The sequence below is a fragment of the Phallusia mammillata genome, chromosome 3, assembly GCF_965637545.1.
Source record: "Phallusia mammillata chromosome 3, kaPhaMamm4.hap1.1, whole genome shotgun sequence".
Classification (NCBI taxonomy): Eukaryota; Metazoa; Chordata; class Ascidiacea; order Phlebobranchia; family Ascidiidae; genus Phallusia; species Phallusia mammillata.
In genome coordinates, this window is record NC_137254.1 from 2,590,837 (window position 1) to 2,735,015 (window position 144,179).

Consider the following 144,179-nt stretch of genomic DNA (forward strand, 5'->3'; position numbering starts at 1 on the left):
AATCAAATTTACTTTGTAACGAATTTTGTTCAACCGCTTTGTGAGAATACTCAACACAAAACTAAAGAACACAATGTAAATCGTCATTTGGCGTGTATTGTAAACAAACGTTGTTTTACTGATTCATGTTTCTTTTTATCACTGTAGTTTCTGTTAGATTGCCAATTGTTCTCAGTTACTAACATAAAAGCTAGCTAATCTGACCACATGTCATACGCAAAGCTACTAATATATAGGTAATAATGCAAGTGTTACCACAAATTTAGCGTATACGTCGTCAAGGTATTGTGACATCATCAACGGCCATGCGTCACTTTGTTCCACAGTGCATGACAGGAATTACCGTGTGAACTTAATGAGTGGCAATTTCCTGCACTTGCATCAGGCGGAGGTCGCAGCTGCACAAACGATTAGTTACGCGGTAAAGCTAGTTTGTATGTTAGTTAAATTTGTTAGTACGATTTCGTTGGTCTGATATGCTAAAGAAGCACAGGTTTAATATTCCACCTTTGGTCTGTAATCTTGAATTAGATTTGAGAAACTAAAAACCGTTGTAGGCGAAACGTAAGTGTTTAGCCCAAATAACTTTAAATTATTACACTTCAAAATTGTAACTTATTGTACATCAGTTGTAATCTTACGGCTGTGTAAATGTTTAAGACCCAATGGGTTAAAGTGGGATTGTTGCTCAGCCAAATGTCATATTGCGAACCAGCTGATGTCCATTAGCTATTCTTTTGGGAATTAGGCATAGCAGATGGTCAAACCTATGCTTTGGGTCGAACATGGATATGTGATGTCACAACAAAACATTTAAATCATAAATTTGTAATGTATATGCCCCAAACACTAAGTTGTATAAATATTGTGGCCGAACCTTTAAAAAAATATGATAGTTTCTTTTTATTTAAGCTTTTTCCAACATTTCATTGAGTTTGGTCAGAAACTTGCTGTTCAATGCAATCACACACGTTGTATCAAAAGAAAAGAGAAAGAATAGAGCAAAAAAATAAAACTTTAACTTTAGAAAGATTCCCCAAATTGTTGCTAAGATCCACGACTCATTTTCAAGCTGCTCTTATGACTGAATAATTAAAGTGACATGACAAATGAGAAACTCCATCAATGCAATGTTTGTGAAATAAATTTCACACAAAGGTAAAGTTTAAAGAGACACATGGTGATACACAATTAAGAGAAACCTCTTCGATGTGATGTATGTAAAAACAAATTCAGCATTTTTGGAAATTTAAAAAGACAAAAGTTCACACACACCAATGAGAAACCTTATCAATGTGATGTTTGTGAAAAGAATTTTACCCAAAGTGGAAGTTTAAAGAGATACATCAGTGGAAGTTTAAAGAGACACACTAATGAAAAGCCTCATCGATGCGATGTTTGTTAAAATAAAAACTTTTACCCATTTTGGATCATTGAAAACACACATGTTGATACACACCAAAGCAAAACCTCACCGATGTGATATTTGTGAGAAAGGTTAAGACGGGCTGGACACTTAAAAATCCACATGTTAACACACACCAATGCCAAACCTCATCAATGTGATGTTTGTGAAAAAAGGTTTGCACTAAGTGGAAATTTGAAAAGACATAAGTCGACACACACCACTGAGAAGCCTTATCAATGTGATGTTTGTGAAAAGAGAATTAGTCGAAATGGAAATTTAAAAGCACACATGTTAACACACACAACAGAGAAACTCTATCGCTGTCATGTTTGTAAAAAAAAAGGTTTGCCGATATTGGAACATTGAAAAACACTTAAGCGTAGTCTTATCATTGTGGTGTTCGTGGGAAAAAAAAAACCTAAGAGGAAATATAAATATGGTAATTCAAACCAGTGGTTAATTCCATCAATATTATTTGAAGACTCATATCCCCACAGCAAAGAAAGCCCATTGATGTGGTGTTTGTGGGAAAAGATTTGGCCCAGATTTGAACATTAAAAAAAACGCATGTTTACTCACACTAAATGGAGAGAACCTACCCTTGTGGTGTTTGTGAAAAGAACCTTGTCCACGGTAGAAGTTTGAAAGTTCACTTGCTAAAACACATGAATAGAAAAGCCATTGATGTGTTGTTAAGAAATAAGTCATACTTAAGGGATTTCAACAAGTTTCCTAGCAAATTTTTCAAACAATAAACAGAAATGTTGACCCAAAGAACATTTTGCTTTCAGCATGGAGTCATTAAAATGAATTGTCCTTATGTTTAAGACTGTATTGGTTTCCAAAGAATTAATCAGATACAAACCCACAGTAAAGTATCACTACACAAGTGTAAGCTGTGCAAAAATGAGAAATAATTTGATTAATAGGAAAAAATATAACATTTAATTGCCCTTTTATCAGAAAAGGTTCTATTAGTTACATAGTGTGAAACAACAGTGAAAAGCATCTGGTAAAAAAGTTACTTGTCCGTAGTGAACATAAACCAAAAAATGTAAAAATATTAGTGCACCTAAAACCAAAAACGGTGCATACTTGATCAACAGTTTTTAAACAACAAAATATAAAAAAGTACACTCACATGAATTTGTGTAAAGCATCACAATTAATTGATCAGCAAGTTGTTAAAATACAAAAACTGTGCTTCGTTTTTACAACCTACAAGTTTGGCTGCTTAATAATTTCTCATTTGGCAACCATTTTAATATTATGACTGCCGCCGTTATTTTGAAATTATGCTAAAGATTAATACAAAGCTTTCATTTTTTTCAACCCATCAATCGCAAGTAAAATGCCATTATGTGGTGGGGTATTGAAGATACCAAAGAACTTTTTTAAAACATAACATTCAAAATATACTGCACAGCGTTATTAGGTTTTGCCAAGGTGTTAGCGAGAGAAACCAACTTTCACAAGCGAGGTTTCCTGGAGTCGTGGAACACACATACTCACACCAAAACGATAAACGTTGAAACGGGCATTCTAATACCGATTACTTATCGGCCGCTTTCGCACCATTGAGCTAGGTGTTATCACTCGACCATTGGTGCGCATTGCGTTTTTTTACCACCGCCCTTTTCGCTCTATAATAACCGGTGTTTGCAATTTATGTCATTACCCCGATGAAGGTGTCTCGCATAGACATCGAAAAATTTTGTTGATACAATATGCCTGGCAGCAACAGTATATTCAGGCTAGTTCACGTTTAATGCAGAAGCATGCGGAAACACTATGCAGCATTTAACTAGTTTTCTGATTTTGAAAGAGTCATATATATTTAAAAAAAATAGAGTGCACAGCTGTACAACTAATTATTTTCTAAAATAGTTCATGTATGCGCAACAACTGGTCATGGTAGCGAAGTTGAGGGGTTTTCCGTAGAGCAGTAAAGTTTGTGAGTTATTGGTTTCGTTTGTTCAAGAAACTTGAGCGGGCAACTGAACTGCAACAAGTGACGCTTGTAATCAGTCCTGTCTGAAAAGGAAATTGTTGTGCAGGCGATTGCCACATTGCGAAGCCAGTTGACGCTAGTTAGCTCATAACTTCATTCGAGAATTTGGCTTTATTTGAAACGCATTTACTAATTGTTTTCGCTGCCTACAGCATCCTGTACAAGTTGTAATAACGATTATAACTTGCGAAGAAATCTGGTTATTCCTGTAAATCTGGCTGTTTTGACAAATTCAAACCTAAATATTTATGCGTGTTATTTTTCCCTGCTGAGTATATGCACAGCATGTGCGAGAGAATCGACCACCTTTTTTATTTGGTAGTAACACCCGAACTTTTAATCCGCCTATGGTACTTTGCATTCAAGTAACTAGGTCATATTTCTATTTTTTGTTTCTTTCGCTTCTAAAAGCACGACTTTCCATACACTGGCTGTTCGCACGGACAATGGCATTTCAGTATTCTGTAGTTTATGCGTCTAGAGCTTGCCAGCGATTTTTAAAGGTAATGTATTTTTTAGTGGACGCGATTACTAGCAAGTTTTATAAATCATGCATTTTGTTCTATTGCTGTTTGTGAAATGCAGAGAATCAAACAATCATCTGCTACATCATACAATCGTGTAAGTCGGAAACACAACAGGCGAGTCTATTCTAACAGATTATGTGACGTAACAACAACTAATTTACGCGCAAACAGTGTTATTGGAAGCCTGACTGTGATATTGAAATGGTTTATTTGCTCTACAATGTGGCAATGTGGCATAAAGAGGTGTTTAATTGCTGCTAATAGATTTTAATTAGCAACATATCCGATGGAAAACTTTCAGATTTTAGAACATTTAAATTTTACAACGGCATATCGCATCTTAAAGTCGCGTACCTAGTTAACGCCCGATTGTTTGGACAACAGCCGAATGAACGGTTGATTTGTCATGCGTTTGAAAGTAGCAAGCCTTCGTCGATTTCGCCCTTTCTCTTGCTGCTATGCACCAGTGGTCAGTCAATTTTATTCCGTTGTTGTTAGTCGATCGCCCAGCTAAGAATCAATGAACAAAACAAATCAATACTAAATGTCTGCCGCATCCGAGGGTAGAGGTTATGAAGAACACGAAGGCGAAGGTTTTATCCCTACAGCATTATCACATTTTTAGTAGGGTAAAACAATATTACGAGCGCACTGTGTAATTGGTAGAACAATGTAAATTAGTTTGTATTACATTGATGTAGAAACCTACGCTCTTCTCACCTCTATATTAGCTTAATAATTGCGTTAACATCAGTTGAAGTAAAAGCTTATGTATGGGCGGGCTATTATAAAAGGCCTCGGGGGTAATGCTAAACACAAGCAGAAACGTTTGCTCTGTCAGCCAGAGCTGTATGTAAGCATTTTTTCTCAAATGGCTTGTGTCTAACTAACCGTGACGACAACCACGCACTGTCGTCACTTTACCAATAGTCAACTTACAGGCATCAGTGCAATCAGTCTGGGCCGAAGCCATTTAAAGCTTTGTGCTAGAAACGTATTGACTTAGGTTTTAAATTTCATGGAGTTGCGATAAAGTTTAGGGCCAGCGCACATCGCATACTTTTTGGGTTGATTTCGGACATTATTTATGAATTATCAATCGCAAATTTGGTACAGTTAACTTGTTGCTATAAGCTCGAGTGATGGCTCATTTTAAAGGTATGAATGTAGAGAACAACATTTGTAAATTTCATGGAGTAGCGATGAGATTTAGGGCCAGCGCACATTGAATATTGTTTGGGTGGAATTTTATCGGTTTTGGGATGTCGGTTATGAATTTTCGATAGTGTTTTCGTGCTGACTCCCTTTTGCTAGAAGCTCAATTGATGGCTCATTTTAAAGGTATGAATGTAGAGAACAACATTTGTAAATTTCATGGAGTTGCGATAAAGTTTCGGGCCAGCGCACATTGAATATTGTTTGGATGGAATTATTTCGGTTTTGGGATGTCGGTTATGAATATTCGATAGCGTATTAGTGCTGCGTGCCTGTTGCTAGAAGCTCGGGTAATGGCTGATTTTAAAGGTATGAATGTAGAGAACAACATTTGTAAATTTCAATGAACTGCGTTAAATTTTAGGGCCAGCGCACATCGGATATTGTTGGGGGTGAATATGGCATATTATTATTAATAATTCGACTTGACTCCCCGTTGCTAGATCATTGTGTTTGGGCTTATTTTGAAGCATATGCTTAGGAGAAGACTTTGCAAGACATTTTATGAAGTACCCCTGGCGTTATGACGTTCATATCGCTGAATATTAATTTCAACATACGCGTATTAATAACTGGAAAATATTTTTTTTTCGAAAGTTTGTGCGCTGAAACGCTCTAAAAGCGTAGAATATTGTGTCAAAATTTCAATACCGTATCTTTTTTAGTTTCAGCGTAAAGCGATTGGGCGCTGGCTTCTCTCTGGTGGTTTAGACGAGATACAAAGTTTTATCTGCGCAGTACAGTATTTGATGATATTTTTAACAACGACAAACAGGATATTGCGATTTAAGCAGAAACACCATGCAGCATTTAATGTGTTTTTATTTTGAAAGAGTCTTATCAAAACACATAAAACTTAATTTAGGCTAATAATTTGTTCTAAAATATATCATATAAGCGCAACAACTGTTCATGGTAGTGTAGTTGATCGATTTTTAGTAGCGCAGTAAAGTTGGTAAGTTATTGATTTTGTTTTAACTGCACCAAGATAAATGACGCTTGTAATCAGACACGCTTGAAAAAGAAATTGTTGTGCAGCAGACTGCTATATTGCGAAGCCAGTTGAGGCTAGTTGGCTTATAAATTAAGTCCAGAATTTGGCTTTGCAAATGTTTGAAAGGCATGAAATAATTGTTTTCGCTGCTTACAACATCTTGTGCAAGTTTCAACAACCGTTATACTTTGCGAAGAAATCTGGTTAACTCTGTAAATCTATCTGTTTAGATAAATTCAGATTTAAATATGGTTGTGTGTTATATGCACCAGTGTCAGTGAAGCAGCTTCGTAGCTTGCTCAAAAAACTTCTGCAGCGTCCAACAGTTTAAGTTGTAAACACAAAGGCGAAGGCATATCTGCTAGTTGAAAAAAAACTAATGTGACAACAAAAATATATTTGGAAAGAACATTGTTTGCATGTAATAATTATTGATTTAATTGCTGTACAGTGTAGCAGGTTAGATACTTCATTGCGATAAGCGGTACATTTGTCTGTGTTGCATTTACGTAGAAACTGATGCTTTGAATCGGCAACTTGAGTTCTGGTTAAAGCTAAAAACTTACGCAACATTAAGTATTTGACCAGTCGCATTTGCAAACTATTTGACAAGACTTAACTGCTTGAACAGCCAGTCAGCGCTGTATTGACAAAAACAATGCACTGTCGTCACTTCATCAATGGTCAAGTTACACGCATCAGTGCACTCAGTTGTAACGAATGCACCTTGTTTGGAGAGCAATGCAGGCTGAACATTAAATCATTACAATATAGTATTATTGTTTGCAGAACATAGGATAGTAGCATGTTGACTGAAATGAAAGAGAAACCTCATCGATGTGATGTTTGCAAAAAAATATTTGCTCAAAAGGGAAATTTGAAAAGACACATGTTGATACACACAACAGAAAAACCCTATCGATGTGATGTTTGTGAAAAAAGTTTTACCGGAAGTGGAGATTTGAAAAGACACATGTTGATACACACCAATGAGAAACCTCATCGATGTGATGTTTGCGAAAAAAGTTTTGCTCAAAAGGGAGATTTAAAAAAACACAAGTTGATTCATACCAATGAGAAACCTCATCAATGTGTTGTTTGTGAAAAAAGATTTCGCGTAAGTGGAGGGTTAATAACACACATGTTGATACACAGTAAGGAGAAACCCTTTCAATGTGGTGTTTGTGAAAAACGTTTTGCCCAAGGTGGAGATTTCAAAAAACACATGTTGATTCACACAAATGAGAAACCCCATCAATGTGTTGTTTGTGAGAAACGGTTTCGCCGACATGGACATTTAAAATGCCACATGTTGACACACACCAAGGAGAAACCTCATCGATGTAATGTTTGTGAGAAAAGTTTTGCCGAGAGTGGAAATTTGAAAAGACACATGTTGACACACACCAAGGAGAAACCCTATCGATGTGATGTTTGTAAAAAAAGTTTTACCGGAAGTGGAGATTTGAAAAGGCACTTGTTGATACACAGCAACGAAAAACCTTACCAATGTGATGTTTGTGAGAAAAGGTTCAGACGGGCTGGACACTTAAAAATCCACGTGTTGACACACCAATGTCAAACCTTATCGATGTGATGTTTGCGAAAAAAGCTTTGCCCGAAGTGGAGATTTAAAAAAGCACTTGATGATTTACACAGAAGAAAAACCTCATCAATGTGATGTTTGTGAAAAAAGATTTAGCTTAGGTGGCAATTTAAAACAACACCACTTGACACACACAAATGAAAAAAACCATCGATGTAATTTTTGTGAAAAAAGTTTTGCCTCAGGCGGATCAATAAAATCACACATGTTGACTCACCCCAGGGAAAAAACTCATCAATGTGATGTTTGTGAAAACAGATTTCGCACAAGTGGACATTTGCGAAGACATATGCTCATTCACACAAAAGAAAAATCCTATCGACGTGATGTTTGTGAAAAAAAAAATTGCCTAAAGTGGAGATTTGAAAAGGCATATGCTGATTCACACAAACGAAAAACCTCACCAATGTGATGTTTGTGAGAAAAGATTTCGCATAGTTGGAACTTTGAATAGACACAAGTTGACACACACTTAGAGAAACCCCTTCAATGTTTGAAGATATAGCTGACAAGATTGTTTAGAAAAAAATACATGTTGATTCAACCAATAAAAAACCTTGATGTAATGTTTGTAAAAAGATTTTGTTTTGTGCAAGTTTGAAAAACACAAGTTGACTCAGACTAAAGTTAAATTTAGTTGAAAAGAAATTGTAATTTGATTCAACACATGCCTAATGTCTTGAACTTAAATCTCATATACATTTAAGTCTAAAACTGCATGAGTGAAACAGATGTCCAAATACATATGTTGGAAAGTCACACATGTGTAAGATGTATGAAAAACTGTTTGCTTTAACAGACTTTTGCATGTTTTGAAAAAAGTGATTTGCAAATTTGAAACCACAGTGTAAAGCATTCAGGGAAGGGCTGTATTTGACCGTTGCTTTCACAAACGGATATGTAAAGCAGTCACTAATAGGCAAGGATGGCAGTACGGTACGGTACGTATCGCGTTGACCGGGTTCACTCTGCCCTTTCGGCCGGATGCAATTTTTTTTGAAAGTTTGACCATTACACCAGTGGTTCTTAACTTTTTTATAACGGCCGAACCCCTACGACATTGTTCAGCCTTTGTTCGAACCCCAAAGTTACATCCTAGGTTTTTAAACCATTTTGTTTGCTGGGTCGTAATTAGATTTTATTTAAGCGTAGTGTCAACAGTTATTGCTTGTCCTTTTGTTAAATTCTGACATAATAATACAAGCATTTTGTTTCCGGATTGCTTTAATTCCGGCAATTTTTAGTTATTACCAAAATGAAGCATTGTATAATTAACATCTGTACACTAAGTTTTTGCCGCCAACAAAATTTCGTTGTTTTTGTACTTGAGAACAACGCGCACAGTGCTCTTGTTACGTTTAAAAATAAAATAAAACTACAGTTCAGGGGTGCACAACCTTTTTGCTAGGACGGCCGCATCGCAGGTCTTGTTTCACCAACGGCGGCCATTTACCTGTTATTTTGTTTTAAAATACTTGGTTCATATCATATATATATATATATATATATATATATAATAAATTAATAGAGCCCAATAAGCCCAGATTAATTTCTAGCTTCGTGCACAGATTGAGCTGCACAACGTGGAGATCGGTCTTAAGTGTTTATGATGTCACAATCTATATTGTGATGCTTGTGGTTCCTGTTTTGTTCGCATTGTTTGCACACAATAGGCGTACAAAAAGTCTGATACGTATGGTTATTAGGTGGTAATACTCTTTTTAGTGCCACAAAAACTGTTAGAGCAATTTAAAAATTAAAATATTTAGCAAAAGAGTTTTATTTACGTCACCGCCGCCTGTGCATATTTTAGTAAACATGTTCACGGCCGCACCAACTCGACTCTGCGGCGGCATACGGCCCGTACGGCCGCAGGGTGTGCGCCCCTGCCTTAGTGTAAGCTTCCAGCGTTTTGATATTTGGCAAATAGAAATGTCATTTTTTAGCGACTATAGACCCCAGAGTTTGACCAAAACGAGTATTTGTATTGTACTTCAAAAAGACCTTCGTCGAACCCCTGATTCAGCTTTGCCGAACCCCTGGGGTTCGGTCGAACCCCGGTTAAGAACCACTGCATCACACCATCCAGACAATTTATTATGTTTATCAGTTATTATCGTGCTCAAGTGAACCTTGCGTATAAGGTGTAATATATAGATTTGGGTTAATAATGCACTTTGTTTTGTCATAATTCATAACTGTGTGGTTTCCGCAGAGACGATAAGATTGGAGAAAAAGAAGTATTTCAATTACACAATGGCATTTGGGAGTCTATAATCTTTAAAAGCATACACAGAAAAAAGTTATGAGTTGTGATTATATCAACAGCAAATTTGAAAATTAGCGATTGTCCAAATAGCTTAGTCCCGCACTTTTAAGACTTAACCTATGCATACGCAATAAACCTTTTTACAACAAAAACGCAACATCCATCACATTTTTTAAACCAAAGTGGATATTGAAAAAAAAACATGATGACACAGGCTAAAGAATAAACAACAAACTAATGCATTGTTTGCGTGAAACGATTTTCGTAAGTTAGTATGTATTGAACTGTATTAATATTGTGTTAATGTTTTGTGCTGATTTAATTGAATTTCCATTGGTATAATATTTGGCCGTTGTTTACTAGCAACAAACCGTTGGAATTCGAATGACCCTTTTCGCCTCTCGTCCAACGCCCCAATTAATGTTTGTGCACTAACGCTTATTTACTAACTGCAGTAGCGGACTTTTGTTCCCTAGGTAACTCATTGTGTACAAAGTTGTTTGTGTTTACTCTGAACGCGTTGGTCCTGCATAAGCGCAGTCGCTGGAAAGTTGTTAAGTTGGACAATATCTTCTGAGCACGTTACCACCCAGACACTGCGATTCTCGTCACCTACACAGTAACTGTTGATACAGTGGCCTTACGAAGTACAACTATTCTCAAATTTCCATTCTGACCTAAAAAAAACCTCAGTGATGGCCTTCAAATATGTCACGCTTGTTATCAGCTTGGAATAATAATTGTGAATCAATTTTAAAATTTACCCGCTCGTATCAACAGACCCATTAAATTAAAACACATAGTTTTATGCGATATTTTTTACTACCTAGGAGGCATATGTTTGCTTGAAACGACCTACTTTAAAGTGGTCGCGTATAACTACTACCATTCGTTATCTCTGGCTTCTTTGTCCAATCTCGTGTCTTTTGTGTTCAAGTAACGTGGTCAAACAGACATCTATTGTGTCCGTTGCTACTTGAGTCGAGGTTGTTCAGTTACTGGCAGTTTTTTTGGACGTTAGCATGTTAGTACTTAATGTGGTTGGTAGTGGCCAGCGTATTTTTGTGTTATTGAAGTTTAGCTTGAAGCTTTAGAATCAATCTGTTGCAGTTCGTGAAATTCAATACAAATCGATGCATAGTTCAGTGTGTAAGCTAAGAACATGTAGGTGGACGCTTTATCCTTGTATTTTACATTCTCTGTGTCGTAGAAGCTGATGTTTTTTTTCTAGGTATATATCGCGGCAAAGTAGGGTTATTGCCGCTTTCAATGATTTGTTTTTATTCTAACGAAGTAATACTGTTTGAAAAACAGTTGTGCGAAGTTGTAGCTATCTTTTGATACCAAATAGTTCGAACCAAGCGACCCATTTAAAGTTTACATAGCAACGGTTCATCGCATCTTGAAGTTGCGTGCCTGAACAAATCTCTATTGTTCTGCAGTTGCCCAGTGTACTCTCAATTGTCTGAACAATAGCCGAACGTCCGATGCGTTATGAGTTCCCAAGCAATATACATGGTTGAAGTTGTGAGCCTTTGTGGTACTCGCTTTCTTTCGGTGGTCTGGACCAGTGTTCAGTGGATTTTATTTCGTTCGTGGATCGCTCAGACAAGAATTGATACAGAAAATCTTTAACTTGTACAACAACCAATTGTTATAGTCGCCACATTACGCAAGTTAAATATAGATTGGGAGAAACGTTATTGTTAATCAAGGACTGCGTGTTATTGAAAACAATGTCAAAAGGTCATTAAACAGTCGTTCAACGTCTGCACCGTGAAAGGGTACTACAGGTCAGTGATACTCGTTTTGTGAAACAAAGTTAAGTGAAAAACTTTGTTAATTTGTTATGTATACCTTTGTAGCAAACGGCTTTTTAATTGATGTCTTGTCAAAGGAGGAGATTAAATTGAAGTATTTTTTCTAATCTTTTTCTGATTTGGAATTATATGACAATAATGATGCAAAATGAATACTGACAAAACTTTTTTAAATTTGGGGTAATGTCCTCCCTAAAAATAACCGCAACATTTGTTTACTGTAAATCGTAACAAACACGCGTATGGTGACCCATTCGTTTTTGTTTGGAAAAACAATCATATCTGTAGATTAAACGATGTGTATAGTAAATTGGTAAATATCATACATAACATATAAAATGGAAGTATATCAGAAAGCCACCTTTCTAGTTATTAAGTGGATTTAGGTTTCATTTTGTTGGCAAATTTGTTGTAATATTATTTGATATCATAGTTTACTTTCGATTTTGAAACGTTAAGATTCATGTGAGCTGATGTAATTCTTTACTGAATGGCATGTCCTAAATCAAAGATCAAGTTATAAATTTTTAATAGGTCATTCAACAAGATCCTTTTGCGTTATGTTTGCCTTTTCTTTCAATTTTTAGCGAAAAGCTCAGCACACTAACGCGCGGTCTGCAACTGCTTGCTTTCCGCTTAGTCAAATAGTGCAACACAAACCTAACTCGGCACAAAATTTTGTAATCATGGTTTCGTTTTGACATTGCATGAAAAAAATAAAATAGTATCAATAGGTTTTTTTCACACACAGCGTACCCCAAATCCCTGAAATCTAGTTAAATGGTAAGCGCACAATCGTTTTTGTTGTAGTTATGACAAAACAATTAATAACAAAGCATTTTGTTTACGAATAGTTATTAGCGTCCTAATTTTGCACCAGCAAAACAAGTGATGCCAAACCCTAACTAACACCGTGGGAAAATAGCAAAAGGTTTTCGCGAAATGATAAATCATACAAAGAATTTGTGTTCTTTATCAACTTTACAGGGTGTATGTAAAAATCTGATCTGAAGTGTATATTTACAAACATAATGTAAAATTAAAGTAAATTCCTCTCTTGGGAACAACTGAACCAAACTAATTACGAATACCACTTGTACAAATAAAAGCATATGTCTTGCATGAAGATTTATAATTTCTAATTTGGAAGGAATTCCTTCCAGATGGAAAACCACTATTTTAAAGCATAACGCTACGTCAAAAAACGTTACAATGCGCATTTGCGAGCTATATTACCATGAAAATATACTAAGCTGAGATTCGGTTGATGTTGGCACGTTATGAAGTTGAGACTTGGTGATAACCTTGCAGGAATCAATAGTTTTATTACCAAGTTGTCACCATTGTCACAAATATTCTAGACCACCCCATGACAATATCCCGCGACCCAATTACCACGGATCACTTGCAACGTCTGTCTAGAATCTATCGTTGCAGGCGCTATTGTGTTGTCATTGTTACAGTGTGCCAGTTTCGTCGCGTCCCCGTTACTTGTTTCAGCGTTCATTGTTTTGTTTATAGGAAATGGAAGGAGAGTATAACAAAGGAATAGAAATAACTGCTACGTAGTGCTGGACTGTTGTTTCGGTTACGTGTGGTTGGACGTGAATAAATGTAAAAGGGACGGTTTTGCTGTCGATCCGACTACACGAGCGTTAGCTGAACTTCCGATAGTCAGTCCCAAACTTTTGTGTACCCTTGAAAATGGGAACGTGACAATCATTCAATTAAATAAATAGAATGACTGAGACCATATAATCCCCCCATGGTTGTTATTGTGACTATCTTTTTTCAAAATGTAGTATTCTTGTTTGCAGAACATAGAATAGTAACATGTTGACTCAAATTGAAGAGCAACCTCATCGATGTGATGTTTGTAAAAAAAGTTTTCACCAGGGTGGGCATTTGAAAACACACATGTTGATTCACACTACTGAGAAACCTCATCGATGTGATGTTTGTGAAAAAAGGTTTGCCCAAAGTGGGAATTTGAAAAGGCACATGTTGACTCACACAAGAGAAAAACCTCATCAATGTGATGTTTGTGAAAAACGATTTAGCAGAGGTGGAAATTTGAAGGAACATGGTTTGACGCACACAAAGGAAAAACTCCATCGATGTGATGTTTGCGAAAAAAGTTTTGCCCATAGTGGAGTTTTGAAAAGACACATGTTGACTCACACAAAAGAAAAACCTTACCGATGTCACGTTTGTGAGAAAAGGTTTAGACAGACTGGACACTTAAAAATCCACATGTTGACACACACCAAAGTCAAACCTCATCGCTGTGATGTTTGTGAAAAAAGTTTTGCAGATAGTGGAAATTTGAAAAAACACATGTTGATTCACACAAAAGAAAAACCTTACCGATGTTATCTTTGTGAGAAAAGGTTTAGACAGACTGGACACTTACAAATCCACATGTTGACACACACCAATCGGAAACCTCATCAACGTGATGTTTGTGAAAAAAGTTTTTGCCCAAAGTGATGGTTTAAAAATGCACCTGATGATTCACAGAAATGAGAGACCTCATCGATGTCATGTTTGTGCAAAACGATTTAACTAGCGCGATGGTTTGAAAACTCACATGTTGACACACACTAAAGAAAAGCCTCATCACTGTAACGTTTGTGAAAAAAGATTTGCCCACAGTGGAGCATTGAAAACACATATGTTTACACACACAAAAGAAAAGCCCTATCGATGTGATGTTTGTGAAAAAGGGTTTGCCCAAAGTGGAACATTGAAAACACACATGTTGACTCACACAAAAGAAAAAAACCCACCGATGTGATGTTTGTGAGAAAGGGTTTACGCGGGCTGAACACTTAAAAAGACACATGTTGACACACCAATAGCAAACCTTATCGATGTAATGTTTGTGAAAAACGTTTTGCAGATAGTGGATATTTAAAAAAACACATGTTGATTCACACAAGTGAAAAACCTCATCTATGTGATATTTGTGAGAAAAGGTATAGAGAAGGGTTGAAAATTTGAAAGAACACAAGTTGATTCACACCCATAAAAAACTCTATCGATGTGATGTTTGGAAACGATTTCGCGAAGTTGGAACTTTGAAACGACACGTGTTGACACACGATGAGAAAAACTCCATCGATGTTTGATGAAAAGATATATTGCAGATAATGTGGTTCGGAAAACACATGTTTATCACACCAATGGAAAACCTTTTAATGTGATGTTTGTATAAAAGATTTTGTTTTGGTGCAAATTTTAATTTGATTCAACACATGGCAACACAATGAGAGTTGTCTTGAACTTAAATCTCATGTAGATTTGAGTCTAGGACTGCAGAAGTGCAACATATGTCAGAATACATTTGTTTGTCCAGTATGGAAAAGCCACACAAGTGTAAGATTTGTGAAAAACTGTTTGCTTCCATATATTTTTGCATGTTTTGAGAAAAAAAATCATTTGCAAATTTGAAACAGTGTAAAGCATTCAGGGAAAACCTGTATTTGACTTTTTGCTTTCACAAATAGTTATGTAAAGCAGACAGAAATGTGAAAGTAACAGGTTATTAAAATCCAGCAACTATGTCACCCATTTGCGACAACTTTTTTGTTCTTTTGTTTGCTGAGTATAGTCAGTTTGTCTTTTTTGTTTTGTGTTTGCTAACCAAGTAAACTGTATGTTAAAAATCAACTTACTCCTTACATGTTGCTATTGTATATATACTGTAGAGGGAATCATAACTAAAAAGTTGAAAAAAGTTTATTTGTTTAGATTTGTCACTAAAACGTTTTGAGAGATGCGACATTCAATAGGTTTGGATAACTAAACAAACTTACAAATACATTGTTACATTCAACAATAAAAATATGTTTCACATTTTTGTTAACAATCACAACCTATTTAAATCAGCAATGAAGCAACACGATTTCACTTTAATGTTATTGTGACAGAACAAAAAGGTTTGATGAAAACGCATTTGACTATTTAGTATTATATATTTAGCTGTTAGGTCTGTTCATGTTTATTGCATTAAAACAACATGTCAAATATTGGTGGAACAAAATTTTGAATACTAGATGTCAAGAAAGCAACAAATAAATAACACTTAATGAATTTAGTACTAATTTCATAAGGAAAAGCCCTAAAAGTCCATTCTTACACCAGAGGTTCCAGTCAAGTTTTTAATACTCTTTGCTTAAAGATAAATTCAAATCCAATTCTGCAGATGCTTTATGCTCAAATACCAAGGTTATGGATAATTTGCTTTCCACTAAAAATTACAAACTTGAGTGCATATGTTCAAAATTTGCAGAGTATCACTAAAGTTAATGTTGACTGTTCCTTCGTTTATATACTTTACATTTTATGTCAATAAATCATTGATTGGGATAGAGATTAACTAGTGCTGTAAAAAGTGATTATTATGTGAGCTACTGACTGGTTTCATTTGCCTATATTTATCTCATGTACGATCAGAAACTGGTTACAGTAACTCAGCTAAGGGATTTACAGTAACCAGTTAGAGCTAGTGTGTGTATATCAGCTAGTGTGTGTACATGTTACTTGTAACGTAATATAAAAGCATTGCTGGTAAGATGGGACTAACTAATATTCAAATTTTTGAAAGTCGTATCACCAGATCTCAAATAGGATTGTAGAAGAGACCATCTCTTTGCGATCGCATAAAAATCGCCTCGTGGGACAAGTTTGGAAAGATGGCGCTAGAGCATGTAAAAAACTACGAGGCCCTCGCGAATCATTATTAAACTTAGCGGTCCGTAGTGAAAAACGTTTGGTGGTCTCTGGCTGAAACCAAACAGTAACTACACACCTAATGCCAGCGAAAGAAAGGATTTGCATGTAGCAAGCACTTCGTTACGCAAAAATTAGGCAAAATTAACTACGCATCGCACAGTAAAGTTCTGGTGTTGTTTTGGTTGAAGTAGTATTTTAAAAAAAAATAAAAGTATTTTCCGCCCTAACAAATTACTTAAAACCTAACCCGTTGTTAAAGTTGACGATTTGGCAAATCCTCCTTTACGTATGTGCGTAAGTTCTCGACGCACAGCAAACGTCCAAATCACACGAAGAAACTGTGACAAGTGCATATTTGCAAAACAATGTGACAGAACCTAAAGGCTAAAGCACGTAAAAGGTATCGGAGTTTAAACGTGTAAAGTAGAAGATTTCGAGTACCGGTAGGTTGTGTTCAGTTTTTTGTCGAATTAGCCTTTTAATAAGTACAACCAACGTATTTTTCGCACTGTTTTTCATATTATCCGTGAAATTTTAAAAGATTAAAAGGGGTCGCGATCAAAAAAGTTTGGGAAGCCCTGCTCGAAAGTCTAAAGCAGGGGTTCCCAACCTTTTTTGTTGCTTGTACCTCTTTGTCACGACACAGCATTCTTCGTACCCCCCTAAAAATGTGATGGAATTTTTCAGATATATATTGCTAAATTAAACGTTAAACCAGTATTTCACACAAAAATCACAAAAAGAAATTAACCGTTAGTAGAAGATTTACAGCAAGACTACATTGAACCAGTGCTTTATCTGTGCAGTTTCTTTTTAACTTTGTTGTTTATTGCTGGCAGCAAGTGAAAAGCATTGTTATGAGACAATGAAGCTTCTTACTAAATAACAAACAATTTATTGTAGATACTCGTTAAGACCGTAATCGCACAATATCATTTACAATACCAAAATAAAACAATACTGTGAAATCTGTTTAAAATGCTGCCAACGATGTGGTCCAACGATCTTCGTACCCCTTGACGTTCAATCTCGTACCCCCGTTGGAAACCCCTGGTCTAAAGGATTTATCGAGCAGAAACTAGTAACACTTTCTCGCAAACAAATCATAATGCGCTTTAAAAAAATGATCCAGCTTCTCAGCGCAAAAAACAGAAGGGGCACTAACTTTAGTTTAGTTTTAATTCAAGTTGAGGAATTAAATTTTTGTTTTGTCTAACAAAGTTGCTAGTCGTGCCTCATATATTAAGCACAACATATTTGTGTAAGGGTGTAGAGTCAGATTCGTGGCTGATTTTTTGATGGACTTTAAGTATTACTAGAATTCCAACTTTACTTCTGGTCGTTTTTTTTTAACATTTCTTTGATTTATTTGTTTTTCTTTCGGTAGTTGTTCATTTTTCCATGAAATGTTAATGGTTTTGAATAAAAACTTTCACAACTAGTAGATGATTTTAACACAAGGTATGTTTGTCATTTATTGGTATGGTTGACCCATTAGACCCCAGGAGTTGCGCTGTTAGCCCGACAAAATAAAATGTTTTAAAGCATACATTCAATTACCAGTTATGTGTGAAATGTACATATGTAAAAAACTGGCTGTCACTCTACATCAAAATGTTCAGCACAACATCACCACAATCAGGTGAGTTTAAATTCTACAAACAGTGGCTGCTGTCGAAAAGTCCACTTCTCAAGTCTTGACTTTTGCAGTTAAGCAATTCAAATAAGCTTTACTTGAACTTATTACATCAATTTAAATGGTTGTTTTGGACTGGCAGCTATTTTTACTAAAATATGCATTTTTTCTTGCTCTTTGTTTCACAGTAATCTAAAAAGAATTTTCTCGTTTGCAGAAAAGTTTAGACAGCGCTTTGTCTAAAGTAAACACAGGTGCATTTAAAATTTAAACCATTTATGTGTTGTTGAATCTAAAGAAATCTAAATTCATTTTAAGAGGGGTCACAACTTAGTATTTTGCAACAGATGTTTTTCTGTGTCTTTAGTTAGTTTTGTGCAGGTTCCTGCAACATACGGCCCAGAGCCAGAGGCCGGACCAACAGCTATTTGTGTAGCCCAATTTGACTATGTCAAGTAGTAACTTATATTGTTTTATAATTTTCGCGGTTTAATCGTAGGAAGTTCTTGTTTAGCATTTTCGACGTTACGTTACAAGATTAACTTTAGGCAAAGCTCTCCGATTTAAAATTTTGCCCTCGTGGACCCTTGGAAACAACCTAGAGACCTTTGAGAGGGGCACGAACCGCAGGTTGGAAACTACTGCAATAAACGAATTTTTGTCAAAATGTATCAAATTGGCCCTCAACATCATTATACATGTAAATTGTGGCTCATTGCGATAAACAGTTGCACGCCCCTAGTTTATTGCTATCCTTAATCACAATGTGGTTAGTGGTTTAAATCCCAAGCAACTTTTCAATGATGAATGTAAGAGTCTTGATTTTCTATAGTTGATCGCAATTAAACCCCAAGGTTGCGTATCTGAATTTATTTTTAATAATTGTTTTAGTGCTATTATGTAGTTTTGCCTGTTATCCTTTACCTATGCTTGTGTCCTATTGTACTCACAAAGATTTGTACAGACTCTTTCAACCGTTACTAAACCTGGATATTTATGTGCGTATTGTTGTAAAACTTGTTCCTAATTACAAATTTGTTATTTGTGAGACAAAAGGCAAAATGATATTCTGTGACATTTTTAATGAACAATCATTATTTCTACATTTAAAAATTATGCTTACCCATGAAATACTGTTTACTACGTTTGTAACTTTCCCAACTTAGCTCTTGTCAAAATAATAACGCAAACAAAAATTAGATATTGTACGTCAAATTTTAACATAATACATTTACATATGTACATGACGAAAACCAGATCAAGAATAAAAATATTTAACAATGCAAAAACTGCAACAAATATTTTTGGGATATTGTTTACTATTACTATTGTTTGAATGCATGGTTGTTTCATTCTCTGATCTCAATCACTCTGTCGCCTTCTTCATCTGCACGAGCATTGTATCTCACAGTTAAATCAGATGAGCGATTTATAGATGCTTGTAGAACGGACAATTTCTCCATCAGCCATTTCTTTGCCTTCACAAGTCGATCTTCTATGGCTTTAGAGTAAAGCAAGGGATTAAGAGCGCTGTTGATTGGAAGCAACAGACAAGCACTCAACACATAAGCATCTGGTGGCATATTGATTCCTCCAATACTTAAATATCCCATAATACAAATTGGAATCCAGCAACAGAAGTCGGTCAAAATCAACCTCGAGATTCTCTTTTGCATCTTGGAACTGATATCATTGCTTCTAGATCCTTTCATGCGGTTGCTCTGTTTGTAGATGAGAATATATGCAACCACCATGTAGATGAACATAAGGAAGTTGATTGTGATGAGGAAAGTTGAATATTCCCAAGCAAACTCACTGGTTGTGGCAAACAAACGTGGCAAACATACGCTTGTTTCTCCATAATATCCAAACTCTCCTTTGATTGGGTTGCGAGGAAATGTTTCCTTGATAGTTTGTTTTACCCTGTACCAACTTTCCGGTTCTACACCAGTAATTCTTTTAGCAAGAAGTGACATGTTTTCCCTGGAAACAAAATCATTTCCAAAAAAGTTGTTTGGAAACCAAACATCAGATGTATAATATTCCGAAGTGAATTTTAGTAATGGAACAGTTGCCAAAACAACAGCTGAAATCCAGCTAAACGATTCAACAAGTAAAACTCTAAGAACACCTATACTTCTAATTTTAAATGGTTTAAAGGCTGATATTAGACGAAAGGTTGTCATGGCTGTCATAGTCAGAGCCGATGCTTCAGAAGAAACCAAGGCAAGTGCTCCAAGTCCTGAACACAAACTACTTGATCTCCATTCCTTATCAAACAAACAATACACTCCAGAAAATTGAGTTCCTTGCACTATCACGGCAACCAGATAAATTCCCATCAGGAAATCTGAGCAACAGAGGTTTAGAATAAAAATACTAGTGTTAATAAAAACGTTTTGGTTTCTGTCTACATTCCATAAGCTGTGGGCAGTTGCAATGAACACAAACAAATTTCCTCCTAACGCTAGCACAGCTGTTATCCAGAAAATTGCTCGGTACACTGGATTGGCAATCATTTCATTGACATCTGCAAATGCTTCCCCAGCAGATATTACACAGTCTTCTTCATCACTGCCGTCCGAACAATCCATAATTCCATTGTGCACCAGCTTCCATTCAATCGACAAAGGTTGTTTATTTGTGCAAAAAAACTTTTCACAAATACGTCTGCTTTCATCAGATTCATTGTCGCAATCAATAATTCCATCACAAAAATATTTTTTGTCAATGGAAAACCTATCCTTGCTTTTACAATAAAAACGGGTTTTCTTGCAAAGTTCAGGAAATTCATCTGAGCCGTCATAACAATCGACTTTTCCATCGCACACCTGAGTGTTTTTTATATTAAACTTTCCTTGTGAGAAACAATAAAACATATTTGGACAATTCATTTCACCAAGTAACCCGAAGAGGTCCAAGACTGTTCCATCACATATTGAGTTTAACAAAATATTGGCATCGATTCCCGTGCCTAGCTGATACTGAAACTCACTCCTCAACCATTTGTTGTCATTTCTCGCACACTTAAATATTTCGTCAAGTCCAAGGGCTTTTAGGTTTTTTGGTAAACACTGAGTTTGTTCTATTTTTTTTGCAGACAAACAGTATTTTGTGTTCATCTGATCAAAACATTGTGCGCTTGAATTGCACAATTTTCCACTTTGATCCGAACATACAGATTTATTTTGACAATGCATTTGATTTCGAGGACAACTACCCCTTATATCATTGCACAAACTTTGATTCAAACACAAACACTCGTCTGACATATCAAAGCAATCCACTATGCCATCACAAACTTGTTTTGATGATATGATCAACTTTTTATCCAAGCACTGAAAACATTTGAACTGTCCATTGTCAAAACAAAGATCAGATTTATCAGAACATTGAGCCACTGAATCGTAAATGTTTGCTTGAGGTAAAACACAAACACCCTTTCTCGATAATCCAGAGCATTTAAACCCAAATCCTGACTTGATTTCATCACTATTGTCACTGCAACTATTATGTGAGTCACAAAAATCACTTCCAACTATCAATTTCTTGTTTTTACATATGGCATAATTCTGACAAAATTTTTCGGTGTTTTTACAGTTTGAAGAGATGCAAATTACATTCTTGCTTTCACATCTGTTGATGTCATCAGCACATGATGGTTGGATTACTGTGTTACACTGTGCTGGAACTGTGAAATGTACAAGATACCAGGCAAGTTGTTCACTATTACATGTTGTGGCAAACATTGTGCAAGATTGACATGTGAAGAGGGAAACTGAACAAAGTTCGTCACTGCCATCATAACAATCCTTTAATTCATCACCAATCCAGTCAAAAGGTATGCATCTGCCAGTAGATGGACAATGTTTGTTAGTAGGATCACATGGACATCTGGCATAAATTCCAGAGCAGTTACATGTGTAATGTGTCTCATCACTACCATCAAAACAGTCCCGATTTCCATCACATAATAAAGATCGGTCAATACAACTTCCACCTATACTGATATCGCATTGTTTTGTGTCAACACATGCACATTGAAACTTGTTAGCTGGACAAGTGCAATTAACTTCATCACTCCAATCTCCACAGTTGTTAAATCCATTACATTGATAGTTTTTGTTGATGCAACCCGATCTAGTTGTGCAGTTCTTTGTTTTATAACAACGGCATTCAAACTTAGGTGCTGGACAAGTGCAATTAACTTCATCACTCCAATCTCCACAGTCATTAAATCCATCACATTGCCAGTCTTTGTAGATGCAACCAAAATTACTTCTGCAGTTCTTTGTTTTGTGACAATCACATTCAAACTCATGAGCTGGACAAAAGCAATTAACCTCATCACTCCAATCTCCACAGTTATTATATCCATCACATTGCCATGATTTGTAGATGCAACTACCATACCCATTTGTGCAGTTATTTGCTTTGTGACAATCACATTCAAACTTATTAGCTGTGCAAGTGCAATCAACTTCATCACTGCCATCTAAACAATTTATCCTTCCATTACATAGCCAGTCCTCCCACACACACCCAAAACCACCTTTACAAGTTGTGTTGAAGCAGTCACACTTAAACTTGCCTTTACGACAAACCTCATTTAACTCGTCGCTCCAATCACCACAGTTGTTTCCTCCGTTATTTACCCACCACATCTCAATACATCCTGGTTTGTCCCCACACCGACCAAACTTGTGACAAGCACATTCGAACATTGAAGAAGGGCAGGTGCAGTTGGGACCGCGGTACGGTTTCTCGCACACCGAGAGATTTTCAGGTTCTGTGAAAAAATTGCAAAATAGGTTTTACAGAAAAGTAAACATAAGCGGAAATTGGAAACGTAAAAGTTTAATTTGCAACAACGATGTGCCGCAGGGTTACCAGGTTACAACTTTAAAAATCGACCAAGTTAAGACCATTAAATTTGACCAACTTAAATTTGAAATTGAGTAAGCTTACTTGTATAAGGTCGAGGAGCGAGACTGAAGTCTTCGCCCGGACATTCACCTTTCGCGCATCCGACAAAAAACAATAGAAACATTAACCACAGCATGTCTAGTTGTCTACTATTTCTATGTTGCAACTATTAATACAAAATCTTAGATCATTATGGCAAACACATGCAAATTTCAGGGACACCAGTTAAGCAAGGTTATTGTGATGTTTTTAATGGGTTAAATATTTTAGATCACCAATGTGTTTTGCTTATTGACATAAAACTTTTGTCTAAAAATGTTTTTTGAGCGAGAATGCTAATAACAAAACTTTCTGTAGCCAATAAAGTACCACATTCGTTTCAGTGTCGTTACTTTAAAATTACCTCACAACATCTCAAAAGCGATGACGTAATCAACCGTTTTTCAAACACGAACATCTCTAACCATTAACCTAAATTTATTTTACCAACGCGTTATTATTCGGCACCGAGCTAACCGACTGTACCGGACTTTCATTAATCATATACCACAGGGCCACTTAAACTTTCGTTCTCTGCGACACCATTTTGAAACAGAAATTCTTATGCGACCCCTTGATGGGTAAAGCGCAGGGTGTTTGCAAGGAGATGGTTCTGTAATGGTGTAGAATTTGGTTGGAAATAGAACAGTCCAAGACAGGGCTGCACAACCTTTCTGCTATGACGGCCGCATCGCAGACATTTATGTCACCAACGGCCGCCTGCTTGCCCTGTTTCAAAATTACAGATGTAAAGAAATACTTATACTTTATAGATTATACCATCTAAATTCTAATGGCACCTAAATCATCAATTTCTAACTTGATGTACAGATTGGCAGTCTTAGCTTTTATGACGTCATAATCTATATTGTAGCGCTTGTGGTATCTGCTTTTTCGCATTGTTTGCACACAATAGGCATAAAAACGTCTGGCGAAAATGGCTACTAGGCTGGTAATATTCTTTTAAGTTCCACAAAATGTGTTTAGAGCCGTTTAACAAAGTATTGGGCAAAAGTTTTTTTATTTACCTCACGGCCGCCAGTGCATATATTCTAACAAACATGTTTACGGTCGCAGGTTGTGCATCTGTGGTATAACCTGTACAGGAGTAATGTTTAAACAATAAATTTATGCATATATGCCATTTATTGTAACTGACATAATAACGCATAGTGTTTCGCGACCTCAAAATTATACTTCGCCACCCCAATTATGGTCGCGACCCACAGTTTGAGAAACCTTGATATACGACACTCTTGTACCTAGCAACTTTTTACTATTATTCGACGGTCAAACCGATGAAACTTAGATTTTGGTTGGTAAAAACACAGCTGCATGTCTTAACACAAGACTTGAGCAATTCCATTTGAGCGAGAATCTCGGCTGGTCTCTCTTATATCAGAAACACCAACGTCAATCACATATTTCTTGTATCTTCTCCAAACAGCTAAAAGAATAATGGAATTCTCCGAAATTGTGTTTTGATTGATATAAGTACATGAATTAATAAATTATATCAATTGATTTTTATCAAAAAATTGTGTTTTTGTCGTTTTGCAAACGTAAATGTCAATCACACATTTCCATATCCTGCATACGTGGTTATAAATACATTGGAATCCATCGAACGTCCACCAGAACAATATAAATTATAAGACAATAAGTGACAGTGCAAAATTTATTGTAAATTGCGTTTCAAGCGATCATTGGAAAATACAATTTGTCATGAGCGCAACGCATTCTTCCGCTGGTTAGTAAACACAGAGTAAGCGCGCATGCCAAACCGGTGAAGTAATATGTCTAAAAAACTAATAAACACACCAACTAGAATGAACGGCTTGCATTTTGATAACGCTTTGCATAAAATATACATTAAATGTTGTCGTTTAAGTGGGCTTAAAAGGTATGAATCGAAACATCACATTGCTTGCTGTGACGCAGCATATTAAAAGGTAATGAGATGTTTAAAACGACGAGCGATTTTCCTTCAAACGTCCATCTTTGAGTCCTTAGAACTTAATACTGAAATGCTACGATAATATTTGTATGATAAAATTAACAATGCACCCAACCATCGCTTGAAATTTTGTACACAGGCAAAATAATACCGTTAACGACACTTATATCTTTATTGTTGTGCTTAAATCATGACAGAAAAACGTAAGAAATCTGTGTACATATTGTCGGTGCGTTTTTTCAAAGCAAAAGTTATTAAATAAGTTGCACTGTGTGCGGCATCGACGCGGCATAAAAAATGTTTAGATCCACGTCAGTACGTTCAAAATTACCCAAAAATTTTACGCGGCCGCCTAAGCGCTAAACCACAGCACGTCTACTATTTCTATCTTGCAACTATTAATACGAAATCATTGTGGCAAAAACACAAATTCTTCAGGGACAGCAGTTAAAGCAGGGTTATTGTGATGCTTTTAACGGATTAAATATTTTGCTCAACTTTTGTCTAAAAAATGTTTTTTAAGCGAGAATGCTAATAACAAAACTTTCTGTAGCCAATAAAGTGCTGACATTGGTTTCAGTGTTATTACTAAATTACGTCACAACAGCTTAATGACGTAATCAACCGTTTTCCGCAAACCGACGATAAACACGAACATCTCTAACCATTAACTTAAATCTATTTTACAACGCGTTATCAGCACCGAGCTAACCGACTGTACCGGACTTTATTAATTAACTGCGACACTCATGTACCTTGCACCTTTTTACTATTATTTGACGGTTAAACCGATGTAACTTAGATTTTGGTTGGTAAAACACAGCTGCATGACTTAACACAAGACCTGAGCAATTCCATTTGAGCGAGAATCTCGGCTGGTCTCTCTTATATTGGAAACAGCAACGTCAATCACATATTTCCTATATCTTCTCCAAACAGCTAAAAAACAATGGAATTCTCCGAAATTGTGTTTTGATTGATATAAGTACATGAATTAATAAATTATATCAATTGATTTTTATCAAAAAATTGTGTTTTTGTCGTTTTGCAAACGGTAATTTCAATAACACATTTCCATATCCTGCATACGCGGTTATAAATACATTGGAATCCACCGAACTTCCACCAAAACAATATAAATTATGAGACAATAACTGACAGTGCAGAATTTATTGTGAAATTGCGTTTCTGGGGTTTCCCAAACGTTAATGTCAATTACACATTTCTTACTTCCCGTTTGCACAAACACCCAGACTTAAGAAAATTCCATTTCACCGACGGCTTGTCGAGAAGCAAAACGGTCATAGAATATGCATAAATAAAACTGGGTTACAAGAACAAGAAGACTTATAAGTCATGAGGGGCTTTTACGTAAAATAATAAAGTTTCGGTGAAGGTTAGGTCATTTGTTGCCACATAAACTGTTCGTCTTTTAGTATAAATTTTCCCAAAAGTTTTCACTCCTTCACTTAAAACTGACATTTCCATTAGAATTCATGGACCTAAAACTAAAAATAAGAAAAAGGGGTGAAATTGTAGCTTTACACAAAAGCTAAACAAATAATTTTCTTCTAATCATACAAAATACTTTATATTTTGCACTTATGCTCCCTGGAAACACACTAAGTAAATATTCATAAGGATGGTGCATGACCACCCTGTTATAGCATACAAGTCAATGTGTGCAGGCAAGACAACCAGTTTCTGTGCGTTTATTTTGTGCATTTATGAAGCCAATCACATATATTATGTTTCATAACACTAACACAGCACCATCATAAAGCGATACATTTATGAGTAAAAGTTAACAGCCACAGTCAAACTATTAATATTAACATGCGGTGAACAGCATAGGCGCAAAACGAATGGTGGCATATCTACGTCAACAGACATTGTGACGTCATTAACGTAAATACATCACTGTATCCCAATATGACTAACACGACTTCCCATAAGAGCTTAGCAATTGGGCATTTCCTTTGCTTGCAAAACGACACCAGTCATACATTGCATGCAAGGAAGGCAAAACTGCCACCTTAAAAATTAAGGCCTGCATTGTTTCCAAACCGGGCCCTTGAAAGAAATGGGGGTGCAATACTTTTTACATGAAAGAGTCTATACTAGTTTGAAAAAACATAGGGAATACCCTAATACAATTGTATATAAAGCACTTATTGCATGTGTTGATAAAACTGGTCATGAAAACCAGAGCCCTCATTTGTATCAAATACACAGATCCAAAAATGCTGTATATTGACGTCACAAAAAACAGTGAGCACGGTTAAGTCATTATCACCTAACTTAACCAACCGTTATTTTTTTTATAACTTAATACACTTTTAACGCCATTTCATTTCATGGAACTAATCCCTGTCAAACAGTAGCCCAGAAAACCCGCCGGAACTTTTAGTAAAAAATATCTTTGCGACTACGCGTCTTGAAAAGCTAACAATAACCTGTTAAAAGGACCGGATCTGGTAAAACGTTTTGTTTTGTGACTTGTTTAGAAACAAAACTGCTTTTTTCGGTGTGATTGTAATGACATTTTATGAAAAATAGCACAAGAAATAGGGTTGACAACGTGAGAACATGCTATATAATGCATTGTAACGTAACTTTGGTGTACCATGGTTGTACCATGCGTACCAGCCGCACCCAGTCGCACCTATTAGAATACTTTTAAAACTTACACCTTACTTGGGGTCACGAGGCCTTTTGATAAACTTTAAAAATATATACGATATATGTACAAGCATTATAACAATCAAACCGTTTGATTTAAACTTACTTTGTGTTCCATTGTGACCGTTACAATACGAAACAAATCCTTTATTACGTCACTATATAGTAGAAACTTCAATGCAAGTGTCACAGCACCTCGTGGGCAAACGAACGTCAAAACACTTAAATCAGGTAAAGCTTGTCAGTGTGTCGTGACTAGATACTTTATGTATAAAAACTGAACGGACAGGTTGCTAAAGTTGCTAGCGGGATAAAAAGGGTTGAAAACCACTGCATTAAGGCCATGCGTTGGGCTCGTTCTCAAACCAGCGTAGGTTTGTTTTTGTCTGTCTGGTTACGCGCTTTGCTGATTTCGAAATGAGCGAGCGATCGCCTACCGAGCGTTTTTCTGCGTTTCAAGCAGCTTAAATTTGCGCAAAACAGTTTGTGTTATCACTATGTACAGGTTTATAAACAGTTCACATTACCTAACCGTAGTCTTCCCAAAACACAGGTTATGTTAATTGCTTCACGACTTTGTATACTCAATATACGTTTTCACAACTCAACTTTTTACAGTACATAGTGCCTTTACCAGTCTTACACAAATTTTGGTTACCGTATTTACTCGATTGTAAGCCGCCGCTTATATTGTTTTTTAGCTGCCGTTTGTGCGGCTTATAATCGAGGGCGGCTTACAACCGAGGGTGGCTTATATTTTAATTTTATACCGAAATTATTTCTACACTCCAACATTTTAAATTATTTGGGGTTCAAAACATGTATGCGTATACAGATTATACGTCGATATACGTTCTGTTGGGTACAATTATCAACGTAACTAACAGTTATGGGCAAATAGTCATACCATATAACAACAGAAGGATGTATTAAGAAACAATCGTATGTAAAATTCTAGCTTGCGGCTTACAATCGAGGGCGGCTTATAAACGAGGGCGGCTTACAATCGAGTAAATACGTACCCTACGCCAGGGGTCGCCAACCTTTACCACTCTAAGAGCCATTCGGACCAAATTCACGCGGTTAAAAAAGCCACAAAGATCTTTTTAAATTTGAAATAAAATGCCACTGTAAAAACGTTTCTATGGCGCACGACATTCGACTTTTTGATGTTAGTTAGTTTCTTAAGTACATTTGGCAAACTGTTTTTTCGTCCGCAGTGAAAGCACATGAAATTTCCCACGTAGCATTAAATGCTAAGGTTTTTTTCAGGCGGGATTTTTATATCTGTATTTAACGCGTATTGTTAGACAACTAGTAACGAACAGGTATTGTTATACTCGCGCTGCAAAACGAAAACAGTAACCTTGTGCGTTAACCTGCGCGCCGCCGGTGTACCTCTTCACGTTTTACGCGGTTGTAGCTGACTACTACAAACTTTCTCCGTTGGTACATTAATTTCATAGTATTTTTTCCTAAATTCCTGAATTTCGAGTACATTTTATCATTTCTCCCTGACAATTTGGTGCATTTAAAGTCTTTCTAGTTTATTGTTACGTGGTAGAGCCTCACAAAGCAATTTTGTGTCAAAAATAAATCAGAGGGATTTGGAAAAAACACATACATTGTCTGAGTTTTACAAAGTGGTAAGCTTTACGCAATTTGATTGGCCAAATTGGATGAAATTTTTTGGCCCCAGCGCAATATTCCAGCTAAATTCCTATTTTTCATCCATATTTGGCTATTTGCCCCCCTATTTTACAAAAGGATTTTAAAATTTACAAAGGCATTATCAGACTGGACAACTTGTGTTTTATAATTTCCAACAACTTGGAGCAGTCAACTACAGTTTGGTGCATTCGACTTACACTTTTTGTAGTTGCCAATTAACAACAAGACAGAAGGTTGATTCGCTGCAAACACTATGCAACTGAACAAACTTAAAAGCGACCAGTATGGGACTCGAACCGACAACTTTGCGAACATTTCAAGCACTTTTGAAAGCACAACAAATATTTTGCAGGATTTTTTCTCATGTTTTACGCAATCGAACTGGCATTTGAGGCAATCCTCGGCCAACAGTCGGCATATTATTTTGCCACAGGGCCAGTGATTTTATATTAGGTGTCAACCAGATTTGAGCACAGTCATTTATGGTAAAATGTCAGTTTCACAACTTACTATTGCACAAATGATTTTTTTAAAACTAATTTTAAGTTATCATTTTATGTTTAGCGTGCAATAAAACCGAATTTCATCATGTAACAAAAAATGGTCCACATTACAAAATAATAATCAGATGTATAATACTTCAGAAAAACATGCACAGTGCAAAGACAAAAATAACAAAACAAACAAATTAGAATTATGGCATCATTTTCCAGTCCCTTGAATGACCCATTCTTTTTGACACAATGGACATCGATTATTTTGTTCCACCCATAAGGACATACAACAATTGTGGAAAGAATGATTGCATTCGCCCCATACTACAACACAGCCTTCTTGTTTATTATCCGCTTGGCATCTTAGACAAGCATCTATAACAGAAGAAACACAAATGATTAGCATATGCAGCTAGTCTACAGGGCTTTTCTGGCAATCGTAGTTTAATTCCAACGTTTCGACATCCTATACAGGTCGCCTTCATCAGGGTATGTAACACTCAATGCGCGCATTGTATAGGACGCCGGAATAAAACTACAATTGCCAGAAAAGCTCTATATACTTGATATTATGCCTGGCAGCAATAGCTTATGTAAGAAGCTAGTAACTACAATTTGGCCTAACTTTTACTAATGGCAACTATATATTTTATGTAAATAATGATGGTAGGATACAAGTTTCAATTTACAAACAATTATGGGTAAAATAACTGTCAGTTTGCCTAACTATTGTACTTTGTACTATTAATAAACCACATCTCTAATAGAAGATACATATACCATTAACATAAGCAGCTAACAACTACAATTTTGCCATGATTTTACTGATGACAACTATATATTTTATTTAAATTAAAATGGTGGGATACATCTTTGGATTTAGAAATAAAATAGGTAATATAATTGTCAGATGGCCCAACTTTCTATTGCACTATGCACTAATAATAAACATGCTATAATGAACTGTCTGTAATAGAAGGTAAATAAACTTATCTAGCAACCAAATGTAAGTGTTTTTAAATAATGATTACGTACAGTTTTAGGTTTACCAACAATTGTGATTAATAAAAACCTCAGTGCACTGAACATTTTTTGCACTGTCTTTTAACTGATAGTAAATTACTATTTTATGTATGCAATAAAACAGAATTTTTAACTAATTGGATTGGTATTAACAGACTCCTTCTGTAATTCTCAATAAAATATTTTCCAGTCACATTTGCAAATTTTAAACAGTTTGGCTGGAACTTTAAAGACATTTTTTAACATTAAACTTTACTGTTTTTAACTATTTTTATTTAATTTATCATACCCAACATCTTATTACTGTGCTACATTGTTATGATTTGGAATTGTTTTAATCAAGGGAGTGCACAACCTGCAGCGATGGAGATAAATTTCTGTGGCTGTGAACATATTAACATGCTGGAAACGTAAATAAAACTTATTTTACCACTTAGATTGAATAGTTTATGTGGGGCTGGAAAAATATTAACAGCCCAGAAGCCATATGCTTTTTGTGAGCCTATCAGGGGCAAACAATATGAAAAAAACAGGCATTGTAAGCGTCACAATATAGATGATAACGTCACAAACAGTTCAATATAGATGATAACGTCACAAAAAGATTTATTGCTATATTAACCTGTGAATTAAGCTAGAAAAAACTAGAAGGGTGGCTTAGCACATATTGCCCTTGCATATACACTATAACCTATTTTAAAACATAAATATATTTCCTATGTTTATTTTGTATTGGGTCCCATATTGGCCATCATCTTTTATAACTTTAGTCGTTTCTGCAGGCAAAAACTCATGGGTCCCCACACATGCAAAGTTGAAAATAATGCAATTCAAGAGATAACCATGAGAAAGTCGGGTGTTGTAAGGTAAAACACAGTGATCGGCACTGGGCTTAAATAATAATACTATGTAGAATACAAACTACAAAATTAGATTCACCCCAGATATTGTTTGAAGTATGTCCTATTTAACGTTTTAAAAAACTGACCCATTTTAGGGGGCTAGTAGGGCAACTAATTGGGTTTGACACACAAACTAAAAAATTGTAAAAACCACAATGACTCAATCAATAGTACTGCAAAATTTCAGCCCAATCCGCCAATGTTTAAAATTTCGACCACTAGAGGTGTTTTGAGCAACAACCGTTAATGTTTCTGACGTCATAGGGCTGTTAACAAGCCCCTAACTGCCATGGCACAAAAACAACCACCAAGCAACCCACCAACGAGCAACATACAACTGGTTGCCCTTGTAACACTATTGCTCCAAAGAAATCTTTCGTCTGTGGTGCCCAGTAACATACAAATACGTTTTACACTTTAGGGGCTTGTGGGGTAAATGTAGGACTACAGGGTTGAACACAACAATCGACACCTATAAATGGCATACTATACAGAAATCCAAATTTCAGCCAATTCTGACACTGTTTAAAAACTCACCCATTTTAGGGGGCTAGCGGGGTAAATACTGGGGTTATCAACAAAAACAAAGTGGAATGCACATCTACATGAATATATCTACCATCTGTGTAAATTTCAGCCAAATCCATCAAACATTTGATGGAAAAACGAGTCGGACAAACTTCCGGGAAAAAATACCCATTTTAGGGGGCTAGCGGGGTGAATACTGGGGTTATCAACAAAAACAAAGTGGGATGCACATCTACATAACTATATCTACCATCTGTGTAAATTTCAGCCAAATCCATCAAACATTTGATGGAAAAACGAGTCGGACAAACTTCCGGGAAAAAATACCCATTTTAGGGGGCTAGCGGGGTGAATACTGGGGTTATCAACAAAAACAAAGTGGGATGCACATCTACATAACTATATCTACCATCTGTGTAAATTTCAGCCAAATCCATCAAACATTTGATAGAAAAACGAGTCGGACAAACTTTGGGAAGAAAAAAAAAGGAAGAAAACAAAAGAAAAAAACAAAAAACAATTCGAGTAAAATCAATATGTGTCCCCTTCAGGGAAGGGGACCCATAATAATCTACGCTAATCAGGCGCCATTAGATGGTACAAATATATGAGATAAACCCTTTTCTTTACTTCAATACTTTAGAAACAAAAACTACAAAACACTTGGCAGCAGTTGGTAAAATAAGAACTTACAATACATCTATCATAGCAATAAAGGTTTGTATACCCCTGGTTTAGTTGTACTGTGAGCAATAGTTGTTACTATTATTGAGGGGCAGGGGGGTTAAATAAATTTAACCCAAAGAGTAACTAGAAGAGTGGCTTTCTGATATATACTTTCATTTTATATATTCTATACGATATTTACCAATTTACTATACACATCATTTGATCTACAGATATGATTGTTTTTGTAAACAAAAACTAATGGGTCCCCACACGCGTGTTTGTGCAGATTTACGGTAAACAAATGTTGCGGTTGTTTTTGGATTCTTCAGGACAATTTTTTAGAAAGAAACCCAAAAATAATAAAAATGTTCGTATTCTTTTTGCACTATTATTGTCATGTAATTACAAAAACATTAAAAAAAACGTAATAAATACTTTAATTTAATCTCTTGCTTTGACCCAGATATTGTCGTCCAAGGTCGGGTTTTAAACAAATTTTTTTTAGAAAGCTGAAACAGTTGTGTTACAGACACTTTAAATTAAAAAGCAATTTGCTACAAGTGTATACATTACAAATTGTTTTTCATTTAACTTTGTTTCGCAAAACGAGTACCATTGACCTGTAGTAACCTCTCAGGGTGCACACGCCAAATGACTGTTTGACCTTTTGACACCGTTTTCAATAGTACGCCGTCCTTAGTGTTCAACAATACCGTTAAGCCTAATTTATACATGCCTTGAGTATTGATTCCTAAATTGATTGTCAAAAAAACGCTACATTATGACGAAAGAAAGTTCTGAACTGTGTTTGTAATACCTACTAGTTGACCTTAAGTAACCCGTGATCATGCGGCGGCCAACCTGACAACGAGCATTTAAAACAACATTTATTTTGCAAAAAAGTTTTTTTTTTCATCTTTTTTTGATTAACAAAGTTTTGCTTGACATATACAAAACCGAAGCACGCTTATTAGGTTTAAATCATGTCATAGGTGTAAAACCTTCGCCAAAACTAAAAATGTGAATAATAACTTAATAAAACGACATAGCATTGCTAAAAACAGCTGATTTCTAATCACCGAAACGACATCTCATAAAACGTCTGTCTGGCGTCAAGCTGAGCCCTCCCGCTATCGTAAACCAGTGAGTTATTCTCTTGGTACTCTTGGTACTACAGTGTTTTGCTTAACCAACCGAGCATTAGACACATTTACGTTTCGGGGGCCTGTGGGTAAACCGCTGGGTCATTCAGGGTCAAAATTCTGGAGGATCAAGTTTGGATTAATAACTAACATATGTCCAAATTTGAATAAATTTGAAGCACTCTTTCTTTACCAAACGGACGTTACAAACAAGCGTTAAAAATTTTACGTTTTGGGGGCTTGTGGGTGAACCGCTGGGTAATTCGGGGTCAAACTTCCGGAGGATCAAGTTTGGATTAATAACTAACATATGTCTAAATTTGAATAAATTTGAAGCACTGTTTCTTAACCAAACGCGTATCACAAACCAGCGTTAGACAGAAAAAAAATACGGACAAAACAATAAATATATTTCGTTTTGGCTTAAAGACAAATTAAGCTTCATTTCAAGCAGCGGTTCCAACCTTTCTGGTGCTCCGACCCCTTGATAACATTTGCCAATGTGAGGTGACCCAAGGATAAAATTAGTAGGCTCTAAATTAAAATTGACTATCTTTTTTTTCAACAGTAAAGTGGACTGGTGGTTTTTTCAATTGGGCTAGTGGTCCTTGGCCTAAAAGAAGTTGGGAACCATGCCTTAGTCCAGTGGTTCCCAACCCTTTTTCACCTTGGGACTGGTAAAAATGTAAAAAAGTTGCATGGACCGGCAACAAAAGATTGCAGTGAATGCAACAGATATTTGTAACCTTTTTTGAAGAAGATGTCGTTGCGCAACATAATACAAGATTTAGTCGTAGCCTATGTATTTAGGACAAAAAATTACAAACCACAAAAATGCCAATCCATTTAAAAACAAAATCAATGCTAGTGGGATGTTTGCTGTTGTTTCGCTTCCAGTATGAATCTCATCTCAAAAGGGAAGAATAACTTTGACTTACAAAAATTTGTTGAATGCTAGACACAGTTTATGACAAAACAATCACAAACGTCACAAAAGCTTTATTAAACATTTTTGCGGGTATCAACAGCGGAGAGCTACCCCAGTTTTACAGCCAAGCGTAAAATGAGTTTAGCAGGTAGCAACGACTTTGTAATAGGCCTACTTATCATTCCATTTTGAAAGTAGCTTGGCATAATGTAAGATAATTTGCGGACTGGCAAAATATTTACGTGGACCGGCACCGGCGGTTGGGAACCACTGCCTTGAGCGACCCCAGGCAAAATGTTTAAGTGGGGTCATGACCCACAGGTTGGGAACCACTGAATTAGAGTGTTTTTAACATAAAAATAACCCCTCTACAAAAAGTATTCTTTGGTGCTAGCTTAATACACTCTTCAAATTAATTTGTAAATAGCTGAATCAAAGCAAAATGAAACCTACCCATCACTTGGACCCTGCATATGGCACATGTGTCGCACTCTACATCCCAGCTCCACACTGCTACAGCATTCCATCTTTTCAGGGTAAAGAGCTGATCAGGTTGTTTCCCAGCAGGTGCATCCCCTTTTTCTGACACAGTGGCTGACATGGTGGGATCAGTTTTGTTAATTTTACAGCCTAGATATAGAAGATAGTGTCTGAATTGATAGGTAATAGTTTCTTAAAGGAAAATGGCATTTTTACAATAACATTTAAGTTTTCAGAATGATATAACACAAAGTTTACAGAAGAAATTGTATGAAACGTGGGAAATTTTTCAGTGTTTAATTTGTCAATGGTTGTAAACAGTCACTGAGAATTAAAGTATGTGATAATGGACTTGTATATATAAGTAGCACCAAAGTTATAAGGCACTATTTCTGTGATAAATAAAAGGAACCTAAATATTGGTGCAAATAATATTAACTAGTTTAACTTTTTATTTCCTGTAATTGATAGACGTAGTAGATCTACTTAAAACACATCAAAAATCTTAAAAGGCATCAAAAACAGCAAATACATAAAGTTTCAACACTAAATATGAATTTTTGGTCACTTTTAAACTGCATTTCAACTGTCTTTGCTTCATATGAATGAAAAATCTCCTGTCTTCGACAACATAGAAATAAAAAAATAAACACTGGCAATGATTACAGTTCATCTTTTATTTGGTTTTCAGTCGGTGTTGGAGGAATTGGTATAACTTGTGGCTCCGGGGCCTCTGTTGGTTTTGCGTTGGGTGCAGCAAACATAGCTTTGTCCTCCTGTGCAAACCAATCTGCATAGACCTCATAAGGGTCAACTTCCCAATGTTTATGGAAGCTGATTGGCTCCTGGTTGCCAAGGTAACCATCTGCATAATCATCTGGTCTGGCTTGATGGAATAACGGAGAATGCGTTACTGGTACACCGACTACCAGTGAAAAGCATTGGCCTAGGAACATGTCATCTGGGGTGTCAATTGACGGACAGTGACACCCTTTATCTTTCCATGCCTTGACAGCGGCACGACTCATAACCATGCCGCCACCGCCAGTGATATATCCATAGCCATATCCTGATAATAGACCAAAGCCATAGCGCTCCCCGAGAACTATAATCCGATTTGGGTCATAACAGTTCAGCAGTTTTAGCAATCTTGAAACACCAATAATCGAGTCATCATCTGCTATAACAAGCCAATCATATGGCGTCTCATAAGCATCTAGGATAATTTTTTCCATTTTTCCACAATGACCACTTACAGTGTTCGGGACGCCACAATCCATTGTAGGTATTGTAGGATCTGTAACGTTGCTGTAGTAACGGATATTTTTGACATATTTTCCCCATGTTTTCTGCACAACTGGTACTCTGTCCTTATGAAACATCAAGGTTGTTTTGACGCTTACTAAAACATCGTCCAAAGTAACCTTGTCACCACAGTCCGGTAGAAATTTATCAAATTTGGTGATGCACCTTTTTGTGTTTTCGCCGCCACCACATAGCTCTTTAACACAAGTGACTTTTAGATCGTGATGTTCTTCGAGCCACATTGCGATTTCATGTTTAGTGTCAATTTGGAAATCTGATTCAAGTGTTTCTGGAGTTAAATTGAAGCCTACTTTTTGTAGAAGCGCAGTGCTCCAAATCCAACCGGCATCAAAATCTGGGTATTTAAACTTTTTGATGGCTTTGTTGACAAACGCAAAGTGATGGATAATTGTAGGGCTATTGTCATGTAAACATCGACACAACAACTTGAATGCTGCCGGATCATGCTTAGTAAGAAATGAAGTTGTTAACTGTTTCACGTCCACTGTTGTACCTTCTTCGATAAACATGAACCATTTGAATTCATCAGCATATTTTCTGGCAATATCAGGTAAAACTGGTAGAATAGTCCATGCCCCTTCAACAGGATATTCCTCATGCAGTAGGATCACCTTAGCATTAAGATTGTCTGCCTTAATTTGAGAGTCCAATTCTGCTTTTTTGGCTGTAGCAAGTTTGTGATGGTATTCGTTTGCTTGGTCGCGAATAATTATCAGAACAGACGAACTGCCAGTCGTCCCAGAAGCATAATTGCACAGTGATATGAAATACAAATTGGCTAACAAACACAGTAGGTAAGATCCTGCCTGAAAATGCATCATGTGTACTCCTAACACTATCTGCAAAACAAATTCATTTTAAATTAGGGATGCATGAAATTCATTCATGGCGTCATGCATTGTCATACACTTTGCGTTTGGCATGAAATCATAAGTTTTTCTACCCGACAAACACTGGTGATACACAGAATAATTGTATTTATTATCAATTCAGCTCTGTGGGGCGGGCTTTAATGTTGGCTTAGCCATGGTTGGCCTGCCCATGAATTACGGACTTCATGTCTGGGGTGAAAATGGTAATAATTTAACAATCATAATAGTTGAATTGATTTTGGTAGTTTAAAAAGATGGTGTGGTGCCTTATTAAGTGGAATACCATATTAAAAAAGGAAACAGAAAGCAGTTGTAAATATTAAAATGACATTCTTTAACAAATGAAAATTATTCACAAACCAGTAGGTTGACTTTTTGTGAACCACATCTCTGAAAAACTGTCAATATTCTACAGTGATTATCCAATCAAAGTTTAGAAACTATTTTTATCTTTTTAAGTTATTTTTTTTATATCTCTAATCTCTATTTTAAAATTTATTTGAAATGGTTTAGCAATTTAGCATCATTAAAGATCAAACATGTTAGTATTGCATTTACATGTAAGTTTGTATAGTTGCCCTTGTTCACACACACATGCTAAATTACCCTAAACGGAAAAAGAAAACCAAATAAATTTTACGAACAATTTGAACAAATTTCCCTGTTAAACAAATTTTGTCGATTGCACTTCTTAAACATTCCTGCAGGAATGATTGTTAAACACTCTATAAACATCTAAACTGCAGAGGTCATTAATAATTAATTGACTGATGAACGCAATTGATTTAAAAATTGCAAAAACTAAAACAGCAATTTTTGTGTAAATAGTCAAAAAGTGCAAAAATTTGAAACCACTTTTGCAAAATCTGATGTATTTGCTACACATTTTTCTACACACGACTGACTGAACACTCTTGTAACGATTTCCAAGACGATTTTAATGCAACGTGTCCAAAATTAAAACCTGCGGCAATTTTTCTGAAGTTCACGGAAAAAACAGCTGTGCTTAACCAAGCGTGTCAAACATTTTTTTTCAATGCAAAAAATAATATATAGTTAAATTAAATTGAAACAAATTATATATGTCACACATCAATTTGAATAACTGGTCTCTACTAGCCGCAAATGGGATTTGACAGAAGCTTTTCCGGGACGTTTTGGATCAGTGGCGGGATGAATCCGCCAAAAGTTGAATCAAAAGCACCGTAGCCTACCTTGTATGCTGCACATGTTAGCTTCGTAGCAGGGAATCCCCAGATTGACCAGTACGACGATAAACGCAAATTCATAACTGCAATCAGCCCTTAAGCGTTCATGTAGTGATGCAGACCAGCGATCACGGCACACTCTTTAATAGAACATAGTGTAAGATTGAGGTCTTACGGCCTTTGCGTGTTCAGATTGGATATTAATTGCTCCAGAAGTTGATTGTTTTTGTAGTTTATTCGATTCTACTCAGAGCGAATCCACTTACATCAATTCAATGCAGTACAACAGAATAGTAGTACAAGTAGAATTAGACTGGAAGTAGAATGGAAGTAGAATGGAAGTAGAATAACGCTCGGCCTAACTTACTACGTATATATAGATCTAGACAAACCGTCAGTTATTTCAAATATTGTTTACCAACGCTCAACGGTTATGCAATATCAGGCTCTGAAGCTATTGTCCAACTTAACGGTCAGCATCTTAGCAACTCTCCAACCACTGCGCTTTTGTGGTGACAACGCAGTCTGAGTAAACACAAACAACTTCGTACACAACGAGTTAGTAGGGGGAACAAAAGACCGTTACTGCATTCAATCAATCGGCTGTTAGTGGACAAACATTATTTAGGGCGTTGGACAAGATATCAAAAGGGCCTTTCAAATTCAAACGGTTCGTTGCTAGTAAACAACGGTCAAAATTTCACTTGTGGAAAATCCATGAAATCAGCACAAATTATTAAAACTCAAAATTAATACGTTACAATATGCCCCTTGCCAGCAAATGTTTAACTTCATAATATCACAATCATAATGAAAAAGAAATCATAATGCAATAAGAGAAAAAAAATTGTACACGTATTTTAGAAGAAAAAGACAACATTCGATTTTACACCGACAACCAATACGATACGCTTTTAAACAACGAATTTGCGTAACGCTCGCGTTCCTGGAAGTTGTTTTTCAATCCAGTGCGTGTGTTGAGTTGTACATCAACAGTGGTGTGGTGAAAATTTGAATGTCCTCCTTCTCTAAACAATGCGAAGCGACATCCAAAATTCACATCTGAAACAATAAAATATACAGCAGTATACAGATCATAATGAGATACCAAAAAAAATCTATAACAACTGAAAAGAAACGCAAATATATAATACACACGAATAAAACAGAAACTACATCGCAAAATTTTAGTATTCAAAAATTTATGTGTATACAGAGGATATATTTGGATAAATATGTGACAAACATGTAGAAAAATAGCGAGAATTTTGTTTCGTTTTTATGTTTTATTTAATTTTTATTGATTTTTTTTTTATTTTTATTTATTTTTTTTTTTTTTTTTTATTATTATTATTATTATTATTTTCCACACAACACGATCATTCACCGTTCTTTAGTCCAAGTTTGGATAAATTTGGTTTACATTTCGAACTTCGGTAGCAGGTACTAGTCCTGTTTCCTCTCTATCAATATTTTCATTTGGCTTGGGTTCGTCAACTTTTTTACCAGCACGATATGCGGTTAATTTTCCCCGGGCTATTTGTAAAGCAATCGGCAAATAATGCCTCAGAGCCCAGAATGTTAGAATTCCACCCCAAATTAGGGCTAAAAAGAATAAAATCACTATGATTCCACCAATGAAAGGACTTGTAATGCCACTAATGGCAGCAATAAAAACATTAGTGACAGCGGCCTGCGCTGTCTTTGTTACAAAGTCCATATCAGCATCTACATTACTCTTTAGATTAGAGTTTATGTAATGGTAGAGTTTATCATGAGTTAATCTAGCCTGTGATAAGGCCATAAGCATGCTAGTCATATCATCTAAACCAGTTGATGGTCTAGGAAATTCACTCATCACTGATTGAAAATCCACAGTATGAGGTTTATAATATATAGGTGCTAATTGGGGAGTAAGGTAATGCATCTTAGCATTAGTATGTGTTAAAGTATAGTTCTCGTAAGTGTAATAAACTTCTCCCACTTTAAAGGACATGATGCGTCCTGGTATGTAATTCTCTAGGAACTTTACGTTCTTGTACACGTAGCCATCTCTATAATATTGGCCCGTGATTGACTCATTGCTGTTCGGATGTTTGAACCGTATCAGAGGCCTGGTTGCAAACAGGTTACCATGACGTAGATCATGTAGCACGGTTCCAGAGATAGGTTCGCAGGTTAGTGCTGTAACAACGTCGCCAACAGTTATCGCCGCTTTGGGCACTCCTAGGAGTTTGCTTAATGTTTCTCCTGGATATTGGCGGGACAATAGAGAATAAATTGTGGTAAGCAAAGAAGTCAGTTGACACTCCATGTAATGAATGTCACCAGTTACATTGACGAACCCTTCAGCCATATTATCACTTAGTTCATTTAAAAACAACCCCAATGGTTCACTGCTTGAACTAGAGTCTGCGATTTTTCTAGCTTGAAAGGGAGTATTTAACGAACTACAGTTTTTAGTAACCAAAATTAACCCACTCGGATCACAAAACGGTACACCATTATAACAATCATCTACAGTAGCTGGACATTTTATCTTATGGTGAATGCTAACGCCCAAATCACGAATTTCCATACGGTAAGGAACAGACGCAGTCGACTTTTCATAATGAATTAATAAATCATGAGTACCTAAAGGAGTAACAACTGGGCAATCAATACGATCAGGGACTGTCCACACAAAAACCCTGGTGTTTACAGTACATGCACCTCTATGAATATTACAATTAGATAAAATCGCTAATGGACTTTTCATTTGTTTGTTTATATGATCGTAAAGAACAATAGATTCGGTTAAAACGGCATTCGATATGCTACCCTGTGAAGAGGTAGGCCAGTGGTATTTTATTTCCAGTTTATTGAGAGTAGACCAAGATGTTTTTGTTAAAGAAACTAGATCTCCCATTGAAGTTTTATGTGTTCTTACCCACTCCTCGCAAGCACTTGCCAAAGGAGGATTACCCACTACAGTATTTACTTCGTGAGTTTTAGCACCGAAGAAATAAGTCACACTAGTATACTTTTCAACCATAATTTGACACATGAAAACTTTGACTTCGATAAAATCATTGGAAGGATGATAAACATCCACTTTACAATGAGCTACAGATCTGGGAACAGGGCGTTTACATTTAGGAGGTTCACTAATGACATATTCACCATCAGAAACCGTTTCATGACACACATGAAAAGACTGCTCGCAGAAACAACAACTAATGAACAACAGAAAAACAAAGTACAGTGCACGCAACATGACCTTAGTCTCTGAATCTTAGTGGTTTTCTTATCTCACGTCCTCTCCTTGTCTGCCTAATAGGTTCAACCGGTATTTCTGGAAGGCCGGTATTTGTTTCTTCTGTAAGCAAAGGAACTTCGGTTAGCTCAGATTCAGTAAAAAGAGAAGGTATCGATTCAACGAAAGCATCATCATTTGGCGTACCAATATTATCATCTTTGTTGTTACAATCTTCAATAGAAGGTAAACGTGCGACCTTAATACGATCAATGGATACACTGTTTTCCTTCCCAAACATGGCCAAAACGAAATATTTGTCATGGCGCTCAAGAACTTTGTAAGGACCTGTATAAGAGGGGTGCAAAGGAGGTTTGTAACCCGAAACCTTCACAAATACATGAGAACAATCTTTTAATTTTTTATCTAAGTACGTTTTCCGCGTAGGGTGTTCACGTCTGGGTGGAAAACGTAAGGTTGACATAAAAGCAGTAAGGCGTTTCACGTAATCTGATTTTGTGCCAGTTGTCTCTACTTCTTCAAAGAATTCACCAGGCAATCGCAGTTTCTTGCCTGACACCATTTCGGCTGGTGAAGCGTCTAAGTCAATATTGTGACTCGCACGAATACCAAGGAGGACCAAACCCAAATTTGAGTGCCAATCAGTGGGATTTTCATAAGATTTAAGGGCAGCTTTTAAACGTCTATGAGTTCTTTCAACAATTCCATTAGCTGCAGGATGGTACGCTGTTGTTGCACAAAATTTTGTACCCATGAACTTGCATAAATCCTGAAATACACCTGACAAAAACGAGGAGCCCCTATCAGAACTTAAACGAACCGGACAACCCCAACGAGCGACCCAGTGCAAAAGAAAAACGTCTGCGCAAGAGCTAGCTGTACAGTCTACCATAGGAATCGCGTCCATGTACCTTGTAAAACGATCAATTACTGTAAGTAAATAAGTGTAGCCACTAGAGTTAGGAAGAGGACCGACAATGTCTATGTTTACATCACTGTATTTATCTGTAGGTTCAACATAATGTGACAAAGGTGTAATGTTATGTCGGTAAACCTTATTTACTTGGCAAGCAATACAAGTTTCACACCAATTCTGTACATCATTTTTCATCCCAGGCCAAACAAAACGTTCTCCAATCAGTTTCTTACTTATTCTTATTCCAGGATGATTCAAATTATGCAGAGTGTCAAACACACGTTTTCTGAACTCATCTGGTACCACAGCACGAAAAACACCTGTCGAAATATCACCAATCAAAGCAGTAGAAGAATGAGGTAAACGACGACTAACAAGCTTAAGGCTTGTACACTGTTCCGACAACAATTCTTGAAAATCAGCAGTCTGCTGTCCTAAAGCCATTTCCTCTAAATCCAAAATCTCTTCCGGCATTCTGAGCGCATTAACCTCAATCCGAGACAAACAATCGGCTACCTGATTGTGCCAACCGGCTATGTGCTCAATGCGGTTCGTGAACTGAGAGATGTAATCAAAATGGCGCTCTTGCCTGGGCGACAAATGGTCAGATTTCGCCAGAAAAGCCTTGACGAGAGGCTTATGGTCACTAACCACATTGAAATTGCGGCCACGCAATAGACCTTTGAAGTATTTAATTGCCTCATATATTGCCAACAACTCCCTGTCAAAAGTAGAATACTTTCGTTGGGCAGGGTTAAGACGGCGTGAAAAGAAAGCAAGAGGACACCATTTTTCATTATCATATTGGTGTAAAACAGCCCCAATGGCAAAATCAGAACTGTCGCACAATAAGCTAAATTTTCCATTCAATTTTGGATAGTGCAAGAGAGTTTCCTTACTGAGCAATTCTTTAGAATTTTCAAAAGCAGCAATTGCCTCAGGTGTCCATTTCAAAGTTTTCCTCTTAGCCTGGTCTTTCTGCAACATGGCATTTAGTAATCGCAAATGTGCAGCACTCTGAGGAATGAATTTGCGATAAAACGTCAGCATGCCTAAGTATCTGCGTAATTCCTTCACTGTGGTAGGCCTTGGAAATTTCCTGATTGCCTCTACCTTATCTTCTAAGGGACGATAACCTTCAGTGGTAACTCTGTGTCCTAAAAATTCTAAAGCAACCTTCCCAAACTCACTTTTCCCTACATTTATCTCCAAGCCGTACTCTGCTAATCTGGCCAAAACTGCCCTGATATGCTCCTTGTGCTCCTCCGGAGAGTTTGAAGCAATTAACAAATCATCAATGTAACAAAACACAAATGGAAGACCTTTCAATACTTTATCCATAAAAGCCTGGAAAGTTTGTGGGCTGTTCGAAAGACCAAAAGGCGTCTTAAGATATTCTATCTGTCGTCCAGGAAAAACCACAGCAGTTTTGGGAACCGAGTCTGGCTCCAAAGGTATTTGAAAGAAGGCGTTTTTAAGGTCAATTTTTGTAAATATTTTTCTTCCATGTAAACTATTGGCAAAATCAGCCAATGTGGCTAAAGGGCGTTGAATTCGCTGTGTTATCGCATTCAGCCAACGATAGTCCCCTACCAATCTAGCTTGGCCGTTTTTCTTGTAAACAATATGTAGTGGACTTGCCCATTGACTTTCAGAATCTCTCACAACACCAAGTCTTTCTAACTCATCAAATTTTTCATTAACTAACTTCAGCATTTCTGGTGACAGACGTCTAGGTTTACAACTTACTGGGTGACCTGTAGTAATTATTCTGTGTCTTATGTTATGCTTAACAGGCTTATCCCAGGACATTGGCTCAAGGACTGAAGGATATTCTAACAATAACCTTTTGAACTCGTTACTTTCGTTCTCACTTACTTTACCTTCTTTATGCGATTTCTCAACTGTTGTTTTCTGATTCACTGGCTTCCTGTCATCCTGAGTAACTTCTGTTAATTGTCTCACATAGCTCTTGCTGTCATATTTACTGCATGATGTCTTTCCACTAGAACTCTTACGTAAGGGACTTTCCCTACAACAGCACGGGTACGATTGGCGAGTTTTTCGCGCGACGCGTTCATGACGTGTGAAACGTGGTGACGTCATTGAATTGCCACGCACACCCCAGACATCAGAACCTCGCATCCCTTGAAAACAAAATGGCGGACTACTAAGGCGCGATCTAGGCACAAGTTGTCTGTTCTGAACATCGACCAACAAAGAATGAGCATACAAGAAATCACTACCCAACAAAGGACAATCTACATCGCACACATAAAAGTTGCATCTAAAAACACGACCTAAACCAACATCGATTTTTAGGCGTTTTAACCCAAAGGAATGAATAAAACTGTTCCCAATACCATGTAAAATTTTATGCCGACGAAAATAACTACCTTTTACAAATCGACGAGGAATTAAACTAACATCAGAACCAGAATCTACCAAAAACGAAAGATTATTGCGCTTATCAAATACAGAAAAGGTACGCTTCTCAAATTTGCCTTTCCTACCCGAATCGAGCGGAAAGGCCGCACTTAGTTTTTTTTATTGCGGAACTGATAATTCAATCGACAAGGTGGAGTACAACGTTTTGCGTTATCCCCATACAGAGTATGGTAATAACAAAGGTTACCAACATCCTTAGACCAATCTTTACCAGAATTCCACGGCCTATAATTCGCATTACCTCGGCCAAAACGACGATCGCGTTGCCAACCCTGGCTCGGACTACTCCAATTATTTCGCGGGCCAGCAGGGCGCGTTTGCGGGCGAAAGTTAGGTGCCCTCGGCCGAAAATTGTCACCACTCGAAACATACCTTGGCGGAGGGGAATAACTCGGCCTCGAAGACAACGCATTCACCTGTTCCACCAATTTGTTCATCCGTCTTTCAATATTGTCGTTTATCAATGTCTGAGAACTAATGACAGGTTGTACGACACCCGGCTTACTTAAATCTGGAACAGCAGCACTAGGTGAAGTTAATGATATCATAGTATCAGCTTTTAATGCTAAACTTTCCAAAGACTCATCGTAATCAGTTGCCAAAATTAAGCGTATATTAGCCGGCAATTTATCAATGAAGAAACGCTTCAACAACCGTTCAGTGGTAGCATCTAAAGGTCCAGAATGGTTTAACAGCGAAATCATTTCATTAAGCAAATCGCTAGGACGTCTACCGTGAAGACTTGTTTCGTTCAACAATTTGTTCAAACGACTAATTTCACTTTGCTCATAATAACGCAACAAGGCACGTTTCAGTGCGCTGTAAGGCCTATCATCATTATCCTGATTTAAAACAGCGCCACCGACTTTAGTTATCTGGTCTTGATTTAGACATGACAACGCATAATGAAACCTTTCAAACTCACTTGTGATATTGCAATTCTCCAAAATTCCCTCGAAACTCTGAAACCACGCTTTTGGCAACTTCGGCCAAAATTCAGGCAAACGCATTTTGGGTACTTGATTAATCAAATCCCTTCTACCTGTTGGGGGACTTAAAGAATAATAGTTAGAATTATTTCTCCGATACATTTTAGGATTAGTTTGGGTAGGTGGTGGTGGTGTATAAATTTCGGATGGAGAACTAACACTAATAAGCTCTGTGTCCGTATTTAGCGTGGCGCCTTCCCGTGACGCAGTTGACGAACTTGGGCCAGGTTTCAAATCGCTTTCAGACATTACAGTATCAGGTGGATAGATCGTATTTTGAGGAGAAAATGTTACTGCTAACCTAGGCGTTGATGATTTAATTTTCTTTCTTCTATTAAACAAAGGCAAAAAGGTATCCATACATTAGATGCTTTGGTTGAATGACAATAACAAAAAAAATGTATATCTATAAATTATATATATGCGTGTGTTAAAACTGAATTAATTTTCCAAAGAAAACATTTACAATTCTAACATAGTTGCAAAGACAAAAATAATTTCCAATGATATTAAATCATAATGTAGAACAAAATAAATAAATCATGCACACTTTACCGACGAAATGTTGATGGGATGGAATCACCAGAAGATGCGGTTCCGAACTCCTTAAGATCTTCGATGGACGTTGTATAAGGACGTTAAAGGTGACGTTGAAGGTTGAAGGAACGAGAAATCAGGGACGAAAACTTGGACGATGTTGATGAGAACAAGGAAAAGGGGGAATGGATGAAAGACTTATCTTCTGCTTCGTTAACACGACGATTGATAAGCACGGCAATTTTTGGTATCTTCGATAACACTTGAAGCCGTAGAAAACCTTCTACGTACTTTGAAAGAGTTTTTTTTTTTTTTTTTTTTTTTAGTTGTCGATGGAGTCAAAGCAATATTTTAGAAAGCGTAATTGTGAATTTTCGTCGCTTAAATAGCTTATTGCTTGACTATTTCCGTAATCAGAAGGTTATTTGTTGAGTTGTTTGAATTTAATTTTCTTCTTGAAGTAGATGATGAAAACTTATGACCATAAGATAGTAGTTGGTAAGTACTCACGGTCAACGTGGATGAATCCAACACGTCGCGGTCGCCAAATTGTAAGATTGAGGTCTTACGGCCTTTGCGTGTTCAGATTGGATATTAATTGCTCCAGAAGTTGATTGTTTTTGTAGTTTATTCGATTCTACTCAGAGCGAATCCACTTACATCAATTCAATGCAGTACAACAGAATAGTAGTACAAGTAGAATTAGACTGGAAGTAGAATGGAAGTAGAATGGAAGTAGAATAACGCTCGGCCTAACTTACTACGTATATATAGATCTAGACAAACCGTCAGTTATTTCAAATATTGTTTACCAACGCTCAACGGTTATGCAATATCAGGCTCTGAAGCTATTGTCCAACTTAACGGTCAGCATCTTAGCAACTCTCCAACCACTGCGCTTTTGTGGTGACAACGCAGTCTGAGTAAACACAAACAACTTCGTACACAACGAGTTAGTAGGGGGAACAAAAGACCGTTACTGCATTCAATCAATCGGCTGTTAGTGGACAAACATTATTTAGGGCGTTGGACAAGATATCAAAAGGGCCTTTCAAATTCAAACGGTTCGTTGCTAGTAAACAACGGTCAAAATTTCACTTGTGGAAAATCCATGAAATCAGCACAAATTATTAAAACTCAAAATTAATACGTTACAATAGTACGACTTATTGAAGGCATCATGCTGAATCTGCCAAACGTTCCCATTTGACAAGAGCGTAGTCTGGAAAAATCTAGCCTGTGGTAGGATTCGAACCCACGACAGGAGTCTTTCCGGGAACCGCGCTCTACCAACTGAGCTACACACTCCCCAGTGGTAAACCTGCCGAAAGTCGAAACACAAGCGCCGTTGCTTGCCTTGTACGCTGCCTCGGAGTGATCAACAAACAGTTAAGATTTTTCCAGCCTAGGCCTTGCCATATGGCAGTGGTTCCCAAACTGTGGGCCATGGCCCAGTACTAGGCCACCAAGACATTTTCAATGGGCCACAGTGCCATTTGCACAGATTCTACTGTTTTGTTATACTGTAGATATTATGCGCTTTGTTTTGAAAAACATAATATTTGCAAAGAATTCCGAATCTTTTAGCCAAATTTCAGGAACCATTTCGCCTGTTTTTGAGTTATTTTTTTGTTTGTGCCCAAATTTACAGCACATGGTGGGCCACGAATCGCTATTAAATAGACATTTGGGCCACAAACCAAAAAAGTTTGGGAACCCCTGCCATATGGGAATGCTTGGTGACCGACTAATTCGGTGTAGGCCTATAACGCCTTTAACAAGCCTGAAATACTATGATTTATAAATGAGTTCGTAGTGCTCGCTGGTCTGCGTAGACGCTTTGATCGTAGTTATGAATTTATGTTCATCTTAACTAATACTTGTATTAAGTTATAACTGCTGAAAGTCTTATGTAGACATATGTAACTTGACAATAGCAAATGCAAAACTAAATGCTGGCTAGCTGATAGGCCTGTGAGGTTAAGGGGCTGTTAAAGTAAGTCTGTCAGAACTGTTAATAAAACTGCAAAACTGCCTCAAGAGAAAATTATTATGTCCATAACCAAAATAGAGGACGTAAATAGTTAGAGTACTATTTGCAAAATAATGTTTGTATTAAACATAATTAGACAAGAAAATAACAAAAAGTTTCGATTTTGACAATGCGTTTAACATAAACAACAATGACAAATGTATTTTTAAAACAAAGAAACAAAGATCACATTTTTTCAAACGTAATTTGGTGATCACATTCAATGCAAGTTTTAGTATAAATGTCCTCATCAGTTTCAGACTGTTTTTCAGGACCAAACACATGTGTATGAACTTTGGATTTTACTTCAAAAAGACTGCTTCGGACCTACAACAAAAAAAACCAATCATTACCAATTTGATTAGGTAAAGCATAATAATTTTACTATAACTTTAAAAAGTTAAGAAATTTGTTGAGAAACTGTCAAAACACAGAACAGACATGTACAGTAGAATAAAATTGCTAGGGTGGCTTTGCTTTGAGTGGCTTGCCTCACATGTTATGCAAAAGGGGCTTTTAGAGTTTAAATACTACTTAGAGCAGTGGTTCTCAACCTTTTTGGCTTTGTGGACCCTTTCTGATACTGTCAAGCTAATCGGGGACAACCCTTATTTTTTGTCCTTTTTACAACCAAAACAGGGTGCAGCAAATACCAATCACAGTCGTCCAAGGACCATAAAATCTATCTCTTTGTCTGGGTTGCGACATAGGACATCAAGAAACAAAAAACATTTCATTGTGATGTGATGTTGTATGCCACTGACAATTTATCTGTTTTGCATCACAATGGGGTTAAAATTTAGTGATGCATTTTGGTTTTTCGCCTAAAAACAATGTTTTATACAAGTTTCATGCTTTTTGAAAATGCTGTAACATTTTTTAACCGCGCTTTATCTCGTTGTGCACGAAATTAGGAAGTTGTCATGCACCCCCTAAAAATGCTTTGCATACCCCCGGTAGAGAACCACTGCCTTGAGAGTTCATCACACTACCAAGTAAAGAAAAAACACATTAATTTGTTTTTCATACTTCTTGTCTAAGCTTTTTCATGTTCTTGTTAAACTTTTTCTTCTTTGCAATCTCCCTTTTTTGCTCTCTTGATTCCCGTTCCTCCTCAAGAGCTTCGGGAGTTTTCCAAACTTCCAAAGCTCGTTCTTCAATCTGAAAAATTTGACCAAATTCTTTTTTAAAACACTACAGTGGTTCTTGGTGTTTATGGCAATTTTCCCTTTGGACAAACATAGTCATTGACAATCACTGTTTATGACAATTAATAATGTAACAAACTCAGTCAATGAATATGCAAGGAATAATCATATTTCACCAAAATGAATACAGATGAAGTGGTTGCACACACAATCCACATAATTGCATAGAAATTCGTAAAACTTAAGTAGCCTAAAAACTTGTCCATGAATATACAGTAAAGCCGGTTAATCCGGACCGGGTTTGGACCGAAAAATTGTCCGGATTAGGCTAAGATCCAGATTAACTAACATCAAGTAGTTCAAGACTTACCACATTACAAATTATTTACACCTCAAGTTTTTCTTAGGCAACGATCCGGATTAACTAAATCTGGTTTAATCAAGGTTTACAGTATATGCATAAATTCAGTTAATAGCATAAAAACCTTGCAGTGATAGTTGCCTAGGTTCAATTTTAACAGCGTCTAGTTCAGTGGTTCTTAACCTTTTTGGTGTAGTTTCCCACTTAAGTCAATCACCAACTTCGAATTTCCCCCTCTGTTATTTTTATAATCATGTTTTGTGCCCTACGTTAACAAGAAATATTCTTTAAATGAAATAATTTTTGTATACTGCAATCTTATTTAGTTTAAATAGTGCTTCTGTGAGAGATTAAACTGTTTGGAATACTGAAGAGCCTGCTCTACTTGCATTAGTCATTCATTGCATCACAATCAACAAAGGAAAGGCTTTTATTCGCGAACAACAGCAAAGTCATTGATGGTTTTAGTCTTGTCTGTGATGTAACAAACGGCCTTTGGATTTGTACATGTCTTGTAACTCTTGGTTAAATCAATCTTACATGTTGTTGCAGAAAATTTTTAGTAAAGTATCTTTCAACGGTTAATTCAAAGCCGGATTCGACCCTCGAGCGCGAGTTTGCTCTTTTCAAGCTTACATAATTTCCCACCGAAAACATTAAATTTCCCACCGGTTAAGAACCACTGGTCTAGTTGCTTACCTGAAGTCTAAGGTATAGTTTCATGTCGCCCCATCTACGGTTGTGTGGGTTTTTACGCACCACATATTTCAGGATTGGTTCACGTTTTGTAATGTCAACTTCGCTTAGCAAGTAGGTCTCCTAAATTGAGAGAAACAAATGTTTTTTTACACAATGTTATTATTACTGTATCTCAAAATAATTTTTGCTTACAAAACTAGAATGGTGGCTTTCTGATATACTTCCATATTATATATTCTATACGATATTTATCCATTTTACTATACACATCATTTGATCTACACATATGATTGTTTTTGTAAACAAAAACTAATGGGTCCCCACACGCGCGTTTGTGCGGATTTACGGTAAACAAATGTTGCGGTGATTTTTTAATTCTTAAGAACAAATTTTTACAAACATTAACCCAACAATAAAACAATTTGTTTGTATTTTTTTGCACTATTATTGTCGTATAATTACAAAAACATTAGAAAAGAACGAAACAAATACTTTCAATTTAATCTCTTGCTTTGACCCAGATGTTGTCGTCCAAGGTCGGGTTTTAAACACAATTTTTTTCTAGAAAGCTGTAACAGTTGTGTTACAGACACTTTAAATTAAAAAGCGATTTGCTGCAAGTGTATACATAACAAATTGTTTTTCATTTAACTTTGTTTCGCAAAACGAGTACCATTGACCTGTAGTAACCTTTTAGGGTGCACACACCAAACGACTGTTTGGCCTTTTGACACCGTTTTCAATAGCACGCCGTCCTTAGTGTTCAACAACACTGTTTGACCTAATTTATACATGCCTTGAGTATTTGATTAAAAAAAACGCTACGTTATGACGAAAGAAAGTTCTGAACAGTGTTAGTAATACCTACTAATTGACCTTAAGTAACTCGTGGTCATGCAGCGGCCAACCTGACAATGAGCATTTAAAAAAAATTATCTTCCAAAAAAGTCAAGTTTATTTTTTCATATTTAGTCTGATTAACAAAGTTTTGCTTGACATATACGAAACCGAAGCACGGTTATTAGGTTTAAATCACGTCATAGGTGTGAAACCTTTGCCAAAACTGAAAATGTGAGTGATAACTTAATAAAACGACATAGCATTGCTGTGCAAAACAGCTGATTCTAATCACCGAAACGACCTCTCGTAAAACGTCTGTCCGATGTCAAGCCGAGCCCTCCCGCTCTGCCCTATTATTCGTAAACGTACTCTCTTGGGACTTCTGCCTACAGTGTCTTTCTTGACCAAACGAGCGTTAGACACATTTACGTTTCGGGGGCCTGTGGGTGTACCGCTAGGTCATTCGGGGTCAAACTTTTGGAGGATCAAGTTCAGATTAATAACTAACATCTGTCCAAATTTGAATAAATTTGAAGCACGCTTTCTTGACCAAACGAGCGTTTAAACATTTTACGTTTCGGGGGTCTGTGGGTGAACCGCTGGGTCATTTGGGGTCAAATTTCACGGGGACCAAACTCGGATTAATAACTAACATCTGTGCAAATTTGAATAAATTTGAAGCACTCTTTCTTAACCAAACGCGTCTAACAAGCCAGCGTTAGACAGAAAAAAGAAAAAAAAAATACGGACAAAAACAATATGTGTCCCCTTCAGGGAAGGGGACCCATAATTAACCAAACCCAGTGGTGGGATTCAGCCGGTCCGTAACAGTTCTATAGAACCGTCTCACGAAATTTTCTGAGATCAACAAACCAGTTAGCATTACTGGTTACTGTCAAACGACTTTTTGTAACAGAACGAGTTAAAAATATGACTTTTGTGATAGAACCGGCTGAAATAGAACCAGGTTTTGTAAGAAAACCGGCTAAAACTTAAATCCAGCCTCTGACCAAACCATTTTGTGAATGTTTTAGTCACTGATATAATAGATAAAACACTTATATACTTAAAAAAACAAAAACAGCAGTTTTGTCAAGTAGCATATGCCATGAAAAAAATATAATAGAAAATAATGAACAAGCGTTTTGTCTATCAAGTTGCTAATATGGTAAACAAAATACTAAACATCGTATTTTAACAAATAGGTTTTCAATAAATAATTGACACCAAACAAAATGCTATATCTTTCCATTAAAATGTCTTTGCATCAATGTAAAAGTATCACACAAATAAATGATAAACTGCAGACAGTGCACATTATTGGACCTATAAGGTCTCATCAGTGCAGCTGGTGACAGCCGCATTGGCTAGTGTAGCCCATTTGTGGCATAACACAGAATAGGTGAGGCATGGGTTTTTCACCCTGTTACTCCCAACAAACTGGAGTACAGTTGGATTGCTATACTAGCCAATACGGCAGATCTCTCATTACCACCTGCACTGATGAGACCTTATAGGTCGAAACAGTGCGCACTCTCTGACTTTCAATATGAATGAAATGCAGATTTATGCCAAAAACAATAATTCACTCACCCGAGCTTCCGTTTTTGTGATGACAGAGTGTTTTTCTTCTGGATCTCTGCACTTGTCACAAACTTGGTGGTCGTAGGTGGTCAATAAGTAGGAATCCTGGAATGGCTTGTCACATTCGAGACAAATGCTGTCATCACCAGCTATTACTGGAGCTGGTTCTTCGACACGGTTTAATTTTCGAGGTTTTACGTCAGGATTTTCTTCGAGTAGAAAACCACCTCCTGTATCGATTATTCTAAAATAGGGAAAAGAAAATACAGATAAGTCTGGTCTATTGCGTATCAGATAATCAAGTATTCTGCTTAATTGGGATTGTAAATCCTAAGCCAGTGGTTCTTAACCTTTTTGGTGTGGTTTCCCACTAAAGTCAACCACCAACTTCGAATTTCCCACTCAGTTATTTTTATAATCATGTTTTGTGCCCTACGTTAACGAAAAAATATTCTTTTAAAGAAATAATTTTGTGAAGCGATTTGGTGTGGAACTCCAAACTGCAAAGTTTTTTGGATATATTAAAGAGTTTCCTCTGCTTGCAATAGTCATTTATTGCATCACAATTAACAAAGAGAAGGCTTTCATTCGCGCACAATAGCAAAGTCATTGATACTTTTAGTCTTGTATGTGATGTGACAAACGGCCTTTGGATTTGTATGTGTCTTGGAAGCCTTGCTAAAATTAATCTTGTTGTTGCGGAAATCTTTTAGGAAAGTAACTTTCAACGATTAATTCAAAGCCAGGTTCGACCCTCGGGCCCGAGTTTGGTTACCTGACTTACATAATTTCCCTCTGAAAACATTAAATTTCCCACTAGTGGGAAATTTCCCACCGGTTAAGAACCACTGTCCTAAGCCTATCTATTGTCCAGTAAAACTTGGTGTTTGCATATTCTTTGTAATTGCATAAAAATCATGGAAATTTAAATTTGTTTTAAACCAGATACATTTAATATAGTATAGTCCAGGGGTCGGCAACCTTTAAGGCGACGCATGCCAATTTACTTGTTATTTCCATGTGTTAATGACCTCGCGTGCCAACGTTTTTGTAAATAATACTGGTTCGTGCCAACAAATATTAATAATAAAGAGAAAGCAGAGTATTTTGTGCATGTAAAGCTGAAATTTAAGACAATGGCATGACAAAAACTATAAACAAGCAGTGCAACAGGTTAAATTTTTACTTTAATATAACATGCAAACCGGTTGGCGTGCCATGAAATACCACCTCGCGTGCCAGGGGTTGCCGGCCTCTGGTATAGTCTTTAGACAAGACCATTTTTACTGCACAATTGAACAACATATTGTACTCTGTTACATGATGGAGAGCAAATTGATATGTCAGCAGAATGAAAGGATAAGTTGTGCTAATGGCAATTTAAATATTTAGGGGCTGCCTTGAACTGCAGTTTCTTTAAACCAGCTGTTTTTTAAAGTGGTGTATCCAGGTTTTTATGAAGGTTATGAAGGTCATCAAAAGTTTTACATGAAATGCAAAAAGGCTGAGCAATGTAACACATGTTGCTCTGTAAAAAAACTTGAGCATTTCACTTTGATGCTCGGCCGAGCACGTTTGGGTGCATTATGACGTCACAAAAAAGGCTCTACAAGGTCTCTTACGTCACCGGCGGTGTTTTATTAGGCTGTACATGCCCTTTAAATACGCGTTTTTTCACTATCTAATACATTTGAAAAATCATTCATATGTTAGCAGGGCATGAATATGCAAATTTAACGCTCGGGTCAGTTTGTGCAACTGCTCGGCCGAGCACCGAGAATTAAAAACCGCGATGCTCGGTACCGAGTACGCGGGTTCTGGCTCGGCTCGGCCCATCCCTAGTAGGTAGGTTTAAAATTGGCTAATACAAGCACAATTTGTTAGGTTTTAATTTTACCTGCTACATCCTGTGGTGGTTTTTGTTCCTAGCAGTTGCTGTTGTGAAAGCCGAGATTGTCGAAGAAGCAATGCCTTCTGACGATTCCGTTCGATTCTGGCTTTTTGCGTCGCAGTTAGTTCTTTCTTTGGTTTTGTAACAGTTTCATCATTTGTCGCTTTTGTACTTATTTCTGTTTCTGGTTTGTTACTTTGTTCAGTTTCGACAGTTTCAGATTTTCCACATATTTCGGTCATTATGTATCAGAAAGTCATTTTGAAAACAGTTTTCGTTCCAGTTGTCAAATTATATAAATATCTGAAATAGTTTGGCAGTAGTTACAATTGAATGTAATGCTACAGGCAATGGAAACTGCACACAAATGAGTTTCTGTTTTAACGAAATAAAACACAGTACATTCACAAAGTAGCCTTTAATCATATTTTACAGCAAATGGGTCAAATACAAATAAGTTTTGTGAACACAAATAAGCATCTGTTATAATTTGAGCCTTGTTAATTGCAAATTGCTCAGTACCGAATTATAAATACCAAAGTGTTGATTAAATGCTCTAGAAAAAAGGTTGAAAAATTAAAGGTTCAATTGATCATATAAGTCTAGTTTTAGGGCTTTGAAAAAACAACATTTTCAGTGTGAAGCCTAGTAACTTTTGCGAATTAAATTGGAAGATTTGGAAAATTGTTCTTTTTGCTTGTTCCATGTGTCTTTAGAAGGGACAACCAAACAAAATAATTGTGGCACACTGGCCACTGAGTCAAACAAATGTGCTAAGTCACTTTTTGCAAAGAATTATGGCAAAAACTATATATATGTCAAAGCAAGTTTTTTTTTAGTATCAGTATTTGATGAAATATATACTGCCAAAGTATTGAATGATTGAACGATACAGCACATAGCATCAGGTATCGGCACCAATACAGTAATATCGGGCCAACCAAACTAGCAACACAATTGAAACTTAATTTAAATCGGAAAATACTTAAAAGTTTTGAAATAAAGAAAACTAATACACAAGACTTGTTAGTAAAGTTTCCATTTTTTGAATAAAATGTCTTCCGTGAAGTTGCGGCCAATTCACTTTCATCCATACTCCACCAAGTGGCAAATATTTATCGCTTTCCAAGGAAAAATCAGGGTCATCGTACATCGTGCCTTCTAGCTGACTCCTATCATGTGCTTTAGTGTATTGCACATGTGTAGTGTACTGTATAGGTCCCCCAATCATTTCATTACATGCTATAGCTACACTAACGGCACCGTTGTTGGATGAAATAAGAACAGAACCTCTGTTTTTTATGTCAGGCGTTAAGCCAAGTGAAGAATGAGGGCTGACATGAAGCATGGTCCAACCTAGAGTCCGAGAAAGCACTTGAACGGTCATTAGTTGGTGCGAAGCCACAAGAGATACAAAGTAATTGTGTAGGTCAGTTGGATCAACAGAAAGTGTAAGGCTTCGTGCGTCACGCTGTAGAATTTTAATACAATCTGGCTTGACGATAACTTGCACAGCGGAACGATAACAAGACTCAAAACCAGAATTGGCAATTGTTAATCGTGCACTGGACTCGGTCTTACTGCTAGCCAAAGACCAATGTGCTAATACATCTGGATCACTAAACTCATTGCTTAAAAGTTTAATGGTGTCACACACTCTTTGTCGGACTTCATAGTGCTTTGACATGGAAATAAGGACGTCCACAAATGAAAGGCTTGTCTTTTTTGCTGTAGCTGCAAGCTGGTTTAAACTGTTATGATGTACAGCGGCATGACGCATTTGCGTGGTCAAGCCCAATGCAGCTGTTGTTGGGTGCGGTGGCGAAATGTTAAGTCGTTTTGAGAAGTAACGAAGCAATAGATGCATCAAAGCATTTTGTATGCTAAAAATAGAAGCTTGTCTAGGGTTTCTTTGTGTAGGGTGAGTCTTTGAAAACAAAAGCTGAACACGTAGTTGTATTTTTGGAAAAATATTTGTTGTGATTGTGTCTCCGATTACAACTATGGGTGAGGCAGTTCCTAGTGTTTTTTGCTGTACAGCTTCTTTCGACAAGCGGGCAAAAAGCTCCCGGCAAAACAGCACATTTTGAGCGTTGCACAGCACCCGATGCCACAATGGGTCATTAGCGCTTGACATTGCACTATTTTCAATGTCTGATAACGATAATGTACAGCTCTCAATAGCTTCATCTTTGGATAAGTCCATGATTTGAACTGAAAGAGAGGAAAAACCTCTTAAATCAGAACTGACTACAACTTTAATTGGTGATTTTGGAACATTTGGAGTAAGCTTAGTTAAATTTTGTTCATAATCATCTAAAGTATCACTATCCTCATCGGACTTTTTTATGACCTCAAATGACCCCATGTGCCAATAATCTGACCCTGCTGTTCGAAAACTTAACTCGCCAAGGATTTTTTCTCCAACACGCCTGACCCGCCAACGCTGTCTTAATTTTAGTAACTCAGAATGGTAAGTATTTTGGAATGAGCTTTCTGATTTGGCTTTGTTTAAGCGATCAGCTCCAGACAGCAATATTTTCGAGGCAGCACCCAGGCATCTTTTCTTAGTAATCATTTGCAGCGATTGTTTACTAGGTTCCGCTTCTTTAGATGCAAAATCATACATCATGTATCGATTACTGTCCGAAGACTCCGCAGTTTCCTTGGGTACATTTGTAGGCTTATTTTGTGCAATGGACAAGACGTCTGTAAGGACATTCATTTCGATTACAGAACGCTGAATTTGTGTTCTTATATTCTCCCATGGCCATTGTTTCGCTTGGTACTGTGCTTCATCTACAGAAGTAGAGGTAGCATCATCAGTTTGAGTTTCTTCATCTTCGTTTTCAGCGAGAAAATCAATTCGGTTTGCCAAGTCTGTCAAACTTTCGGACATGGAAAGTGGTTGAATGAAGGTTTCTCGACCATCGTAAGCGATTTCTTGAATTTTTGTGTCTGAAAGTGATTGGAGCGAAATCTTTATAGGAGGCGGATTGCCAGACATTTTGTAAACCTAATTAAACCTGCCAAATAGAATCAAAACCTGGATTAAACATCAGTTAATCTGTTCCTGTTTGAACAAAAATAACATTTGTCTGGAGTAGGTGAAGATCCATATTAACCGATGTAGGTTAGTTGAAGTCTCACCACATTACAAATCATTTGTACCTCAAGTTTTGTCCAAATTAGGTGAAAATCTAGATTAACCAAATATGGTTGAATGTATTTTGCATTTCAATAAGTTTCAATATTAGTCTATTAAAGAAGTGAATGAATAACTAGAGGGGTGGCACAATTTTTCGTTGCACCTACATTATGCTTATTTTATATTGTGTTCCATATTAGAAACCGTCTTTTGTAAATTGTAACCATAGTTGTTTCTGCAAGCAGAAACTCATGGGTCCCCACACATGCAAAGTTGTATAATGTAAATAGAAGCAAAGGAAGAAAAGTAACTGACCACTATAGGAGCATGTTAAAACAGAAAATAAACATAATATTTACTTTTTTTCAAACATGACATTTTTCAGAATCAAGACGGAATTTATTTGATGTTTTTAAACAAGAATTTAGCGAGAACGAGAAGGAACTCTAGTTAAAACACATAAATGCTATTGTAACAGACTTTTTGTTTCTACATTTTACGAAGACATATTTGCACAAATTTTAGTATACAACCAAAATAATATTGCACAAATTGACCAGCATTGCATGCAACCTATGGTGCAATAACTATTTATATTTAACAAAATTAACATAATTGCTGGATGAAACATTAATTTTATTGGAATGCAACTATTGCAAAAATGGAAAATTGCAGTAACCTCTTATACACAGTAGCTTTAATCTATTTGTACTAAAAATCGTATTATCAAACAGCTTTTTTTAATAAAAAAACGAATTTAAATATTTCCTCAAACGTAAAAACAAATTGCAAATAAGCATGATAAACTTTGGTACTTTTACCGGTAACCCACAGGTACAGTTATCTCAACATTCGCGCGTAAAGTTGCTCACAATAAAATGTGTTTTTGAGTTGAGTTTATTTCGCCGGTGATACAAATCGTAGCAACACAATTGCTCTAAAATATTCACCAAGCCGGAAATTGCGCAACGTTAGGACGTAAAGCGACAAAGTTAAGGGCACAATTGGTGGAAAGATAAGAAATGCGCTGCAGATACACCGTTGCTAAAAAGCGTTATTTTAACACAAATAAGGCGTTAATGATTGTAAAAAAAATATTTGCATTATTTTCTTAACGTTAGGATCAATTAAGGTCGTAAAAAGCGCATTATAGAAGATTTAGAAAGTAAATTTTACACTGACGTTGCATTTAAAACATTTAAAATATTGGATGAGCGAAAGTATTTAGTACGGCAATGATGAATTGTCGTTTTCACTTTTTCAAAATTTCGTACTAAAGAGTTTAAAGAGTCAATTGTCAATTTTCTTTCAACAAAAGATGCATAAGAGTCTTAAAAAATATTAGAATTTCATGTTTTATGAGTTTCACCGATTTTTGACTATTTTGACGCTTTGTATAAAAAATAATATATAGCATTAAATTTGCCTAAGAAGTAAGAACATACGAACGCCTAATTATATTTTTTGCCGTTTAGGTTTAAAATTTCAAGTTGTTTACGATGGATAGTGGTACAGAAAACAATCAAATTGAAGAGCCTGAGTCAAAAAAGCAAAAACTTAGTAATAGTGATGAAAAAACAAGAAAAACTTTTGAAGGGGCTAAAGTTGTTTCAATTTTAAACAACAAAACGACCCAAAAATGTCTTTTTCTTCATGGAAAGTTTGAAGATGACAAAGAAAAAGATGCAGTTTTTATCCTAGAGCGCAAACCGTTTGATACAAAAACAGAATCGTTACAAGCACTGCTATCAGATAAAACAAAACTGACAGGTGATTTGAAAAATGACATTTATTCTACTTTTTCTGCACTACCTAGTGTTCAAAATGATATCAAAGCAACAATAATATACCCAGCTTCGGAAAAACATCTCCGCAAATACCGAAAACAAGATATTTTTGTGGTAAAAGAAACCAAAGAAGATTATAACATGATAACTAAGCCTTATGTCGAACAACAATTTGTGGATAAAATTTTTAACATCCAATGGGTTTACAATATTCTGGACCACAAGGCTGAGATGGAGCGAATTATTTTTGAGGATCAAAATGAAGAAACTGGTTTTGTACTTTTGCCGGACATGAAATGGGATACAAAAGACGTTGACTCGTTTTATGCGATCGCTTTGCCGCGAAAAAGAGGGCTTAAATCGATCCGAGATTTAGATGAAAGTCATGTTGAAATGCTCAAAAACATGCGCTCAAAGTCGTTAGCAGTAATTGCAGACAATTTTGGCATAAAACCTGACCGCCTTCGCATGTACTTCCATTACCAGCCTTCATTTTATCACTTGCATGTTCATATTAATCACATTGAATTAGATTTGCCAGGTACTGGGGCCCTTAGAGCACATCTACTTGATGATGTTATTGAAAATTTGTTGATGCAAGGGGATTACTACCAAAGAAAAACTGTTAGTATGACCCTTCAAGACAGTGACAAGCTTTTGGCTGCATTTAGGGCTAAAGAAAACAATGTTTCTGATGTTTAAGGTTTTGTATGTGATAGTGTTATTATCACTGCCAGTGCCAATGTGTTTTTATTTTCCTATTCTTTGGAGGAACATAAAGGTCAAATTTCTCTAAAAACTAGGAAAAGGATATATTGTTAAAATGTGTTTTAACCTGAGATTAAAGTGTTAAAAAAGGCGGATTAAAAAATAAAAAATAAAACGGCAGAGGGTATCATTTATTCCTACAACATTAAATTACTACACTCTAATATATATTGCCAGATAAAACTGTGTGAAAAAATACGGGGTAAAGCACACAATTGATCAGTAAAAAGTTCATTTATAGACTCTAGTTCTTTTACAACAGGTACTTTTGTCGCATTGCTACATCCCTAAATGCCCCCCCTAAAAAAACCTACATGCACTATTGTCATACAGGAACACCTGCCCACACCCTAAAAATTAAGCAGAACTGGTGTTATAATGGTGCATTGTTTTAAACAAAAATGCTTCATTTTTTCGAGTTCCACAACACAGAACATTTGTACACTAGTTGTGTTAAATCATACTTTTACATTTTTTACCAAAGTTGTGCCAAGTTTAAATTTGTACATATTCTTTTCGTTTTGATTTAAAAGCCTGATTCAAAAAAGTAGGCTTACAATTTTACCAATTCTTTTCTACAGACAATTATACATACAGTACGATAGTACATGTTGTATTTTACATTGTGAAACAAATGTTGTATTGGTCATGTGAAGAAACAAAGCGGAACGATTGAAAATGGGAAACTTGTTGACAAGATGGAGGGTAAGGGATAAAGACGTACAGATTTGCTAGTTGCTATTATACAGTTGCTACTAAAGTTGTTTGCATTTGACCTTTTGCATTAGGGTAAAAAGTGTAATGTGTTATGCCACTCAAACATATAATATATATAATGGTTTTAATGTGTTAATGCAATTAGGTAATGGCATAACCCTTTCTGTTAAGTGCCCACTAAAGCCCATTTAGCCAAACGTGTTTGTAAACATCACTTGCAATAGCACATGGGCTGTTGCAGTACATACAATGCACAGCTGTTCAAATGTCTCAATGAGTGTTTGACACTCCACAGCATGTTAGTGATGGGACGATACCAGGTTTTGAAGCGAGTACTGATACTGAGTACAAGTACCATGTGTATGATACCTATTACAGAGTACTTAGTGTTGTACTTAGTTGTATATCACTAGCTAATTTATCTCCCTTGTGCTTGCACGCACACCGACATGCAGAACATGTAGAAAAATGTGATTTCCACACGATAGCGAAAAAATATACGTAACCTGGCGGAACTTTTTTCCGGATTTTGTGCTGTCCAAAGCAAATATTTGGCAAAAAAGTTGCCCGTATTCTTATAGTGTAAACCGGCCTTAGGTATAGAAAAGTGAGGCAAAATATTTTGATACCGAGTATCGATACCATTGAAATCATTCGATACAATCAACACTGAGTGCCGGGTACTCGTCCCATCAATACATTATGTCTTTTTCCCATCAATTTTCACCACTGCAAGTAATTTGGTTGCTGTTTTAAAGAGAATTCTTTTTCAGAAATCCAAGACCACGGTGGAGGTATTGGAACAGATTGACAAAGACATCGAAAGACTAGAAAAGTTTAAACGGCTCAACAATGCGACAAAAAAGCGGGTAAAAAGATTTCCACATTTATTATGTCTTAAACGTTTAAACCAGGGGTGTGCTACCTGCAGCCCGCAGGCCAAATGCGGCCCATTGATTAAAGGTTGTGCAGCTTGCGGAAGCGCTTAAATTCGAATGTACTGGCAAACGAGTCCAATTATTATGTATTTTTGAACAGAATAATGTGCCTGATGCTATTTTTCTGCGACCTGGCAATATGTGTCAAGAATCAAATGCGAATTTTACTTGTAGTTATGCTTATTTGGTATGCAAGAAAGTAAAATCACATTGTCTTATTTAAAGGTGTGGCCCGCGATGTAATCTTGGTAATTGTATTTGACCCCACAGTGACAAAGGTTGCACACCTTTGATTTAAACCAATGTTTCTTAAATTCTTTATGTGTTACCATTTATGTACTGCTCCATTAATTGTAATTGGAAAAGAAATTTAGGATTAAAATACTGTAACCTTAAACAGTGGCGTATCCAAGGGGGGGGTTTTGGGGGTCCGGACCCCCCCCCCTTTTCAAAAAGTTGTGCGTAAATTAAATAGGCCAGAATCGTTCCGTTTACCACTGCGTGATAACAGGGAGTCGTTAACTCAAAGACGCGAGCCTTCAATCTCTTGTATTCGATTGTTATCTAATCGCCAATTGTGACGTAACAAGGGTTCAATAAGGAGGTTTATGTGCTAACAATCGGAAAGTTATGTTCCGGCTACGACGCTGGTAGCAGTTTCTTGCTAAGTGGTAACTGCACTAAGTGCAACATATCAAACTGTTTTTGCATTTGAACAATGTAAAAGTGTTAAAAACGTGTAATGTTGTGTTGCTTTGGTCTGCCAAACACGTATATAATAGTTTGTCAAAAACATTAGATCGATGTAAATCGAGTCATGTTATTAGGGTAATTTGTTACTTGCCAGGCACAATTTATGCCTTCTGCAGTTACCACCGTTAGTGCATTCGTGACTTTGCGCAACTTAACAGTAGGATTACCGCTTCAGCAAGAAATTTAGTTCTTTAGAAATTGGACCCTGTTTTGTTAAGCAACGATTTTGATTACCTGACAGTAACGCTTATTTTGCAGCTGCAGTTTGGCTGAGTAAGCTAGATAGCAGCGGCGAAATCAGAAAACTACAAAGCTTTCGCTAAAATTACCTGTTCTTCCTGTCAATTAGATGGGTAGAGAAACCGCCAATTTGGTAAAAAGTGCTTTGCCGCATAACGCGTCATTTTGAACGATGTGTGACGTCATAATGACTTCATTAGGGATTTCCCCCCAAAAAAATTGTTGGACCCCCCCCCTTTAAAAATTTCTGGATACGCCCCTGACCTTAAGTTATCTTGGGGTGCTCCTGGCTACCATTAAGGGCTTGCTGTTTGACGAACACAGCTAATAAAATTTCTTTACCTGTCTGTCTTCATAATTTTACGCAATATATATATTTACAAATTACCGTATATACTCGCGTATAGGTCGCAATTTTTTTCCTTATATTTTTAAAAAATATGTAAGTGCGACCTATCCGCTTGACATAAGTGCAAATTGCCACCAAGTCGGAAAAAAATAAAAGTTTTCGGCGATTGCAAGTACGTATTTCCCGGTCGGCTTATTGGGCGGATATAACGTATTTATTCGAGTATAATGCGCATAATTTTATACTAATTTTCAATAAAAAAATTAAGGGTGCGCGTTATAGACACGAATTGTAGTGGAAATGTGCTATTGCCACTGTGGTTCTATTGAATACGGGTGCATGCGCTCGGGCACGCACATACCAATGCGAGACAGTTTCATGAGCGCACTCAGCGTACATTGGATTTTCCCGCTTTGATGAGAAAACATAGTTTTGTGGTTTCAATGCTAAAAAACAACCAATTGCACCAGTTATTTATGCAAAACAGCTAGGCTAAGGGCCTTTTAAATCCCTCGATTTTCAGTGCGAGTTAACTCTAAATTGCACTTTTTTAACACAAAACTAATAGTGCGACCTATACGGTGGCGCGACCTATAGGCGAGTATATACGGTATGTCATAATTTCCTTATTTTAATAATACTAATATCTTTTTTTAGATTATCACAAGCCTGCTGATATATTCTCTGGTTCTTTACATCATTGCATTCATTTGCCTTTATTTATTCTACATACCTGAAATGACGTTTATTAATGTCGTTGGATTTCAAATTGCGCCCACACTGTGTTTGTCTGTACTGTAAGTATAAATGCATGTACCATTATTTTATAAGTGAATTACAGACAGTATTTCGGTCTATAGCAGGGGTCGGCAACCCCAAAGCGATACGAAAAATCATTATGCATATCATTTTGTCAATGACCTCCAAGCATATGTTCGCGAATTTTCTATGAAACATCGGCGAAAAAAACACCCGAATGTAATGCAGCCATTATCAAACTAGACACAGGGATAAACCATTGAAAAAGTTTACCTGGGTTATATAAGTTGAAACCTACATCTTTTTTTAATATTCGGAAAGTCAAATATTAATGGTTCATTAAAAGTTTGTGATGCACCCTTGTATACCTTTTCGTACTGGTGCACCCCATGCATATTTTGGTGCACACTAGGGTGCACCGTGTACACCAGTTGAGGAGCACTGCTCTGTATTATTGATATCTGCTGGTACAAACCATTATTACTTAGTAAAATGTTGGCACGCAAGGTCATTAAGACACTACTTTTTTCCTCGGCACATTTTGCAGAATTATATATATATATCACAAAACGTTGTTTCAAAAAAATATATATATATATTTTGCACCTTTATTGTGGTGTATGAGGCTTTCATTAATACCAAATGTGATTAAATTGAGTTTTCTATGCCCTTAAAATCACTGGTTTGAACAAAAGTGGTACATATTATTTTTAGGCAAATACATCTTAAATTTTGTGACTAACTAATTAGTTTTAAATGCAGCAAAAAGCATGGCGTCTTTTTGGCACTTTTCCGTAATATATATATAGTCCTAATAATAATTTATTTTACACAAACTTATGATCATTTTTTAACTTCACATATTTTTTTTATTTCAGACTTTATGCTTTAATTCGTTTACTCCATTGGTGGTTTGTACGAAAAATTGTCAAAAATGGTGAGTCTGAAAAACTGTTTTAAACTGTTGCTTGCTTAACAGTTATATACATTTTTTAAGTACAGACGAGTACAGTTATCTGTTTTTCCAATTTACCCAACTTTTTTCATGATTTTTATGATATCAAATGCAATTTATTTACCAAATGGTGTAGGCTTAGATTTACAATCCCATTATAATCAAACAGTTTATGCTATTAACTTGGTCTGTGGATACATGTTCTCGTTTGGCAATAAAGTTTATCACAACACCATTGCATTAAGAGTCATTGCCGTGTTAAAATGTAATACAGTGTGTTATTGTTGTATGCATCTATTGTTTCTATTAAAATTCTGTTGATTTTTCAGATTCCGAACTTCAGGAGTTAAGAGATCAAAGAAAAGAAATTGTAAGTTTATCTGCAAAAAGTTTTGTTCTAAAATATTACACTACTTTCTAAAATAGTTGGGGTCAAATTAAAAAAAACAAAACAGAAAAATAATCAAATTTGAGCCTAAAACTGCATTTTTGATTTGTCTTCTAATAGAGAAACATATTATTTAACCCTTTATGTCACATATTCAATACATAGTGATCTCGAAATCATGTAAGATTACTGAGAATGAAAAATATTTTCCAAGTATGAGAATCAGTCCATCAATTTACATGGAATATATATATTACGCCCACCTGGCGTCTTTAGTTCCTACAAAACCAGAGGAAAACACACGCAATAAAAAACAATTAAAAGTAATTAAAACACAACAAAGTGAAGAATAAATCGCAGATCACGTTTTGTTTTGATATTTTGCCACTAAATCATTATTTTTACCACATCGCAAAACCTTTCATAGGTAACAAAATAATCTAACACCAGTGTTATCAATAAAATACTGTAGTACTCTTTTGCATAAAGTCTAAACTGTTTGTATGTCAAACTTTTTTTATTCAGCTTGAAAACGTCATGGAAACAGAAACGTACAAAAAAGCGAAAGAAATTTTGGAAAAATTTGATCCAGAGACCAAGAAAAAATTGGAAGAAGAAAGGGCACGAAGGGAAAGCCCACAACCTGCTCCCAGTCCTGGAACAGGTATTCTGAGTTTAACCTTTGTTTCTCGTATCAAATTGGTTTTTGTCAGTCTTAATTAAAATGCCCAAAAATTAATGCACAGCAGAACATATATTTTTAGTTTAGAGCACAGAATAAATCTTCAGAAAGTTAAGATGAACATAAATTCATTACTGGGATCAGCCCTGAAGCGTCTATGCTGACCAGCGATCACGGCACACTCATATAGAAATCATAGTACGCCAGGCCTATTAAAGGAGTAATACCGAATCAGTCGGTCACCAGGCATCTTGATAAACAAACTTTTAGCAAAAGGAAAAGGCATTGCGTTCCATTCTTTTTTCCTTTGTTCGTGCACTGTACTAGTCGCATTCAGTGTTATTTACCCTGATGAAGACGACCTGTATAGGACGTCGAAACGTCGGAATAAAATTACTTCTGCCAGAAGAGCTCTATAAACTTGGTCAAAGGCATTACATATAATTCTAGTTAATAGCATACCAAAAATTGCCCAGTTTTTTTAAGGAATTCACCAAAATAAGTGACCATAACTTAGCCACATTGTAGACTTTCAGTTTGCAATAAGACTGTTTGTGTTATAATAAAGCCATGTTTGACAATTAAAAAAATTACAGGCTATATTAACTTTCATAATGTTAAACATATATGTGTTTAGACAACTTTCAAATGTGACTCTGACACTAAAAATAGTTAGACAGCTGCATTATGCAATTAAGTTCCGCAGGGGACAACGTCATTTAAAAATAAGGTCACTGATTAGTGCTATAGAGGTGTTAACTGGCTTTCATCACTGAAAAGGCCTAATCCACCAATAATGTTTTCACCTAGTTAACACCTAATAAACAATAAGGGTCATATTGTTATATTACAGTAGAAATCACTATTTAGGATTCTTTTAAATTCCAAATACTGTTAATTTCATCAATGGTCAATCTGGTAATCCCCTACTACGAAGCTGACATGTGCAGCATACAAGGCAGTCAATGGTGCTTGTGATTCAACTTTCGGCGGGTTCACCACTGAGCCGGTGTAACTCAGTTGGTAGAGCACAAGTCCTGAAAAGACTCCTGTCATGGGTTCGAATCCCACCGCAGGCTACATTTTTCTAGTGTGTGCCTTGCCAAATGCTTGGTGACCAGCTGATTCAGTATAACCCCTTCAATAGGCCTGGCATATTATGATTTGTAAAAGTGTTTTGGGGGACCGTTTCGGTCTAACGTTTTCGGTCTAAATTTCTCCAGCGGTTTCCCAAAATTTGGACTTGCGACTACAACTACAGGTTTTGGTATTTAAATGAAACACTTGCGGTCTCTTAAAACTACTTAGCGGTCACCCAAACCAAACCTTAAAAAAAACCTGTGCATGAACACTTCAGGGTTGATCCCAGTTATGAATAAATGTTACTGTATTTAAGATTCGGGGTAAAGGTGATTACTACCACTTGTTTGACACTAGACAAATAACAGAAAAAAAGCTTTGCAAAATTTTGGCTTAAAAACACAAATCATATATTACATAAAATTTTTAATGGCGATGCCTTTATAGTAAAATATATTTGTTTTTTTTAAACAAAACAGCAAACGAATTTCAACCAGGAAAGAAACGTTACATTACGAGTAAAATTGGGACGACTCCTAGAATTAATTTACTAGAATACAAAAAAAGTTGTACGATTTTCAAGTTTAAAGAGCTCTTCTGGCAAATGTGATTTTTATTCCGACGTTTCGACGTCCTATACAGGTTGTACGATTTTATTAATAAGATTTCTGTGTTTTTTACCCAGAACTTCGTCGTCGCAACCAACCGATGTCACCCCCACAAATGATGCCTCCTGGCACCCCACGCTCACCCAACCAGAGTGTAGGGCCGACCCCAGTGTCAATGCAAAGAGGTTTTAATGGAATGATTCGAGGTACTTACTATTATTGCTTCAAAAAATACACAAAGTATTAAAGTTTAGTATATGAAACACTTAAAGCTGTAATTTTAGTATAGTTTAGAGCAGGGGTTCTTAACCAGGGGTGCACGCACCCCCAAGGGGTGCGAGAACTGTTCCTAGGGGGTGCGGGGGTGCTGAATCATTAAGGTTGGTTAGGTCTATTCTATTTAAGCAATTACAGAAGGGGGAGCGAAAATTGGTTGGTGATTTGAAAGAGGGTGCGAAAATTGGTTGGTAATTTGAAAGGGGTGCAGCAAGGAAAAAAGGTTAAGAACCACTGGTTTAGAGTTTTTTAATAACTGAAGGCTTCCAATATTCAAAAAGTGTTAAAATCGTACTTTAAAACAGACTATTCCTTTTGATGCCATTATCAGGCTTTATTATGGGTCCCCTTGCCTGAATATTGCTTTTGTCCATATTTTCTCTCTAACACTGGTTTGTTCCAAGCATTTGGTCAAGTAAGAGTGCTTCAAACTTGTTTAAATTTAAACACATGTTAGTTAGTTATCTAAACTTGATCCTCCTGACGTTTGACCTTAAATGACCCAGCGGTTCACCCACAGGCCCCCCCAAAAAGGAAAAATTTAAAAAGGACTGTGCTTACCAGGGGCGTATCCAGAAATTTTTAAAGGGGGGGTCCAACGGTTTATTTTGGGAAATTCCCTAATGACGTCATTATACGTCATTAGATCGCTTTGAAAAATTTTCCACACAGAAGTGCTTAACCGCACGAGACTGAATACGTAATTAACATGTCAAAATGCCACTAAAATGTCGCTTATTTCGTTTTCTCGTTCAAAACGACGCGTTAAGCGGCAAAACGCTTTGTCCAAAATTGTAAGCAGGCCCGAAACCGTAACCCGGTCCAACTTTCGACTTTGGCGGTTTCTCTACCTGTCCAATTGACAGAACGACAAATTATTTTAGCAAAAGCTTTGTAGTTTTCTGATCCCGCCGCTGCTATTTAGCTTACTCAGCAAAACTGCAGCCAGGCAATCAAAATCGTTGCTTAAAAAACGGGCAGCAATTTCTAAAGAACTGAACGCCTTTCTGAAGCGGCAATCCTACTGTTAAGTTGCACAATGTCAGGGATGCACTAAAGTTGGTAACTGCAGAAGGCAAAAATTGGCGAGTAACAAATTACGTTTACCTGTGTGTGGCAAACTAATACGTGTTTGTCAGGTCGAAACTGTTAAGTTATTTTATTATTAACAAAGTTAACAGAAACAATACAACATTAAACGTTTTTAACCATTTTTACTCAGTTTACGTTGTTTTACTGCAAAAACAGTTGCATTTAGTACATTTAACACTAACAAAAACAAATTAAAACCAGCGTTCTAACCGGAACGTAACTTTTCGCTTGTTAGCGCATAAAACTCCTTGTTAAACCCTTGTTACGTCACAATTGGCGATTAGATAACAAGCGAATACAAGAGATTGAAAGCTCACAGCTTTGGGATAACGACTCCCTGTTATCAGGCAACGGTAACGGAACGATTTGAGCCTATTTAATTAACGCACAAAATTTTTGAAAAGGGGGGGGTCCGGACCCCCAACCCCCCCTTGGATACGCCACTGGTGCTTACTAAAGTACAGGGTCCAGGAGTTTCATGCTTTGTTGGTTGGTGCATTGTAAAGTGTTTTAAATGATTTTATAACGTTTAGTTGGATTCACCCATTTTTCATATTATTTCACATATATATTATCTTTTCACATATATATAAATATTGTTATTGTTTTTTTCAATTAAACAAAAATTGTGTTTAGGTCCACGCCCCCCTGTTGTGCTGCCCCGCCCACTTCTGGACCAGAATCCAACAGCAATGGACAAAGTCTTGGAATATCTTATGGGCGATGGTTTAAACAACAGGTCAGTAGAAGAAAAAAACTGCAAATTTAATGTTTTGTACTGTTCTGTAACATTTTCTAATCCAATTCAAATTATTTTTTAACTTAATAAAACCATTTGCTTTGGAACACTATATACGGATCTCTTCATAAGTTTAATGATGAAAATAACGGCCTAATTAAATGTAGAAAATGACATGCTTTATTGTTTAAACGTTTCGGCAAATGCTCCTGTCATCATCAGTGATTAAAAGGCCACATCAGTTACACCCAGTGGTGGGATTTAAATTTTTTGTCAGCTGGGTCTATCACTTTTGTTACAAAAAGTCCATTGACAGTAACCAGTAATGCTAACCGGTTCGCTGATCTCATAAAATTTTGTGAGACGGTTTTATAGAACCGGTGCAAACTGTCTGAATCCCACCACTGGATGTAAGTCACCTGCATGTGTTAGAAGTATGGCCAACAGATGCAGACCAAAACAACCATTTAGGATATTTTGTGTTTTCAGATATGCATTGATTTGCAAGAACTGCTATTCACACAATGGGATGGCACTGAAAGAAGAGTTTGAATATATGGGTATGTCTAATTCACACTATACTTGACAGTTGACACTAGCTATTAGACTAAGGCAGGCAGTGGCTCGAATCTTTTATAGTTCCTGGCTGCCTTAGTAGCCCTTAAAGCGCATGCCCCCTGCAAATCAAATGCTGATAGTAAACTTGAGAAAATTAAGCTGAAGGCTATGTTATGGATCATAATGCTGTATTATGGTAGACTTGTTGCATGCATTTGGTCAAGAAAGAGTGCTTCAAACTTATTCAAATTTACACACATGTTAGTCAGTTATCCAAATTTGATCCTCCCAAAGTTTGACCCCAGATAACCCAGCGGTTCACCCATAGGCCCCTAAAACATGATTTTTTGAAATGGCTACACTCACTAAAGTACATGATCCAGGAATTTCATATTTTCTAATTGGTGCATTGTAAAGTATACAAGAAAAAATGCTATCAAATTGTAGGTTACAGCACTTAAATGGTTGAAAATTACAGCATTAGACAAAATATTCTGGTTTGCCTACCATTAAACACAGTATGTTAAAACCCACAGCTCAAACCATTGTGATGTCATAATACAATTTCAATTAACAGTGCAGACTATTGTGACATCATACAAAGTAACAATTAGGAGCTTTAAATTAAATTAATGTTATAAACAACTAGTGATGGGACGATAGTGTTGTGCTTAGTTGTATAATATTAGCTACACACATGCAGAAGCATGCTGAAAAATGTGATTTCCACATGATAGCAAAAAAATATACATAACCTGGCAGATCTTTTTCCTGATTTGTGCTGTCCTAACCAAATATTGGCAAAATGTTGCCCGTATTATTATAGTGCAACCGGTCTCGGTATCGAACGTTGTTATTGAAAACTGAAACATAATATTCGATACCGAGTACGAGTATCGATACCACTAAAATCGTTCGATACTGAGAACTGAGCACCAGGTACTTCTCCCATCACTATAAACAACTGTTTTATTGACTTTTTTAATGTTCCAGAATATCGCTGTGGTTATTGTCGTTTTTACAACCCACCACGAAAACAGCGACCTAACGCTCCAGTTCTGCCAAGCAGGATTCAGCAAATTACTCAGGACGATAAGACACTGATGTTAAAACCACTGGAGCGCGACAGTGGGAATGACGACTCACCCACCTCATCGAAAACATCAGAAACAGGTAACACTCTCTCTTATTAAGTATAGGTTTGCAGTTACACAAAGGGCATTTGGAAATATTTGAAAGCACAATTGTGTAAAAATGCAGGCGGTTATTGTTTTTGACTTAAGTCCTTATTTTCAACAATTACAAGTCAATTTCCCTGCTACAAGTAAAAGTAAACCTAGACCCGAGCTGTCGTGAGATGCACAAAATATTTTCTACCAACAATGAGTTGCTGTAACAAATTGTTTCTGGCAAAAAAATATGGCATGACTCGTATAAATGCACAGATTTGTTTAAAAATGTTTCGTATGAAATTTAATACTTCGGTTTTCCTTATGTTGTGGTCCATGTCGATGGCAACCCTGTTTAAAGTCCTTTACGTATTTTTACCAATTATGTGCAATTTTTAGAGCATGCCGACGTACCACCTGTGGTTGCAAGCCAAGAGGACACAGAACAGCATAGAAAACAGCTTGATTTTGATTCCGAAAATGACGGTACAAGCCAAGTTGAAGAAAATGCTGCAGAGGATGTAGATGAAACAGTTGAAGAAAAAATGGACGTAGAACCAGAAGAACCGGTTTCAAATGGTTTGCACGAGATGCAAGAAAGTAGTGATTTATAGGTGGAGGTTTGTTTTGATGGTGCTTGGTGTTTTCAATTTAAAGTTTTGTGAAAAACAATGACAAAAGCTCTGAACTGCTGGTGAACGTTTAAAATTGCTTGATGGGTTGCAAACCCTTATAAAGTTTTGTATTGTGTACTACATGCTCAAAAATTAGTCCCTTTTTTCAGTAGTTGGATTCAAATCTTTTGTCTGCCGGTTCTATCACAAAAGTCATATTTTTCAGCCGGTTCTGTTACAAAAAGTCCATTGACAGTAACCAGTAATGCTAACCGGTTCGCTGATCTCATAAAATTTCACAAGACGGTTCTATAGAACTGGTTCGCACCGGCTGAATCCAACCACTGCCTTTATTCTATAGATTCATAACCTTCATTAAAAAATATTCAAAAAGTATGGAACAATTTGTTTTGGTTCATAATTTTTTTACTGTGACATTTGTTTGTAAAAATATTGCATTAAAATTCATTAAAAGAATAACAGGAAAATTGTAACAACTTTATGCAGAGAAGACCTAAAAAATTGAAAAAGAAGTAATTTTATTAATTTTTCTGCCAAAAATACTGCCATTGATAAAAAAAATTACCAATTTTTCACATAAAGCCAGTATGTATTATACCAGTCAACTCAATTTTAACATGTAAAATAAGTTTGTAGTACGAAAAACTGCCTCTTAAGGAAACAAATTAGATAGTTCTGCCATCCATGTTTGCTATTATCAGTTCTTGGTTTTGAAATGTTTGTTTTTTATTAGTATAACAGCTGCTTACAGGCTAATTGCAGTTGTATTTTTAAGTTATTGTGTGATTTTTTCGTTTCTTTCTTGTCTGCAAATCTTATGTTTCGTTCTTTTGTGCACAAATTAATAAAATTTACAGCATTATACATGAGTATTTGGTTGTATAAAGCTAAAACACGGCAGGATAAAGTTTAAAGAGCTCTTCTGGCAAAAAAACTTGATACTATGCCTGGCAGTAGCTTATATATACGGCAGGATAAAACCTTTCAGAGCTCCTAAAGAGGCTAACCAAGACTTTAGAGCTCCATACATGATAGTTAGTGACTAGTTCTAACTTTTGAAAATAAACGTTTCGTAAAATAGACCTTTGTCGAAAAAAATGTGTCAAGACTAGCCACATACATATTGAAACTAATTAAATGATTTTTATAAGTCACACTATGCCTAAAATCTGGAGATTATTAAAATTAGTTATGCAATGTTTTGATAAAGTAACAAATATCATAACTAGCCACGCTTCTCTGTGGAGTACAGATTTCATTTACTTTTTGGTTATTTCCACCTTATTTGGCTGGTTTTGCGTGGTTTAAGAGGGAAATAAAACATTAACCCATGGACAAAAATGTTTAAGGTTGTGTTGTCTGGAATCTGTTAATTAATCCAATAAGCCATTACGTTAATAGATAGATAAAAAACTAGGCCCTAGCACCCTGCTCCTAGTAAATAGTGCAAAAAATTCTTTTTTTCGTCCCAAAAATTATAAGCATAACTTTAAGAAAGCAATTCCTTTTCCTATTTCCATTGCACACCCCATAAACTGCTAAAAGACTAAGGAACCAAAACGACACACAAGTGAAAGTTTTATTTTTCGTTGCACATTTACTCTTTCTTGGTCGCCTCATCTTCTTTAGCAAGAGCAGAAAGCATTTCTTTCTTTTTGAGCGCGATTCTTTCTTCTCGTCTCCTGCGTACTTCTTTGTTCTTGAGACGACGCGCGCTGGCTTGGTCACTGCATAAAAAAAGTCACAAATTTTTAGCTTTATGGCTTGTACTAAACAAATTATAGTATGGCACAAGAACACTGCTGCCTATTTTGAAGAATTTCACTTAAAAAAATGCCAACAGTTTGGGCTGATTGGGTTGGTAACAAAAACACATTTAAATCAACTTTAAAACCTAACCCTAATTCTGTCTTAACTGCCAATGCATCGGTTGACACCTATCAGCATTTAGCAACATTTTGTACGGCATAAGTTATGGTGTGAGTGACCTTATTTAGGTTATTGCGGCTTTAACAAGTGGATAATAGTACAGTTTGCTCATCAGACACCAGGCCAGGCAAAAACATTAGCCAATGAATTATCCAACAATTAGTAAAAGCAAGTTGGTCGACTGTATTTAGCCGTAAGTTTTACAGCAAAATGTTGGATCGAAATAAAGTCACTATTTTTTAATTAAAACCACATTTCACCAGGCCCACTAGAGGTGTGATACTGATTCAAGTCAGTCTACCAAGTATTTTAATATCACAAGACAGAAATTTAGCCCGCAGTGGGAAAAAAATCTATTCAATTCGAACCAAACAGGAACCTATGTGGGCCTCACAAGCGTAAATGTTGGAGATTTTTTATGAAACTTCTTCAGAAATTTTGAAAAAGGTTGGAAAAAACACACTGGTAATTAAGGCATTGGCTTCAACATATGGTAAGAATAATACATTATTTCACGAGGCAGAAATATGAAAACTATACTTACGAGAACATCTTTGCTCTGGACAACTTGGCTTTCTGTTTGTGAATATGTTCCATCAAATTTCTCTTGTTTTTGAAGCCGTTACCCTTCGCCTTCAAGTACAACTGATGGTACCTTGAGAAACAAAATAATCATTATTGAAGATGTAGCACTGTAGTTGTATAGAAAGTTGATTTTCAGACAAAACTGCCAAAAAAGTATGGAGTGTCTTAAAGTAGGGGTGTGCAAACTGAAGGACAAAAGCAAATAACATAACTAAACTGCGCTCTATCTTTGTATAACACAAGTTGTCGTTATTTTGTTGCATACCAAACACGCTAACAATACAGTTACTAGCTGCCAGTGTCAGGCATGGGCCGAACCTAGCCAGAACCCGAGTGCTTGGTACCAAGCATCGCTGTTTTTAATGTTCGGCGGAAAAGTTGTACACCTGCTAACACATGAAACAAGTGTTCGAAATGGTAACCAAGAACTAAAATGACTTTTTTATTGCGTTAGATCAGGGTGGTCCAACTTTATTTTGTTGCGGGCCATTCAAAATCGTTAACTTATTACGCGGGCCAAGGTTTAGATTTTTGCAGGAAAAACTTTTTTTCTAGGTTAAACTCTAGGGTATACACCTATACACCTTTTTTATCTATAGATAAGTTTATTTTTATATTTTGTAGTTATTTACGAAGTAGAAGCTGTCAAAAACATTCAGTTTCCACTCTAGCGCAAAAAATGCCCCCAAACGGTTTAAAGAAGCAGAGCCCTTTATTACATAACAATGCCTTGTCATTCGTCACAATAGGAGATTTTGCAGTATTTAATAAGTGTTAATTCTCTCACTAAGAAAACATTGAATTATTGAAAACAAAACTTATGGTTGTCTTTGAAATGTTGGGACTTTCGCGGGCCAACAAAATTATCTCCAATTGTGGCCCGCGGGCCTGCAGTTGGACCACGCTGCGTTAGATCAATGGTTAAACTCGGTTTTCGGGGCCACATGCGGCTCCCAACTACTTATTTTGGACGGCACTCTACAGCACTAAAATAGTTTGAGTCACACTTTATTTAATCTAAACATCACTGTGGGCTGCAGTTTGCACATCACTAAAGTTTTAAAATTTGCACATTGCAATTTACCCTATAAAAACTTTCAATGACATTTTTTACATAGGGCAGAAATTACCGTTGGGCATATGTTCACATTTTACAAAATATAAACAGATGTGCTGTGGTTATGAACAAAATTACTTTAAACCTTATGTGTACTGCTTTAACTGACGAAAACAGACAACCACCACAAGTGGTATAAACAGTACAGCAGGGGTATTTAATTAACAGTCAATGTATGCCAAAGCAGACAGAAAACCCATGTCTTATTACATCTGTTTGTATCATAACTTGGTAAATTGCATACCACAGAGAAACTGTGTAACTTAAGTTGCTTTTACACTAGTCTTGGTTTCGTTAAACAAGCAACGATTTAAAAAACATAGTGGAACCAATACTTACATATGCTTGTCAATTTTCTTAGACTCTCTGTATTTCCTGAGCAGTCGCCGCAGGACGCGCATTCTTCGCATCCACACGATTTTTTCAGGCATACGAGCATTGGCTGTACCCTTTCGCTTACCTGTGTAACAAGTTGTAATTTATTGAAGTATATATCACAAAAATCGGTGACACATAAACCAAAAATATAATACCAAGACCAGGGTGGAAGTGTTGAACAAACTATAACATGACAAAATGGGTTTTAAGAGACTAAATGCAAGAAAGATAATAATTAAAGATGCATTTGCGGTGAGGTTTACACTTATAATCCTGGCTACTACGAGTCCTAATACCAAAACCTGGTATGAATAAAGTACTTTCTGTTCTAAGTTGTAAAATCTGAATACAGACTACAAGTGGTAATACACCGACACGTTTTCATAAAAATGGCAGTCTTTAACAAACCTCTGCCAGTATGACGGCCCTTTCGTCGAGCGATGGTGTTTTTGCGGACACGAGCTCTGGAGTGGACAGCAACTGGCTTGCGAATGATAAGGCCATCTTTGACAAGTTTTCGGATGTTCTGCCCTAAAAACAGTATTAGTCTTGTTAAAAGTGTCAAAAACTTAAAAAAGGGTTAAAAACCAACTCAAAAACATTACAAAAGAAATATTGTGTCAAAAATTTGAAGTAATATTGTTGCAGTACAAAAACGAACAAAAGTATGTTTGCTTGCTGATAGCATAATGTGATGGTCAAAATGAATATAGAAAATAATATCTGCAGTGTTACGATTTAATAAAGTTATTATGAATATGTACGCATTTCCAGTTAAAGAAATTCAAGAAAATTGCTCTATACAGAGGATTCCAGTTATGAATGTACATTTCAGTTATAAATTCTTGAAATCAATGTTGGTTAAACCTCGGATTTCATTAATCCATGTCTTAGTCTCATTGAACAAAACTTGAGGTACAAGTGATTTATAATGTGGTAAGACTCAAACTATAATAATCGATCAGTCAATCCGGATCTTTACCTAATTCGGACAGTATTTTCGGTCCCAATGGGTTTAGTGTATTCTCATTTTACACAGATGCTAGCAAGTTGGACAGTACAGATGACTCCATTTATAAATGTGTACTACATTACTCAATTCATTCAATTGAATGATAAAAGCTTTAGCAGTATGATGACATTCAAATTTGTTGGCAGCAAAGCCTTAATAACTAACTACAATACTTCCAACAGCAAAATGAACCGTTGTATAGAAATTTAAAAAACTTGATTCTTTTTATGACTTATTAAAACCATATGCTCAAGGACACATTAAAAATGCCATAGAAACAGTTAAACTTACTGGAGTTGGCATTGGAGATCATAGAAGTCTCATTTGGGTCAAGCCAAATCTTGTTACGGCCACATTTCATAACAGAGGCTGCCAGCCGCTTTTGCAGTCGGAGGGTACTGAAAAATGAAAAAACATTTTCTTACATATATTTAGTGTTTAACTGTTTTTTTGTATTTGAAAACAAGGAATTGTAATTTACTACACATATGGATGTATTTAGTTAAATAGCTCAATCATTAAATTAGAATAAAGCTCAAGAACGTTGCACAAATTGTAACTAACATATTTATAAAATTTAAAGTTGCCGCTTGAAAAAATTTTTTTGCCTCAGTTGTGCAGCTTAAAAAGGGGCATAGTTTACATTTTTATGTCGAATAAAATCAATTTTACATATTTTTACACTTTAAACATGTTTTAACAGCAAAACACGATATAGTTTTGCACGCAACAATACATTCCTTTTTCCCTGCAAAAGTTCAATTTTTTATTGAGTTAAATGTTTGGGGAATAAACCGTATCAATTTTAAGCTCTATTTGTGCTATATAATCGCCCACAACACTAATATCTTGCTTAGGTTTCCATAAAAACAAGAAAAAAAATTGACGAAAAATTTAGTCAGAAATCATTGCGCTAAAAAACAATTATTTCGTGTTTATATTCCCAATTTTTTTAAACATATGTTGAGAAAAACATTTTGTGCGTTTATTATTCACAACAAATTGTTCAAATCTGGTGTAATATTAAAAATATACATGAAAATCGGATTTAAACCAACCTCATGATTGCACCAAGGACCACAACACGGGGAAAAAGACCCGGATGTTGAAAAACTCGCGAACGGTGCTTTTATTTCGGATGACTGGCAGAATTGATTTAATTTTATTATTACTGGGGGCTAAAAGTAAAATTTATGTGACCAATGCAAAAAAATAAATAAAAACAATTGCACTACAAAAATTCCCAAAGGGAAAATAAAATACTCAACTGTGTAAGACGCATTTCGTGGACGAATGTTAAACGCTGCAGCGCAACCATTGCACATTTGGAAACAAAGACAATGCGTGGGGTTTGAAGCAGTGGTGGAATTCAAATTTTTTGTCAGTCGGTTCTATCACAAAAGTCACACTTTCAGCCAGTTCTGTTACAAAAAGTCCATTGACATAAACCAGTAATGCTAACTAACCGGTTCGCTGATCTCATAAAATTTCGTGCAACGGTTCTTTTGAACAGGTGCGAACCGACTGAATCCCACCACTGGTTAGAAGGCAACAATAAATTACAAAATATGTATTATTTCTTTGTAATCCGTTAATATGAATACATTGATACTGGGATCAGCCCTAAAGCGTCATACTTAATCAAGCCGGCCTCTTAACCATTTAGCAAGCAACAGGCTAAAAGAATCTTGCCTGCGGTAGGATTCGAACCCATGGCAGAAGTCTTTCCGGGACATGCGTTCTACCAAAAAGCGCCGTTACCTACCTCGCACGCTACCCATGTCAGCTTCGTAGTAGAAGATTGCCAGATTTACTATTGTTTTATTTCTTTTTATGCATTGTATTGTTACTTCCAATAAACTTGTCACAGACGTAAAAACTTCGTTTGTTTGTTTCCAAACATTTTGACACTTTATTTAGGAATGCTTTACTTTTGTCAACGAAAAAAATTAACAGGGAAGCCATCACAATTTGACTTAGGCTTGCGACACACAAACAAAGTAAATTTTTGTTTGCAACTTGCGGTATAGACTAGAGCTGCTTTAAGGCCAAAATAAAAAAAAACTTTGTGTAGTTCCATGCAATGGGCAGTGTGTTATGCCCAAACTTGTCCTGTCTTTAACTATATCGGAATGCTCTGCAAGAACAACTTTATCATAGTCGATGACGAAAACCAGACATGTTATGACGTCATACACCTTGCAAAGCAAGAGAAGCATTGATAAGATAGAAGCGACTGGAACATAACTGTTATTTGGTTTTAGTTAGGCCTACATGTATGTCAAGTCAGATTTATTCATACGTTAAATGTTTGTAACATAAACTCAGGCTTGAAGAATTACTTGCTTGTACACAACATTGCCAAAAAGCTTAATTTTCGAAGTAAGATTAAATTTAGTCATTTTAGTTTTTGACAAACTTTGATCTTCACCTTATCAACTCTCAACATAACGTGTGCTTCAAAAGTGCCATGCCAACTGTGTCGCACGTCATACTCTGACGTCATTACCATTGATGGCGTGTGACAGTTGGTGTTGTCACCTAAGATAACGTAGTTGTCACCTATGGGCATTTTGACATAGATACGAGCATATAAATACTGGGCCACTTTTGAGTTGTAGTCATTGTACAGTAGTAATATCATCAAGCTAGTCAAGTCTCTGAAAAGGTAAAGTTATCAGCCAAAATGGAATCTATTAAGCATAAGATGGAAGGCCTTATTAAGGAAAAGGAAGAAGCCATTGAAAAGGCAATTGGACTGGAAAACGAAAAAACGGAAAAGGAGGATCACGCAAAAGGAGTAAGTTTTGCGGAAATTTGGAAAAGTGGCATCAAATTACGGAATATTGTTTATTTGCTAATAATGATAGTTAATTAACAAATATAGCAGTGTATGTATTTAGTGGTAGTTCTAAATTTTGCTGATACAAAAATGAAAACCACATTGCAAAAACACTAATTAAGAAAACCGTTTGTATTATACCTGCTAAAAGTTTGGTTTCAAAATAGATTGCTTAATTTCTATAAAATTCATTGCACATTCTAGTACATAGTGTTTTTTATCACCCAGCAAAACAAACTTAACTCAATATTTCTATTTCAAGTTGGAAAATGAAATCAACACCATCACCAAGAACATCATTTCTCTGGAAGACAAGTTAGATCAGAATATGGAAGAGCACAGACTATCCATCGAAAAGTTGGAAGTCGCAGAAAAAGTTGCCACTGATGTGAGTGTCGTAACTTTATACTGCCATCATCTTAATTAGTTTGTATCAGTTAGTTGATAAAAAGTAGAATTGCTTTTCTCTCATTTGTTAAAAGTCTGGGAATACACATAAGCTCCATGAGAACATTTAGAAGCTCCGTAAGCAGCATTAGTTGTGTACGCTGTGGCCACACACCAGTAGTGTGTAACATACATTTTCGTGAGTCCGGTCAATATGACACAAGCTTATTAGTAAAATTTATGCGCAGTGTAGAATTTTAAGTCTCTGAGCATACACACAAGCTCTTTAAGTACACTAGGACCACTGTGAGCAACATTAGATGTTCACTGAGTCCACAGAAGACCTTTGTTAAATGTGCACACTGTGACCACACACCAGTTTATGCGTAAACCCTACGTTAACAAGTAACAAAAATATCCTTCTTGCAGTCTGAATTGGAAGTGAACGCCCAAACCCGTCGCATGCAGTTGTTGGAAGAAGAAATGCAACGTGTCACTGAACGATTGGACGAAGCCGTCGCCAAGCTTGAGGTAGCTGAAAAAGCTGCCGAAGAGAGCGAACGCGGCCGCAAGGTCATCGAAAGCAGGTACTTTCAAACACAAGCAAATGTAACATAAGGCTCTCCCAAGTAAAGTGTTGCTATACCATGTAGGCACATTATGTTAACGGTTTTCGCCCTTTTGCCTTTGTAAAGTAACTGGCGCACTGCTAACAAGGGACAACATTTAGCACCAACAGTAACATCTGCGCATTACACACCCATTTTGTAAACAAAAAATCAAAAAGTAGTGACAGGAGCGGGATTCGAACTCGCGCCTCCAGGGTAGACTGCGACCTGAACGCAGCGCCTTAGACCACTCGGCCATCCTGCCTGTTGGGCTCCTAGCAAAAACGAGTTTAAAAATAATTCCTGACATTAACCATTTTGTGGTACAAAATAGCTTGTCCATATTAAAAACATCACGTATTGTTTTCATTTCTAGGATTTTGGTAGTTCAAAAAAACCCGAATTCAATGTTTCCTTTTCCAGATCGTTCAAGGATGAAGAGACCCTTGAACTGCAGGAAATTCAGCTACGAGATGCAAAAGGAATTGCTGAAGATGCTGATCGCAAATACGAAGAGGTAGGATCATTTATTAAAAACTAATTTTGAAAGAAAACTGCACCAAAAACCAAAGACTTAAAATCTCAAGTCAATAAGGTCGCGTTTTAATCATGCAGTTCATTTTTTAAATTATGTCAAATTGATTTTATCGACTTGAGGAGTTACTGACTTTAACTAAAAAAAACTATACAGAAGTTCCAAGACTTCGAAATCTCAGGTCCAATAAAGAATTGCATTTTTAATCAAACATTTAATTTATTGAATCATTTCAAATTGATTTTCTTGAATAAGGGGTTGGTGCCTTCAATTTAGTTTCATCCTTCTGGTTTTATTTGGTTAAAGCAATAGTTAAGTTTCTTGTTTAGGGAAACACAAGTGACCAAGCCAAGATTAAAACCCACAACCTTATGAACATAAGGCGTTGCGCTAATCACTCGGCCATCATAACTTTGTATTTTTGTGCATGGGCAGCTCAACATAGCGGAGTTATTGGTTGATTTTGCAAACATATGTTTTTTTGTATTTTAGGTTGGCCGAAAACTTCGCATGGTTGAGAACGATCTTGAGCGAGTCTTGGACAGAGCTGAAGAATACGAAGGGTAAGATGAACTGTGTTGACGTCATAATTAGTACACGTCGTCGATGTGACGTCACAAATTAACACATTCCATCTACATAAAATGCGCTTATGTAGATTTCAAGCTCAAAGCGGGTTTCCTAACGAGCTTTATACAGTCAACCATAGCGCTTGTTAAGAAAGACTTTGCAAGCTTATAGCTAATTTCTAACGAGCTTCGTGCAGTCAACCATAGCGCTTGTTACCTGCACGACTTTTCACGCTTGAAGTGGGTTTTCCAAAGAGCTTCGTGCAGTCAACCATAGCGCTTTTTACATACACGACTTTTCACGCTTAAAGTGGGTTTTCCAGAGAGCTTCGTGCAGTCAACCATAGCGTTCTTCACATGTACGACTTTGCACGCTTGGAGCAGGTTTCCAAACGCTTTCTAACAGCCCTCTATAGTCAACTTTAACGTATTTGATCAAACAGAACTGGTTGTTTTTGCCAAATTTTAGAACTTTATGGATAAAAGCTCGTAGCTCGTTTAGCAATCATCTTTTATTCTTTTTACAGCAAAGTTAAGAAGTCTGACGAACAACTGAAGGCGCTCAACGAAAACTTGAGAAGTTTAGAAGCCGTTTCAGTGAAAAACTCAGAACAGGAAGATAATTACGAGAAGGAAATTCACGCTCTTACTGAAAATCTTAAGAATGTAAGTAACGGAAAAGCGGAAAAGTTCCGCAATTTATAAAATATTTTCCTTTTTTTACTTGATGAGAATTTGATGTGTATATTTGGTATGTTTTAACAGAGAAAAGTTACATAATCTCCTTTATGTAAAAGTTTTATTAACTGATCTTTATGCCATTTGTTGTTACTGGAATTTACCACATTTTTTACATCTTTTTGCAATATTTTTGAAAAAAAATTTTGAATAAAATCTTTAAAATAAAATTATTTTTAGGCTGAAACGCGGGCTGAATTTGCTGAAAGAACAGTTGACAAGCTTGAGAAGACAATTGACTACTTGGAAGGTGGGACATTATTGTCAAATAGATTTGCAACACATGTGCTGCTCATAGAACTCTTCATAAAACTCAAAACTTGTTGTTTTCAGATCAACTTTACGCCGAAAAGATGTCCTACAAAGGAATCAGCGAGAAACTGGACAAAACCCTCGGGGACATGGTCAACCTTAACTAAAATACTCAAACTTGCAATCTTTCGCATGTGCTACATATCTGGTTAATAAATATCCTTAAAACAATTCAACTGTGTTTTTTTTACAAATCATTACGCTCCTAAATTTGCCCTTAGCGTTACGTCATGATGTGGTATCCAACTGACGTCATTGTTACGTCATAAAGGCTCACCCTAAATTATGACGCCAGTGCTACGTCATAAATTGTGACATTTGACTCTGGCGTCACGAGATGTGATCCTTGATTACGACGCCAGTGTTACGTAATAGAGCGTAACCTTGGACTCTGACGTCAGGGATACGTCACGTGGTAAAATGAATGCCGTGTCAATGACAGTTAATGTGACGTCGAGTGGTTGATTGTTAAAACCCGCTACTTGTAGCTTGGGCGATGACGTCATATATGACATCACTAATTTGAAGTTTCAACATACAAACCAACATAAATACAAATTATTGGCGTCAAATTAATTTCCCACTATGTCTAAAAAAAAAACACCGAAAAAAAGCATTGACTTTTAGTTTATTATCACACATGTTGTCAACACATCAACGCACATGTTGTCCTCTAAAGCGATAAATTACTCGATGTGCAAAGTTCGTGGTGAAAATCGGTCGCATTTCCAGAAGAATCGGCAAAACATGCAGCTGATGAAATCTATACATGAAAACAAATATTAAACATTATATTTAATAAGCGAATATTTCAAAAAAAATAAAATCGTAATATGGCTTTAATTAGGGACAAAATATTTAAAACAGTTTGGAACCACACCATTCACACACTGTTAAGGCTGAGTTGTGTAAAACAAGTCGTAGAAGCACAATTGCGCTGTAGAGATGCTATAAAACGCGACAAAGTAATCAGGACACTTTTATCTCAAACTAAGGCCCCACCTTTTTTGCCTGACACGGGTAACTTTTAGGTTTTTACATGACTGGCTACACCAATGTACCCCCCCCCTCCAATGTCCTAATGCGCTAACCTTACCCTCCAATGTGAGTCCCTGTCACACAACGCTTGCAGTGACGGTATAGTAAATACAACAAAAGCAAGGGTAAGGCCTTTTTTCACTCGGGAAAATAAACTCAACTCAACTCAAGTCCAATCTGGAAACGATAACGTTAAGAAAAACACAAAATATAAAACCAGAAAAAGTAGAAATGCAATTATTTACCCCAAGTCCCTTTGCCGTATTGAGGGCAGAATTTGGTCACGAAGGTACCGTTGCGATGTCTGCTGCAAACTTTAATACAGGCCTTGTCCTACAATAAAACATACTTCATAAATGTCAGCACCGTATTATTAACCAGTATCCAACCAGCTTTGTGCAACTGACCTGAATGTCACAAGCAAACGAACAAAAATAAGATTACAAGTAGGATAGATTGTTAGGGGTTTCCACATAAAAATCATACTGAAATTTAGTTTTGCTACATAGAAATCATATTGGAAATTAAATTTGCCATAAAGAAGTTAAATTTGTGAAATTTTGCGAAACAAACACCTATTTTAAATAGGTTTTGTTCCGTCACATAGAAGTCAAACAAACAAGTTTATATACCGCATAGAAATCATATTTGGATTAATTGTTTGCGACATTGAAATACAATTAGTGAAATTTTGCGAAACAGAAATTCATTTTAAATAAGTTTGGCGACTAAGATTTGTCACATTAAAAATTTTTTGCATAAAAATCATATTTAGATTTTTTTTTTTGCGATATACAAATCTTACCCAGTCCACATCAAGCCATGATTGCGAATCACCTTCCACTAAAACGCAAACAATCAGATTAGCAGAAATTAACAAATAAGTAAAAATAACACACTTTCAAACGTTGTTGGTTGAAATCCCTGCTATAGACTTAACAAAGAAAACGCATTTCGCTGTTAGAAATTAGAAGTGTACGGATTTAAACAATGCTTTAAAATATAATATTTACCTGTTAAAGTGCTGAGCAGTAAGAGAGAGACCCAAAAGAGATGAACAGTTTTCATTTTGACTTGTTTTACAACTTTTTATGTAAGCTAAACGTTTGTAAAGTTTCTATAAAAACAATTCTGCTAGCCCAAGGCTATTCGCTTGGAATTTCAAATGAACAAGCAAATACTGTTAATGCGCACTCCAGACTTTGCTGAAAAACACAAAAACGCTTCAAGCGAGTTTCCTGACAAGCTTTTTGCGGTTAACCATGGCGCTTGTTACGTGCACGACTTTGCAGCTTACAGTGGGTTTCTAAACGAGCTTCGTGTAGTCAACCACAGCGCTTTTTACATGCACGACTTTGCACCAGAGTTGCAAGTCGGGTCGGGCTTTTCGGGTCGGGTTCGGGCCGGGTTCGGGCCGGGTTCGGGCTTAGGTATTTGTGAGAAAACGGGCTTAAAACGGGCCTGACTTTGCGTTCCGTGTCCGCCATTTTTTAAATAAAATCACTCAGCTAAGTAACAAGTTTCTGGCTTAGACTTAATGCCCACCCTACTCTAAAACACATTGTTTACGCCATTTTCTACTATTGTTCATTGTGTTTGTTGTCTTTCTCTTTTTTATTTCTCATCCTTTGTTGCAAGGCTTTCGTGAATAGGCCTGTCAATCAAAATTTCGGGCCTAAACGGGCTTCTCAAAAACGTTTCGGGTTCGGGCCGGGCTTCGGGCTTATACTTTCGGGTTCGGGCCGGGTTCGGGCTCAGATTTTGGGCCCGCTTGCAACTCTGCTTTGCACGCTTAAATCGGGTTTCCTCACGAGCTTTATGCAGTCAACCATGGCGCTTGTTACATGCACGACTTTGCATCTTACAGCGGGTTTTCTAATGAGCTTCAGGAAGTCAACCATGGCGCTTGTTACATACAAGCCTTTGCAAGCGTAATGCGGGTTTCCTAACGAGCTTCATGCAATCAACCATAGCGCTTGTTACATGTACGACTTTGTAAGCTTGAAGCGGTTTTCTTAACTAGCTTCATGCAGTCAACGACAGCGCTTGTTACATGTACGACTTTTCACGCTCAAAGCGGATTTCCTAACGAGCTTCATGAAGTCAACCAGAGAGCTTGTTACATACACGACTTTGCAGCTTACAGCGGGTTTCTAAACGAGCTTCGTGTAGTCAACCACAGCGCTTGTTACATGCACGACTTTGCAGCTTACAGCGGGTTTCTAAACGAGCTTCGTGTAGTCAACCACAGCGCTTTTTACATGCACGACTTTGCACGCTTAAATCGGGTTTCCTCACGAGCTTTATGCAGTCAACCATGGCGCTTGTTACATGTACGACTTTGCACGCTCAAAGCGGATTTCCTAACGAGCTTCGTGCAGTCAACCATAGCGCTTGTTACATGCGCGACTTTGCATCTTACAGCGGGTTTCCTAATGAACTGCATGCAGTCAACGACAGCGCTTGTTACATGTACGACTTTGCAATCTCAAAGCGGGTTTCCTAACCAGCTTAATGCAAGTTTTTATAACGAACTTTATGCAATCAATCATACTTGTTGCATACACGACTTTGCTTAAAGCAGGTTTCCTAACTAGCTTCTTGCAGTCAACCAAATCTTCATTTATTAATAGTCATTTAATACAAAACACAAGACATACTACACTTTACTGTCTCCAAAGCTTTTAACATACGAAATTAAATTCTCTTCGCATTTCACGCTACTTTATTCGGAAGTTATTGGTCACGAGTTTGAAGTAAATATGGTTTTCTACGATCTTCATACAGTCAACCCTGGGACTAGTTCCATGCTGTTACAATATTTATATATGGCATCAACATGGCATTAATACCAAACTGACTATTGATTAACGTCAAAACACTTTGGTCAATAGGACACAATTTTTACATCACCATATTCGGAACGCCTGGTTTTTAAATGGCCTAATAGCGTTTTTTTTTTCGAAGTTTCATTTTGAAAGTAAACTAGCTTCTCACGCGATGTACCCGATAGTGTAAAATTCACTTATCGTGCCAGCAGTCGACACAACCATATTAGGTTAGCACGCAACGTTTTAATGCATCGCTGCAGAGATGATTTTGACGGTGGCTCATTATGTTTTGGCTGACCATTCAAGTTTCTTCAAGTCACTCCTATTTCCTTAATTTGAGTGCCATTTCATTAAGTAATCGCTTTCACATGATTGCACACGCTTTCGCTATTTCTGTTCGCGTTTTGGGAAGGTCAATCTAGATCTGTCTACAGTGTATATAACGTGTGTATTTTCTGCGGCAAATGTCATGTCTTAACTCACCAGCGATATATCATTTAATATATACTATTCTAGTTATACATGCTCGAGTTTGCGTCCTTGAACGACTATACACGCTGATAGCGGGGTTTCTAAATGACTTCATGTCATTTACTCATTGAACTCTTCATAAAACTCGAAACTTGTTGTTATCAGATCAACTTTACGCCGAAAAGAAGTCCTACAAAGGAATCTATGTATGTATGCTTCAACCAAGTGAATTGTGCTTTATTACATTTACTAATCTACATTTACAATCCTTAACTGACGTCAGTGTTACGTCATACAGTACAACAATTTACTCTGACGTCATTGTTACGTCATGAAGTACCATCCGTAATTATGACGCAAGTACTACGTCATGAATCAAGTGACGCTTGACTCTGACATCATAAGATATGATCCTTGATTATGACGCCAGTGATACATAATAGAGCATGACCTTAGACTCTGACGTCAGATGAATGGCGTGCCAATGACAGTTAATGTGATGTCACGTGGTTGATGACGTCATAGCTACATTGTATCGCTACTGTATCGGAAGTAACTTTTTGCTTGTGCGATGACGTTTATATATGACATCACTAATTTAAGGTTATAATATGCTAAATAACATGAATACAAATGATTAGAGTGAAACTAATTTCCTACTGTGCTAAATGAAAACCCACCAAACCAACATTGAACTTTAATTTATTATCACTTAATGCACATGTTGTCATCTAAAGCGATGAGTTACCCGAGCCAAGCACTTGGTTTGAATCGGTCGCAATTCCAGAAGAATCGACAAAATATGCAGCTGATGAAACCTATACATGAAAACAAATAGAGAGTATTTCAAAACAAGTAAAATCTTAATAAGGCTTTAATTAGGGCCAAAATATTTGACCACATAGATTTAACTTCAAACAGTTTGTAACCACACCATTCAAACACTGTTTAGGCTGCGTTGAGTAAAACAAGTCGTAGCAGCACAATTCCGCTGAAGTTGAGATATTATAAAGCGTGAAAAAATAGAATAATCCGACATTTTTATCTCAAACTAAGGCCCTACCTTTTTTACCTAACACGAGGGAGGAACTGTTAGGTTTTGACATGATTGGTTACACCAGTAGTTCTCAAACTGTGCGACGCGACGCCCTGGTTGCGTCAATTTTCTAAGGGCGTCGCAGAATAGTTCCGTTTAATGGCTATTCTGTTGTTGTATCAATAAACACAACTTTAACAAACAGTTTCCTCATTAGTATTTCCTGGTGCGTCGCAAGTCCAGAAAACTTTTCCATAGGCGTCGCAATAAAAAAAAGTTTGAGAACCACTGGGTTACGCCAACGTAGCACAACGCTGCAATCTTGATGACCTAATGCTCCAACCTGAACCTCCAATATGAGTTCCTGTCACACAATGCTTGCAGTAACGGTATAGCTACAGCTCGTTTACCATCTTTCCACCAATTGTGCCCTCAACTTTGTCGCGCTTTTTAACGTCTTTTTAACATTGCGTAGTTATTTCAGGTTTAGCGAATATCTTATCTGAATTATGATGCTACGATTGTTTCACCCGGCGAAATAAACTCAACTCAACCATTTAAGTCAATTTGAGATATTTTTACAAGTGTTCAAATGCTAATAAAAGTACAGTCCCACCCCAAAGCTTATAAGCCCTGAAGTTGTTTGAAATTAGGATAAAAAGTTATTGCAAATGCGAGCCTAACCCTGACCCTTATAGCCCCTGCTACGATTTGTTTCAACTAATTTTAACTTGCAATTAGTTTCCAAACGAAAGTACAAATTACAACAACACCAAGGGTAAAATCTACGATTTTTATCACCCGAAAAACTCAAAAAAAACAACTCAAAGAAAAAGTGGAAATAAAAATACTTGCCCCATGTCTTTCTGCCGTAGTCAGGGCAGAATTTGGTCACGTAGGTTCCGTTGGGATATCTGTTGCAAACAGGAATACAGGCATTGCCCTACAATAAAACATACACAATCAATCCCAGAACAGTATTATTAACCAATATCCAACCAGCTATGTGCAATCAACCTAAACGGTACAAGCATACTATTTTCGGGATTTCTACAAAAAAATCATATTAAACATTAGTTTTAATGGTGAAAATAACGGCCCAAATAGACGTATTTAACTTCTATGTGGCACATTTGATATCCAAAATAATTTCATTGTACCAAAACTAATGTACTTTGGAACACTATGTACGGATCTGTTCATAAGTTTAATGGTGAAAATAACGGCCCAAATAGACGTAAAAACGACATGCTTTATTGTTCAAACGTTTCGGCAAATGCTCATGCCATCATCAGTGATATGAAGGCCACATCAGTTACACCCGTTAGTATACACTTTAGTCGCATAAAGGAATGATAAAAAGGTGCGAAACAAGCGGCGCATAAAAACGATAGATAAAAAGGTGCGCAGAAGCGAGGTGTAAGCCACCTGCGAGTGTGCGTCTGACGAAACAGGTGCGGAGCAACTACGACATACAATACATTTCATTTCACTGATGATGGCATGAGCATTTGCAGAAGCGTTTGAACAATAAAGCATGTCGCTTTTTACGTCTATTTGGGCCGTTATTTTCACCATTAAACTTATGAACAGATCCGTATATAGTGTTCCAAAGTACATTAGTTTTGGTACAATGAAATTATTTTGCATATCAAATGTGCCACGTAGAAGCTAAATCTGTGACATTTTGCGAAATAGAAACTCATTTTAGTTAAGTTTGGCGACTAAGTTTGTCACATTAAAGTTTTCCGCATAGAAATCATATGTGGATTTATTTATTAGCGACATAAAATTCTTACCCAGTCCACGTCGAGCCATGATTGCGAATTTACTTTAACTAAAAGAAAAAAGAATTAGATTAGCAGAAATGTCACACTATAAACACATAACAACCGTATTTTGCTGTTAGAAATTAAAAACAGACATATTTAAACAAAACTTAAATATCACATTTACCTGTTAAAATGCTCATCAGTAAAAGACAGACCCAAAAAGGATGAACAGTTTTCATTTTAATTTCTTTCACAACTGTTTATGTGACGTAAACGTTTCTAAATTTTTTATGAATGAATAAATTGTTCCGATTATTTAAAACAAAAAAGGAATATTAGTAATAAAAAAACCCGGATAATTTAGTTATAGTACTACGGATCACAAAACTTTTGTATTAATTTCAACTTTTGGCTGGCATATGTTTTACTCAAGACGCGTTAGACCTTTAGCAAATGCCAGTACTTCGTCTTAGCATTCGAAAACATTTTGTTAAAACTATCCACCCCAAGGCTATGCGCTTGGACTTTCAAATGAACAAGCAAATATTGCGCATGCGCACTGCAGATTTTACTAAAAAGCATAGAAACGCTTATTGTGGATTTCCTAACGAGCGTTTGGTCAACCATAGCACTTATTACATGTACAACTTTGCAAGCCTAAAGCGGGCTCCTAACGAGCTTCATGCAGTCAACCAACGCTCTTCTTGCAGGTACGACTTTGTGCGCTTAATGCAGTTTTTTTATTACGCACTTTAGTCAATTAGTCATACTTGTTAAATATACGACCTTGTTTGCTTAAAGCGGGTTTCCTAACAAAGTTCTTCTACAGCAGCGGTTCTTAAACTGAGGTCCGCGGTCCTTTGGGGTCGGTGAGGCAATTTTGGGGGGACCGCGAAAAGGTTGAAGTACTTCTATAATCTAATTTGGCGTCAGTTTGTGCCACTGAATAAGTTTAAATCAAAGTAGAATTGAGAATTGACTATCTCGATTGCTAAACAATAGCCTTTATTGCATGATAACTAACAAAAATGCAATTGTTCGCGCACAATCGTAATGTTTTTTGTCTTGTCTGTGATGTCACAAGCTGTCTTTGGGTCATTATTAAGCGCAATTTTGCATAACTAGCTAAAATCCTGTAACCAAATTTCGTTTTTTCTGAAATACACTTTCAGGCTTAAGGACCGCGAGCCCTCGAAGTAATGGCAAAGGGGCCGTTTTGAAAAAATACTGAAAAAGTTTGAGAACCACTGTTTTACAGTCAACCAAATCCTCCTTTATTACTAGTCATATAGTACAAACCACAAGATATACTATATTTTTCTGCCTCCAATGCTCTTAACATACGGTATAACATTCTTTTCGGATATCACGCAGCTTTATTCGGAAGTTATAGGTCACGAATTGTGTGTAAAGATCCTTTTTGTACGATCACATTTTCAGAATTTCCTTTAGTTCACAACACGACAAATGGTCGAAACTTTAAATGTATGACTCAATAACATAATTTGGAAAATCCGTTTTGCAATGGCAATTTCGGTCGTTCGTAATGCACTAGATGTCGTATTGGCATTTCTAATTTCCTGTCGTATTGTCATTTCTCAACCCTGGTCTGGTCATACATGCTGATACGATATTTATATGTCGCAACATGACATTAATGCCAAAATAACAATTAATTTTCGTCATAACACTTTCATAGGAAGTCACTTACGTCACAAAATTCGGAATATCTGGGTTTTAAATGGCCTTACACCGCTTTTATTCGAAATTGCATTTTGAAAGTAAACTGGCTTCTCACGCGATGTGTCCGATAGTGGAATATCTTATATATCGTTGTAGCGCTCGACACAACCATATTAGGCAGATAATCTTCCTTAAATTGAGTGAATCGCCATTTCCTTGAGTAATCGCTTTGTCAGGATTGCACACGGTTTCGCAGTTTCCGTCCGCATATTTCATACGTCGATCTAGACCTGTCTCAGTGTAAAGCAGTGGTTCCCAACCTTTTTTTGACGCGACCCAAATACTTCCCAACATTTTTGTTTTGTGGTTTCTCGCGACCCAGGGACATGTATTCTTACTATTTAGGTTGTATTTTTGTCTCTAAAGTTATTACTAAAGTAAAGTTATTACGCCAAGTTGTCCTCAAAGTATTTTGGTCAGCAATGCAAAGCAGTTTGTTAGATCATGGACAAAATAATATTACAATTATGCGCAAACAATACTCTTCTTTTGTTGAAAACAAAGGGGTATTACTCGGTAGAGGAGAATCCTGTACATTCAACATCAAATTACTCTACATTTACCAAATTAAATGATTGAAATGCTTCGCAGTTTTGCAAGCGCTATTCGGCCTAGGAAGTGTAAAAGAGGGAAAGCTCGTTACCGTTGATTTAAAAAGTATGACCCGTCACTATACATAGCCTAAATAAAGTGTCCCCAGTGGCAACTTAAATGCCCATCCTTACTCTCGAGATCACAAAAGCACAAACAATCGCCAGTAACACAATATATTCAAACTTTAAAAACTGTCACCATCACCCCCTCGGTGGACGAAATACCCTTCGTTGAAGAACCCTGATTTAGTCTTGGGAAAATAAAAAATAACGCTACAAAAAAAAAACGAAATTGTAGAACAGTTATCCTATAGCTAGAATTCTGAAGGAATAGCATTATAATTCTCTTGTTCGCTACAACGCTTTGCAAAACTGCATAATGTAATACGAAGTACGTGAGAGCACACAAGGAAGTGAGATCTTTAGCGCATTGCGTAGAAACAAAACGAAAATTAGTTCACAAGTATTAGAAATTACACATGATTTTTTTTTCTTTTTTCTTTAGGGCTTAAAAAAGCATCAATGCAGATTTTCGGGTATAGAAAATTGTTTTTTTCACTGCGGATGCGCTACTGTAACGCATTGTTTAATTTCTTCTAAAGACTGAATGACGAAATTTCGAAGCCTACGTGTTATCCTTTCACAACCAACTTGTGAATAAAAACTCCAAAAATTATTTTTCACTGATGAGACCTTATAGGTCGAAACAGTGTGCACTGTCTGCAGCTTATCATTTTTTGACTCTATGCTTTTACATTGATACTGTGACACTGAACCGACTTCACTTTGGTTCCCAAGCAGTTGGTTGGCCACTGTGAGCCAGTTTCCTCTGTGGTGTATGCCCAGTTGTGGCATCGCACAGACTAGGTGAGGCACGGTTTTTTACCCTGTTGCTCCCAACAAACTGGAGTGCCGTTGTATGGCTATACGAGCCAATCCGGCCGATCTCTCGTCACCAGCTGCACTGATGCGACATTATATAGGTCGAAACAGCGTTAAAAAAACAAAAAACAAAACAGTGTGCACTGTCTGCAGCCTATAATTTTCGGTTACGCTTACTAAACAAACCAAGATTGTAGGAAAAGTTTTAGGACAGCTAAGAATAAAGTTGTTTTAACAAGCAAAATTCAGTGTAAAAACCACTAAATCTGTCGCTATATACAATATAGCGACAGATTTAGTGGTTTTTACACTGAATTTTCTTGATCTGATTTTGATGACCCTGAATCGTCGCGGTTGTTTTACTTGCAAGGTGATTTCAATAATATGAAAAGAATTACTACGTTTTAACAAGCATTTCGTTTTCATTTGCTTTTTTGTATTTATTTGAGTAGTACAACTACAATTCGTATAAAATCGTCACTATGTTTGGGTTTCACTTTTTCCGGTGCTTGAAACTATTCAACCGGGTTTCTTTCCGTGGTTTCTTGTCCTGTCGAACCCAAACCTCTTTCCCTAACACGGGTGGTTAGCTTCTAGGTCCCAACCTGACTGGTTCCACCAACGTTTCACCCCCAGTCTCGATGTCCAAATGCCCCAACCTCACTCTCAAATGTGAGTCCCTTTTACATAACGCTTATAGTAACGGTGTAGCTGCAGCGCGTTGATCATCTATTCACCAATCGTGCCCGCAACTTTGCCGCGCTTTTTAACGTCTCAAGGTTTCGCAGATATTTCCGGCTTGGTGAATATTTAGGCGTAATTGTGCTACTACCACTTCATGTTCACAATCAAAAGAATGGATGTGGAAAAATAAAGGTAAATTGGTGTTTGACATTGTTCTGTGCTTCTGTTGCACGGATTTTAAATGTTGTTTTGTGAATCCCACCAGGTCACCAATATACATTTTGTTCTCAAAGCTGTGTTGTATTGTAATTTTTCCATTGCTAAAAATTTACGCAAACAACCCTGCGAAAAATGTAAAAAAAGGTTTTGCACGCCATTTGTTACATCTGCGACGTTGTAAGCTTGAAATGTGTTTTCTTTAAAAGTTTAATCCCAACGTTTTTTACTAGTTTAAACCGGGTTATTTATAGAGCTCATACAGTTAACCATAGCGCTTGTTTCATACACGTCTTTGCAAGCTGAAAGCTGGTTTCCTAACGAGCTTCGTGCAGTCAACCATAGCACTTGTTACATACACAACAACTTTACACATTGATAGTAGGTTAATTATCGTTTATTATGTAAAACACACAAAAAAAACTGTGCAAACAGTTTAAAAATGAACTTTACTGCTTATTGGCCTTTTATCTGCAATCATAAAATCATTACAAAATTACAACATTATTGATTGATCACACATATAGAAACACAATGATGCAATAAAATTTATAAGGTGTCTGGCTGGCGAAAAATGGAAAAAATATTTACATTCTAAGATTAAAAAAACCCTCGATAGGCTCCTATTGTTGGTACGAAGGCCACCGCTGGCTAGATTTTTATAGCCTATATGCATTGGTGGGATTTAAATTTTTTGTCAATCGGTTCTGTCACGAAAGTCAAATCGGTTCTGTCACGAAAGTACAAAAAATCCAGTGACAGTAACCAGTAACGCTAACCGGTTTGCTAAACTCATAAAATTTGGTAAGACGGTTCTATATAACCGGTGCGAACCGTCCCACCATTGGCTATGCCTTGCCATATGTAGCAAAGCTTGGGAAACTGGATTGATTTTGTATGACGTGTTCAATGGGCCTGGCGTACTATGATTAACTATTTACATTTTTACAGTCACTGCATAATTTTGTCTATTCCTCGTTGTCAATTTCTTTTTCGTCGTCTTCCATATCTCGGATAATTTCGAACACCATCTTAGCTTCTCCGTCATTGTAGACAAGTTTTTCTCTGCAGTCGATCCCACCACGACAGTAGAGACAAATTCCTTTGTCTGTTAAATCATATTAAATAAGGTTAAACGTTTCAAAAGAGAAAAGGGAAAAAAGGAAGGAAAGAGAGGAGTAGAGAAGGGGAAGAGAAGTAAAAAAGGAGAGTAAGAGAAAAAGAGAGAAGGGAAGCACGAGGGAATGACGGAAAGAGAACAAAAACAAGAGAATTCTACCACTGAATTTATGCTAAATAAAACGCAACTTAACAAAGTCAAATTTACCATTCAGACGCTCTTAAGAGCAATGAAACCAAAAACAACTTACAAAGGTAAATGTCGGGGCATTGTGCGATGACAAATGAACCGGTTTCATTTCTCCTACAGAAGTGTACACAGAAGAGCTGAAAAAAGAAATTACACAACAGTGCCACGTATAATGTTTATGACGTCATACTTTTTTGATAGTGACGTAACTGATTTTGGTCGCAAAATAATTATCAATTTTTAAGTATTTTATTGAAATACTTTACGCATTTTATTCAAATTCATGTATTTTTATTAATAAGTTATAGCACAGTTAAACAAGGTTTTGGCAGAACAATAAATAAATAAATGAAAAAACAAACACTCACCCTTAACATTTCGGTGGCATTTGCTGTAAGTGCTAAAAAAAACGGTAATGCTGGTTTAACTTTTAAATGCAAACTCTTTTCAAATTGTACATTTTTTAACCACATCAGAACTTTTGATATTTAAGGTTGTTAATTTCTTAATTGTTTGCTAAAAATACATTTTTGATTTCAAAATAATTTGCCTTTAGTGCTTAAAATGAGTGAGAGTCAAAAAGCAATATTTGGGTTAAATTGTTACCTTTTACCCCACTGACTGAAACATTATAGTTATCACGTCATTATTTCATTATGCTCAGTTTAACCGGAATTTAAATTTTATGACGTCGTAAACAAAACATATTAATGAATGACATTTAATATGCAAATGTTTAAACGCATTATTGCAAAAAAATCAATTAAAAAAATATTGGCGTATTTTGCAGTTATTAAGGAAATGATTTAAAGCAAACAATCCCACTTACTATTTGAGTAAACTCCTGTAACGAGCATCAGCATGCAAAACACTAATATCATCTTGATTTTTCAGTTTCACCCTCAAAATAATTTGCTAAAATGCAACTGCAAAGCGTTATGTTGCTTCTGCTAATAAACTTTAGCATGATTATCACGTTTTCTATAAAGCATCAACTATAGACCACTTCCAAAACGTGTATTAATTAACATAGACCGGATCTTGAGGCCCCGCTGGCAATTTCGGCGCCTTAGAACAACAGGGATAATGTATTGACGCAATTCACGGCGTGGTATTTAATGATCGTGCGCTATTCTTACGCCGCGTGCCCATGTTATGACTTATAGCTACGGACGCTCTGCGGGAATTTTCTATTGTTGGAATTCCTCGTTAAGGGAAGTTTCGTTCCTTCGTTCGTTCGTTGTTTAATTTAGTTCCTTTTTTAAATAGATCTATGCTGTTTAGAAATTTAGGGTTAGTGCTCCTAACGGTGGTAATATGATATGAAATCAATACCGTGTAAGACCAACAATTTTTGCATAATGAAAAGATGTGATTGCATACATAATAAAAATGGTTTTAGAAAATACTGAACATGCGTTTCGTCAACCAGGTTGCTTATTCAACAAATTTGTCGTTCAACAAATCAACTGGTGTAATGCTAAACAAAATACGAGTTTTTGTGAGAACATGTAATTTTGCTGAAGTTTCGCCCAACAGAACGGTATAGGGCTTCTTCAGAGCAATGAAGTAAAATATTTGCGAAAGCACAAACGAAAATGTATTAGAACTTTGAAAGTTGCCTTAATTCCAACTCTAATGTCGGTCTCTATTCGCAATGGTGGCAAAACTTAAGGCCCGTTTACCGCGACATATAACGTCTAACTTCCCCACCAACTATCGGACATTAGTCATGTACTGTTGTATTGTAGCTCACGCATCTCTTCACGAAAAACTTTTGTTCTTGAGTAATTATTTTATCATATCTCTCTTCACTTGTGCGTTTCAGTGTTTCAGTTTAACGAACTAATATTTTTTTATTCGTTAAAGAGTTTTTCAATGTTTTTTCTGGTAAAACATTTTTATTTGGTGATACATTTTCTTTTCCATTTATTCCTATTATATAAAAAACGCAGGCTAGATAAAAACCGCAGGCCAGATTTTTCTAGCCTGTGCCTTGCCATATGGGAATGCTTGGGAGACCAGCTGATTCGAAACACGCCTTTATAGGCCTGGCGTACTATGATTTATCGATATGTATGCCGTGATCGCTGGTCTGCATCGACGATTCTGGGCTGATCCCAGTGTGAATATGTTCATTTTATCATATAAAAACATTTGGGCCACAAAACATTGATACAATTATTTTTCTTGTTTTGACTTCTTTCAACAAAAATCAAAACAAAACAAAAATAAATTACATGAAAATGCTTTTTACATCACAACAATTTAAAGTCGTTTTTAACAACAAAAAAACACACAACGATTTAGTCGTACATACATATACAGCCGTAGTTTATAACAAAAAATACAAGTTAGTTTATTTCTTTCTTTTTCTCGTCGTGGACTATTTTCCACAAAATTGCCTCGTCTCCCTGATGAGGATCCGTTTTTTCATAACAATGAACTCCGAAACGGCAGTAGATACAGAAGATACTACCTATTAAAAGACAAAGAAAAAGTCTTAATCAAATTTAAGACTGTACATACTATTAGAGAAGTGCTTCTTAAAATCGAGTAAAAATTTCTAAAATTAAAAATTTGATTTCATTTGACTAAGTCAGAATGAAAAAACGCTTTGTCCCGAAAAAATACGCGAGTCATTGTAAAAACAAACTCGACTTTTTTACTCGGTTTAACTCGCAAGCGCTGAAAAAGAACTCGACTGTACTCCGCAGGTTACCAATTTACGTGTTTTACTCGAAAAATACTCTGGTTGATTTATAGTTGTAACACTAATCGACTTTAAGGGTACAAAATCTACTCGAATATCCTAATTGAACAGAAAATACTCTTAATGACTCGTTTCACTTTTTAAAAGTCACTCAAAAATCGAGTTGTATTTTCTGAACTAACATTAGTACGTATTTCCAGCGAAATAATGACTCGAGTTTCCGTGGGTTACGCAATAAAATGCGTAATAAATGAGTCAAGTCACCAAATTAAGTATGACTCAGCAATTTGGTTATGTTAGTTTCGTTCAGATATTTCCAGGGTGAGCAAAATTTTAGATACATTGTGTCAATTTACTTGTTATGTCGAAGTGGCAATACAAAAGCGGCCAGAAATTTAAGTAGGCACCGTTTAGGACTTTGATATAAAAATAAATAAATAAATAAATAAATAAGGACAACAATGCAATATGCCAAGTTGTGGCATCAAACAGAATTGGTGGGGAATGTTTTTTTAGTCTGTTACTCCTAACAAACTTGAGTGCCGTTGGATGACTACACTAGCCAACACGGCCTATGTCTTGTCACTAGCTGCACAGATGAGACCTTATAGGTCGAAACAGGGTACACTGTCTGTAGCTTACTTATCATTTAGTGATTTGATGCCTTTATGTGATATCTTTGCTTGGTGTTATGGCAGTGGTTCTTAAAGTATGGGTCGCGACCCAAATATGGGTCGCGCAGTGTCAAATAATGGATCGCGCTACGGTAATTCGATTCTGCCCAAACGAACTATTACTGAATTAAGTAAACACAAACGAATTTACTTAATGCAGTAATAAAGTCACCTCACCCAACCACATTCATACAATGACAAATTTTTAGATTTGGGATTCACTTTTATTAATAATCATGGTGCTGTAAAGCTGCAATGTGTGCTGTGTTATGCAGTGTTGTCGAACAAATCAAGCTCGTTCAGCCTGCAGCCATTTTTACATGGCCAGACCCCTATGCGGCGACGACGTGGCCTCGAAATTGCTGTACGTCTCGTTATTGAACAGCACAGTTAAATATATAAATCATTTGTTTGTAATCACCACTCATTGTTTCATAGAACTGTGTACTACAAATGGTTGTCTGCGTCTTTTCTATTTCATGCATATCAGAAATTTTTTAAGGTTTGGGTCGTGAGGTGTTCATAAAACTCAGATTTGGGTCGCGGTCAAAAAAGTTTGAGAACCACTGTGCTATGGGGTTGCTCCCCAGCTCCGAAGGTTGATTACCTTGGTGGGTTCGAATCTCACGAAAGGTGGAAATCTTTTAACTTACCTGGAAGAGCGGTCGGACAATATTTTCCGCTGATGTAATGGTCGGTAGCATTTTTCAGGCAATAATATCCGCAAATCACCTGGAAATATTATAACGAGACACTCATATAATTCACAGTAAGTTTCTGAAAGTGTTGTACTGGTTTAAAGACAGTCCCCAAAATAAGTGACAATTGATCAAATTAACTCACTTGGTTCCTATAGCTTTATTAGGCCATTTTTCACATTTAGATTTAGGCGACACATAAATATAGCTTTGTGCCAATGCTTTTTATAAAGCTCTGGGTATTTCGAATTAATCTAAACCCGAAAAAAAATTGGATTGGCTATTTTAATCCTACGTTCCACAATTATCAACTGACAGACTTAATATAATAACACTACATTTAATTTAAAACTTAAAGAGTTATTTTTGCCAGTTGTGTTTCAGCAAGTTTCGTCACATTTATGTACACATGCATACAAAACTACAATTGTGCTTGTTTTTACTGACTTACCCTTAGTGCTGTATTTTCACCAGCAGTTGAAACTAAAAACAAAAAGTATTTGCAAATTAAGATAGGTAAAGAAAATATTTTGGTGTTTGCATGGTTAATGTTTCTTAGGGATTCTAGCCATAAATAACTACGTTGCCTAAAAAGTTAATATCGACTTGATATAGTCTACATAGATTGAACTATAGTGCCCAGTAAAGAGTATTTGCGGCATCTTTACATTCAAATATGTTGTTCAAGTATATTTGTAACCTATAATAATTGATATTTTGTACACATTTATCTATTTAAAACCTATGGCGTGCAACCAAAATAAGGTATAATGAACTTTTAATATCTTTAACAAAATGAATTAAAATTCATTGGCAAAGCAAATTTTTAAGTCATAAACATTTTTACCCATTTTTAAGTATCGATATTTATTGGAAAATTCCAGCAAAATAAATTGATGCGTAAATCGTCTACCTGCAACAGAAGCACACAAAAATACCAGAATCCAAATTATCTTCATTTTCCAAGATTCGTCTTAACAAGTCAAACACTGTACAGCTTCTAGTTCAAACAACTTTTTTCTGAACTTTCTTTTAAGCTTCTTATACCAGCTTGGTACGTTCAAAACAAAGCAACCGAAAATTGATAGTTTGTATATATAAGTTGGTTATAAAAGCAAACCAGTAGGCTTCGGAAATCTTGTGATTCAATCTATAGAGGAAATTGTCCTATACGTCACAATAGCGCATCCGCAGTGAAAACTTCAATACTATGAAAGTGCTGTGACGCATTATATACGAATTAGAGCCATGAACGCAGCGTTATTTATACGGCACAAGTCGTGGTGTGACTTATATTCACGGACGGTTTCCTCTAAATAAAGCGTTGTCTTGTTATATTTGCTGAATACTTTCTGGGATGGACTAGGTACGTTTTTTTGTAACACATGACTTGTTTTATCCTATCTCTTTTGAGAGAAAAGGGACTGTTACAATTTTTTTCTCATTCTTTCCATTATTATTTTTGCTCTTTTGTTTTTTATTTGTTTGTGTCTTCCTTCGGATCTTAACCAGTGGTGGGATTCAGCCGGTTCGCACCGGAGATCTGCGAACCGGTTAGCATTACTGGTTACTGTCAGTGGACTTTTTGTAACATAACCAGCTGAAAAATATGACTTTTGTGATAGAACCGACTGACAAAAAATTTGAATCCCACACCTGACCCTAACCTTTTTCCTATCATAGTCCAAATGCGCCAACCTCACCCTATAATGCGAGTCCCTGTCACATAACGCGTTTACCATCGTTCCACCGATTGTGCCCTCTATTTTGTCGCGCTTTTTAACATCTCAACATTGCGCAGCTATTTCCGGCTTGGTGAATATTTTAGCGCAATTGTGCTGCCACGATTTTGTCCGGAAAAATAAACTTAACTTAACTCAACACGGGTGGTTAGATTCTGGGGCTTTCACGACTGGTCCCGCCAAAGTCTGGTGAGATCCTGCCGCATTAAGCTTCATAATACGGTGTAGCTGCAGCGCGTTTAGTCATGATGCACCAATTGAGCCACCACTGTTTTACGCTCCATAACGTTTCAAAGTTACGCAGCTATTTCCGCTTGGTGATTGTTTAAGTGCTATTGTGTCGCTATGTTTTCTTTCATCAAGTGAAATGAACTCAATAAAATTTTGTTTACAATTTTAAGTTTTATTTTTTTCTGAATTGGTGAAAATAATTTTTTTTAATTACGTGTGGCGATTGCATTAAACACAATATCCCATTTTTTGTCAGTCTAGTTTTGTTGTTTAGTCGTACTTAGTGGTGATCCTGGTCCACAAAGATTAAAAGTTGTGCAAATCAGGCACATTTTTTTCGCTGTAACAAAAAATGAAGGACATTTTTGAAATGATTGCAGCAGCAAAATAATAGGTACTTACGTGTTGTTGGTAGTTCTGAGCAATTGTCCAGACAAAGTAAGGCACAGGCCTCCTACAAACACAGAAATACTTAGTAGGCAAATCCAACAAGTAAAATTCTACTACGCCTTGACTTAACGGTTAGCACAATTAGCTAACAACCGTGAGAATCATGGTTCAAATCCCACGGTTTTCCATGAGGTAAGATGTTCTGCGAAGTTTGGTTTAAAGTGGGAGCCGAGTTTTAACTAGTGATGCACCGAAGTTTCGGTTGGCTGAAACATTTCGCCTGAATACGCTATTTTCTAATGTTTCGGTTTCGGCCCGAACTTTTTGATTGCATGTAATTATTGCATAAACTATCATTTTGGCCCATACGAAACATCTTAAATTTACTATTTGTGGTGTCTATAAAATACGAGCCACGTTGTCTGCAAAATATTACAAGTTTAGTAAAACTTCCGCATGTAAAAGTGAAATTGGTTGGTCATAATTGAGTTTACTTACATCACAACACAGGTTCAGTTGAAAACGTCCATAAAAAAGGGATTTAAGGTTCGGCCTGATTCGGCCGAAATTATTCGGTTTCGGCCCGAACCTTTTTAGGCGGGTTCGGTGCATCACTAGTTTTGACCTTACGTCGTATATTGCACTGTGTAGATATGGGTTTGTTGCATACAACCGTACATGGTAGAGATTATAATGTAAGCTTATTTGTCACTTTGAGCTATTCGATTCACTAAGCTTTTGGTGGGGGCCCATATCCTTAAGTTGGGGGCAAAAGAGTTGGACTGACTTACAGCTGTAGTGCAGTGCAGTGCAGTGCAGCCTTATTGGCCTATTTGTAAGTTTGTGCTTTCAAATTAAGTCCATTAATTCTAATACCATCACTCGAACAATACCTGATACAAAAGCATCAAGTCAATATGCGATAAGTAAGCTACAAACAGTGTACACTGCAGCTGGTGATAAGACATAGGCCGTATTGGCCAGTATAGCCATTAACGGCACTCCAGTTTGTTGGGAGTAACCGGCAAACAGTGCCTCGACAAATTTTGTTCAATGCCACAACATGGCATAAATCGCAACAGAAACTGGTTCGCAATAGCCAGGAAACTACTTGGGAACCAATGTTGTATGTCTAAACTAGCCCATACGGCTGATCTCTTGTCACCATCTGTACTAATGAGACCTTATAGTTCAAAACAGTGTGCACTGTCTTACGTATCTACTAACTAGATCTGACATTTAGGCATATTTTAAGGCTCCTTCTGTATTCAATTTACGAGAACAGGATAACTTTGTCACGCTGTTATTCTTTTGGTTTAAACGACTTGTCCTACAGTTACATTTCGTATAGTTTATTACTGGGAGTATATGATGTTCTTTACTTACCTTAAGGGTTTTTACTTTCTGTTGACTTGACAAGGAAAATAGACTTAAAATAATCAACAATAAAACTATCTTCTTCATTGTTGCTTTCTGCTGAGACAAAACTAAATTGAGTCTATTAACAAGACTCTATCGCTTCAGCTTAAACACATGTAGACTGATAAGAAATCTGTGTGATATCACAAATGGTAAATATTGCGTTATTTGTTGACAGCATGGTAAACATCGAGTAGACCTATTGACTTAAATGTATGCACAGAAACATAAAAATGCATGATACGCTTCCTGTAAGCTGCTGTGTGGGCTTGCCATGTGCATCTGATATTTCGCGTCACAGTAAAGCACAAAATCTTTGGTTAGCTTTATACGTCTGTTTTTTTTCAGGCCCACACACATTAAAGTCTAAGCTACGGTGTGTGGGTACAGCGTGTATATATAATGTTGCTCGTTACAGTAAAAAGCACAAAACTATTAATTGTCTTCTACCATTAAATCCGTTTTATTTCGTTTAATCAACATCCTCAGTAACACAGCAACAATAATCATGACAAAAACATTACTCCCAACAACAACAAATATTCTAACAACCAAAAAATCAACTACAATAACAATAACGTTCCCTAAAAAACAATCGGACAACATGACAACACTACAGACAAAAAACTACAGTAACATTACACGTCGAAATCGTATGATTCGTGTTGTTCAAAATCATTCTGGATTTTTTTCTTATTGTCTCCGTTTGGTGGAATCCTACGGAAAATTGCTCCACGAAATGAAACCGCACATTTCAATTTCAACTTGCAGTAAGTGCATATTGCTCGCACTGTAACGTAAAAAAGGTGTAAATTAACAATTCAAATTGCTTGTCAATACCAAACATTTACAAAGATTTTTTCATTGAAAACCAAATCCTATCAATAATTGTCAATAACTTGAATATATTTTAAAAAAGTGTAATCTTCTTACAGATAGATGCGTTGCTGGAGTTAGGTGCTAAACGTTGTGAAACGCCACAGCGTTTGTTGCAGAAAGAGCAGAGATTGAATCCTTGAGTCTGTAAAATGCAAAGTTTTGTTACAAAACCAAGTAATACAAACTTTAATAGCCGTATCGGTTCAATAGTAAAAAAATTAAAAGCTTAAAAGTAAAACGTTATATCAATATAAAATTTAAATTATAATTGTTATCGCACGGTTGGTGGTTTATATCCACAAAAAGCGTTATGTCTTATATATCTTTAGCCATTAGCGACACTTTTTGGACCAACAAGCAGAAGCTGTAGCTAAACATATACATATGTAAGAAAGTAGATTGTTGTACAATATGTATTATCATTCAGTTTTAGGTTATTAAACACTTCAATCTAACGTACAATAAACATTCACATAGACACGTGTTAAATTGTAAAGCAAACAGACATAAAATACAAAAAAACAAGCATAAATAACATACATACATTACAGTTAAAGACCTGAATTTATAACAAAACAATAATAACAATTGGTAAACTTACGACAGAAACAAGCATCAGAGTAAAAACGATCAACAATAATAATTTCATAGTTGCAGATCACAGAAGCCAATCTTCGTTTAACTTTCTAATGAACGTAGGAGAGCAATAATCGCGTCTAACTTTTAAAGCAGATGGTTGTTTTGTAAAAACGTTACGGAAGGAAATTGTAACGTAGGGTTCCTCCGTGTGCTCAGGGAGCTTGTATGTATGCTCAGACACATAAAAATCTAAGCTGCACATTAAGTGGTGTGTGACCAAAGCATGTATATCGAAAATTGCTCAGCATGGTAAAAAGAACCAAAACATTTGTTTTCGCTACAGGTCCATTAGTTTAACTCTATAAAATCAACATCGTGAGTAACATAACAACACTAATAACCGCAACAACTTAAACCACAAAAGAAATACAATTCCAAGTGTTTTTGAATTAAAAAAAAATTGTCGAATTGAAACTGTGGTAATTTTTTACTGTTTCAACACAGCGCTAAAATGACTTTTCTCACTTTCACGTATGTGCAGCTGCAGCGCGTTTAGTCATAAAGCCGGTTTACACCAAGAGCGAACTCGAAGGATTCCTTTTTTCCTTACGCAAATGACGCGAAATGGAGGTTAGGCTACACCTGGAGCAAACGTTGCGAACAAAGCCGTTTAGGTTATGCTTTTGACGCAACACTGATACCCAATTATTTTCTACAGAAGTATTGCAGTACATGAAGTATACTATAACTACAGCAAAAACTTTTGATTATTAAAAAGGCTTTGTGTACTTTGCCAGCTTGTATAAAAATTCAGACAAAAAAATCTATTTTGCACATATACTGGTTTGTGGCAACACATCTAATGTTGCTCACAGTGGTCTTCAGTATACTCAGGGATTATGTGTGTATGCCCAGACATAAAATCTATCTAGTGTTACTTAAACTTGTCGTCAGTATACTCAGGGATTATGTGTGTATGCCCAGACATAAAATATATCTAGTGTTACTTAAACTTGTCGTCAGTGTACTCAGGGCATTTGTATTTATGTCAACGGTCCACACATATTAGAATTTATGCTGTTCATAAACTATGGTATGGTCACAGCGTTCATATCTAAAATTGCTCACAGTTGTCATCAGTGTACCCAGAAAGCTTGTGTAAATGTCCAGACACATGAAAATGTATGCTGCATGTAAACTGTTGTATGGCCACAGCATGTACGTCGGGTGACTTGTTTACATTTACCCGACGAACAAAGTAAAGTCTATTAAATATGCCTGGTAAATGAACATAAACTGTTGTGTGCACGCTAATCCATTTTATTTCGTATTCTATTTAATGAACATCATAATCAGCAACATAACAACAATAATTATGACAACAACATATGTCCCATCAACAACAACTATTCCAGCAACAAAAAAATCAATTGAAATTACAATGACAACAGTTACAATAACGATCGCAAGAAAAACTGGCAGATAAAAAGATAACATTACGGACAAAAAACTACAGTAGTATTACACGTCAAAATTGTACGAATTGTGTTGTAGAAAATTGTTGTCATCGTCTCCATTCGGTCTAATACGAAAAGCTGCCCCACGTGCAACCACGCCGCATTTCAACGTAACTTTGCAGTAAGCACAAATTAAGAGCACTGCAACAAAAAATAAATGTGGTAAAGTACTAATCATTTTGTAGCTTCCAAAGTAGTTTTGATTTGTCATTGTCTAGTTTCGGCGGTTTTATAAAATAAAACTTGCTTTGCAAGCCAATTTGTGACGTCATGACCGTTGTATAAAATTCTTTTGGGATAAATCACACTTCTGCGAATTAGTATATTTCTCCTAATTTTAGCTTACACGTTTTACGTTGTTAATACAGCAGGTTTAAGTATGATCCAAATCGTTTCATAGCAACTTATTTTTACAAAATTTGACAAAAAACATTACCCATTAAAATGTTGTCATTAATTTCAAAATTTTGGAGAAAAAAGCACAATTTTCTTACAGAGCTTTTCGTTAATGGATGTGGATGTTGATTTTGTTACACTTCCACATTTGTTCAGGCAGAATGTGCAATAGTTCAATCCTCGTGTCTGTAACAAGTTTTGATATAAAACACTTAAAAACAAATTTAACGCCCCTAGAAATCAACCTTTTACCACAAAGACTAATACATGGTAAAATAACAGACATAAATTACCAAAAAAGTAACAGATATTGTAAAAAAAACTGACATACATGACAAAAAAACAAACGTATATAACAAAAAACTTACAAAAACTATACAAAAGAGACAAGAATTTCCCCAAAACAAACACACATAAAAAACAGACATACATTACAAAAAACAGACATAAGCTACAATAAAACACTAAACATATACATGTATTTTTAAGACAGACACAAATTGGAAAAACAACAATAGGAATTGGATAATCTTACCACAGAAACAAACATCAGTGTAAAAACAATCAACAGTAATAACTTCATAGTTGTAATTCACAGCAGCCAATCTTCTTAACTTTCTAATAAACACAAGAGGAATAAACTGTCTTACCCCTAAAGCAGATGGTTTTTTTAATGATACAGAGGAAGGAAATCGAAATACATCGTGAGTGCCGTAATGAATGATACCGCCAGGGATGATAAACTAAATTCGTTAAGAATATTGGCACAAAACATCACTCTAATAACAGTTTATACTGTAGATTAGGGCTTCCTAATCCTTTATCCTTCACTTGTACTGTACTATTGCAACAGTGTTGTGTTGAAGAAAAAGTCTATTTTAATCACAAATATATACTAATGTGCACGGCGTGCGTATATTTATTTTCTTGTCTACCCATTTTTACAGAATGCCAAGACGTAAACTTCATAGGTTAAAAAGAACTGTAACAAATGGTAACAAACCAGTAAGAATAACTTGGTAAAAACTATGCTAAAATTATTTGTGTAGTACCAACAATATGGCAGTAGTTGCTGTGCAACAAAAACGTTTTACAAATTTTAAATTTAATGTTCAGCAAAGAAATAAAGTTGTATTTCTTCTTTATGTGATTAACACAATTTTTATTGCTTTTTAGTTTTGTATCAGTTCGGCGGCGGATCTTTTGTGAGTATTACGCATTTAGGCTTTGCCGAAAAAACAAGAAACAAACAAACACACAGCGTGTAGATTTATTCGATTGTATGCGTGCTGTCACGGTTTGCCTGCCTTGCATACACGTGAGAGTTCGGACACCTTGCTTCTTAACCTGTTCTGTTGTATCTTTATATCAAGCAACACGCAGTTAAAACGCGTGGTGTTTTTCAACAACTCAATAATAGAATGAATATCCCGTATGTGACAGCATCACGCCACATTTCGACACAATCGGCTGCGTGACGTAACAACGGTATGACGTACAACGAAGGGAAAAAGACAGAACATTACTGTAAGGCAGAACATTACATTACTGGCACTGTTGAATATGTGACATCACCCCCTCTTTTAGGACAAAATTTCAATTTTCGACAAACACCACAACACAATTCAACGACTTTGTCACATAAACGTTTAAACATCAGGCAATCTACTCAAAAAGTCAGCACCAACATAGTCGCGGCCTTTTATGCTTTCGAACACAATACGATAGTTTTGCAAAAACATGGCCCACCGCATCACTCTGGAATTCAAAAAATTGGCGGAGTCAATATACACCAATGGTTGATGGTCGGTTTGTAACTTAAATTCAACACCATATAAGTACAATTCGAACTTGCGAATCGCCCACACAATCGCTAAACACTCGCGTTCAATAGTGGAATAATTTCGTTCCGGCGCGCTGGCATAACGAACAGGGAACAACTTGTCGCCGTGCTTCTGTAATAGGACGCATCCAATACCGATATCTGAAGCATCTGTACGCAAGACAAACTGCTTGTGCATGTCAGGCAGACGCAGAATTGGAGCTTTCGACAAACTTTCTTTGAGTGCTTTAAATGATTCCTCTTGAGCAGCACCCCAGCGGACGTTATTCTTTTCGCCCTTTTTCGTTAGCTCTGTCAATGGCGCTGCAATTGTGGCATAATTCTGGACGAAGTCGCGGTAATATCCGGTTAAGCCCAAGAACGAACGCACCTCAGTCTTGTTGACTGGTCTGGGTGCTGCTCTCTGTATCTTCACCATGTTATCATCGCTCATTCCCAGTTCATTGAATTTAACGGAATGTCCCAAGAAACTCACTTCTGTCGAAGCGATCAAACACTTGGAAGGCTTTGCTGTTACACCCGCGTGACGGAACCTTTCCAGAACCGCTCGAAGTACGGACAAATGCTCATCCCACGTTTTTGTGTGCACTATGACATCATCAATATAGCTTTCCACCTGTTCCAACCCATGGTGCAATTTCCGCATAGCTCTCACGAATGTTGCGGATGAATTCATCATCCCGAAAGGCATCTTTGCAAACTCGTAGGTGCCCCCATGTGTCACAAACGCAGTCTTATAGACATCAGATGCAGCAACCGGTACTTGCCAATATCCCTTAGCCAGATCAATAGTAGTGAAATAGTTGTCTCCACTTAATTTCCCAAAAATCTCATCTACAGTTGTCATCGGCTCGGGGTCGAATAACGTGATCTTGTTTAATTTTCTGTAATCAACACAGACCCGATTCGTGCCGTCTTTCTTGCGAACCACAACCACCGGTGAAGCGTACGTCGATTGCGATGGTCGAATGATACCGAGCGAAAGCATATCTTCCAAATCACTGTTTAGCTCGTCACGCAACTTGTACGGTACTGGGTACGGCTTCGAACGTACAGGCTGGTTGCTTGTTAAATCTATCCTATGTTCCACCAAGTTTAAATTTCCCGGAACGTCACAAAACACTTCTTCGAACTCCTCAACCAAGGACTTCACCTCTTCTTTCTGGTTTTTCTCCAGTGAATCACCATATTATAAATCCCTCACGGTTTCGTTGGCGGAAGTACAAACACACTCGATCAAGCTGGATTCGTCCTCCACCCGAATCGCCAACTACGCCAACAGCACTCACGACCATGCCTTGTCCAAATTCCTTACTCCTGTCAAAATATTTCTTCAGCAGGTTAGCATGCAGCACCTTTTCTTTGTTTCCGATCTCAAGTTTGTAGTCATTGACTCCACATTGCTTGAGAACCTTGAATGGCCCCTTCCACTGCATCAGTAATTTGTTACTGCCATTCGTCAACAGAACAATCACCAAGTCACCAGGAGGAAAGTACGTCGCTTCGCTTTTCTGTCGAAGTACTTCTTATAACGGTTCTGCGACTTTTCCAATTCTTCCTTTCATAAAAGCTTGCTCCATCCTTTCACGAAGTTCAAAAACATATCTATAGCTGGTCAACACATCTTCATCCGTTTCTGGATTCGACCACATTTCGCGTAGCACGTGCATTGGCCCCCTTACACTTCTCCCATACAATAATTCGAATGGGGCAAAGCCGGTTGAATCCTGAGGCACCTCGCGATATGCAAATAGCACAGCATCAACATAACGGTTCCACTGCGTTGGTTTGTCGCTGCACAGTCGTTTTAACATTTTCTTTAGTGTCCCATTAAATTTCTCCGTAAGCCCATTACATTGTGGATGGTATGGTGTCGTGCTCAAGTGCTTTATTTTCAGCAGGCGCTCTATTTCTTTAATGCAGTCAGACACAAACTGCGTGCCGAGGTCACTTAAAATTTCCTCGGGCATACCGATTCGGCTATAAATGCTGACCAACGCTTCTGCAACAGCTTCAGTTGTAATCGATTTTAAGGGCACTGCCTCGGGGTATCTCGTAGCGTAGTCAACTAGCGTTAATATGTAGCTGTGACCAGATTCACTTGCAGGCTTTATCGGTCCAACCAGATCCACAGCAACCCGTTTAAAGGGGATGTCAATAACTGGCATGCTTTGTAAAGGCACTTTCGACACTGTACCTTTGCCTACTGTCCTTTGGCACACATCACAGGATCTGCAAAACCTTTTAACATCTTCTCTAAGTCCTGGCCAGAAAAAGTTGCTCATAATTTTGTCTGCAGTTTTATTGACGCCCAAATGACCACCCATAATTGAGTCGTGAGCAATTTCCAACGTTTTCAATCGCAATTTAGTAGGCACGACCAGCTGTCGAATCCACTTTCCGTTTCGCAATTTCGGATGACTGAAAAATCTATACAATAACCCGTCTTCTTCGCAGAAGTACGACCTATAATCCCCCTTTTGACGAATCTCATTCATTTCCCAAATCTTCTTCAACGTAGTGTCGTCTTTTTGATGTTTTCTGAACTCTGCTTCATTCAAAGCTGGCCACTCTGTTTCTGTGGCAATTCTTAAAGGTTTCAGATCTCTGTTGATTCTCTCCTGGGCACGAGTAGTCACAGCCGACACCTCAACACATAAATCCATAGGGTTGTCAGGACCACGCGCGCCATCCACGTTGCCGATCACTAAATCGTGGATTGCATTCTCAAGACATAGTGCTTCGACATATCGAAGTACGGCGTCTTCACTTTAATCTTTGCTACCGGAGCTTCAAGTACAGTACCATCTAGAACAGGGGTGGCCAACCGGTCAAAGCCTAAGAGCCATATTTTTTATTGTGTTACCACAAAGAGCCACACTATACGCATAAGCAGATATGTTCAATTCCTTGTCCCTTCCTCACACACAGAGACCTGTGCTTAGCTAGATCTATTCTAAATGTCGCATACCAACATAATAACGACATAATTTGACTTGTACAGACCACGGGCCAGTCATTTTCAACAATAAATGGTCAGTGCAAACACTGTATCTCACACAAAACCCTTATTTCAACGAATCCATCAAACAAAAACATATGAATTAAAATCCCCTTTCTTTTCTCATTCTATAAATCAGTGGTCGGCAACCGCAGGTCCGCGGCCCGGTACCGGTCCGCGAGGAGTTCGTTACCAGTCCGTATAATTTTTCAGGTTAAATGCTTTAAAACATTTTGTCTATTTATCCCGGAGATGATAAGCGTTTTTATTGCTAAATATTTGTAGTTTTTTGAAGACCGGTCCGCGATAAAATTTCACTTTCAAAAACGGTCCGCAGTGCAAAAAAGGTTGCCGACCCCTGCTATAAATAACGTGCGGTGAGATTCATTTCTGGTGAATTGCTAAAATCTTTTTTCACTGCCAATTTGAAGGCTAACTTGACAAAAATTGTGCATTTAAAAGATTTTCCCTGCTGAAAAAACTCGTGGTGTTTTCATCTAACGCGCACGCGCCCCAAACACCTAACGCGCATGTGCGCCAGGTGCAAAGTGGCAAAACTAATTCATTGCAACGTCATTTAATGCATTCACCAACAACAACCGTTCAATTCAAACCCAAGACAAACTGCCGATAAAATATAACGTTCGTCATAACCCGAAAAAAACGGATTGAAGCAATATGTACTTTGGAACACATTTGTTGCAAATATTGCTGTTGCTTTGTGTCTCATTCGCATTGTACGCAACAATGAGCAACCATTCATTGTTCACAATTGAATATATGCCATCATAATCAAGCCATTTGCCACATACAGTTGCAGTTTTAAGGTAAGGTTTGTGGCCATACCAATAATAAGTGTGTTCAAAAGCAAAATTGTTGAAGCTTTACTTTAAATTTAACGATTTTTATACCAGATCGCCACATAGCCTACTAACCCAAATATACACAATGGCCCCAAACTTCGACAACAACTTAAGAGCCGCATACGGCTCGCGAGCCGCGGGTTGGCCACCCCTGATCTAGAAGCTTTACATAACCCACCTCTTCAGTAAGGTCTTCGTTACTCACAAACTTCCGCTTGACAACAATTCCCGTGCAGCCTGTATCACGTAGGGTGTCAACCACGAATGAGCCATATCCTTTTTTCACAGGCAACATTTTTGCCTCTGGTGTATGATCGCACTTTTTACTCAATGTGGAACGTTGTCTTTTGATAGATGCCGCCGCTGCTGCCTGCCCCGAACCTTGAGACTTGGGCAACGTCACTCTTGCCCTGCAATCTTTCGCTAGATGCCCTGTCCGGTTACAGATGAAACATCTGCGAACGTTTTTTGGCGGTCCCTGCAGGCGACATTCTTTTGCCTGGTGACCTGTCTTCTTACACTTAAAACACACGCCTTCTCAATTTTCTTCCTTGGCAGGTTTTTTCTTTCTTCTAAAGTCGCCAAAGTCGCTTCATGTGCATTTAAGAAATGATCAGCAATTGCAGAAAGACCAGTGATGTCTTTGGGAGCATTCTCTTTTAAATGCACAGCCAGACTGCTTGGGCAAGACTTTATAAATTGTTCCTTGACGAACAGCTCACGCACTCCATTCCAGGAAGTTCCACACCCTGCCATATCAATCCACTTCCCCCAGGTAATTCTGCAAGCGTACTATGAATTGCTCAGAGCTCTCTTCTGCTTGAGGGCGTGCTTCGCGAAACTTCAGGCGATACCCTTCTTCTGTTAGGTCGTATCTATTAAGCAAAGCTTGCTTCAGCATATCATAATTATCCGCTGACTCGTCGGACAATCGCGAATATACTTTAAGGGCTCGACCAGTCAGCAACGCACTTAATGAAGTTGCCCAGTCGGCCTTATCCCATTTACTTACAGCAGCAAATCGCTCAAACCGAAGCAGGTAGCTGTCTATTTCATCCTTGCCGTCAACAAACGTCGGCAACTTCGGTAACTTTGCTTGCACAACAGGGTTTGCCACACTCGCAGCAGAAATCTCTGCCAGATGAATCTCCATCTTCTTGAGCTCTAGCTGGTGCGCCCTTTCTGCTGCTTGAGATTCCAGTTGTCTCGCTTTCTCATCTGCTTCGAGCTTTTTTTCCTCAGCTCTTCTAAGCCGCTCATCTCTTTCCAAACTCTGTTGTTCGTTTACGAATTCCTCCAGTTTTTCGCCTTCTATGCCTAACTGCTGTCCAGCTGCAATTAATCGGTCAATGGAAGACATAGCCTGATATAAGCACTAACAAGTTCTGTTTGAAGTAAAAGATATCCCGGACGAGCCCCCAGTTGTCACGGTTTGCCTGCCTTGCATACACGTGAGAGTCCGGACACCTTGCTTTTTAACTTGTTCTGTTGTATTTTTATATCAAGCCACACGCAGTTAAAACACGTGGTGTTTTTCAACAACTCAATAATAGAATGAATATCCCGTATGTGACAGCATCACACCACATTTCGACACAATCGGCTGCGTGACGTAACAACGGTATGACGTACAACGAAGGGAAAAAGGCAGAACATTACTGTAAGGCAGAACATTACATTACTGGCACTGTTGAATATGTGACATGTGCCCATAAACATGAAAATATATGCTTCCCAAAAGCTGCTTTGTGGCCATACCATGTACATCTTATTTTGGTTATTACGACGAAAGCACGAAATCATAGTTAGCTGTATATATCCGTGTTACTTGTATTTCCATTCAATCATCATCAGTAACACAACAACAAAAATAATAACTGTAACAACATTAACCCCAATAAAAAGAACAATTACTGTAAGCACAAAATCAACAAAAGTTGCAATAACAGTCACAAACAAAGCAGACAACAAAAATGATTACAGACAAAAAAACTACAGTAGCATTACACGTCGAAATCGTACGATTCCAATTGTTCAAAATCATTCCGGTTTTTCTGTTGGTTGAATCTTCCGGAAAATTGCTCCACGTTGTGAAACAGCACATTTCAACTTAAGTTTGCAGTAAGTACAAATTGCGCGCACTGTAACAGGAAAAAGATTGATTAAAGCAGCGGTTCCCAAACTGGGGTCCGCGGTCCTTTAGGGGTCCGTGAGGCAATTTTGGGGGGACCGCGAAGCGGTTGAAGTAATTCTATAATCTTATTTGGCGTCAGTTTGTGCCACTAAATAAGTTTAAATCAAAGTAGAATTGAGAATCGACTGTCTCCATTGCTAAACAATGGCCTTTATTGAATGACAACTATATCAAAAATGCAATTGTTCGCGCAAAATCGTAATGTTTTTGTCCTGTTTGTGATGTCACATGCTGTCTTTGAATGATTGTTATGCGCAATTTTGCATAACTAGCTAAAATCCTGCAATCAACTTTCATTTTTATGAAATACATATTTAGGCTTAAGGACCGCGAGCCCTCGAAATAATGGCAAAGGGACCGTTTTGAAAAAAATATGAAAAAGTTTGGGAACCACTGGATTAAAGTAATAAAAAAATTAAGCAATTACTATCTCAGTACGCACTTCGTATTTGTCAATGTCCAGTTTTGGCGGTTTTAGACTTACGTCACAACTCAATTTATGACGTCATTAGTTTTCAACTCGATTTAAAAAAACTAACCATGTTTCATTGGAAAAAAACATATTTGTCCCAAAAAAGAACTAATTTATTAGCTGGCAGGAAATAGACTTCCCGTACATGTCGTATGCAATACGATTTAAAATGATGCAAACTCCTTTTTCAGAAAGTCTATTTTTCAAGTGATTTGTATCGAAAACAGTTCATATTAACAAGAAATTTGTCTAAAATTTTAAAACAAAAAACAATTGTATAACTATCATACGGATATTCCCATTGTAGAAAGTAGGTCCTGAAGTTGGAACACTTCCACACCGGTTAATGCAGAACGTACATATGTTGAAACCTCGAGTCTGTTAAAATACAAAGTTTTGCGTTAAAAGTTTAATCCAAACCACGAAAAGCAATGTTGAAAAGCCACATTGTTTGAATTTATCTTATTTTATACTTACACCTTTAGCCATTAGGAACAGTTTATGATAGTAATGGAAAAAACAGTTGTTACAAAAGAAACATATACACGATGACAAGAAAAAGAACATGTCATATCAAAAAATAATAACACAAACAGACATAAAGTATTATCCCAAAACAAACACAAATTATATATAAATAAAATACAAACATACATTACAAAAAACAGACATGAGCTACAATAAAACACACACATGAATTTTAAAGTCAATCTTACCACAGATAGGAACATTAGAGTTAAAACGATGAACGATATTAACTTCATAGTTGTAATTCACAGCAGCCAATCTTCTTTCAACTTTCTAATAAACCCAACAGCAATGATCGCTTCAAGGGCTTAAAGCAGATGGCTTTTCTGTGATGATACAGCGGAAGGAAAATACATCGTGAGTGCTGTAATGAATATTGCCGCCAGCAAGGGAAAACTGAAAGAATATTGGCACAAAACATTAGCAATATAACAGTTTGTGGTTGAGGGCTTCCTTATTCTTCATCTTCCACTCACAGTATTGCAAAAGATTTGTTTTGAATAGAAATTGTGTTCCAGTTACAAACATATACTGATGTACATTGCATGACTAAAAACATTTTCTTGCCTACCCAACTTTACCAAATGCTCAGATGTAAACGTCACTACGCAACTTACGCCGACCCGTAGCAGATATAACATGGTAACAAACAAGCACGAATGAGCTGAAGACATAACTTTTTTGGTACTTAAAGGTCTCATCAGTACAGCTGGTGACGAGAGATCGGCCGTATTGGCTAGTGTAGCCATCCAACGGCGCTCTAGTTTGTTAGGAGTAACAGGCTAAAAAGCCATACATCACCTATTCCGTTTGATGCCACAACTGGGCTTAAACAACATTTTAAACTGGCAGAATTATGCTAAAACTTTAATGGTTAAAATAACGGCCCAAATAGACGACATGCTTTATTGTTCAAACGTTTCGGCAAATGCTCATGCCATCATCAGTGATATGAAGGCCACATCAATTGCACCCATTTATATACACTTAGGTCGCATAAAGGAATGACATAAAGGAATGATATGCTAAAACTATTTGTCTAATATTAACATTATGCGAGTAGTAGCTTTCTACTTGAAAGACAAAAACTTACGTTCACAAATATAAAGTTTGGTTTTGAGCAGACAAAGTTTCTCAACCGTTTTTACAATCCTGCATACGAGTGCACGCTGTTTATTACACCTTAATTATGCCAAGAACAATTACTTTTTGTGATTGTCTTCCCTATTGTGACATCATAACACACATGGACAATAGACTTTATAGGACGTGATTTGTTAAATTTACCAGAAATATTATCAATTCGATGCGTTGGCCATTACAATACAGAAACGTCATTGATTTTAAAGGACTGTAAAGGCGGATTTAAATGCTTCAAAAGCATTACAGGGTATAATGCAAGAAACGTTAACATAAAAAGACTTATGGTAAATTGCGTTGGGGGTCCGCAGACTTCCAAAATTCATAAAAGGGGTCCGTGACTACAAAAAGGTTAGGAACCTCTGATTTAGACCAAACATGTCATCTGATCGGATAGCATTGTCTTCTGACTCTACAAGCACTAAACTACACGTGATGTATTATTAGTTTTAGCTAAAGTCACAAATACAACCGATGACAAAACCTTGCGATTCCATTTTTTGGGCTTTCCGGTTATACAACAAACACCGTTCCTTACCAAACAAACATGGTAACAAACAAAATCAACAACAACTACAATAAAGAACATGAAATAACAATAATAACATTTACAATAACAACAAAATAGTAACAATAACACCATTCACTATAACTGTAGTAATGATAACAAAAACAACGACAATATTAATGACAAAAGATGTTTGTAGAGGGCAACAAAAATTACACCACAGGAAAACAGACAGCAAAATTCATATTGTCTGAAACCGTCCTTTATATTTTTCTTGTTGTCATTTTAAAATGGTGAAAGGGGCCTCGTGGAAAAATTGCACTACATTTCAATTTTACTTCACAGAAAGCGCAAACTCCACGCACTGTAAGTACATAAAATAGAATTTCAATTTACTTTAAGTTTAACAGACGAAAAACCTGACGAATGAAACAGTGTTATGCTCGAAAAATTAAGAAAATGATTATTTTTACATCTTTTTTATTTTTGTCAAATTGTATTTATATCATGGAGTCGAACTGCTTGTCATATGGGTCCAGGTTCGGTTCGGGTTCACTTGGTTTTGTTTTTAAGGGTTCGGGTTCGGTTCAGGTTTTTGAAAATATATATTATCCGGTCCGAACCGGTTTGTGGTTTTCAAACCGGTTTAAATTTTTATTCGTTTTAATTTAATCCTACCCATAATCTGCTTGGCCTTATCAAAATCCAAAGCAATTTGCCCGTGCACTGTTATTTTTGACACGCCCCGTAAGTGTTATCTCCTGTATTCTTTAGTACGCTGTTTTGAAAAAAATCACCAAATATAAAACGGACTGCATTTTTTGCTGGTTCGGTTCCGGTTCGGGTCCAACGCCAAACAAAATGTAGGGTTCAACTCCGGTTCGAATTTTTAGAAAATCGTAATTAGCGGTTCGGGTTCAACTGCTCAAACCGGTTCGCGGGTTCGGGTTCAGTTCCGGTTCGACTCCCTGAGTTATATTCCTGGGTATTTATAAACTACATTATTTTGACGTCGCATAAAAAAACGCAATGTTTTGATGAACGTGAATTCATGCCTGGGACCAGTCATAAAGCGTCCATGCAGACCAGCGATCAGGTATTATAAATTTTGTTATCTTAACTTTGGTGTTCTTTTTCTATTGTAGGTTTATAGAGTTGTTTTGTGTAGAGAACGAACACTAGTAGTTTTATATAGCGGCAAACGTCACCATTAAAAATCCGAATGTTATTTTTATGTGAAATAATACTATGTTACAATTCTTTGACAACAATGGCAATGACAGTTGGAGTTTAAATAAAAAAGATCAATTTTCTTACATATTATATAGTTTTTCTTGGTAAGTATTCCTGGCCATGCCAGCAAATAACAGTGACGGGAGCAGAAATTGCAGTATTTAATTCCATTGGCCTGCGTTTAAAATTACGTTAAATTAGACGTCAAAAGAAAATAAAACATAGATAATGTCGGACCGTAAAATGTTGATGAACGAAATAAGTTAATCAAAAATGAAATACAGAAAACAAAAGTAAGAGAGTTTTTGTCGAAATTAGCAAAATAAAAAACAAAAAAAGGTTCTTACCATTGAAACCAGCAACAAACCCATGACAATCAAAGATGCTGACTTCATAGTTTTTAAGAACAGAACAAAGTGTCAAAACTTTCTTCCTAACGATGAAACCATCAAAGCAATAAAAGTGGCTTCGTGTTACTGTTGATAGTTATCAGAAAGGAAGAAAAAAAAACTTAAATAAAATCGAGCAATTCGTCACACTAATAAACGATAAACGAATCATACCACGTCACACTAATAAACGATAAACGAATCATACCACAGATATGAACATGAGAGTATAATAACGATAAACGATATTAACTTCATAGTTCTAATTCACAGCCAATCTTCTTTTAACTTTCTAATCAACACAAGAGGAATAAATCGTCTTACCCTTAAAGCAGATGGCTTTGCTATGATGACACAGAGGAAGCAATCGAAATACATCGTGAGTGCTGTAATGAATATTGCCGCTATAGGGATCGCAAACTAAATCGTGAAGAATATTGTCACAAAACATCACTCTAATAACAGTTTATAGATGAGGGCTTCCTAATACTTTGTCTTCAACTTGTATTAAGCTATTTTAAAAAAAATGTTTTGAATAAAAATTGCATTACAATTACGAGCACATACTGATGTACATTACATGACTAAAATCATTTTCTACAAACCATTATGAGAATTGGATATAATAGCTAAAGTCCATAGTCATGTGACGTAAAATTTGGTTCTGCAGTTACAAATACAAACAATGACCAAACCTTGCGAATCCATTTTATTTTGCTTTGCGGTTATACAATCAACACCGTTCCTTACTAAACAACAACTACAGTAAACAACATAAAATAACAATGATAACATATACAAGAACAAAAAAATAGTAACAATAACAAAACAATAACAGGGTTAAATATAACTATAGTAATAATAACAACAACAACGACAATAGTCACAAAGGGCCTCCAGCACATTTCAATGATTCTGCGCAGTAAAAACAAATTCCATGTACTGTAAATACAAAAAAAGCTAAGTTAGTTGAATGTAAAGTTAAAAAAAATGTTATAATTAAAAACAAAACTGCATGGAGCTTGTATACAAAAAAATTGCGGATTTGTCAGGAGAAACGCTAATCTATTGTCAAAAGTGTTTTACTAAGGGCAACAGGAGACATTTAAAGAAAAAGCACCATGCAAGGACTAAGGAGTGAATGTCTAAAAAACGAGTTTAATGTTTTTAGTCTTTATGTACGCTACATGATGTCATATTTCATCCATGTAACTATGTGTGTGTATCAAAATCTGCCCCCTCTTGCAAAATTCTCCGCCGGGGCCCATGCTTGTAAGCTCCCGTCGCACAACGCATCATAATACGTTGTAGCTGCAGCGCGTTTAGTCAGAATGTGTCGCCAATTGTGCCATCCACTGTTTTGCGTTCTATAACGTCTCAACGTTGCGCATCTATTACCGACTTGGTGATTGTTTTAGTGCAATTGTATCGCTATGTTTTGTTTCACATACTAATAAAAATGAATCCATCTAAAAAAAACTTTCTTCATTGTATACCAGCTGTCTAGTCGAATTCTATTTTTATTGCTGGGTAATTTGTACTACATTATTTCGCCATCGTATAAACCAGAAAATTTGATTTTGTAAGCCAGGCCCATTGAAGGCGTTCTGCAGAACCAGCCAGTAACCAAGCATTAAAAAATGATGGAGCTCAGAGTCCCGGAAAGACTTCTGTCGTGGATTTCAGTCTCACCGCAGGCTAGACATACTTGTAGGTTTATAGAGTTGTATTGTATTATAAACGAACACTAGTAGTGTTGTATAGAAAAAAAAACACGTTACCATTAACAATCCGAATCTTATTTTTATGTATAATACCTACAATGTTGCAGGGCCATATACAAGGCTTTATAGGTTCTAACACGAAAATATAAAAAAGCAAAAAAACATTGGTTTTACAGCAATGGCATTAACAGTATGGGCATAATAAAAGTGATTGATTTTCTTACATATAAAAAAAATTTTCTTGGTAAGCCCTTCTGGCCTTGTCAGTTTGTAACAGTGACGAAAGCAGAAATTGCAGACGTCAATTTCTTCAGCCTGCATTCAAAATTACATTAAATAAGACGCAAAAAGAACAAATATAAGTAATTATGTTGAACGGTAAACCGTTGATGAACCCAATAAATTAATCTTAAATAAAATACAGAAAACGGAAATAAGGTGATTACTTTATAACAAGTTTATAGAGGTCTTCTGGCAAATGTATTTTTATTCCGACGTTCCGACGTCCTATACAGGTCGTCTTCATCAGGGTAAATAACATTGAATGCGACTAGTACAGTGCACGCTAAACAAAGGAAAAAAGAACGTCGAAACGCCAGGCTAAACATACATTTGCCAGAAGAGCTCTATAAACTTGACATTATGCCTGGCAGCCATAGCTTATATTCTTCATAACAAGTTCAAAAAAAGTAAAAGAGAGTTTTGTATCGAAAGTAGCAAATATTAAGTTAAAAAACAAAGAATGTTCTTACCATTGAAACCAGCAACAAACCCATGACAATCAACGATGCTAACTTCATAGTTTTTAAAAACAGACTAAATATCAAAACGTTCTTCTTAAAGATAAAACAGACAAAGTAATGAAAGTGGCTTCATGTTACTGTTGATAATTATCAGAAAAGGAAGGAAAATGAAATAAAATCGTGTGATTAGTCACACTAATTGCCACAAACGACAACACACACGTGTATCGTGATCAACTATTTCTATGAAGAAAACGCCGAATGCTTTTTTACACATTACCAAGCTCTAATAATCGTTAGTTCGTTATGACGCAACAAAAGTGCCGAAATCTTTACCGTGAGTGTCATATCATAAAATTGTCTTTTTTTAACAAAAATGTCGTTCAACTGGTGTTAATGTTAAACAAAAATACTAGTTGTTTCTATCCATAACTTGTATTTTCGCTGACGTTTCGTCCACCAGAACGGTAGGACTTCTTCAGAGCAATGAATGACGAATGCAAGCAACGAGCGAAAGGCGCAAGAACAGTTAAATCAACAATGAAATAAATGATAACGTCACACCAACAATAGGCATGTTAATTTCGACGATCATTTAGATTTACCAGTCCAGAAAGTAACAATAAAGAAGCAATGCCCCGACTCAACATCTGTCAGCAAACATTTTTAAAATTGAGTCATATATTTCACCAGCAAAGGCATGGTGAGGATTGATAAAACCTTATTCAAATAAAATGAAGAAATCTGACATTAAAGGTGACGTGTCGAACTGGGATTAGAGCCACCACGGCTATAATTGTAATATTTTTTGGAAATTTGCGAGTCATTAGCTTTCAGGTTAGTAATACTGATACTTTGATACGTAAGGATCGAAACGATGCATTCCGGTTGCAAAAAGGGTGGTTAGCTTTTAGGTCCCGACTTGACTGGTTCCACCAACGTAGCTTCCCCTCCAGTCTCGATGACCAAATGCGCCAACCTCACCCTCCAATGTGAGTCCCTGTCACATAACCCTTGCAGTGGCGGTATAGCTGCAGCGCGTCTACCATCTTTCCACCAATTGTGCCCGCAACTTTGCCGCGCTTTTCAACGTCTGAACGTTGCGCAGATATTTCCGGCTTGGTGAATATTTTAGCGAAAGTGTGCTGCTACGATTTTGCCCAGCGCAATAATCTCAACCCAACTCAACTCAACAATATGGATTGCATTTGTTTATTTGGCATTGGACTCCCGCCCCACTTGGAAATGCCTGACGCCCCCTAGTTAAGAACCACTGCTGCTAGCACAAGCAATTGACGTTAACGACTGGTTCCCGTAAATGTGCAGGCAAAAGCTTGTTTCAATTAATGCACACAAGACATGTCCTTTTTTGCACACTAAGTAACTATAAGTAAGTGTAATGTCATAACAGACTACATGAATCAGCCTGTCTAACAGGGTGGTGACCGACAGATCTGTCTTCAGTTTTATCTTTTATGTGTTTTTGTCGTTATTTTTTTTTACGGAAATCGACGATGCCTCAATAGGCGAAATTAATATCTCTGTTTTATAAATAAAAGATGCTGATCGTCTGACGTTTTGAGTATATTTTGTACACTAAGTAACTAATGATAATTTGCGCATATCACGGCCTGTTGAGATTCTTGACACTGTCGCATGAACCTTTGCTCATGTTTCTAACCAAGCGTATCTTAACCACGTTTGGTGAGTCATATTATGATTTAGCCTTACGAACGAAGACTTACGAAGTCTGTAAAAAACAAGATGTCCAACTTGTTTTACGCGATACAGCCTCACACACGCCCTTTTGTGGCCCAACTCTGTGCGATATCACACAGTAAATATTACGTCATTTCTTGACAGCATAGTATACATCGGGTAAGCTTATTGGTCTATAACACATATACCCGGAAAAATGAAGTGTATAATAATATGCTTCCATAGCCTTCCTATATAAGAAAATGGTGCGTGGTCCTAACATGTACATTTGAAGCACAAAATCCTTGGTTAGCTTCATATATCTGTTTTTCAAGCCTATAAAATCTATGCAACGCATAAACTTGTTTGTGGGCACAGGGGTATATCTAAATCCGTTTATTTCGATTTCCATTTAATCAACATCATCAGTAACATTACAACAATAACAATGGCAACAACATTAGTCCACACAATAAAAAATCAAATACAAATACATTAATATCTACAACAATCTACCCCCACAACAAACAAACAATCAAGGAACAAGACAAGACTACAGACAAAAAACTACAGTAGCATTACACGTCGAAATCGTACGAATCGTATTGTTCAATCTCATTCTGGATTTTCTTTTTGTTGTCTTTTGTAAGAGAGAATTGGTCCATTTAGAGACGCAGCACATTTCAGTGCTTCTTTGCAGTAAGTACAAATTACTTTCACTGTAATGTAAAAATGCAAAAATTAATGGCTATCTTCGATAGACATTGAAAACATGTCACTGTGAAGTGAAACATTTTTTATTTATTTCGCTTTCTTAACATTCAATGATGCAAATTATTATTTTTTATTTCGGTTTCTAACATTCAATGATTCAAATTATTTCAGAAAGCCTATTTTTCAAGTGATTTGTATCGAAAACACTTCTTGTTAACTAAAAATTTGTCTAAAATTTTAAAACAATAAACAATTGTATAACTTTCATACAGATATTCCCATTGTAGGAAGTAGGTCCTGAAGTTGTTACACTTCCACACCGGTTATAGCAGAACGTACATAAGTTGAACCCTCGAGTCTGTTAAAATACAAAGTTTTGCATTAAACGTTTGATGCGAAACACGATAAACAATGTTCAAAAGTCGCATTGTTTGAATTTATATTATTTTATACTCACACGTTTAGCTATTGGGGAGAGTTTATGATAATAATGCAACCAACAGTTGTTACGGAAAATAAAACTACATAAGTTACACGATGATAAGAAAAAAAATATCCTATTCGAAATAAAAACACAAACAAACATAAATTACCAAAAAGATACAGACATAAGTTACAAAAAAACTAACTTAAGCTACAATAAAACACACAAATGAAATTCAAAGACAGACACAAATAGAAAGCAACAATAAGAATTCGTTAAAATCTTACCACAGAAACAAGCATCAGAGGTAAAACGACAAACGATATCAACTTCATAGTTGTAATTCAAAGCAGCCAATCTTCTTTCAACTTTCTAATAAACACAAGAGCAATAAATCGTCTTACCCTTAAGCAAATGGCTTTGCCATGATGATAAAGCGGAAGGAATTAAAATACATCGTGAGTGCTGTAATGAATGTTGCCGCCAGGGATAGTAAACTAAAATCGTGAAGAATATTGGCGCAAAACCTCAGTACAGTAACCGTTTATAGATGAGGGCTTCCAAACTCTTCATCTTCCACTCGCACTATTGCAAAAGTTTTGTTTTGAATAAAAATTGAATTCCAATTACAAACATACACTGACGTGCATTGCATGACTACAGCCATTTTCTTGTCTACCCAACTTTACAGAATGAGGGCAGGAACTTGACCGAATGGTCTTGCGCGCCTGACCCATATACAGACTTAAAAAACCTGATGGGGATTCGTCCCCGGGAGTGTCCTGGGTTGGAACCCCGTGAAGAAAAAAAAAGAATGCCCAGTTACGGCGATCTGTAGCAGAGCTATAATATAGTAACAAACGAGTAAGAATAAGCTACAGAAAGCATTGTTTTAGAATTTAAGGTCTCATCAGTGCAGCTGGTGACGAGAGATTGGCCGTCTTGGCTAGTGGTGACTGTTAAACAACAATCCAGTTTGTTGTAACAGGCTAAAAAGGAGTGCCTCGCCTACTCTGTGCGATGCCACAACCGGGCATACGCCACAGATTAAACTGGCAAAACTATGATAAAATTATTTGTCTAGTATTAACATTATGGGTGTAACGACCGCTAGGTGCGCAGCCTGGCCCTGCGCCGTTCGTCACACTAGATAACCCTTTTTGTAAAACGCGCCCGTCCTACAGCCTGTCCTCCAAGACGACCCACTCTTGCATTTGCAACGAATGTTCTTTTTTGGCGATAAAAGGCAACGCTGACGAATAAACCAAGACGACAACGTCAATAGCAACGGCAACGGTTTTTCTGTAACCACAAATAACATACATAAGCCAGACGTACACATTATGACGTCATAGCGACAATCACAAATTAATAAGTTTCAACAGTACACACAGGTTTCAAATTAAATCTACATTAATCGGTCATATTTTACATTAAAATTACTTACAATTACTTATAACAAGTCCAGTTACGGTTTTAATACAGTTTGACACAAGTTAGACACAAATCAAATAAGAACATAAAACATACCAACTGTTGGGTAACCAGGGCTTTACTAGCACGCGGCTAGAGGATCCACAACTGACAATTCAGCATTTTGCTATAGCTCTTAACATTTACAGTTTCACTATAAACAAAAAAGTCACAAGAAATTAGGATAAATTCACTTAAATTGACTGCAAACCTAGCAACTAACGCATCTCACAAAAACGTGGCGTTCAAAGCACATGCTCTGTCGCGGATGAATATTTCAATACGTCACGACTAAAGGAGAACTTAAATCAGCCAAGCGGAACAATTAATTCTTGCTGTAACATAACCCCCGACGATGTGCGAACCCATGAGAACATCTTTACAACACACAAACAGCGAGAAAGGAAAACGTAACGAACAAACACAACACTTTAAGCCTTCATAATCAGACACAACTTTGCGATCGGTCGTTTGAACGACCCAACGTGCGTTTTAACCAAAGCACTTCGCACAAACCCGGACTTATCCGGGTACGTTTCCACAATTCTTCCAGTAAGCCATTTTCCTCTTGGTGCCGAGTTGTCGACCAACAGGACCAGATCACCAGCGTCGAGGTTCTCTTCGGGAAATTGCCATTTCTGACGCGTCTGTAGCGTCAGCAAGTGCTCATTTGTCCATCGGACCCAAAACTGGTCGGCCAAGTACTGGACCTGGCGCCAGTGTCGTCGAACGTAGTTGTCTTCTTTCACAAATACTCCGGGTGGCGAGATATCATGTCGCCCAATCAAAAGCAGGTGGTTCGGTGTCAGAGGCTCTCTGTCGGCAGGATCAAGACTGATGGGAGTCAAGGGCCTCGAGTTTAGGATGAACTCGACCTCAACAAGCAGCGTACTCAGCGTCTCGTCAGAAGGCACTTGCTGTCCCAACAATACATTCAAGATCTTGCGCACCGAACGAATTAGACGTTCCCAGACGCCACCCATGTGACTGGCAGCAGGTGGGTTAAATGACCAGTCGACGCCCCACTGGCGAAGACGTTCTTCAATGTGAGTCTGATTCCATTTTTCAAGAGACTCGCGCAGTATGCGCTCAGCGCCGACGAAGTTCGTTCCGTTATCACTGAACATTCGCCTGGGCTTTCCGCGTCTTCCAATAAACCTTCGGAAAGCGTCAATAAATGAGTCGGTAGAAAGCGAGTGCGCTACTTCCAAATGCACAGCACGCACGGTCATACACGTGAAGATACAACCGTATCGTTTGACTTCGCTTCTTCCTTGTTTCACGAGTATGGGCCCAAAGTAATCCACACCCACAGACGAAAACGGTGGCTCACCCGGAGTCGTGCGCTCAACAGGTAAGTCGGCCATCATTTGTTTCGAGACTGAAGCATTTCTTCTTCGACAAAACACACAGTTTCCAAGGATTCTTCTTACTGCTACACCACCTCGCAGAATCCAATATCTTTGACGAACAATTGCCCAAGTGTGCGACATTCCGGAATGGCAAACATTAGCGTGTGTCTCGCGAATAATTAAAGTAGTGATGTGATGTGCGTTTGGGAGAATCATCGGGTGCTTAATTTCAAAGGGAATCGGTGCTCTTTGCAGACGGCCACCCACTCGCAACACGCCATCAATCAAAACAGGATTGAGTCTATGCAGAGCTTTCGAGGGCAGTTTCTTCATGACTTTCTTCTTCTCGCCGCGATCTACGTCTTCGCACTTACACAAGGCGTCTATTTCTTCAGAAAACTGTCTTCCTTGAACATATTTGACAATCGCTAGCTCAGCCCTTTCAAGATCAGCGACAGTCAGTCTTTTGGATAGCTGTTGGTCCTTCTGAGAACGCAGATAGTCAACGAATCGCTGGAGCCAAGCAACTGCCTTCTTTAATTTCTTCCATGAAGAATAGCGACAAATTAAATCATCAAACAAACACTGCTCCTCTGCAACATGCACAGCCAACATTTTCTTTGGTTTTAGGTTTAAATATTCCTCGGGAACATCTTTGGTATTCACAGGATTCGTAGGTCAGTGACTTTCATCACTGCCTAAAAACGAAGGTCCGGAGAACCAACGCTTGTTTTGGAGAAAAGCCTTTACAGTACACCCACGAGATGCGTCATCAGCTGGGTTCTGTGCAGTGGGAACATGTTTCCACTGCGACGCGTCGTATCCTTCCTCAATTTTCGCCAGTCGGTTGGCAAAAAAGGTACAAAAACGCTTATTTACGTTGTAAATGGATTGCAGAACTGCAGTTGAATCGGTCCAAAACACGGATCGTCCGATATCCAAGTCAAGTTCCTGCCTTAAAACTTGGTCCATCTTGACAGCAAGAGTAGCTGCGGTCAATTCCAATCTGGGGATGGACACCATCTTCAAAGGCGCTAGACGGGCCTTTCCAGTAACAAAAGAACAATGCACATTGCCTTGTTCATCCACTGTTCGCAAGTATGCGACTGTTCCGTATCCACAGAAAGACGCATCTGCGAAATGATGCAGCTCGTGCGTCTTGAATTCGAGCCCAGTTGTTTGGAAACACCTTTTAATCTTAATTACCGATAGACCTGGAAGCTCAGAAGTCCATGCGTTCCATCTCTTTTCTATATCCGGTGGAACTTCCTGATCCCAGCCATAATTTTCTTTGCAAAGCTCCTGCAAAAGCTTTCGCGCATGTAATACTACAGGCGCAACGAAACCTAAGGGATCGAACAAGGAGCTGACCACGGAAAGTATTCCTCTCCTCGTTACAGGCTTCTTTTTGACCTTTACGTCAAATTCAAACACGTCGGAGCGGAAATTCCACAACACTCCAAGCACACGTTCCATGTGCTTTACATCAACATTTAATACAATGGACTGTACAGATCTATCTTCGGTTGGGACTGACGACAACACACGCTCGCTGTTGCTCACCCATTTTCTGAGCCGAAATCCTCCGAGCTGTAACAATTCACGCAACTCGCCGGCCAATTTGATTTCATCGCCTTCGTTCTTTACTGACTTCAAACAATCATCCACGTAGAAGTTTTGTTTCACTGTCGAAACCGCTTCAAAACTGAATTTCTCCTTGTTATCTTCGGCAGTTTTCTGCAAACAGTACCCAGCACAACAAGGAGATGAGGCTGCACCGAATATGTGTACCAGCATCTGGTAATCAACGGGTTCACGTGACAAATCGCCTTCAGGCCACCAAACGAATCTTAGTGCAGATGTATCGATCGGATCAACCTTTACCTGGTGAAACATCGCTTCTACATCGGCGACAAACGCAACTGGTTCCTGGCGAAATCGAACAAGCGTCCCAAAAAGACTGTTGAGCAAATCTGGGCCTTGCAAAAGCTGGTCATTTAGCGAAATATTATGATATCTGGCGGCGCAGTCAAAGACGACCCTCACCTTTCCTGGTTTCTGCGGGTGTACAACCGGGTGATGCGGCAGGTACCAAACAGCGCCATCTTCCGGCTCCTTGTCGTCGCCCTTTAAACGTCTGGCATAACCCTCGTTCAAGTAGGTATCCAACGTTTGCTTGTACTTCTCATGCAGCTGCGAATCAGTTTCCAATCGCCGTTTCAAGTATGACAAACGCTTCATTGCCATAGCACGGTTATTTGGCAAGTTTGGAGCACCTGGTCTCCATGGCAATCGCAGTTGGTAGTGTCCGTCATGACACTTCACTGAGCTTTCCATCTGCTTCAATGCGTATCTGTCTTCTTTCGACAGTGTCGTTACGGGTGACAACGCGGTTTGGCCAAAGTCGCTTTCCCACATGCGTTTTATCTGTTGATGCAACGTTTCGTGCTGCGAGGTTACAAAATTCACCCGTATCTGTGAACTTCTTGAACCATTACTATGACAAGGACCTACAAGCGACCAACCGAGCATAGAACGCACGGCACTTGGCTCCTTTCTTCCGCCTCTTCGTTCATCATTTATCCAGCACACCTCGGGAACGTTCGCTCCAATCAGCAACATGACTTCCCCATGGGGCAAGACAGGAAACTCTAAATTACGCAAGTGAGGCCATCGCCAAAGCGACCCTTCCGGTATTCTGTTTGGGGAGACTGGCAAACTGTCCAAGCTCAAAACGTCGTTTAATCGTACGGATTGCTTCCCGTCGAGCGACGCCACCGTTAAATCGACGGCCAAACCCTCTCTTCTCTGTGACCTATCACTGACAGTGGTCAAGGAGTACGTTGTCTTTCTCCCCCCGACGTCCAGCTGCTCGATCAGTCGTTTGTCACACAAGGTTGTAGTCGATCCTTGGTCCAAAAAGGCGTAAGTTTCCAGCTTTCTACCATTACTGGCCGTAACCTTTACCGGCACTATGTTAAGGTACACACTCTCTGCATGAGTGCTCATGCAAGTCCAGGTGACAGTTGCATTTGATGATGTGGGTTTCTCTTCTGAGGCCTGCGTAGACGCTTCGCGTACGGGTGCAGTTGAAGAAGTCTTCAATTCTGTCCAGTGCAGAAGGTTGTGATGCTTTCCACGGCATCCGCCGATAGTGCAAGAACTTGGTAAACTACATGTTCTTGCTATATGACCCTTTACGAAACAATTGTCACACAGCCGAACTTGACGCAGAAACTTTCTTCGCTCTACAAAGGTTTTCCGTTTGAACACGTCGCAATTGCCAAGGTCGTGTGATTTACTGCACAAAGGACATCCCTGCTTCTGAGGACTTCTCGGTTCAGCCTTACGCTCGTTTCCCGGAGCAACCGATGTCGCATGAGTCGATGCTCTTGTCCTCGTCGTAGGAGATTTGCTGCGCCTTTTCTGCGTATCACTGTCCTTCCGAGGACCCAACACTCGACCAAACATCGTGGTTCCAATGTACGCTTCTTTCTTAACGAATTCAACAAGGTGACAGAAACGAGGCTCTTCCCCATTCCTTTCAATTTTAGCAGCATGTCTTCTCCAGCATATTTTCAAAATTGTTGATGTCTGCGAAGTATCCCAGATGAGTCAGGGTCACCAGACATTCTTCTAATGCCTGTGCTAGCTCTATCAGTCCGTCAGTATCATCGGATTTCAGATAAGGCCAGTGACTTAGCTTATCCACGTATGCACGTGCGATAATAATAGGACGTCCGTACCGCTCGAATAACAACTCTCGAGCCCTTCGGTAACCTTCCGGAGGGTCAAGGCCAATGCAAAAGGCAATCATTGCATGTGCTTCTTTTCGACAGTATTGGATGAGATAATTAAGCTTCACACTGTCGCTGTCTACACGTCGACCAATATTTTCGTCAAAGCTTATCATGAAACGCGTGTACATTAGCGGATCACCTTCAAAATACAATAGCTGTGGTCTGGGAAGCTCCATCCCTGCCTTCAACACTGCAGCAACACGGCACAGGTCACTCACCTCCGGCTCATGATTCAGCACTTCCGTTTTTGGTTTAGGTTCGCAACGCGATGAGGACGGGACGTCCGTTACCTGCGCTTCTGAACTGCTTCTGTTAATATTGTCGGACTCTGATGGTTGCATTTCCTCTTTTACTACTTCGGGTTTGGTCTCAGGTGAGAAGAGGACTGATAATTCAACTTGCTTCTCTGGCTGAAATCCAGCGAAACATGACCCAGATGAAGACGTCCTTTCCCATAACTCTACTTCTACTGTGGCGGTCTTTATCTTGTGGTCAGCTTCGAGAATTTTTAACTTGTTTTCCGCTTCCATCGTTTTCTGCAAAAGATTGGTCTCTTCTTGCATCTTTTTCTGCAGAAACTCTTTTTCTAGAAGTGCAACCTCTTTTCTCACACGCGCCTCAGTACGCTTACAACTCGATCTCGAGCTGGCATATGAACCAGTCTTGCTTCTAGAACCAAAATCGCTGACAGACGGTTCCTTGCTTGAGTGTTCAGGCGGTTTTGATCGCCTTACTTCCTCTAACCATTCTTCTGTGCGCGCATCAAATTCTTGCTTGCCACTTCGCAAACTTGAGAGCGCAGCATTAATTTTCCTTCTATCTTTTTTCTTTTTTACGAAGTCCAGTCGTGTTGTATGTTTGCCAACACATTCGTCGTACAAAACATCGATGGATGAAGTCTTCTCTTTTAACTGTTGCACATTCGAGGAATCAATCATAATTTCCGTCGTTTTACTAAATTGTCAAGAGTGTGTTGAGATTCAACCATCTTGATAACTCCAAAGTCAGCAGTTGAAAACTTTTGTTTTCAATTCCGTAAGTTGAAAAACTTTATTTTTCAACGATTTCCGTAGGTTGAACACTTTGTGTTCCAAAGTTGAAAAACTTTATTTTTCAACAGTTTCCGAAAGTTGAAAAACTTAATGTAACGACCGCTAGGTGCGCAGCCTGGCCCTGCGCCGTTCGTCACACTAGATAACCCTTTTTGTAAAACGCGCCCGTCCTACAGCCTGTCCTCCAAGACGACCCACTCTTGCATTTGCAACGAATGTTCTTTTTTGGCGATAAAAGGCAACGCTGACGAATAAACCAAGACGACAACGTCAATAGCAACGGCAACGGTTTTTCTGTACCCACAAATAACATACATAAGCCAGACGTACACATTATGACGTCATAGCGACAATCACAAATTAATAAGTTTCAACAGTACACACAGGTTTCAAATTAAATCTACATTAATCGGTCATATTTTACATTAAAATTACTTACAATTACTTATAACAAGTCCAGTTACGGTTTTAATACAGTTTGACACAAGTTAGACACAAATCAAATAAGAACATAAAACATACCAACTGTTGGGTAACCAGGGCTTTACTAGCACGCGGCTAGAGGATCCACAACTGACAATTCAGCATTTTGCTATTGCTCTTAACATTTACAGTTTCACTATAAACAAAAAAGTCACAAGAAATTAGGATAAATTCACTTAAATTGACTGCAAACCTAGCAACTAACGCAGCTCACACAAACGTGGCGTTCAAAGCACATGCTCTGTCGCGGATGAATATTTCAATACGTCACGACTAAAGGAGAACTTAAATCAGCCAAGCGGAACAATTAATTCTCGCTGTAACAATGGGAGTAGGAGCTTTCTACTTGAAAGGCAACTAAACTTACATTCATAAATATAAAATTGGACCATAACAACTACAATAAACAACATAAAATTACACAGTTAACATTAATAACATTTACAAGAACAACAGAGTAGTAACAATAACACCATAAAATATAATCATATTAATATTAAGAAAAACAAAGCCAATTTTGGTCACTAGAAATATGATTGTAGGGTCAACAAAAATTGTATTACAGGAAACAGACAGAAAGATTCACATCGTCCGAAACGATCCTGTATACTTTTTTTCACTCTGTAAAGGACCACGTGGATAATTTTCAGCACATTTCAATGTTTCCGCACAATGTGTGTGTGTGTGTGTGTGTGTGTGTGTGTGTGTGTGTGTGTGTGTGTGTGTGTGTGTATGTGTGTGTGTGTGTGTGTGTGTGTGTGTGTGTGTGTGTGTGTGTGTGTGTGTGTGTGTGTGTGTGTGTGTGTGTGTGTGTGTGTGTGTGTGTGTGTGTGTGTGTGTGTGTGTGTGTGCGCCTATGCTTGTTCGCTACCATCGCATAAGCCATCATCCCCGAATTGTACCTTTCACTGTTTTGTGCTTGATTACGTTTTACGTTTGTACAGCTATTTTCGGTTTGGTGCTTGTTTAGTGCAATTGTGTCGCTATGTGTTCTTTCACCAAACAAAACAAACTTAACCAGCTATAAAAAAAATGGATTCATTGTACACCAACTGTCTGACAGGTGCTTAACAAAATTATCGTTTTCACATTGTCGTTTGTATTGTCGAATTCTATTTTTATTACTGGATAGTTTACAAGCTGCATTATTACGACGTCGCATAAATAGAAAATGTAATGTTTAGATGAAAATAAGTTCTTAACTGGGACCATATTATAAATGTTGTTATCTTAAGTTTCGTTTGTATTTTGTCACTTAAATTTCTCTCTTTCACTAAATCACAGTACACCATGCCCATTGAAGGTGTTCTACCGAATCAGCCGGTCATCAAGCACTCCAAAATGACAGCGAATGTTACATTTTTCTTGCCTACGCCTTGTTGTTTGGGATTCTTGGTGACCGGCTGATTTGGTAGAGTGCTTTTAATGGGCCTGATGTACTGTGATATAAAAATGTGATGTATCAAATTTTGCTGTTTGCCAAGACAAACATTTGATAAACTAACTTCTATTGTAGATTTATAGATTTGTATTGTATAAAGAACGTGTTATATAACACAAATCATTAAGAATCTGAATCTTATTTTTATGCCTACAGTGTTGCAGGGCCATAGAAACACAAGGCTTTATTAGTCCTGTCAAAAACTATAAAATAAGCGAAAAAAAAACAATTTATTTTACAACAATGGCAATAACAGTGGGGTACGATGAAAAAATAATTAATTTTCTTACAGATTATCTTTCTTTTCTTCGGAAGTTCTGGCGATGTCAGTTTATGTAAATAGTTAATGCTCGTTTTTAACCAAATAAATTAATCAAAAATGAAAAAAACGTAAATAGGAAGATTATGACAAGTTCCACAAATGTAAGAAAGTTTTATCGATATAAGCAGAACACTTATTAAGTTGATTGAAACATTTTCTTACCATTGAAACCAGCAACAAACCCATGCCAATCAACGATGCTGACTTCATAGTTTTAAAGAACAGAGCAAAACGTCAAAGCGTTCTTCCTAAAGATAAAACAGCCAAAGCAATGAAAGTGGCTTCGTGTTACTGTTGATAGTTATCAGAAAAGGAAAAAACCTTAAATAAAATGGAGCGATTAGTCACACTAATTGCCACAAACGACAACACATGAGTGTCGTGATACATTTTGTCGTATGATTTCCACGTCTCAACAACTTAGATATGATCGTGTATGTTTTGGAACCAGTGACTGAATGTTGTATCCCATTCATGCACTGTCCGATATCCACCTTGTAATTTGGTTAAGAGGCATTTTAGGACAAGATGGTCTGTATCTTGCTTATCTGCTCCACAATGTGGGCATTCCGAACTAGTTCTTTCGCCCCAGCGTTAAAGCATGTGGGCAGTGCGAGTGTGTGATCGCAGTCGGTTCGCTGCTACCCAGTAACGTCTATGTGCTCTGTCGAAATCTGGCAGTGGTGTTGTGGGGTCGTCTACTAGCTCTCCTCTAGTGGGCATGTTATCAAACCAATATTGTTTCTATTCTTCAACTATATCAAAAGTGTTGGCAGTCTTTAAGTTGCAGATAGAATGTCTGGATTTTAGTCTATGTGTTTTTGGTGCTTGCCTAATAAATCTTTCTGTAATTTAGAGTTCTGTCTAACGTTATTTCAAGATACTTCGGATTGGGGTCTAGTGGCAGTTTCTTTCCATCAATGGTAATATTGAGTTGTTGGTTTGTACGGTAATTGTTGTTGAGTTGAGTTTATTTCGCTTGGTGAAAGAAAACATAGCGACACAATTGCACTAAAACAATCACCAAGCCGGAAATAGCTGCGCAACATTAAAGCGCAAAACAGTAAAGGGCACAATTGGTGGATGATACCAAAACGCGCTGCAGCTACACCGTATTGTCCAGGTGGAAAAGAGATTCTCACTGTTTTAGTGGTGTTCATTTGTAGATACCATGTTCTAAAGTGCTCCCGGAGAGTGGTGAGATCTGCTGTAAGTTGGTTTTGAATCGTTGTTAGATTTATTTCCTTGATAAGTCATCCGCATAGCCTAATTTAAGACATGTGGTTTCGGGCATGTCATTAATGTACACGTTGAATAGTTTAGGGGTCAGTACGAAGCCCTGAGGTACCCCGTTTTGTATTTTAAATGTTTTACTGGTATCCGAACCTACACATGTGTGAAAGCGGCGAGTACCTGTCATTTTAGAAAGGATTCGCAGTGTGGTACTGCATTTTATTATTTTTGCTAGTTTTAGCAAAAGACCATCATGTAATACTGTATCGTAGGCTTCTGATAAATCTACCAAAATGGATCCAGTTGTAGTTTTTAGTTCATACCACGTTTCAATGTGTGACGTTAAAGCCAGGACTTGTTCACTGGTACAACGTTGTTTGCTGAACCCAGATTGTTCAGGGGGTAAGAATTAGTGATGTACCGAATCGGCGAAATTTCGATTCGGCCGAAACCGAATATTCGGCGGTTTTGCCGAATAAATTCGGCCGAATCAACCGAATCATATATGACGTCACGCAAAGTCGTATCCTACGCGTTTGACATGAAAGCAGAAGTTTATCTACCAGACAATTAGTGCAGAATGGTTGTGTTTCGTCCTTATTTTAGTTCTGTGGGGTTTAACATTGTCCCAAGCACGATTGCCAACCCGACAATGGAAAACTGATTTTTTGTCTGCAGTGGGAAAAGCGTCAATATGTCAAAAAATATAATGATTGACGCGTATTGACCCCAAGCACGATTGCCAACCCGACAATGGAAAACTGATTTTTTGTCTGCAGTGGGAAAAGCGTCAATATGTCAAAAAATATAATGATTGACGCGTATTGACCCCAAGCACGATTGCCAACCTGACAATGGAAAACTGATTTTTTGTCTGCAGTGGGAAAAGCGTCAATATGTCAAAAAATATAATGATTGACGCGTATTGACCCCAAGCACGATTGCCAACCCGACAATGGAAAACTGATTTTTTGTCTGCAGTAGGAAAAGCGTCAATAGGTCAAAAATATAATGATTGACGCGTATTGACCCCAAGCACGATTGCCAACCCGACATTTTCGTTGTTACTGAGAAGAAAGGACACGTTTAACGCTTTAAATGTGTGTTCGGAAAAGATTCGGTTTCGGCCGAATCGCAACAAATTCTTCGGCCGAAACCGAATCTTTGCAAAAATGACCGATTCGGCCGAATAAATTCGGCAAACCGAATATTCGGTACATCTCTAGTAAGAATGGTTCGATTAGTAGCGTAATGCTGGCAAGGATGATTCTTTCCAATACTTTGTAGGTGCAGCATAGGAGAGAAATTGGCCTGTAGCTGCCTGGGTTGTTTGGATCTTTTCTTGGTTTCAGGATTTCTATCACTTAAGCTGTTTTCCAGTGTTTGGGGAGTTTCCCAGTTTAAATAATGCCTGACAGTACGTTTCTGAGCCATCGGAGACTTTTATTTCTTAGATGTTTCAACATTTCAGGGTAAATTCCATCTATTTCCACAGCTTTGCTCGTTTCAGTTTGATGTAGTGACTCTTTTATTTCTGACATTAGTATGTGTAATGACAGATTACAATCTTCGGTGTATGTGTGGTATAGTTGTTGGTATTCTTTCCTTACAGATCTTTCAAAAGTGTGGTTTGGTTGATGGTATCCTCGTTGTTTGATTACCTTTGCGATTTTGTTTGCCCTCATCGGAGCTGCAGTTTTGGGCATCGATGTTGAATTTGGGTCCAGTTTACAAATAAACCAAAATTCATATTGTCTGAAACCGTTCTGTACTTTACGAACGCCAGAATACAACATGGTGTCAGAAGTATAGGATTCGAACTCACGCCTCCATTTTGTACACTGTAAAGACACAAAGAACAATAACAGTGTGGATATGAAAACAAACGATTAATTTGCCTACAGCTTTTTCTGTTTTTCAAGTCCTGGCTTTGTCAGTTTTTTTGCATTAAGTGAACAGAAGTTGCAGACTATATGTCCACGAGTCTGCAAAAAACACACGTTTGCATTAAAAGAGATTTAAATATTTAAAAGAAAATTTATTAGTCCATTGTCAATCACAGTACGCCACGCCCATTGAAGGCGCCATTCCGAATCAGTCGGTCACTATGCATTCTTAACTGATACTGGTCAACCTGGCGATCCCCTACTACGAAGCTGACATGTGCAGCATACAAGGCAGGCAACAGTGCTTGTGGTTCAACTTTCGGCGGATTCTTCACTGAGCCTCAGTTGGTAGAGCGCGAGTCCCGGAAAGACTCCTGTCGTGGGTTCGAATCCCACCGCAGGCTAGATATTTTTAGCCTACGCCTTACCATATGGTGGTGAATGCTTGGTGACCGGCTGATTCGGTGTGACGCCTTTAATGGGCCTGGCGTACTGTGATTTACATATGAGTGTGCCGTGATCGCTGGTCTGCATAGACCAGGGGTGGGCAAAATACGGCCCGCGGGCCGCATGCGGCCCGCCAAATGTTGGCAAATTTTAAAGAGAAAGTTACCAAGCCACGCTAAACAGTATTATAAGCACAGGCGTGGAGTTTTAAAAAATACCGGGGGTGCGACTTCCCGATGCCTATACCATGTGCAGCATCTGTACCCGTACCATACTTCGGAACTAAATACAAACACTTTTTACGTGCTTTAGCCTGTTGTTTCTGCCACGTTATTATGCAAATCGTCACTTGACACAAATTCTTCGTTCGATTAAAGTAAAAAAAGTTAAAGCGATTCACGTTTTCAAATACAGCCCACTCTACACTGTTGACGGCAAAACTTTGGTCACTTTCGATCAAGTTTAGATCGTTGCAGTACTTTGCAAACGGACAAAAACCAACTTCAGAATCGTTAACACAGAACCGTACAACACCTAAAGATAGTTACTAAAAGTGGCTCGCATTGTTTAATGTTGGCGCAAAGAATTTGTTAACAAAAAACGTGCTTGTTCAAATGCTTGTTTATCTTGAAACGATTACAATTGTAGCGTTTCAACCAATGTTTGTCCAATCAAGTGACAACAAACGTATTTTCACATAGCTGAAAATATGCCATGTTAATATTTTGAGCCGAATCAGGCGTGCACAACCTGCGGCCACACGGCCACAGAGACGAGTTTGTGCGGCTTTGACCATGTATATTAAAATACATGCACTGGCGGCCGTGACGTAACTAAAACTATTTTGCCAAATGTTTGGATTTTTAAACTGCTAAAAGCAGATTTTGTGAGACTGGAAAAAAGATTACCAGCCTAGTAACTATATGCGTCAGGTTTTTTATCCGCTTGTTGTGCGCAAACAATGGCAAAAAACAGGCACCGCAATCGTCACAATACAGATTATGACGTCATAAACAGATAGCTTCGTTTAGCTACATTTGTGCACCAAGTCTAAGAGCTCTTCTGGCAAACGTATTTTTATTCCGACGTTTCGACCTCCTATACAGGTCGTCTTCATCAGGGTAAATAACACTGAATGCGACTAGAACAGTGCACGATAAACAAAGGAAAAAAGAACGAAATGCAAGCACGTCACAACGCAACGAAAACACCGCGCGATAACGAATGATTGGGCCTCTAATCTTTGAGCAGGTGCCTGTAGCACGCTGAAAGCATGATGCTCATTGTGTTGCCCCGTTGGTGAATATTCCATGACTCAAGAAATAGTATTTTCCTGTAGTCAGGCATTGAAATCAATACGGTGGCCTTGTGATACTGCGTGATTGGAAAGGGCCGACTTTTTCGCGTCGTTGTTGGCAACATCCCGTTGATGTTCTTTTCGTCGGGTGTTGAGTGATTTTTAGACCACGTCAACGTAGGAGTTAATACACGTTACAATCGTGCGATGAGTGATTGTAAAAGGCGTTTAACATCGCTGAGTTCCATGTGCGCCAGACGAAGGCCTGCAGTGGATAGACAGAAGATGCATAACTGGGACATGAACTTGTCTGATTACCAACCGACGGTTGATGAAACCAAAGTTTTGCAACTTGGTCTTAATTTTGCCACTGCGCCCCGGGTGGTACCGAAAGAACAAATTATTGCTGCAGTGGAGAAAGGAATTTGGCAGCAACCAGCGCACATTAAAACAATCATTCAAGGCAAACTTGCAAACTGCCTCCGCACACACAGAATGGGTCAAAGCAACCTCAGTAACACCAAGCACCAAGTGATCCGAAGTTTGAGGTCAAATGGAAATATCTCGATCTTACCCGCAGACAAAGGTAACTGTACTGTCATCATGAACTGCCCAGACTACGACAAGAAAATGTCAGACTTATTACTGGATACTTTGACTTACAAGCGTTTAAAGCGTGATCCAACACGTAAGTCGGAACGCATCCTCAATAAGTTTGTGGGGAAATTACACACAGAGACAGGATGCATTTCTGAAGCCACATTCCATCAACTGCATAGCACGGACGGCTCCGCCCCGCGCATCATGGCTTACCAAAAATCCAAGGAAGGCATCCCTCTGCGACCAATTGTTTCGTTTGTTGGTACTCCAACCTACAACCTTGCGAAGTACCTAGCGAAAGTTATTTCTCCGCTTGTGGGCAATACAGAATGGACTGTTTCGAACTCGTCCAAGTTTGTTCAAGAGATAGCACAGTTGCAGCCCCTGTCCAACGAAGAGGTAATGGTGTCGTATGACGTCGTGTCACTTTTTACAAGTGTGCCAGTGGACCTGGCGATGGACATTGCGTCGTCGAAGATTTTAAACGACTATAGCCTTAAAGACAGAACAACATGGTCCCCGTTGGATATTGTGGACGGTTTGCGGATTTGCTTGGAGCAATCCTTTTTAACATTCAAGGGAAGCTTTTACCAACAGGTTCAAGGCACAGCGATGGGTTCCCAAGTCTCTGTGGTTGTCGCAAACATGACAATGGAAGGGGTTGAGGAAAAAGCCTTATCAACATTTGCCAACCCACCAAGATTCTGGCGGCGATATGTTGACGACATTTTTTGTGTCATTACTAAGAACCAGGTTGAGGCATTTTTACGGCATCTCAACGAGGCGCAACCAGGCATTCGGTTTACCATGGAACTCCCATCGGTAAACTGTCTTCCATTTTTAGATGTTCAAGTCATAAGAACCAATGACGGTGTCTTGTACTCGAGAGTGTACCACAAGCCAACGAGTACCAGCAGGTATCTCAATTTTCGATCTCACCACCCCACATACCAAAAAAGGGGTGTGGTTCGTTCCTTGAAAGATCAGGCACGACGCTTGTGCACTCATAGCGAGGACTGCGAGGCGGAACTGGCAAAGGTTCGCAAAGCCTTGAAATTTAATGGCTACCCTAACTGCATTCTCCGCGATCGACAGGCAACTTGCCCAGAACAGGTGACCCATCAAAGAACAGAGGGTTTTGTGACACTTCCGTACATACCGAAACTGACGGATATTTTACGGCGTATGTTGCGTGACTTCGGCATAGCGGTTGGCGTCCAACCTGCCAATACTCTCTGCAAGCCATTGAGTCACCCAAAAGATCCAATCAACCCCTTTGAACAACGAGGTGTTGTATATTCCATTCCCTGCGCCGATTGTCCGTTAATATACATCGGGGAAACTGGAAGGTCACTCAACACCCGACGAAAAGAACATCAACGGGATGTTGCCAACAACGACGCGAAGAAGTCGGCCCTTTCCAATCACGCAGTATCACAAGGCCACCGTATTGATTTCAATGCGGCGTCTGTTGTGGCCCGGGAGCCTGACTACAGGAAAATACTATTTCTTGAGTCATGGAATATTCACCAACGGGGCAACACAATGAACATCAAAACAGACGTGATGCTTTTAGCGTGCTACAGGCACCTGCTCAAAGATTAGAGGCCCAATCATTCGTTATCGCGCGGTGTTTTCGTTGCGTTGTGACGTGCTTGCGTTTCATTCTTTTTTCTTTTGTTTATCGTGCACTGTTCTAGTCGCATTCAGTGTTATTTACCCTGATGAAGACGACCTGTATAGGAGGTCGAAACGTCGGAATAAAAATACGTTTGCCAGAAGAGCTCTATAGACTTGATACTATGCCTGGCAGCAACAGCTTATTTATTTGTGCACCAAGTTAGAAATTATTAATCTGAGCATTTTAGGTGGCTTTGAAAGGTATATATATGATATAAACCAAATTCTTTACACCAGTTATTTTAAAACAAAAATAAGCAAGCAATTGGCGGCCGTTGGTTAAATACTATGCGGCCTAATAAGATTAAAAACTTTTGAATGCGGCCTTGCACTGAAAAGTTTGCCCACCCCTGGCATAGACGCTTCAGGGCTGATCCCAGTTATGAATTTGTGTTCATCTTAGTCCATTGTCAAACGTAAACTCAGTTAAACCGGATGGCCAATCGACTGCTTGGGAACCAAAGTGAAGTCGGCTTAGTGTCACAGTATCTATTGCCTGAGCTTTTCAAATCAGAATAATCTGGTAAAAACTCTGCTAAAATTGTTTGTCTACGACCAACAATATGAGAGTAATAGCTTTGCACTCAGAAGGCAACAAACCTTACGTTTTAAGGCTTTTTTATTCGTGAAATGGGAAACGCATTTTTTCATTGTATTTTTTTCGGCAGCGGACAAAAACCATTGTTCCTTACTTATCAGTCAGACCAAACATGTCAGCTGAGTGTGATGTCGAAAGCACTGACGTCACAAGTTAGCTTATTCGGTACATGTACCGAGATGCATCTCTCTTTTTAGTCCTTTTATGTAAGCAAGGGCTTATTAGTGAAATCAGCTTGTGGTATCACTTTGGCTTAGTGGTGAACTGTTATTGCAGGGTTCGGATAGTTTTTCGCATTAGACAGAATTAAGCAAAGTGGCCCTTTGGCGTTTACATCGCCGCCGAAAATATCTTTTAGCTGAATTCCCAAATCTGCCAAAACGTTTCTGTAACACTAATTACTGTTTTAACTCAGTGGCGGCTCGTGCCTAAAATTGTGGCGGCTCGTGCCTAAAATTTGTGGGGGTGCTGCTCCAAATTTTAGCCTTTATTGGACAAATATAAGTTGGCAATATATTGAAAAGCTACATTTCTAGTTTTCTAGCCATTTGTTTTGCGTAGAAAAACAAGTAATACAAATCTTAATTAGCAACTCCATTGTGACGTAATTTTTGTTACGCAATAATGTACACGAGTGTAAACAGCAGACGGCATCATTTGTGTATTTTGTTTACTTGCACAGCGGCGGGACAAACACAATAACGTTCAGTAATAATGTGAAAAACAAAAACACACGTGACACAGCTTCGAAACGAAGCGGTTGTAAATACGGTAAAACACAACAGGAATATAGAAAAAAAATTA

The 144,179-nt window shown here is 37.4% G+C and overlaps 11 protein-coding genes, 5 long non-coding RNA genes, 1 other non-coding gene and 2 pseudogenes across 18 annotated transcripts; 5 read left to right on the forward strand and 14 right to left on the reverse strand.

Annotated features, from left to right (window-relative positions):
- Positions 1–5,293: 5,293 nt before the first annotated feature.
- On the forward strand, positions 5,294–15,594 carry LOC145218182 (uncharacterized; annotated as a pseudogene).
- A 14,248-nt stretch (positions 15,595–29,842) lies between these two features.
- Positions 29,843–35,785, reverse strand: LOC145218565 (RING-box protein 2-like). Its single transcript, XM_080085980.1, has 2 exons — positions 35,638–35,785; positions 29,843–30,367 (listed from the first exon to the last, which is right to left on the reverse strand). Exons 1-2 carry the CDS (start codon positions 35,783–35,785, stop codon positions 30,201–30,203), a joined length of 315 nt encoding a protein of 104 aa, XP_079942106.1. The 3' UTR covers positions 29,843–30,200.
- A 64-nt stretch (positions 35,786–35,849) lies between these two features.
- LOC145218564 (beta-1,3-glucosyltransferase-like) lies at positions 35,850–37,852 on the reverse strand. The gene has a single exon (XM_080085979.1). The coding sequence runs from the start codon at positions 37,809–37,811 to the stop codon at positions 36,327–36,329; it is 1,485 nt and encodes a 494-aa protein (XP_079942105.1). The 5' UTR covers positions 37,812–37,852; the 3' UTR covers positions 35,850–36,326.
- Positions 37,853–40,425: 2,573 nt separating this feature from the next.
- On the reverse strand, positions 40,426–42,326 carry LOC145218864 (uncharacterized). The gene has a single exon (XM_080086259.1). The coding sequence runs from the start codon at positions 42,324–42,326 to the stop codon at positions 40,464–40,466; it is 1,863 nt and encodes a 620-aa protein (XP_079942385.1). The 3' UTR covers positions 40,426–40,463.
- A 3,452-nt stretch (positions 42,327–45,778) lies between these two features.
- LOC145218865 (uncharacterized) lies at positions 45,779–47,081 on the reverse strand. The gene has a single exon (XM_080086260.1). It carries the CDS (start codon positions 47,037–47,039, stop codon positions 45,780–45,782), a length of 1,260 nt encoding a protein of 419 aa, XP_079942386.1. The 5' UTR covers positions 47,040–47,081; the 3' UTR covers position 45,779.
- Positions 47,082–49,311: 2,230 nt separating this feature from the next.
- On the reverse strand, positions 49,312–58,824 carry LOC145218183 (mediator of RNA polymerase II transcription subunit 17-like). Its single transcript, XM_080085580.1, has 6 exons — positions 56,788–58,824; positions 55,778–56,014; positions 53,890–54,124; positions 51,457–51,576; positions 50,278–50,409; positions 49,312–49,575 (listed from the first exon to the last, which is right to left on the reverse strand). Exons 1-6 carry the CDS (start codon positions 58,776–58,778, stop codon positions 49,435–49,437), a joined length of 2,856 nt encoding a protein of 951 aa, XP_079941706.1. The 5' UTR covers positions 58,779–58,824; the 3' UTR covers positions 49,312–49,434.
- A 1,574-nt stretch (positions 58,825–60,398) lies between these two features.
- On the forward strand, positions 60,399–62,056 carry LOC145217688 (m7GpppX diphosphatase-like). The gene has a single exon (XM_080085026.1). It carries the CDS (start codon positions 60,419–60,421, stop codon positions 61,406–61,408), a length of 990 nt encoding a protein of 329 aa, XP_079941152.1. The 5' UTR covers positions 60,399–60,418; the 3' UTR covers positions 61,409–62,056.
- Positions 62,049–74,276, forward strand: LOC145217684 (endoplasmic reticulum junction formation protein lunapark-B-like). The gene is made up of 11 exons (XM_080085022.1): positions 62,049–62,179; positions 62,965–63,060; positions 65,129–65,268; positions 66,109–66,167; positions 66,515–66,555; positions 67,099–67,237; positions 69,021–69,149; positions 70,948–71,050; positions 71,540–71,610; positions 72,602–72,781; positions 73,177–74,276. Exons 1-11 carry the CDS (start codon positions 62,153–62,155, stop codon positions 73,389–73,391), a joined length of 1,200 nt encoding a protein of 399 aa, XP_079941148.1. The 5' UTR covers positions 62,049–62,152; the 3' UTR covers positions 73,392–74,276.
- Positions 74,277–74,977: 701 nt separating this feature from the next.
- LOC145217701 (large ribosomal subunit protein eL19-like) lies at positions 74,978–79,618 on the reverse strand. Its single transcript, XM_080085039.1, has 6 exons — positions 79,492–79,618; positions 78,725–78,831; positions 77,830–77,952; positions 77,383–77,503; positions 75,886–75,996; positions 74,978–75,139 (listed from the first exon to the last, which is right to left on the reverse strand). The coding sequence occupies exons 1-6, from the start codon at positions 79,494–79,496 to the stop codon at positions 75,010–75,012; spliced, it is 597 nt and encodes a 198-aa protein (XP_079941165.1). The 5' UTR covers positions 79,497–79,618; the 3' UTR covers positions 74,978–75,009.
- A 1,428-nt stretch (positions 79,619–81,046) lies between these two features.
- Positions 81,047–84,595, forward strand: LOC145217689 (tropomyosin-like). 2 transcript variants are annotated; one of them, XM_080085028.1, is made up of 8 exons: positions 81,048–81,233; positions 81,538–81,663; positions 82,092–82,249; positions 82,694–82,787; positions 83,298–83,368; positions 83,902–84,040; positions 84,293–84,362; positions 84,446–84,595. In XM_080085028.1, exons 1-8 carry the CDS (start codon positions 81,120–81,122, stop codon positions 84,529–84,531), a joined length of 858 nt encoding a protein of 285 aa, XP_079941154.1. In that variant the 5' UTR covers positions 81,048–81,119; the 3' UTR covers positions 84,532–84,595. The 2 variants fall into 2 exon arrangements, with proteins under 2 accessions (XP_079941153.1, XP_079941154.1); XM_080085027.1 differs by having other exon boundaries at positions 81,047–81,233; positions 84,293–84,595.
- Positions 82,453–82,535, reverse strand: Trnal-cag (transfer RNA leucine (anticodon CAG)). Its single transcript has one exon. It is a non-coding gene; the product is annotated as a tRNA-Leu (tRNA).
- A 438-nt stretch (positions 84,596–85,033) lies between the features above and the next one.
- LOC145217704 (uncharacterized) lies at positions 85,034–89,891 on the reverse strand. The gene is made up of 5 exons (XR_013857459.1): positions 89,828–89,891; positions 86,476–89,582; positions 86,268–86,305; positions 85,708–85,795; positions 85,034–85,187 (listed from the first exon to the last, which is right to left on the reverse strand). It is a non-coding gene; the product is annotated as an uncharacterized LOC145217704 (long non-coding RNA).
- A 6,186-nt stretch (positions 89,892–96,077) lies between these two features.
- On the reverse strand, positions 96,078–97,971 carry LOC145218783 (uncharacterized). The gene is made up of 4 exons (XR_013857736.1): positions 97,829–97,971; positions 97,368–97,399; positions 97,061–97,136; positions 96,078–96,798 (listed from the first exon to the last, which is right to left on the reverse strand). It is a non-coding gene; the product is annotated as an uncharacterized LOC145218783 (long non-coding RNA).
- Positions 97,972–105,301: 7,330 nt separating this feature from the next.
- Positions 105,302–106,554, reverse strand: LOC145219126 (uncharacterized). The gene is made up of 3 exons (XR_013857860.1): positions 106,347–106,554; positions 105,800–105,887; positions 105,302–105,656 (listed from the first exon to the last, which is right to left on the reverse strand). It is a non-coding gene; the product is annotated as an uncharacterized LOC145219126 (long non-coding RNA).
- Positions 106,555–107,633: 1,079 nt separating this feature from the next.
- LOC145220056 (uncharacterized) lies at positions 107,634–108,851 on the reverse strand. Its single transcript, XR_013857976.1, has 3 exons — positions 108,773–108,851; positions 108,336–108,423; positions 107,634–107,982 (listed from the first exon to the last, which is right to left on the reverse strand). It is a non-coding gene; the product is annotated as an uncharacterized LOC145220056 (long non-coding RNA).
- Positions 108,852–115,956: 7,105 nt separating this feature from the next.
- LOC145217435 (uncharacterized) lies at positions 115,957–117,395 on the reverse strand. The gene is made up of 3 exons (XR_013857396.1): positions 117,327–117,395; positions 116,901–116,988; positions 115,957–116,085 (listed from the first exon to the last, which is right to left on the reverse strand). It is a non-coding gene; the product is annotated as an uncharacterized LOC145217435 (long non-coding RNA).
- A 10,220-nt stretch (positions 117,396–127,615) lies between these two features.
- On the reverse strand, positions 127,616–129,151 carry LOC145218184 (uncharacterized). The gene has a single exon (XM_080085582.1). The coding sequence runs from the start codon at positions 129,149–129,151 to the stop codon at positions 127,616–127,618; it is 1,536 nt and encodes a 511-aa protein (XP_079941708.1).
- Positions 129,152–129,214: 63 nt separating this feature from the next.
- On the reverse strand, positions 129,215–132,007 carry LOC145218185 (uncharacterized). The gene has a single exon (XM_080085583.1). The coding sequence runs from the start codon at positions 132,005–132,007 to the stop codon at positions 129,215–129,217; it is 2,793 nt and encodes a 930-aa protein (XP_079941709.1).
- An 8,658-nt stretch (positions 132,008–140,665) lies between these two features.
- On the forward strand, positions 140,666–142,366 carry LOC145220245 (uncharacterized; annotated as a pseudogene).
- Positions 142,367–144,179: the final 1,813 nt, after the last annotated feature.

Bases quoted from the DNA above. Each gene is read 5' to 3' on its own strand.
- LOC145218564 (XM_080085979.1), bottom strand. From the start codon at position 37,811: ATGATGCATTTTCAGGCAGGATCTTACCTACTGTGTTTGTTAGCCAAT.
- LOC145217689 (XM_080085027.1), top strand. From the start codon at position 81,120: ATGGAATCTATTAAGCATAAGATGGAAGGCCTTATTAAGGAAAAGGAA. The intron at 81,664-82,091 runs GTGAGTGTCGTA...TCCTTCTTGCAG, and splicing joins CAGAAAAAGTTGCCACTGAT to TCTGAATTGGAAGTGAACGC. The intron at 82,250-82,693 runs GTACTTTCAAAC...TTCCTTTTCCAG, and splicing joins CGCAAGGTCATCGAAAGCAG to ATCGTTCAAGGATGAAGAGA.
- LOC145218864 (XM_080086259.1), bottom strand. From the start codon at position 42,326: ATGTTGCGTGCACTGTACTTTGTTTTTCTGTTGTTCATTAGTTGTTGT.
- LOC145218183 (XM_080085580.1), bottom strand. From the start codon at position 58,778: ATGTCTGGCAATCCGCCTCCTATAAAGATTTCGCTCCAATCACTTTCA. The intron at 56,015-56,787 runs GTATTAGTTTTC...TTTCTGATACAT, and splicing joins ACTTTACTAACAAGTCTTGT to AATGACCGAAATATGTGGAA. The intron at 54,125-55,777 runs GTAAAATTAAAA...TCCCTATTTTAG, and splicing joins ACCACCACAGGATGTAGCAG to AATAATCGATACAGGAGGTG.
- LOC145217688 (XM_080085026.1), top strand. From the start codon at position 60,419: ATGGATAGTGGTACAGAAAACAATCAAATTGAAGAGCCTGAGTCAAAA.
- LOC145218565 (XM_080085980.1), bottom strand. From the start codon at position 35,785: ATGTCAGCCACTGTGTCAGAAAAAGGGGATGCACCTGCTGGGAAACAA. The intron at 30,368-35,637 runs GTAGGTTTCATT...CTTCTGTTATAG, and splicing joins ATGCAGGGTCCAAGTGATGG to ATGCTTGTCTAAGATGCCAA.
- LOC145218184 (XM_080085582.1), bottom strand. From the start codon at position 129,151: ATGTTGGCTGTGCATGTTGCAGAGGAGCAGTGTTTGTTTGATGATTTA.
- LOC145218865 (XM_080086260.1), bottom strand. From the start codon at position 47,039: ATGGATACCTTTTTGCCTTTGTTTAATAGAAGAAAGAAAATTAAATCA.
- LOC145217701 (XM_080085039.1), bottom strand. The intron at 77,504-77,829 runs GTTTGTTAAAGA...CTTGTTACACAG, and splicing joins GGGCCGTCATACTGGCAGAG to GTAAGCGAAAGGGTACAGCC. The intron at 75,140-75,885 runs GTAAGTATAGTT...TTTTTTATGCAG, and splicing joins TCCAGAGCAAAGATGTTCTC to TGACCAAGCCAGCGCGCGTC.
- LOC145218185 (XM_080085583.1), bottom strand. From the start codon at position 132,007: ATGTTTGGTCGAGTGTTGGGTCCTCGGAAGGACAGTGATACGCAGAAA.
- LOC145217684 (XM_080085022.1), top strand. From the start codon at position 62,153: ATGGGAAACTTGTTGACAAGATGGAGG. The intron at 63,061-65,128 runs GTAAAAAGATTT...ATCTTTTTTTAG, and splicing joins ACAATGCGACAAAAAAGCGG to ATTATCACAAGCCTGCTGAT. The intron at 69,150-70,947 runs GTACTTACTATT...AATTGTGTTTAG, and splicing joins TTTTAATGGAATGATTCGAG to GTCCACGCCCCCCTGTTGTG.